The sequence below is a fragment of the Pinus tabuliformis genome, chromosome 1_1 (genome assembly GCF_031772625.1).
Source record: "Pinus tabuliformis cultivar Carrire ecotype Pingquan chromosome 1_1, CPIR1, whole genome shotgun sequence".
Taxonomy (NCBI): Eukaryota; Viridiplantae; Streptophyta; class Pinopsida; order Pinales; family Pinaceae; genus Pinus; species Pinus tabuliformis.
Genome location: NC_142297.1, coordinates 133,313,073 through 133,457,251, shown reverse-complemented (window position 1 = coordinate 133,457,251; position 144,179 = coordinate 133,313,073). Strand labels below are relative to the sequence as shown.

Here is a 144,179-nt window from a genome sequence, read left to right as displayed (position 1 = left end):
AGCAAATGGCAAGCTCAGTGAACCTGTAACAATACAAAGAGCTGCATGAACATCTTCAGTTTTCTCAAAGGACCTGTTACATTCAAATTTTCTTAAGGGACCTATTACATCTTCAGTTCTCTAAGGGACCTGTACATTCAAATTTTTCAAAGGGACCTGTTACATCTTCAAAAAAATTTCTCAAAAGACCTGTGCATTCAATCTCCCTCAGAGGACCTGTCAAAAAGAACAGTCAAAAAGGATTAGCAACTCAGCATGTCAAATGATCAACAAAGGAGTAATGTATTTCTGTTCTTAAACATTTAATTTCCTAGATTGGTTTTTAATGTAACTTTGGTGACTATAAGCTGTTGTAATTGATTTCAAGGACACCTATATACATCAATCTATCACCCTTATCCCACCAATTCTCATCATTCCCCTACATTAACCTATTCATATCCCTAAAACCCATTACCAACACATCCACCTTGTCATATACCCTACAGGCATACCAACATTCTCTATATGATCGAATACTAATTGAAAAGGGCATGTGGTGAGCTGTGTATTTTTAAATACAAAGGATGAGATAGATGTGGAAGCGGCCTATATATATATTTCACTCCATACAGTCAAATCATAATAAGCGGCCTATATATATTTTACTCCACACACAGCCGAATCATAATTTCGCCACCCAACATTATAGCCCAGCACTATGGGTACGCTCTCAGCGTTCTTGTGGTAACATGCATGCAAGCGTACAGCACTCTGTTTTTTTTAAATGAATGATTACATTGTGAAGTGAGTACAGGGTTATTTCACCATCCTTTCCACCCTCGATTCCCATAACTTCCAAGGTGAGAATCAGAAGCAAGGAGCGCGAGGAGATTATTATCATTTGGGTGGAGTTACAAAGTGAAAATCTGAAGCAAGGAGCGTCGAGGAGAGTATCACCGTTTGGGGTCGGTTTACACAGTGAAACCAGTGAGCGCCGAAAAGGGAAAGCATCACCATTCTATTTCTAACTCCCATCACAGTCATATCGACCGGCCAAGCACCATATTGAAGACTAAAGGAAGCGATATATACCAGGTAACCAACTCGACATTTTTGTGTTTAAATTTTAAAGAGTATAGACAGAGAAGGGTTAGAGGCACAACCCTCTGCCATCACCATGACTAATAGGGTCGAACCCAGTATATTCGACAGCTCACAATACCATGAGGATTGCATTGAGATTCTTAGAGAAACACAGTGGTTACCTTTTCTGGAAAAATTCCATGGGAGTAATGAGGAAATCACCAAGCAATTTGCCTTCACCTTTAATGGAGAAAAGGCCCTAATAGGCAACTTCTCCTTCAGAATCTCAGAGGATACTATAGCTCAGGCAATTGGAATTAGTCCTGAAGGAGAGAAGTACTTTAAAACCAAACAATTTAAGGAGAAATCATGGACACAGTTCATGTCCAGATCTAGAGTTTCCTCAGTAAACTGGAAGAAGGGTGTTCCAAGAAGCTGGTTAGTTCATCCTTGGGATGAAATGGTTTACATTCTTCAATGTTAGGATATTCCGACACATAGGATATAGTTAAGTTCAACTTGGTCTAGTATAGAGTTAGGTATAGAGTTAGGTAAAGTGTCTTTCTTTACCGTTGTACATTTTGTAACTTACAATCCGACGGTCACGATATGTAGTGATCCGACGGTTCACTCTCACCTCGGTATTACCGACACTTGATCCGTGGCTTGACACCCGATTGGTCCATGAGTTCTATTTAAAGTGCATGGAGGGTCATTGTTCGGGTAATCCGTGCATGAGAGAAGCTTATGTAAATTTTCATTCTTTGATTAATAAATTGCCTGTAGTACCCACGTTGGGACAGGCCGTGGACTGTTTCCCTCTTTGAGGGTTTTAACCACGTCAAAATACTGGTGTATTGATTTGAGATCTGGTTGTGAGCGGTGTCCTTTTGGTGTTCTTTCTGAGGAACTTACCCTGTAAATTCCTACATGGTATCGGAGCTATTTGAGGGCCGCGTCCGTTGGTGATCCAAATCTGAAGCCGGTAGAACTGCATGCGACTGTCGTTTCCTAGATCTGCTGTTTCTGACTGCTTTCGGGCCGAGAGGACTGCTCTGTTGCGTTCGGAGCATTTGTTCCAGTGAGGAACCCCTTTCGTTTCACGCGAAAAGGTTTCCGGTAGCCCTAGCTGCGTCATTTTTCAGATTGGGAGGTATACAATGTTTTTGCAGTTTACTGTTATTTTCTCTCTGCTTATTTCGGTTTCGGTTTATTTAGCCTTTTTTTTAACCGGATCTATACCTTTCATTTCTGCGTATGCTCTTTGCCCTGCGACTCTGTGCGATCTGGGCAAATCAGAAACAGAAAGGAAAGACTTTTCTCATGCGTATGCTCTTTTCCCTGCACCTTAGTGTGATCTCGGAAAATCAGAAACATTGAGAAAAATATTTAGTTTTTCGGCTAAAGCTAACTTTGAGATTTTTTTAAAAAAATATCTAGTTTTTTGGCTAAAGCTAACTTCGAGCCGCAAGGTTCGTTTTTCTTTGCATATTCGTGTTGGGTTTTGTGTTTTGTGTTTTGTAGGGAAAAAGAGCTTTCTCAAGGCAAGCACGCAAACCAAGGCCCCCCCCTCCTCCCCTCTCTCTCTCTCTCTCTCTCTCTCTCTCTCTCAAATTTTTTGTATAGATCAATTGGTTCAAAGCTATTTTAAGATAGTAGAGGTCTTGGGTTCAAGTCTCCTTTTTGTGGGGGCGGATTTTTTCATTCCCGCACATTCGCGCACTTTGCCAGCAACTTCAACAATTTGTTTTTTCAAAAAGCCATAACTTCTTCATCCGGAAGCCTTTTTCAGAGCCGTTTTTTTTAAAACCGCCTATTTTTTCGAGATCTATCCATTGGAACACTTACTTTCAGCATCTTCAGCTTCAGTTTTTTTTTTTAAATGGAAAGTCCATGCCAAGTCATTCTTGACAGCACTAACTACTTCCAATGGGTAGCCTACATGGAAGATTTACTTAGAAGTAAAGGTCTCTTTAGAATAGCCACAGACCAAGAGAAGAAACCAAAAGATGAAGACAAGGCTGCAAAATGGGAAAATAGACAAGATCAAGCACGTGGTTTGATAGGGATGTCTATTTCTCCTGATCTTAGATTCCATATTGCAGAACTTGAGACTCCTCATGAAGCATTGGAAAAACTCGCTAAAGTTTTTGGGATTAAAAATGAAATTAGAGCCCATCAACTTGAAAATGAGTTGCTTACTTTGGATCCTAATAATTTTTCTTGCATTGAAGATTTCTTGTCCAAATTCAAGACCCTTAGATATCTCTTGGAAGGTGTTAAAGTTAAGAAAGAAGATGGTAACCTTATTTATTCCATCCTTACTAAGTTGGGACCAGCCTACTCTGTATTTGTTTCCACTTTCCATTCTACAAGGGAAGCTTTCATTTGTCAAGGAAAAGACTACAAGGCCCCTTCCTTTGACTCCTTTTGTGATTCCTTAATAAGAGAACAAGAAAAACTCTTACACCTTGGTCTTCTTAATCTTGGAAACTCTTCCACGAAAGCGTTAGCCGCCCAGCAACAACCAAATTCAAAGAATCCTAAGAAGTCATATCCTAAAAAGAATGGTCCTCAGCCTCAAAATGAAAGATCATTTCAGCAAAATGATAAGACCAATAAAAACAAATGGAAGAAGACTGATAGACATTGTAACTTTTGTAATCGAGATGGCCACTTAGAATCTAAATGCTTTAAGAAGATGGAAGCCTTGGAAGCTGCAATGAAGAAACATAACATCCATGTGGAGCATACTTCAACTTCAACTTCCGGAATGGCACTTTCTGCATGTCGTTGTCAATCATCTCAGTCTGGTTATGCATTAAATGTATCTTCTTCTTCTCCTTCTCATGAGTGGCTCATTGATTCTGGAGCCTCTTATCACATGGCCAAAAACCAAGCCATGTTTTCTTCTTTAAATGATTGTAACACCAAAAATATATATGTTGGTGATGATAGATCTCTCAATGTTGTAGGGACTGGAACTGTTCATCTAGACAATGGTCAGTTTAATGATGTATTATGTGTTCCAACCTTATCCTGCAACCTTCTATCTGTATATCAGATAACTCATTCAGGTGAAGGTAAAATTGTTGAATTTTCACCTCATGATGTTGTAATCAAGGATCTAAGAGATCCTAAACAGATTCTAGCTACTGGTATTGCTGATGATTCCACAAGGTTGTATAAGTTTCACAACTTTGGGTCATCAAATCTTCCCTCAGTATTTGTTGCTCATAATGATGAAGTGAGCAAACTTTGGCATGAGCAATTTGGTCACTTAAACTATCGCTCCCTTCAGCATCTATGTAAAGAAAATATGGTGACAGGTCTTCCCATGGTATCTTGCAGAGATGGTGTTTGTTCCGGATGTGTACTCGGAAAACATCATCGGGACAGTTTTGACAAACGTGCCTCTTGGCACGCCTCAGCCCCTTTACAGCTTGTGCACAGTGATTTATGTGGTCCACTTCCTGTTGCTTCATTCTCTGGCTGCAAGTATTTCTTAACTTTCATTGATGATTTCTCCAGACGCACTTGGGTATACTTCTTAAAACTCAAGAGCGAAGTATTTAACACATTTTTGGCCTTCAAAGCCTTTGTTGAAAAACAATCTGGACATCAAATTCTTAAGCTAAGAACTGATAATGGTGGAGAATATGTTAAAAACACATTCATCAACTTTTGCACCGAAAATGGAATTCAAATGCAACATACTGTTCCATACACTCCACAACAAAATGGTGTAGCTGAAAGGAAAAATCGCACCTTAAAGGAAATGGCTAATTGTATGCTGCAATCTAAAGGACTCAGTCTTAGTTTTTGGGCCGAAGCAATTAATTGTGCAAATTATATAATCAATCGCACTCCTACTAAGGTTCTACAGAATATCACTCCAGAAGAAGCTTGGAGTTCCATTAAACCAGATGTAAGTCACTTTCGTGTTTTTGGAAGTGAAGCATGGGCCCATATTCCAGATGAAAAGCATAAAGCTTTAGAACCTAAGAGTGAGAAATGTACTTTTGTTGGATATTCTGAAGATGTAAAAGGTTATAGACTTATTCCATTTAAGTCCAAAAATGTTATCATTAGAAGAGATGTAAAATTTGATGAAAATAAATCGGCCTGCGAGCCTAGTCCGGCGGATGTGCCACCTCTTCCTATCTCTTCTACTTTTGAAAACATTTCTTCTTCAGATGATGAAAGTGAGGATGATAATCCTCCCCCACCTTCTCAGGATCCTCAACTTCCAAGATGGGTCCGTGCTACTCGGGATGCAGCAGGTGATCTTGCCGGTGATCCTACAGATCAGTGACGTACACGTTCTCAGTTTAAAAGAGCCTCTTCTTTACTGGCTCAAGCTCCAGTAAATCATGATCCTGACACTTTTGCAGAAGCTTCAGGCCATCCACATTGGGAAGCAGCTATGAATGAAGAATATCATTCATTGATGACAAATGATACATGGGATCTTGTTCCTCTACCAAAGGGACGCAAACTTGTTAAATGTAAATGGGTTTACAGAACCAAGTATGGACCAGATGGGAAAGTTGATAAACATAAAGCTCGTCTTGTTGCTAAGGGTTTTTTACAGGTTGAAGGCATTGACTACACTGAAACCTTCTCCCCTGTTGCCAAAATGAACTCTATCCGCCTTGTTCTTTCCCTTGCTGCCTCTTTAAAATGGGAAGTCCATCAGATGGATGTTAAATCTGCCTTCTTGCATGGGGACTTGCAGGAAGAAATCTATATGGAACAACCCATTGGCTTCATACAAACAGACTCCAGCCTTGTCTGTCGACTTAAGAAATCCCTTTATGGTCTCAAGCAAGCTCCTCGGGCTTGGTATGCGAAAATGGATAGCTTTCTTTTAGAATCTGGCTTTTCTAGGTGTCATTCTGACAATACTGTCTACACCAAGAAAGTGGGCAACTCTCTTATCATCCTTGTTCTTTATGTTGATGATCTTATCCTTACTGGTAGTGATCCCAACCTTATAAACCATGTGAAGTCTAGCCTCAAAAGGAAATTTGAAATGACAGACTTAGGACACTTACACTATTTCCTCGGTCTTCAAGTCTTGCAATCCAAGGAGGGTATTTCCCTTTCCCAGTCCAAGTATGCTTGTGATATGCTTCGTCATTTTCACATGGAAGACTGTAAGCCAGCCCCTTCTCCCTTTCAGTCTGGAGTCAAACTTTCAGTCTCTTGTACTTCTCCTGAAGTTGATGCTACCTTATACCGTCAACTTGTAGGAAAACTCTTGTATTTAACCCACACTCGTCCTGATCTTTCCTTTGCTGTTGGCCTTGTTGCTCGTTTTATGCAAAACCCCCGTGAAAGTCATTGGAAAGCAGCCAAAAGAATACTTCGTTATGTTCGAGGTACAGTACAATTTGGGACTCATTACAGTGCCAAAGCAGCTCCTCTATTAGTTGGTTTCACTGATTCTGATTGGGCTGGTGACCCTGATGATCGGAAGTCTACTGCCGGTTATGTCTTCACTCTTGGTTCAGGACCTATTACATGGGCTTGTAAGAAACAGGCTGCCATTTCTCTTTCGTCAGCAGAAGCAGAGTATCGTGGTGCCGTGGAAGCTAGTAAGGAAGCCTTGTGGCTTCGTCAGATCCTATCAGAGTTTGGCTTTGAGCAGCAGCATCCAACCACACTTTGGTGTGATAATCAAAGTGCCATTCAGCTATGCAAAGATCCAGTCCAGCATCAGCGCAGCAAACACATTGAACTACACATGCACTTCATCAGAAAGCTCATTCATCAGGTTGTAAACATCTTCACAAAGGCTCTCACAGAGGCGAAGTTCACTAAACTTCGCTATATGCTTGGAGTTCAGGAAGTTGTCACTAAGCGGGGATAGGCTCTAGTGCCTCCTTCCTTCTCCTATTGTGTCATATTTGTAAATCCTTCAATCCTATCCCAAGTTGTTCTTAAGGGGGGATGTTAGGATATTCCGACACATAGGATATAGTTAAGTTCAACTTGGTCTAGTATAGAGTTAGGTATAGAGTTAGGTAAAGTGTCTTTCTTTACCGTTGTACATTTTGTAACTTACAATCCGACGGTCACGATATGTAGTGATCCGACGGTTCACTCTCACCTCGGTATTACCGACACTTGATCCGTGGCTTGACACCCGATTGGTCCATGAGTTCTATTTAAAGCGCATGGAGGGTCATTGTTCGGGTAATCCGTGCATGAGAGAAGCTTATGTAAATTTTCATTCTTTGATTAATAAATTGCCTGTAGTACCCACGTTGGGACAGGCCGTGGACTGTTTCCCTCTTTGAGGGTTTTAACCACGTCAAAATACTGGTGTATTGATTTGAGATCTGGTTGTGAGCGGTGTCCTTTTGGTGTTCTTTCTGAGGAACTTACCCTGTAAATTCCTACATTCAAAAGTTCATAACCTGTGAAGGTAGGTATAGTATTGTTTATCTATACCACATCAAGCTACTCCTCCATTTAAAGAAACAATGTGTAATCAGTGTGCCATATTTTCTGCTGCAAAGTTTAACAAAGATGGCCAAAACTATCCAGAAGCAAAAGGGGAATGAAGACAAAAGCCTGTACCATTTTGGCCTAATGAAAATCCTCATTGAACATGAGTTGCAGAAGCGAGGGAAGCCATGGAAAGAATTCTTAGCTGTCAATCAAATCAGAGATGAGGAGGAAAAAGAGGAAGTGCAAGAAGATTCAAGGTTTATGAAGGACATTGATGAGGAAATTCCAGTGTCCAAAGCCAGCAGAGCACCTCTACCTGTGGGCAGCATAAGGACCAGGAACATGCAAAAAGAGGATGCCAAGAGGGCTGAGAAAGACAAAAATTTTACCACCTACTCACGAAGAACAAGGAGGACACCAAAAACGCAGTTGCAAGAAGACCAGTTTGAATCTCATGCACCTACACAAATGGATATTGAGAGTGGTGACCATTCACTACCAACACCAGAAGTTGACATGGAGGTAGAGAACCGTAACAAATAGGAAAAATGTTCACCACCTCCCACCAAAAGACAGAAGAAATTAGAAAAACAAATTGAAGAATTGAAGGAAGAGCTCATGGAAGCTAACATGTTGGAAAAAGTTATTAAAAGGGAAAATAAAATGCTCAGGGCGCAAAGCAAAGAAACACAGAAAACAAATGAAAAGCTAAAGGAAAGAATCAGTGAGTTGGAGACTGAGCAAACTGATATTTCCAACTGGGCCACTAAGTGGTACAATCAGAAGAAGGCTCTTAAAGAAAAATATAAAAAGTTAAAGCAGGAGCTCAAGGGACAGAAAGATCACCAGGTGAAGAAGAATGTAGATACCTTGCTCAAGGCAGCAGAGATCCATGCAGGGACAGAGTTCAAGGGGAGTACTTCTGGGGTAGCATGAGGACATGCTAAGTCCTTAAGTCGGGGAGAGATGTTGGTATCATCCCAAGACCCTTTTTCCTTCCCAAAAACATATCATTTATCCATACATTTTCATCATATATCCCTCAAAATCCTTGAATATTGATTATTAATCGTTTTATAGTTATTAAATTGCATAGAAATTAATTTAGGGGTTTTATGTTCAAGAATTGGAAGTTTTTGATGACATGGTTACAGGAAGTACCCACATCCTGTAATGACCTTATCGTTTGACATGTGGCGCAGCAGATGAGCTAGAACGAAAGGCATGGGCGAAAAGCAGAATGTCCAAGCATGGACAAACACCTATCTCCCAGCCAAATCGAACCTCCTATGTATGCGGTCAACTCAAGTCAAAGCAGGGCACTCTGGCAGATAAAAGCAGCAACAGCATCATTCCATTTTCATTTTAGTTTTTGTTCTTTTTGAAACACTTAGCATGGAAACATTTTGAAAAGGCTTATGTAATAAAAGCGGCAACAGCCAAATGTACATTCATTGTATCGATGACATGGCTGTGCGTACGCATATGTAAATACAGTCAGGTTAATGTTTGAGGGGTTAATCGTTGAATCGTTTTCTCAGAACAAAGTTTTAAGTTAATACAAAGACCTATTCACAGTCACGACATGTGTATACCTCTTGCATTGATTTGATAGCTGATCGGTTATAGCCAGTGTACCCTTAGGACGCAGACGGGCCCTGCGTTCTTCGATTGGTATACTGTTCATTTGTTTTGTTACATTTCGGTTATCACATGTTCGCACAGTATTTATATTGGATTTGATTTATATAGCATATGGTTTGCATCACAGTTACGATTACATAGCTTTCGATTTACATAGCCTATGGTTTGCATAGCAGTTACATAGCTTTCGATTTCCATAGCCTTTGATTTTCATTGCATGTATATGGTGTGCGCTTATGAATGGTTTATGGTTATGTTGAATGGTCAGCACTAGGATCTGGAAGGGAGTCTTGTAAGGGATTCGATCCCTGTGTGACTTATAGAGACATTATCATAAACTTTGTTTTGTTTCACAGTTCATTTATGTTCTCTTTATATAGTTTGATAGTGTAAATATCTTTGCATGCTGTGTGTGTTTACCAAACAAGGGTTTTTTGGGTGATATCTCTGTAAGGATGTTAAAATCATTGTTACAGTCATACATAGTACTTAGGTTCATGGTTTGATTTGATAGATGCATCTCATAACAAGCACTGTAATCAAGCATATCAGTAGGGCAATCTAGGTGTGTGAATGATAGGCTACATATTCCGGTCTTCCGTAAAGAAGCCTTGTAACCTACATCATAATCACTTGGCCAGAGATTCTTTATGTCTATATATTTTAGACCACGCCTCTAAGCTTACGCACCTCGGTCGATATTAAATATAGAGTCTAGTCTAGTACCCTAGCTGGAACCACTACAGCCGGCTCTGGTCTCTCAACAACGTTGTCTGCTAAACATTCATTTTTAGTAATATTTCATGGACAAACGGGTATTTCAAGGATATTTCATCGAAACTCTTTATTTTTTCTGTGGTTTATGCTGAGTTTTTCTTGTGGTCAGCAGCGGATTATGGGCTGTATCATGTTGCACCTGAGCTTCTAGAGGACAGAGCGCGCAACTAGCTCACCTTGATTTGTGTTTATGTGATCACCTTCTCTAAAAAGCAACGCAACAATTTAGGCCTGATATCAATAACTATATAGGAAAATGCCGTCATTTTCTTCTTATGACATCCACCAAAAAGAAAAGCATGGTAACTCCTTTTTGTTGTTGCATCTCACAGAATTGTCACCACTTCATCCACACTTCAGAACTCTCCCTCATTTCGTTTCTGCAAAGACTGAAGTCCTTTAAATTTGAAGCAAAGAAATGATCTTGTTCAGTCACAATCAAGTCATTTCCTCTGAAGTCTCTGGCGATAATCTCTTTCCCTGAATATGGCACTAGAAAACAGTACCTGTACGAATTCTGCAGATGCAATGGATGACAATGGTGGAAGGCAACCAGAGGAGAAGGGCGAGCACAAGTGTTTCTCACTGCAAAAATTCAAGCTCTACGAGAGGCAGCGGTAATATAAATCGAAGTTTTATATTCGGCTTGTTTCTATGGAGTATTGAGGCAGCGGTTTTGGAAATCAAAGAAATATATCCCATGAACAGTCGAGATAGATTCAAAAATAAAACAACGACTTATCCCATGAATAGTCCAGTCATAACCAATAATAAAAAAACGAGTATTGTATTTCTCTAAATTTTTCAGGCTTTTTAGATGAAATGGCGGTAATGATGAATGAGAATATGGGGAAGGTGAGGAATATGATGGCTTTGCTGTCCAGAATAGCCAGGCACAGCCTCAACCTCTCAAATATTATATATTTAGCTAGCTCCACACAACAAGTTTGATAATAATTTGAAAAAAAATGATTTTCAGATTTAAAAATCCAAAAAAAAATTCTCTTTTGAACAAAAACTTGACAAATTTCATACCAATCATTCGCTGATCAATTCAAGGGAGTTTTCCAAAAACTTGTAGAGCTGGAATCTCCTCTTCACATCCACTGCAGCATTACTGGAGCTCTGGTACCACAATAATGGCAGAAGTGTCCTCAGACACGCAATTTTAGTAATCAAAAAAAAAAAGTTACATAATTTGATTTGCAAGACTTTACACCCGAACATCCAAACACTCTTGCAATGAGCTATTTATAAGCTTCATGTCCTAACTACCTCTAATTATGGATCACTTATTAAATAAAAAGTGTCCATTTACAATAAATGCTACTCAAACCAACTAGCTAACAAATCTCCTAAAATAGAGCCTAAGATACGACACATTTCGAGAGTCATATCTAGTTACAACAATATACTAATTCTAAATAATTAAACATTCTAGAATAATAATTATTAATTTAATATCTTAAATTAATAATTATTTTATTCTAATTTTATAACCTCTGATAAGATTGTATTTTTGGATCATCTAACAAAATCACCCCTTTCCCGTATATTTTATTGTTAAAAACCCCATAGGTTAATAATCCCATCCTCGAGGTTTAAAATATAAACCTTAATATTAAAACAATTAAAACAAGTGATTAATCAATCGATTTGCGATTAATTAATAACCTAAAACTCCTGCAAAATAACATAGATTAATTAAACAATCTGTGGTTAATTAATAATCTGTCCTCACCCAATCACATCACCCCCGATGTTATTAATTTCCCTAAATCCGCAATTGGTTTCCAACGGGCCCCTCCATTAACTCCCGATCAAATCCACGCCCCTATCACCATACGATCTAACCCTTTCGGATCTGACGATCGACGCTCATATCGGGCGGCCTCCGATACCAAACTTTACTTGCTCGATCCGAGTGGTTTTACTATTTGCCCACCGCTACGTGTCGCCCGATGAATGGCATCAAGTGAACCTCTCCTAATACCATCTAGCGCTCAAAAGATATGCGATGAAAACCATTACCGCTTCTGCTTACCACCTTCACTAAACGACAAAGTGTCCCATCCGTTAACTGGCGCCATCTGTCCCTTTCACCATACCCAACAAACATTTTGACTTTCGAAATAAAAACAAAAATACTCATTATTTTTTGTTTTACCGAAACAATAGAACCTCTTTTTCTCCATGCACACAAAAGTACATTCATGTTGTCACCCTGCATTCAAACCATCAACTCCAAGAAGCCACTGAACTCCCAGTTTCCACTGCAGAACATCATGCCTCATCCAGACTACACTCCAGTTCCATTCTGTTTCCTGTACCACCATAACTAGGTATTTAACCACTTCTACTGGAAAACCCTATGTTCATATCAAGCCAGGACTGAATTTCTTTAGAAATTGAGTGTTTTTATCAAAATTTAAGCAATCCAATACTCTGGATACTCCCTAGAACAACTTGGTTCTCCATAAGATCCCTAAAATTCCCTCCCAACGTCCTTGAATACACAAGAACAAGGGATGGAAGCTCCCGTTTCCCTAAATGTCATGCCAATTACTACTCCTCACAAGGATTTGGACCACCTTTCCTTAGCCAACAGAGATTTTCAAGTAAAGGACCTTACTTTGGATGAAACCCCCTTGAAGTTATACTGTAAGTACCGAGACAATTATCTGAACCATGCTGATAAAATAGGTCTTTGGGAATCAAACCTACCTAAGTATCAATTCCCCACTGTCCATATTTTCCCATATATTATCCACCAATGCCATGCAAACTATCCCAATAGGTGGGGCCCCATCTACTTCACATATGCAAGTATTGGAAAGACAGTAGAGCATAGAGGTGTCATCCTTAAAGGCTTCCTCTGAACAGAGCCTAGATATCAAGGGTAAGTATAAAGAAATAAAAGCGAGGAATGAGAAATTGAAAGCACAAACCTATGCCCATTACTTCAAAATGGCCCCAACCAACCAGACTAGACTTATGTCAGCCTTTGACATAAATGAAGGGAAAATGCATATGAGTTTCCTCAATCCCACTATACAGCAGCCAAAGTCAATGGCTAACTATTTGAAAATTGATTTTGAGGTTTTGGCCAAGGATATTCATCCTATTGACCAAATAGAACTACACAAGTAGTGTGGGGAAATGGTTTATTGTACTTTAGCTAGCAAAGCCATTGCATCCCATAAACTGCAAAATTCATTGCTTAACACCTCTATATAGCTACAATTAGAAAAAGCTTCCTCTCAAGCTAAGGACACCAGAATAAAATATTTAGAAGATCTGATAATAGAATTGGGACATGACCCAAAGATGTGAAGGTAGTTGAACAGTTAATTAAAAAGAAGAATGATGGCATTGTTGCCTTGAAAAAGTAGCTTAAGATCCCTCCACTTCACCATCCTCAAACTATTGAAGTTTTAGAAGGAGAAAAGGAGGAAGAATTTATGGACCTGGTCCTAAGACTAAATGACCAGCTAAAGGAAACTGAGGACGAATTGGAAAAAGAAATACAGTCTAAGAAAAGTGAGTCGACCACTTCTCAGACTGTTATTCCCATAGTTTCTATAGCTATGCCTTCCACTCTAGCAACCGCGTTGGCATCAACGCTTCCACCAGTCACAACACTACTAGTAACAAGGACCATTTCAACTACAGGTACACTAGCTAGCACAGAGTCAGCATCAAAAAAGACAGAGGAAATAATGAAAGCCATGGAACAAATGAGTATCCAAGAAACAGAGTTAAAAAGACTTAAAGAACAAATGTCAAGCTTAGAAACCAATTATGAGCTTGCACAAATTCAGAACAAAGAAGAAGAAAGGAAAAACAAAAGGATGGAAGAAAGAATCAAAGTCCTGGAAAAGGACTTAACATTAGAAAAAACTTTGGGAGATATTAAGGATATCTTATGGGCCAGTATCATTAATTCCATCAATGATATTTGGCCTTCTATCCAAATCATTTTTGAATAGACTGAGCTAGTTAAAATAGCTATGAAAGCCATACAGAAAACTAGAGAAGAATTGGGAGAGAAACCTAAAGAGGAAACCGAATTGATTAACTTTTTAAACAGTAGAAATAGGTACCAACTGGAGTAATTGGAAATTGAGGATAGAACTGCCACCATCCTGGAAATTAAGAAATTTCTTACTAAAAAGAACTTGATGATTAATTTGGAAAAAAGATGTCAAAGTATTCAGGAGGACATAAACGATTTTATGTTAAAATATGGCATTCTAAGAGACAAAGGCCTTCCAAGCCCACTGGTCATAAATGACAAGTTAATGACTCATGACGATTACATTGAGATATTGCACAAACAAGCCAGAAGTCAAGCCAACTCTTCTACAACAAAAGCACTACCTACAGGAAAGGTGCTTTATGATGGTTTAGAAAATCTTTTTTATATTGAACATGAAGTGAAACACCTATTCACAGTCCAGCCCAATTTTGCAAAGTACACTGAAGCTGACGAAGTGTACAGGAAATTGATCAGAATGAAAATACCAAATGATGAATGGTGGACTAATATGACAGATATACTATAAGTTACTGTAGTAAATCTGTAAAGTATAAAATATTTACTAAGGTAAGGTCTGGTAACAGAGGTAAAGAGTATGAGAACACAGGTAAAAAGTATCTACAGGTGAAGGTAAGAAGAAGATCCAACACACAATTACAAAAGAAACTGCAAGATGCAAATCCAAGTTCGAACATCCAGCTCGTTCATAAATAAAGGGACAACAACAATCTGTTTTCCATCTATCTCTATCTTTATGTAAAAGATATTGTGTATTTCCTATAATAAATCTCATATGGTTATGAGATATTTTTGTGTAATTTCCGTATAAATACTTCAGAAATTGAAGTCACTAGGGTGGATTCGAAGACATTTCTGGTATACATTTCATATCAAGCTAGTGAATTGTTGTAATCAAGTCTAGATTGGCTGCTAGATCATGAAATAAAGTTAAAGACATTTCACAGGATTCTTGTGCGTGATGGAAACCAAATAAGTATTATCTCTTCATGTTATTATTGTTTTCTCATCATGTTATAAATATTCACATGTTTTCTTTATAAAATCTTAACAGTAAACAAAGAAAAATATTTTAGAATTAGCTTTAAACTCTCTGTTTTGAGATGTTTACATTCTAACTATTGTCTACTGAATTACCTTGGCTTGGGAAATCCTATTTGATCCCCTACTTCCATAGTTTTTCCCTTAGGTCCAAAGTGAAGGATTCTTAATTGCCCTTTACCATTGACCTCCCTCTATTCCTCATCCTGATCCCGATTTAAGGATTCTTCATTGCCCTTCTACCTTGACTAGGATTATCTGATCCATTTCAACCCACAGATTTGCTTTCGGTTGTACTAGCTTGCCCTGTGAATTCTTCCTTTAGCAATTGATCTGATCTGGTTAAGCTACTCTTTGTTTGACTCCATAGCCCAATGGACTGAAGGCTTTCTCTACCCATCTGTTCCTAGAATTCCACCACCCAATCAAAATCAAAACACCCTTAAACTTTCATAAATAGCCTAATATCTCATGCAAATAAAGCTAAATCATAAAGGGAGAGCCCTCTATGGACTTAGGTTGGCTAGAACCCGAGTCTAAAATATTGTTTTGTAGTTACCTTGGATCCTTTCCTTCTTTCCAATAACTTCTAAGGAAAATCTGAGTGATAACATAGTGGTGACTCCGTTGGGGAAGAACTAATCCTCAGTTGAAACAAACCTTTAAGAAACCTAAAAAGCTTGATTTTAAATATCTTAAAGAAGTGATAGAAGTTATTTTGAAAAATCCATAAAAGAATAGCATTGAAAGGCTCAAAATCTAGCTTCAGGAAGAACTCATTACACCAGGGCTAACCCTGATCCAAATCCTCCCCCTGTGTTTGAAAATCCCAACCTGATTCTGAGAATCATTAGAAGACAAGAAAGTTCAGTTAGCCCCAGACCTTTGTTCAGATCACATTCATGTCTTGTTGAGTGGCTTTTCCTAAAAGACCTTCCTTTTGACAAACATTTTGAACTCTCTCTGTTTAGAACTACATCTGATAGTGAACTATTGGACCTATTCCAAGATCCAGAATTCATCAAAGAACTTGAAACCCAACGAGCCAACTTGTCAATTGATCGATATCTACAGAACCCCACTCACTCATCTCTTACCACTGATAGAACCGCTGAACTTTTTGAAATAATATCACTTTCTATTGGTTCATCATTATTCCCTCACTTTTCTGAAGAACAATTGACCCCTCCATTCATTCCATCACTTCCTATCTAGCCAAACACTACTCAACCCCAACCACCACCTCTAGTTCTTCCTCCTCAACACAAACACCCCCTGTTACCCCAACTCCAGTTCAAACTCCTACCAAACCTAGAATCATGGCCAATAGATATGCTCCCCTTGTGATGCCTACTCCTCTAGGTGCCATGCCTCAGCACTATCAGAGTAAAATTACTACTTTTGATGGCATTGGAACTTACATAGCTCAGCAGCATGCTAAGAATATGACAAACTATTTTGAGATATATGAAATTGACACAGTTGACGTTCAAATGAGAATTTTTGTTTGAAGTCTAGATGGGGAAGTGAGAAAGTGGTTTAGATCCTTGGCCCTTCATAGCATAAATAGTCTAAGAGTCCTTTACCAGCAATCCTTGAATAGGTGGGAGAAAAAGAAGGAACCCCTGTAGATTTTATTTGAATATGAGAACCTTAGAAGGGGACCTCATGAAGCTGTTCAGGACTATTACACTAGGTTTAACAGTGTTTATAGTGCCATTTCACTCGACCTTAGACCCCCACCTGGTTTGGCCCTGATCAAATTTCCTGATGGATTTGATTTAGATATGCCTTTCCAGTTATGAGAAAGAAAGCCCCCCACTCTGGAAGAAATGCAGAGTGTAGCCGTAAGTGTTGAGTGTTAAGGGATAAATTCCCCCAGGGTCTTTGGGTTGATACCCTAGCAGATAAGAGGTTATTGATAGAAAGGAACACACATTCCACACAACCATGATGCTAATATAAACAAACTATACGAAAAAGGGGTGCACCTGAGGGTCCTTAGTCTAAGAAGATCCAGTTAGGGTCCAAACCCTCTTTTTGTTCCTTTTAGTCCTTCAACCTGCAAAATAAAAAATTCCAAAAAGTACAACAATATATTGACCAAGCATCATAAAGAAATCATCTTCATAACATAAGGAAAGGTAGTTAGTTACATGATTAGAAACAACCATTCACATATGAATTATAACATTAACATCATGAATATGAAGAAGATTTATATCAGGAACAAGACAAGTGTTTCTTTTATTATAAATAACTAAAGTACAGAAAGGAATGATTTCACCTGATTCGTCCTTTCGCAGGCTCCAAGTGGAACCATCCTCCAGATTCGTCCAGTCTCAAGCCTTCAACAAACTCCTTCCATGACTTACTCCATGATCTCTCAAGTAGAAAGACATCATCACACAAGGAAACAAGGGTTTGCTGCAAATGGGGGAAGTGTTGGAAGCACAAGGATCTTCAGACCTCGTGAGGGAAAATCTCAGCAGAGTGATCTTTCTCTCTATTCTCTCCTCCTTTATGCCTTCCCATTGAAGCCTTTTTATACTTCTCCCAAAGTAGTTTTTTAGTTGGGAATTCGTTGGGAACAGTTGGGCCACGGGCACTAATAGGTAATTATCAGGTAAAACCCATGATCTTCGCCTAAAATTAAGGAGTTTTAATTTTTTTAAATGTTTTAAGAAATATGCGCGGGTTGGGTATACACAGACCTGCGTACACATGCGTTTAGCTCAGGGCAATGTCATGTATAGGGAATAAAACACTGTTTTTTTAAATTTTGGACCGGGTCTGGAAGGAGGGGTTGCCCTGGGCCATGAGTGCAGCATCACAAACGTCAAGAGTGAGATTTGGAGCTATAACATTGAGGCTAAACTACTTTCCAAAAGAGCCAAAGCTAGGAATGAGAGAAGAACACCTGTAAAAGAAAAAAATATGTCCTTTCAACAAAAGATTGATGTTATAGTCAAAGGAATGGACAACTTGTTGGATAGAGTTGAAACTATTGAAAAGAAATCTCCCTGGGGTGGCCAACAAACTAATTCAAGGAGAAATCCTAACTTTAGAAAAAATCAGAACCAAAATGCTGGAAAAAATATTCCTGACCAGAATACCAGACCACCTTTCCAAGAAAAATATGCAGAGGGCTCCCACTCAAAAGACCTTGAACAAGACACTCAAATAAATTTAATGGGTCTAGATGATGAGGAAGGATTTTTAGTAACTCAAGACAACCCAAATAGGTGAGTCATTTGATTTCAGGTAGGGATATGATTCTGCTATCTTTGAGGTACATAAACAATATAATTTAAGAAGCAGAAAAAATATTGATGCCTCAGATCCAAACCAGAAAATAGGTCCTAATCAACCTAAAAAAGGTAATATAGTTCCACTAACAAAAACACTTCAGATCCTTTCTAAAACGAGTCAAGATCCTACTGGCCCCACCATAGAAGATGTATCTGATAATCTGCCTAATAATGAACAATCTTCCACTTCACTTTCCCCTAAGGAAATAGTGGAAGGGTCTCCAAAAATTGTATGAGAAAAATCAGCAAAAAATGCTCCAAACTCTAAAAAAGAAGAAAACATTGCTGCCAAAACTCCTAATGTTCAAACAGACAAAACACCTTTGCCATTTAACCTTGCAGCAGAGGTAGCCAAGCTTAAAATTTTAGGTCCATTGACAGAACTGGTAAAACATGATACCTGCAGATCTCAAATAAACAAAACATTAAATATCATTGATAATGAAGATTTTGTAAATCTCTTTGATGACCATCCCGAGTTAATTTTTGGCCCTGAGGTAAATGGGAAACCAATGGAAGGAGGGATACCACCCTTCTATGTTAGTCTTAATTTCCATGACAAGATTTTGCATAATGCCATGTTTGACTCTGGTGCCTCGCACAATCTCATGCCCAAGTCTGTTATGGAGAAGCTTAACTTAGACATCACTAGACCCTATAGGGATTTATTTTCCTTTTATTCGATTCAAGTGCCCTTATAAAGGATTTGTGTGTTTCTTTGGTTCAATACCCTGCCAAAACTATACTCATGGACATTGTTGTAGCAGATATCCCACCCAAGTATGGCATGTTGTTGTCCAGATCCTGGGGGGCCAAACTTCAAGGGTCTCTACAATTAGACATGTCATACACCACCATATCTATTTTTGGACAACCAACGAAGCTATATAGAGAAACTTTAATGAAGTATGTAGTGAGTAGTCAAGAGAGACCTCAAAAATTTCCTATTTACTCAATGCATTCTGACATGGACTCCTTTATTCTCTATAATGACGAAACTAATCCAGAAAATATTCCAAATGATATAGTAGTAGAACCAAAAGAAATTGTAAAAGAAAGGCCAACTATCCAAATTCAAGAGATATCAGATGACAAAGAAAATCTAGATGCCTTAGCTAAGAAAATTTCCACTACCTCAGATGAAAACTATGAACATGAAATCTTATGGCATTTGGAGTTTGATGGTTCAGTAAACAAATTAGGTGCAGGGGCAGGGGTATGGATTTATAACTTAGAGAATGATCATGTAGAGGGACATGCCTATAGATTAAATTTCAAATGCACAAACAATATGGCAGAATATGAAGCCCTCCTATTAGGTCTTAAATTGGTTAAAATCTTAGGAGCCATAAGAGTGTCAATCATGGGAGATTTTGAATTAATAGTCAAACAAATTAATGGTACTTACCTAACTAGAGATCCTAGATTAGGGTTTTACCGAGGTACAGTTGTAGAAATCCTTAACACTTTTTTAGAAACCAAGCTTGCAACCATTCCCAAAAAACATAACATGCAAGCCCACAGTCTGGCCATGTTTGCCAACACCTGCAAGTTTCCTTTTCAGCCCAATCACCAATATACTGCAGAGGTTAAGCACAGGCCAGCTATACCTGGTAATCTTAAGAATTGGCAAGTTTTTGAAAGTGATAAACAGATTAATCACTTTCTGACATTAGATGAAGAGTTTGCTAGCACTAATATAGATGTAGACTTGGTTTCAGATTTTGATCATACTAATGAGTTAGACATTAACAAATTGGAAGAAAAATCAATAAACATGCTCCACCCTACTAAATTCATAAAAACAGATATTCAGGACTTAAAGCAAATGGATATTGATGAAATAATTGATGATGAAACTGAAGTCATAAATCTCAATGATAGCCAATTACCCAAGGGATTAACTCCTCTGGAGGATTCATTTGACTCCAATGATATTCCTAAAAATCATAAGATGGAGCCCTTGAAAGCAGACATTGAAGAAGGAAACATAGGAACTCAAGAGAATCCTAAGTTGATAAAATTGTTTAAATCATTACCCCGTGATGAAAAGCTGAAATATATTGAGCTAATGAAATAATTCAAGGATGTTTTCACCTGGAGTTACGAAGACTTAAAATCCTATGATACCAACATTATACAACACTCTATCCCTTTGAAAGAAGATCAGAGACCTTTTAGGAAAAAGTTGAGAAGAATTAACCCTGTCTTATTGCCTTCCATTGAAAAAGAGATCAAACGAATGTATGAAGCAGGAATCATCACCCCCATTAGGTTTTTAGATTGGGTATCCAATCTTGTCCATACAAGAAAGAAAACAGGAGAAATCAGACTATGTGTTGACCTTAGAAACTTGAACAAATTCTCACTCAAAGACAACTATCCCTTAGCTAAAATGGATCACATACTACAGAGGGTAGTAGGTTCCACAAGGATTTCACTTTTAGATGGATTCTCAAGTTACAACCAAATTTTAGTCCATCCTGATGACCAAGCAAAAACTACATTCACAACCCCATGGGGTACCTTCATGTATGTTAAAATGCCTTTTGGATTGAAAAATGCAGGGGCCACCTTTCAAAGGGCAATGGATATTTCCTTTGCAAAGGAAATCCATGATTTCCTGGTTATATACCTTGATGATATCACAATGTTTTCTAAGTCAGATCAACAACACCTGGATCATCTCAGGCAAGTTTTTCTTAAATGTAGGAAATATGGTATTTCTCTGAACCCAAAGAAGTCTTTATTTGGTTTGGAAGAAGGAAAACTATTAGGCCACATTATCTCTAAAGATGGAATCCGGATTGACACAACCAAGAATGAAGCTATATTGCAAATACCTCACCCAAGAAACATTAAATAACTTCAGGCATTTTTAGGAAAGATAATTTTTTTAAGAAGATTCGTCTCTAATCTAGCTGAACTAATTAGATTGTTGAATAACATGTTGAAAAAAGATTCGGCTATTAAGTGGATAGTAGAGGCTAAAAAATCATTCAAAGAAATAAAATTAGCCTTAACTCGAACACCAGTCCTCATAAGTCCAATGTTTGATAGAGAATTTATTATTTTTTCCTTTGCATCTGAACATAGTATTGTTGTAGTTTTACTACAGAAGAATGATCAGGGATTTGAACAACCAATATCTTTCTTTAGTAAAGCTCTAATAGATGCATCCTTAAAGTATAATATAATGGAAAAATAGGCTTTTGCTTTGGTACAAGCCATCAAAGATTTCCAGTTCTATATCTTGTATTCTCACATTGTAGCTTATGTTCCCAATGCTATAGTCAAAGACATTCTCCCCTAGAATGGAGTTGATGGCAAAAGGGGAAGTGGATAGCTACCATATTGGAGTATGACATAGAGATTAAACCTACAAAATTAATCAAAGGCCAAGGGTTGGCTAAACTCATGGTTGAAACTACTTTCCAAGCCCTAGGTATAAATTTTATTGCAGAACTGGACAATGGAGAGGAGATGGTGACTCCACAGATCAGGCAAGCCTTTTTAGACTCACCTTGGTATGCTGATATAGTATATGTTTTACAAAACTTACAAGGTCCTCCAGGGTTGTCCAGAACTAAAAGTAGGTTTTTGAAAATGAAATCTTTAAAATTTTACATAATGGATGATACTTTATTTTGGAAAAATCATGAAGGCATTCTATTAAATTGTTTATTAAAGGAAGAATCTGACAAAGTACTCCAAGAATTTCATGCAGGTGATTTTGGAGGACACCTCTACTGGAAGACAACAGCTGATAAAATCCTAAGAGCTGAATTTTACTGGCCAGCTTTGTTTTCTAATGTAAAAACATTTGTAACATCCTGCTACAAGTGTCAGATCTTTGAAGGAAAATGAAAGTTGTTGCCTTTATCTCTCAAACCCATTTCTACAGAAAATGCATTTCAACAATGGGGTCTAGATTTCATTGGTGAAATTCATCCCCCCTCTTCGAATCAATATAAATGGATACTAACTGCCACAGATTACTTCACAAAGTGGATAGAAGCCATTCCCTCCAGACAAGCCACTAACACTGTTATCATAGGTTTCCTAGAGGCTAATATTCTGTCCAGATTTGGTTGCCCCAACAAGATTATTATAGACAATGTTGCAGCATTTAAATAAAAAAGAATGATTGGTTTCTGTCATAAATACTATATAACCCTTGGTCACTCCACAACCTACTATACCCAAGGAAATGGACTCGCTGGATCCTCCAACAAAAGCTTAATTAATATTATTAAAAAATTGTTGGAAGACAATAATAAAACATGGAACAAGAAACTGATCAATGCATTATGGGCAAACAAGCTTACAACCAAGAAATCTATTGGTACCAGTCCCTGTCAGTTAGTCTATGGGATGGAGGCTATTTTCCCCTCATCATTAGGAGTTCCAGTTATGAAACTGCTCCGGGAATCTCAAGTTGAAGAAAATTATATTCAAAGAAGAATCAATCAAACTATTCACCTGCAACAAACTAGGGAAGAAGTATACCTCAGAGCCCAAGTACTGCAAGAAAAACTTAAGAAAGTTTTTAATAAAAGAACCAAGGCAGAAGACTTCTACCTTGGTGACAAAGTTTTGAAGTGGGATTCCAGAAGAGAAGACAAAGGGAAACATGGGAAGTTTGACTTCCTGTGGAAAGGTCCATACATTATATATGCTTTCAGAGGTAATAATGCTTACTTTCTCAAAGAATTGGATGGTACAGAGATAGAAGGAGGACCTGTGAATGGTCGAATGTTGAAGCATTACGTTGACCCAATTTACTAATTTTACCAATTTAGTTGTACATACTATATCCTTCATAATGTTCAACTGTATTGATTGGATTGTAATTTTGGAATTGAAGCCCGAAGAGAAGGCCCTAAGCTTCAAAAGTTTTATTGTCATAAATATCAAGAAAGTAGCAAAGTAAAATGGAAATTGCAAAATAAAATCACAAGTCTCCCAGAAGGCCATTGATCTACAGTTCTTGACTTTCCACCAGGGAAATCCATCCCCAAGTGGAGCCATTGTTATGTTCCTATACCAATAGATGTCATAATTTATGATTGACTTAGTTTATCTCTGAAATATGTACATATCTTTGCTTTTTGCAAATGTTTTCCATATTTGTAAAAAAATCAAAAAAATTAAAAAATGAAAAGAGGGTATATCCTAAAAGAAAAATCAAAGGATAAAAAGAATGAAAAAGGTCAAAAAAGATGAAAAATGAACCCCAAGAAAAAGAAAAAGACCATGAAAGTGTGCAAGTCCAAATGCCACTACTATTTTACTTTTTGTATAATAATGATTGTGTGCAACTTGTTGTTTATGCCACAATCCACGATAACCAAATAGTTTAATCTTGGTTATTCCATGTTTTGAATTTCATGCTTAGAGATAGAGAATAAAATCTAACCAATTTGGCTAATCTTGGCAGATAAGTAGATAGGTAGAGTAAATAAAAGGAGCTCAACAGTTTAATCTGAGCCCATGGATGTAATAAGGATAGACTTAGATAGATTTCCAGTGTAAAAGAAAAGAAAAGTTTGATAAGGGTTTGCCAGTTTAAGTGCACCGTAATAAATAAGTAAAAATGGTAGGATGTGTAGGTGGGTAAGTATATGATTGGTTGCAAAATTATGTATGATGAATGGTTAAGTTAAAAGCTCAAATCATTTTCTTTCATCATTACATTACTTGGGCAAAGCATGGATGACAAAGACACATTTACAAGGTTACATGATTAATTTCCCCATTCATTTTACCGCTCATGGTAACTAATTTCCCACAAGCAAAAGTTCCAAAAACCTTAAGTTAAAGGGGCTCAGAGCATTTCTCTGACTTCTGGAGGGACTAGACCCTCGGCCCAATAACTTATAAGGTCAAAGGTACTAAAAACCCCTCATCAGCATTCACCCTTTCATCATTTATTCACCTTCTCAAAAAAACCCCTTTTCCCTAAGAAAATTCACTATTTGCTAAGGAAAAGTGATTACCCCACAAAATCCCTTTAGCCTAAGTAATAATGTTTTAATATGAAAAAAAGATTAATGTTAAACGCATTATACCTAGTGCATTTTTATTTTCATCTCATATTAACATTTGATTTTACTTATGTATTAAATCCAAAAAAATCACCCCTTTCCTGTATATTTTATTGTTAAAAACCCCATAGGTTAATAATCCCATCCCCGAGGTTTGAAATATAGACCTTAATATTAAAACAATTAAAATAAGGGATTAATCAATCGATTTGCGATTAATTAATAACCTAAAACTCGCACAAGAAAATAGAGATTAATTAACCAATCTATGGTTAATTAATAATCTGTCCTCGCCTAGTCACATCACCCCTGATGTTATTAATTTCCCTAAATCTGCAATTAGTTTCCATCAGGAGCCTCCATTAACTCTCGATCAAATCCATGCCCCTATCACCGTATGATCTAACCCTTTCAGATCTAAAAGTTGACACTCATATTGGGCGGTCTCTGATACCGAACTTTACCTTCCCGATGTGAGCGGTTTTACTATTTACCCACCGCTACATGTCGCCTAATGAATGGCATCAGGCTAACCTCTCCCAATACTGCCTAGTGCTCAAAAGTTGTGTGATGAAAACCATTACTGCTTCCACTTACCAACATCACTAAACGAAAAAGTGTCCCATCCATTAACTGGCACTATCTGTCCCTTTCACCATACCCGCCAAACATTTTGACTTGTGAATAAAAACAAAAATACTCATTTTTTTTGTTTTACCAGAACAATAGAACCTCTTGTTCTCCATGCACACAGAATCACATTCATGTTGTCACCCTACATTCAAACCATCAACTCCAAGAAGCTACTGAACTCCTAGTTGCCGCTGCAGACTAGCACGCCTCATCCAGACTACACTCCAGTGCCATTCCATTTCCCATATCACCATAACTAGGTATTTACCCACTTCTACTGGAAAACCCTATGTTCATATCAAACCAAGACTAAATTGCTTTCGAAATTGAGTGTTTTTATCAAAATTTAACCATTCCAATCCTCTAAATACTCCCTTGAACACCCTGGTTCTCCATAAGATCCCTGAATTTCTTTCCTGGCATCCTTGAATACATAAGAACCAAGGATGGAAGCTCCCGTCACCCTAAATGTCATGCCACTTACTACTCCTCATAGGGATTTGGACCACCTTCCCTTGGGCGATAGAGATTTTCAAATAAGGGACATTACATTTGATGAAACCCCCTTGAAGTTATCTTGTAAGTACCAGGACAATTATTTGAACCATGCTGATGAAGTAGGTCTTTGGGAATCAAACATACCTAAGTATCAATTCCCCACTGTCCATATTTTCCCAGATATTATCCACCAATGCCATGCAAACTATCCAAATAGGTGGGGCCCCATCTACTTCACATATGCAAGTATTGGAAAGACAACAAAGCATAGAGTGTCATCCTTCAGGGATTCCTCTAAATAGACCCTGGATATGAAGGGTAAGTATAAGGAATTAAAAGCGAGGAATGAGAAATTGAAAGCACAAACCTATGCCCATTACTTCAAAATGGCCCCAACCAACCAGACCAAACTTATGTCAACATTTGACATAAAGGAAGGGAAAATGCAGATGAGTTTCCTCAAGCCCACTATACAGCAGCCAAAGGCAATGGCTGACTATTTGAAAACTGTTTTTGAAGTTTTGGCCAAGGATATTCATCTTATTGACCAAATAGAACTACATAAGCAAACTGGGGAAATGGCTTATTGTACTTTAACTAGCAAAGCCATTGCAACCCATCAACTGCAAAATTCATTGCATAACACCTTTGCACAGCTGCAATTAGAAAAAGCTTCCTCTTAGGCTAAGGACACCAGAATAAAAGCTTTAGAAGATCTGATAATAGAATTGAGATGTGATCCCAAAGATGTGAAGGCAACTGAATAGTTAATTAAAAAGAAGAATGATGACATTGCTGCCTTGAAAAAGCAGCTTAAGATCCCTCCACTTCACCATCCTCAAACTACTGAAGTTATAAAAAGAAAAAAGGAGGAAGAACCTATGGACCTGGTCCTAAGACTAAATGACCAGCTAAAGGAAACTGAGGACGGATTGGAAAAAGCAATACAGTCTAAGCAAAGTGAGTCGACCACTTCTTAGACTGTTATTCCCATAGTTTCTACAGTTGTGCCTTCCATTCTGGGAACTGACTTGGCACCAACGCTTCCACCAGTCACAGCACTGCGAGTAACAGGGACCACTTCCACTACAGGTACTCTAGCCTGGACAGAGTTAGCATCAAAAAATATAGAGGAAGTAATCAAAGCCATGGAACAAATGAGTATCAAGGCAACAGAGTTAAAAAGACTTAAAGAACAAATGTCAAGCTTAGAAACCAATTATGAGCTTGCAAAAATTCAGAACAAAGAAGAAGAAAGGAAAAACAAAAGGATGGAAGAAAGAATCAAAGTCCAGGAAAAGGACTTAACATTAGAAAAACCTTTGAGAGATATTAAAGATATCTTATGGGCCAGTATCATTGATTCCATCAATGATATTTGGCATTCTATCAAAATCATTTGTGAACAGACTGAGCTAGTTAAAATAGTTGTGAAAGCCGTACAGTAAACCAAAGAAGAATTGAGAGAGAAACTGAAGAGGCAACCCAATTGATTAATTTTTTGAACAACAGAAACAGGCACCAACTGAAGCATTTGGAAATTGAGGATAAAACTGCCACCATCTTGGAAATTAAGAAAGTTCTTACTAAAAATAACTTGATGTTTAATTTGGAAAAAAGATGTCAAAGTATTCAAGAGGATATAGATGATTTTATGTTAAAATATGGCATTCTAAGAGACAAAGGCCTTCCCAGCCCACTGGTCATAAATGACAAGTTAATGACTCATGACGATTACATTGAGATACTGCACAAACAAGCCAGAAGTCAAGCCAGATCTTCTACAGCAAAAGCACTACCTACAGGAAAGGTGCTTTATGATGGTTTCGAAAATATTTTTTATATTGAACATGAAGTGAAACACATGTTCACGGTCCAACCCAATTTTGCTAAGTACACCGAAGCTGATGAAGTGTACAGAAAGCTAATCAGAATGAAAATACCAAATGATGAATGGTGGGCTAATATGACAGAAATACTATAAGTTACTGTGGTAAATATGTGAAGAATAAAATATTTACTAAGGTAAGGTCTGGTAACACAGGTAAAGAGTATCAGAACACAGGTAAAGAGTATCAGCAGGTGAAAGTAAGAAGAAGATCCAACACACAATTACAAAATAAATTGCAAGAGGCAAATCCAAGTTCCAACATCCAGCTCGTTCATAAATAAAGGGACAGCAACAATCTATTTTCCATCTGTCTCTATCTTTATGTAAAAGATATTTTGTATTTCCTATAATAAATCTCATATGGTTATGAGATATTTTTGTGTAATTTTTGTATAAATACTTTAGAAATTGAAGTCATTAGGGTGGATTCGAAGACATTTCTGGTATACATTTCATATCAAGCTAGTGAGCTGTTGTAATCAAGTCTGGATTGGCTGTTGGATCATGAAATAAAGTTAAAGACATTTCACAGGATTCTTGTGCATGATGGAAACCAAATAAGTATTATCTCTTCATGTTATTATTGTTTTCTCATCATGTTATAAATATTCACGTGTTTTCTTTATAAAATCTGAATAGTAAACAAATAAAAATATTTCAGAATTAGCTTTAAGCTCTATGTTTTGACATGTTTGCATTCTCACTATTTTCTATTGAATTACCTTGGTTTGGGAAATCTTAGTTGCTCCCCTACTTTCGTAGTTTTTCCCTTAGGTCCAAAGTGAAGGATTCTTAATTGCCCTTTACCGTTGACCTCCCTCTATTCCTCATCCTGATCCCAGTTTATGGATTCTTCATTGCCTTCTACCTTGACTAGGATTATCTCATCCATTTCAACCCGCATATTTGCTTTCTGTTGTACTAGCTTGCCCTTTGAATTATTCCTTTAGAAATTGATCTGATCTGGTTAAGCTACTCTTTGTTTGACTCCATAGCCCAATGGATTGAAGGCTTGCTCTACCCATCTATTCCTAGAATTCCACCACCCAATCAAAATCAAAACACCCTTAAACTTTCATAACTAGCCTAATATCTCATGCAAATAAAGCTAAATCATAAATAGGGAGCCCTCTCTGGACTTAGGTTGCCTAGAACCCAAGTCTAAAAGATTGGTTTGTAGTTACCTTGGATCCTTTCCTTCTTTCCAATAACTTCTAAGGAAAATCTGAGTGATAAACAATAGTAAGCATGCATCATTTCCCAGGGTTATCTGATGAAAACTAGCGATTTAAAACAAGCCGTTGAAGACTAGCCGTTGGAGATTAGTTAAACAGGTAACTGGAAATCCTAAAAAGGAATTGTTTAATATTTTAAATTAATTATTTGATAATCTAAATTAGTTATAAAATCTATTTAATATTATAAATTTAGTTACAAATTGGTTTTAGAAGCACCAATAATAGTAATATAGCTAAGCAAATTAATAAGGGGGATAAGAATAAGTTTTAATAAAAATAGTTGTTACGATATAATTTAGATCATAATAAAGTTTTAAGTTGGGTGGGGGGGGGGGAAGAGAATAATTTATAAGTATTAATAAAATAGTTATATAATTTTAAATAATAATCTAGTTTAGTTTAACATATTAAAACAAATAGGGTAAAGAGAGGTCAAGCACAAGTTTCAAAATATTCTACAAGGGAGATTGAAATTATTTACTATTATATATTTTAGTTATAAACTAATATTAAGAATATTCCATAAATTAATAAGAGGGTTAAGAGTAACTTATAAAACCCGTTGTTAGAAGTTTATAAATAATATCAAATACTAATAAGGTATGGATCCAAATTAATATATACTATAAAGAGGAAGGAAAGCATCCAAAAAGTTATATGTTAATGAAATCATGAGGAGCACAATAATTTATTGAAACGGGTCAAAAAAGGACTTAAAACCAAGAAAAAAGGGATAATATAAGTTAAAAATATATAAAGAAAATGAGAGGAGAGAATTTACTTTAATATAAAGTACTAAGTAGCTAGATAATTTATTAAAATAAAGTTAACCAATAGTAAGATAAAAATATAAAAAAGGGGGGAGGAAGGAAAAATATAAAGAAGGGGGAAGAGACAAGAGGATCACAAGGAGAGGGCCATAAGCCAGCTCCTACTCAACTTCTAACCAACATCTCTTTTTTGATTTCTAGCATGTCTCTCAATTTCGATAGCCTCCCTAAGCTTCCTATGGTGGAAATGATCAACTCTAGCAATGACTTTGGAATCCTCAATACATACATGGTGTTTAGATTTTTCTGCATGCTCAACTAAAGCCAATGAGCGGGAACGATTGTGCCTTACGTTTGCAGCATGCTCATGGATCCTCTAGTTAATTGATCGACCCATTTCTCCAATATATGGAATACCGCAGGAAGATGGAACCAAGTAAACACATTTCATCTCCTTCGAGTCAATAGGGTCCTTAACTGAACCAAGAGAATTTCTAATGGTTCTAAGAGGTTTGAACGAAGAGGAAACATTATTTCTCTAAATGATATGGGCAATCCTATCCATGGTCCCTAGAATAAATAGGAGATGAAACTTGGGGATAGGATCAACACAAGCAATTTTAACTCTTGGTCCTTTACAGGCTCTTTGAAAGGCCTTGAGGCTCTGAGTTCTGTTATACCCATTATTCTTAAGAAATTCAAGGAGATGAGATTTCTCCTTCTCTAGGTGGCTCTCATCTGAGATTCTCAGAGCATGAGTAGCAAGGGTGTTGAGAACACTGAATTTCTGAGTAGGAAAATAATGAGAACTAGCATGAAGATATTGTTCCGTGTGAGTTTTTTTGTGAAAAACTTGGTGAGAAACGGAACCATCATCCATTCTAGAGAGGAGAATGTCAAGGAAAGGAAGGTTCCCGTCCACCTCAACTTCCATTGTGAACTTGATGGGTTCGGATTGGCAATTAAAGTGGTTCAGAAACATGTCTAATTTCTCACAGCCATGGGGCCAGATGATGCAAGTGTCATCAACAAACCTCTTCCATTTCTTAGGGCAAAATTGAACTGAGGCTAAGGCCCTGGTCTTAAAGGGGAAAGAGGGGAACCCATCGTAACACCTCAAGTTTTCTCACAGAATTCACCCTGGAAACTGAAGAAATTTGAGGTGAGGTAGAGGCCAACCAATTTGGCAGTGTCTTGGTCAGTGATCTGACTGATGACATCAATGGCCTCTTGAATGGGAATTTTGGTATATAAGGAAACAACGTCAAAATTAACAAGAAGATCCTCGGGCTCCAGCCTCACATCATTCCATCTTTAACAAAGGACGCAGAGTCCTTAACAAAGGAATCAATGTGACCCACCAGAGGTTTAAGCTTAAGAGTTAAGAATTTAACTAGAAGATAAGTAGGCCCACTTATTGTGTTAACAATAGGTCTCAGGGGGGGCCTAGGTTTATGGATATTAGGAAGGCCATAAATTCTAGGGGGGACGGGATTTCTTTCAAGGAGGATTGTGCTATTGTTCTTAAGAAGTATAAGCCTCCTACAGGAAACCTTAGAAGAGATGAGCTTCTCGCCCTTCAAGCCCTGAGGGGAACCCCGACATTGTCATCCTAAAAGCGGACAAAGGTGGGGCCATCGTCATTTTGGATAGATCTGACTATGTCAACAAAATGATCGACCATCTCTCTAATAGTGGTTGTTACATCAAGCTTAAAAATAATCCCTTGAAGTCTGCTTCTAAGGATGTAGGGGCATCCATTAATTCAAATATGTCTCTCAATCCTCTTTCCAAAAAGCTCCTTGAAAGCAATCTCGCCCCCCTAGAATTTATGGCCTTCCTAAGATCCATAAACCTAGCCCCCCCACCAAGACCTATTGTTAACACAATAGATGGGCCTACTTATCTTCTAGATAAATTCTTAGCTCCTAAGCTTAAACCTCTATTGGAGCATACTGATTCCTTTGTTAAGGACTTAGTGTCCTTTGTTAAAGAATGGAATGATGTGAGGCTGGACCCCAGGGATCTGCTTATTAGTTTTGATGTTGTTTCCTTATATAGCAAAATTCCCATTCAAGAGGCCATTGATGTCATCAGTCAGATCACTGACAAAGACACTGCCAAATTGGTTGGCCTCTGCCTCACCTCGACTTTCTTCAGTTTCAAGGGTGAATTCTATTAGCAAAACTACAATGTTGCGATGGGATCCCCTCTTTTCCCTATTGTTTCTAACTTATTTATGAAATATTTTCAGACCAGGGCCTTAGCCTCAGCTCAATTTCACCCTAATAAATGGAAGAGGTTTTTTGATGACACTTGTTTCGTCTAGGCCCGTGGATGTGAGAAATTAGACCTGTTTCTGAATCACCTTAATTCCCAATCCAAATCCATCAAGTTCATGATGAAAGTTGAGGTGGATGGGCACCTTCCTTTCCTTGACATTCTCCTCTCTAGAATGGATGATGGTTCCATTCCTCACCAAGTTTTTCATAGAAAAACTCACACTAAACAATACCTTCATGCTAGTTCTCATTATTTTCCTGCTTAGAAATTTGGTGTTCTCAACACCCTTGCTACCCATTCTTTGAGAATCTCGGATGAGAGCCACCTGGAGAAGGAGAAAACTCATCTCCTTTAATTTTTTAAGAATAATGGGTATAACAGAACTCAGAGCCTCAAGGTCTTTCAAAGAACCCGTAAAGGACCAAGAGTTAAAATTTCTCGTGTTGATCCTATCCCCAAGTTTCATCTCCCATTTATTCAAGGGACCATGGAGAGGTTTTCCCATATCCTTTAAAGAAATAATGTTTCCTCTTTATTAAACCTCTTAGAACCATTAGAAATTTTCTCGGTTCAGTTAAGGACCCTATCAACCTGAAGGAGATGAAAGGTGTTTACTTGGTTCCATGTTCCTGTAGTATTCCATATATTGGAGAAACGGGTCGATCAATTAACCAGAGGATGCATGATCACGCTGCAGACATAAGGCACAATTGTTCCCGCTCATTGGCTTTAGTTGAGAATGCAAAAAAAATCTAAACACCATGTATGTATTGAGGATTCCAAATTCATTACTAGAGTTGATCATTTCCACCATAGGAAGCTTAGGGAGGCTATCGAAATTGAGAGACATGCTAGAATCGCAACAAATATGATGGTTGGAAGCTGAGTAGGAGCTGGATTATGGCCCTCTCCTTATGATTCTCTTGTCTATTCCCTTTTCTTTATATTTCTTCCTTCCTCACCCCTTTTTTATATTTTTATCTTACTATTGGTTAACTTTATTTTAATAAATTCTCTAGCTACTTATTACTTTATATTAAAATAAGTTCTCTCCTCTCATTTTCTTTATATATTTTTAACTTATATTATCCCCTTTTTTATTTGTTTTGAGTTATTTGTTTGACCCCTTTTAATAAATTATCTTGCTCCTTATGATTTCATTAACATATAACTTTTTGGATCCTTTCCTTACTCTTTATAATATATATTAATTTGGATCCATACCTTATTAGTATTTGATATTATTTATAAACTCTTAAAAATGGTTTTTATAGCTTACTCTTAACCCTCTTATTAATTTATGGAGTATTTTTAATATTAATTTATAACTAAATTTTATAATAGTAAATAATTTCAATCTCCCTTGTAGAATACTGTGAAACCTGTGTCTAACCTCTCCTTACCCTATTCGTTTTAATATGTTAAACTAAACCGTATTATTATTTAAAATTATATAAATATTTTATTAATACTTATTACTTATTCTCTTCCCCCCCTGCTTTAAAACTTTATTATGATCTAATATTATATCTTAACAATTATTTTTATTAAAACTTACTCTTATTCCCCTTATTAATTTGCTTAACTATATTACTATTATTTGTGCTCTTAAAACCAATTTATAACTAAATTTATAATATTAAATAGATTTTATAACTAATTTAGATTATCAAATAATTTAGTTAAAATATTAAATAATTCCTTTTTAGGATTTCTAGTTATCTGTTTAACTAATCTCCAACGGCTAGTTCTTAATGACTAGTCTTCAACAACTAGTTTTCATCAGCTGGCCCTCGGCAATGACGCATCCTTACCATTTATTCATGAAGATTGTATGATTTTTTCCACCTTGTCCTGAGGATGAACCACATTAGCTGGTTCAAAACGTCGACCAAATCCTAAGAATGTGATTAATCTGAAGGACATTTATCTACATAAATTATATATTTATATATAATTTAACATATAATTATATATATAAGTTCATGTTTCAACAATGCATCATTGATAGATACATTAAATCCATCATGAAAAGTTCATTTGGTTTAGTGAATAAAAGCATTTAGACTCTTTTCTAATTTGTACCATATTGTTTCATTATGTAGTGTGTTTTATAAGAAACGTTATCGTCATGTGCTCACACCTAATAGATGTCATGTGTCAAATTCAAACATTAAGAATGTAAAGTCTATTGTAGTAGTTGGTTCGCATGAAATTTTATTAGTTTTATAAATAGGTTTATTTCAATTTCTTACATATATATTTACATATTTATGCACTATGAATATAATGCATTATTTAGAAACAAGAAAAAGTGTGAGGGTAGATTTGATCATTTATCTTATTTGTGTTTAAATGGAACTCAATGTAGCTTGGTTGATAAATTCTGAAAAAATGGACTATAAAATTTACGACTTCATGCTAGATGATTCTGCTCGAGTTTAGAAATGGTTTTTTTGTCAACTTTTTTTCTTGGATTTTTTAATATGTATTACATGTAATATGTTGAGGCATCCCATATACACACCCCAATAGTAAGCCATCATAGTGTTAGAGGTTATGTTATACATGCTTGGGCTTGTGATAGATCATGTAGCCCACTGAGAGTCCATGTTCCCATCGTATATCTTGCCTCTAACGCCTATTGGAGTGTCAGAGGCAGTGTTTAGGTATTTGTTGATGACCATGCTACATCTAGTGGAACTTCTTTGCCCAGTTCAGGTACACCTCATGCATTTTTAAATCCTATTTAAACTTTATGTGTTCATGCCTTAAAATTGTCTTTAATTTTTAAATTGCCTTCAAATGATGTGTTTGAATTTAATGTATATGTTATTATACTTCTAGTTTGTTGATTATATATATGTTAAATTATGTTTATGATTTACAAGTCCTCAACAAGCCGAAGTTGAGCATCATAGGGCAGCATCAATCCCTCCATAGGATGCTGATATAGCTCAGATCACATTAAAGAATGTTATGACCTGTCATACATGGATCACATTAGAGATAAAGAAGATCGATGCCAATTCATCGACTCATCTTGCATTTTCTTTGATGTTGGATAGCATGCCTAGGTTGATTGAGACATACCAGAGGTCGGGCCCGCATAGCCACATATCGTAGTTCATACACAGTTCTAGGAGCCATGAGGTTAGAGGCCCAGATTCTTGCGAGATGGTGAAAGAGGCCACCAAGGAAATTGATGTTAATGGGGAGTTGTTTCACATCCCTCTAGATCTCCCTGCTAGACATAAATGTTCAATCCCACTGAAATATTTTAGTAATGTTCATGCAACCCCTTCATTGGAGCCTTGGGCAAGTTCCCCAACCATGACCAGGTCATCATTTATTTTGATAAGCATTTGTATGTACAGTTTCAGTTACATATGAGACCAGATTACACTGAAACGGGATCTCATTTTTATGGTACCAACATGGGATGTACCTATGAGCACGAGGGGGGTCATAGGGATCTTAGGCATGTACCACCACCTTCTAGATTCTTCCCACTACTACCTCGAAGCTTGGTATTACCGAAAAAGCTAGAGGAGTTGCCATATCTTGGTGGTGAGATGTGGGAGACTATTGCAGACATCATGTGGGCATCATTGGCTAGTTCACATGTTTCATTGGATGGAGACATTAGGAAACAACCACCACTGCCTCACGACCCACCAATGCCCTTATATGATGATGTGTTTCTCACTAGTTTACCCTTTGACTAGCTTTTGACACATACATGTATGTATTGTGATGCCATTCATGAGACTTGGAGGGTGCATGGCCGTGTGACACATACCAAGTACATATATATACAAAACTTTTGAATCTTATTGTCAAATTATGCATAATTATTTATATTGAAATTTCTAGTTTGTATTAGATTGTGTTTATATTAATAAGTTCATGATAACATGTACACACATCCCAACTACATGGATCCACTTATGATCTCATCCGATGGGGTAGTGGATCAGCTAGGGCATCCTTAACCAGAGCATGTTTCCATGGATTCTCCTCCACCTCCACCTCCACCTTATATATTCACTAATGTGGAGGAGAGTCTGGATGTACAACCACATGGACCAACAGTTGAGGTAAACTTTTTTATTCCTAATATTTCAACATTTTCCTTCTTTAAGTTGCATAAATATGATAATTAATTTGTACATTAATTATAATTTGTCCTTTCCATTATCTACACATGCCGATATGCAAAGTGTCATTGATGCCACTGTTATGTGGAGACATGAATGGGATGTTGGGTTTATAGGCACTGATGATGCGGGTCCATTGATGCAGGCCCCAATCATCGAGCCATAGGTAGGGGAGCACCAAACCCAGATTCATGATCAGACCCCCATCCTATCTGACTTTCATTTTGACTCGACTGAGGTTAGTATATTCATGTATATGTAATTAAAAATGTGGTTCAATATCATTTATTTCCATATTATTTATTTTGTACAAATAATGATCTAATTAGTTTGAATTTCAATGTTTTATATTGTAGTAGCATCTTATGGACACTTACTTTGCGTGACAAAACTCACATAGGGGTTCTGGTGCTACTTAAAGTGTCATAGTTTGTATATTTTTCATGCTCATTTCATAGGAAATATTCACATGTGTGATACAAACTCTGTATATTTTCATACATGAACAGGTTATGGATATACAACATGGTTGCTTATTATTTTAGTTTATGGATGTTCATGTGATATTCGTAATTTGTATATATTTTCATATGTATAGTTTACTTATACATGATTTAACTATTTCAGTTTATGGATTTGTATTAATCTTTTTTATTGATGCTCATTAATTTGTGAAGTTTAAATGGATCTGTTAAAATTATTTCACTAATTTAACAATTTTACTATATTTTATAACTTTTATTAGTAAAATATATGTTCAATTTTGATTTCCTGTTTCATAGAATAAGAAAATAAGTACAATCTTAATTTATGATGCAAGTCACTTTGATACTTAAAATGAACTAAAATATATCATGTATCAATTTAATATTGAACATAGAAATAATTCCAATCATGTGTCATATTGGCTTGTAGAAAGTGTCTTTTAGTGTAGTCAATATGTGTGTTATTACAATTCAATTTTAAAAATAATTATTTGAATTATAAATTCATATATATATATATATATATATATATATATATATATGAAAATATTTGTGACCCACACATACACCATTGCATGGACAACTTTTTTACGTATTTCAATCACTTTTTTATCTCAAGGTTCAATTAAAAAGCACACATATGATTGAAAGAAGTTTTATTCAATTTTAATATTAAAAGTTGTCATGTAAACAACAAATAGGTTTTATTCAACATTATTTATTTTGAGATTATCTACAAGAGCTTAGTCATAACATGATATAAGTCAATCGTATTGAAATTTAATATATTGGTCAAACAACAATATATGGAAACATTTCTATTTTTTTATATAATGTTATCAACTTCCCTAAATTTACAAGTACTTATCCAAGTATTTCAATCAATTCCTTATGATGGAAATTTAAGTTTTATTCAATTTTTAAAAACCCAAATATGATTGAAATAAGTTATATATTCAATTTTAAAATATGTGGAGATGTAAAAGTTACAAATACAATTTTTATTTGATGTTATTTTGTTTTAGGTTATCTACAAAATCTTAGTCATAATGCATGTCATCAATAATATTTTTGTTCTTACACTGAAATCAATGAACAATGTTAAAGTAATTACCTTGAAATTAATGTACATCATATATCTAGTTACATCATCTATCAGAAATCAATATCTGAAATCAATGCATCTAATGCAAGCAATCAAATAGGATGAGAAGTCAACATCTACACTAAAATCAATGCATATAATGCAAACAATCAAATAGGATAATTTGAAGTCAACATATACAATAGAATCAATGCATCTAATGCTACAAGCAATCAAATAGGATTACAAATCAACATCTAGACTAAAATCTGTGTGTCTAGTGCTAACAATCAAATAGGATAGGAATCAACATCTAAACTGAAAGCGCTGCATCTAATGGAAGCTCAATCAAACAATATTATAAATTAATGTTTTTAATGAAATGAATGAATTTAATGAAAACAATGAAATAGAATTAGAAATCAACATCTACATAGAAATCAATGCATCTACTGCAAGCAATTTTCTTCCCTTTCTCTCCCCCCTCTATCTATATTGATATCTCCCTCCATCTCTTATTCTTTGTCTCTCTATCTCAGCCCCCAAGAAACACACTATCTCTCTCTCTTCATATCTATCTATTTCTCCCTCCCTCCTCCTATCCACCTCTTCTTCCCTCGCTCTCCTTTCCATCTATATCTTTATCTCCCTTTGTCTCTCCTTCTTCATCTCTCTATATCATCCCACAAACATAAATATTGCTTCTCCATATATTTGTATATCTCCCTTCGCCCCCCTCTACCTCTCCCTCTCTCTTTCTCACCCCATTCTCTCCCTCTATCTCCTATTCTATCTCTCTTCCTTCCTACTCTCCTCTCTTCCTCTCTCTCCATCTCCCTTGTCACTCCCTCTCTCTCTCCATCTCCCTTTCCACTCCCTCTCTCTCTCTCTCCCACCTTTCTCCATAAACATTTATATAACTTGGTGTAGCATAATACTTTCATAATCTTATCATGTGAGGAGATATCTAGGGATGACATTGGGTGATAGGTTGGATCTTCATGCCTTACAACATAGTCTAGGTAGGAGAAGCCACATGGAGCCTCATTTGAGACCCGTAGATGATTGATTTATGGGGAGACTTGTTATGGGCTAATGTAGGACAATAGACATGACAGTTAAATGCAAGAGGTTATTATTTTAACCATGTATATGTTATTCATTATATATATATATATATATATAGATATAGATATAGATATATATATATATATCGATATATATATATATATATATATATATATATATATATATATATATATATATATATATATATATATATATATATATATATATCGATATATATAGATATATATATATCTATATATATAGATATATATATATATATATATATATATATATATATATATATATATATATATATATATATATATATATATATATATATATATATATATATATATATATATATATATATATAGAGAGAGAGAGAGAGAGAGAGAGAGAGAGAGTTCATTGTATGTTTTCTTTATACATCTAATTATATGTTTTTTACAGTTGGCATACCCCTGATGCCAACAATCGCATTATTGTTAGTTTCTACCACTAATGTAGTAGTACAAATACTTTACTCATTTGGTCTGGCACACACTTAGGTATGGTGAACTAACATGATCTATCCTTACAAAACTTATCATATGTTTTCCATTTGTAGTATAGATGCTTTTAGTTTGAATGTGATTTTAGTTTGGATTTGTGGTGTCATCCAACGAGGAATCATGTCCACTTTGGATTGACATATCACCCCCTTCCCAAGTATCATGTGTTAACTTAGATATTGTTTAAATGTGAATTTTTTTCTCTTATTTCAATTTACTAATTAAAATATTATAAAGGTGTATGTTAGTTTCCTCATTGTATTACAAGTCAATGGTATCTTCATCATACTCCTCAGTGCCACCCACTTTGCATCCATTGTTTCTCCAAGGCTATATAGAAATCCCAAGTTTTGGCCACCTTTCCCCAATTCTTAGGATACTACTTTCCCCCACTAGGGTACCTCCATCCTTGGTATAACACGACAATTTTTATCGCTTCCGACCACCACCACATTTTCCATCCCATCCATCCATAGTGGTTGCACCCATATACAATCCATTGGTCTTCCCTATTGTAGCAATGATTGTTTCACCTATTTCACCCCTAGTTCCGATGCACAACCCCCGTCTCCCGACCATAATCCGAGTTTGATATTATAGTGGATGTGACAGAAGGCATTGCCTATCAATATATTGTGTGGCTAATTTCTCTAATTCATAGTGAATGTTCATCATTTCATAATCATGATGTTATCATTCAGTTGTTATTATTTTAAATACTATTTTGTGGGTTGGATTCTGAGAAAGTATAAGGTATCTATGGATTTTCCATTCACTTTTGATAGGCATGTTGGATAAGCATTAAAAGTGATCTATGTCTGATCCTTAATTTGACCAAGAAAAAACTAGAATAAGAGATAGCCTAAATTATTCATTTATAACTGTGATTATCAAATACAATGGAACCACACCCATCTCAAAATTCAAGCCCATTTATTTTTGCATTTTTTCTTACAAGATCCTATTGTCAAATAAGATAAAAAAAAAATATTCTCTAAATCTCATTTCACATACTAACCTAGGGTTCATGGAGAATAGACAAGTAAAAAATAAAATTATGTTATTTCAAGAAATGATGGACTCTAGTAAGTAAAACAATGAAAGAAATATAATTATAAAATTGGATATGGATAAGTCTATGGGAACAATTTTCCACTCATTTATATTTGATACCTTTTCCAATTTTAGATTTCTCAAACATGCATATGTGAGATAATATCTCATATCAGTCGTCAACATACCACCTCTCTTGTCAACAACAAGCTTACTAGTTTCTTTCCAATCAAAGGGGACTTTGGTGAAAATGTTCCCTTTCACCGTGTTATACATATTAGTGGTGGACATCCTCAATAGAAGATTGAAACAAGGGCAACTGCGTAGCAGCAGTCCTTGCCTATAAGAGACTATGCATGTTCTCCACGTAGTTGTGGTTCCATTATCCGGTATCCATAAGGAATCATATCTTTGAACAGCTCAATGTGTGCCACTTGTATCCGAAGGAATCAGAGCTTTGAACAGCTCCAACTCCTATATGTGAGTATCATTGAAGAAAGGGAACTTGTATGCATGTTCATTTTCGTCTCTTCGTCTATCCATTGCCTCTGTTTTCCCATTTGTTTCGTCTCTTCATTTACCCATTGTCTCTATTTTCCCATCCTGTTGGGAAAGGGATCATAATACCAGTAACATTGTCATGTGCTTCTACATGTGTCGGTGTGCCTTATGAGAGGGTTTGAACCTAAAACCGTGAATAGAGATACCCTGCAATTTTGCACTATCATAATTTGATTGAGTGATGAATATTATATAATCAGATATAAAATTGTATAATATGATTAATAGACTGAAATACAATATGAATAATAGACTGCAAATTTTTTTTATGAGATTTTAATAGTTAAATCAATGCACAGAGAGGTTTGTATTTTTTGCCTGGTAAACTTGAAATAGTATTTATGTGGGTGAGCATGTATTGGAGTTTTTGGTGGGTAAACTTGAAATAATATTTATGTGGGTGAACACGTATTGTAGAGAAAGAGGTGGCATACGGAGGAAAACCAAGACAATGAGACCAAACCACATTGGAGGTGTGCCGGAATAGGGGTGAGCCCTTTGTTCGCTTTTATTATGAACACACGTCCAAATACCAAAACAACCAAGTAACACTTGCAACGACATTTATTGATTGAACTAGAAAGCAACCACATTTTGAATATTTTCCATGCCACCTTATCTCACGCAGAAACGTAGCAAGAACTAGAAGGATGGTTCTGCAGCCTAGTGATTTGGGGTCGGGGAACCACTGCGCTCAAAACTGGAAGGATGGTTCTGCAGCCTGTCGATTTGAGGTCGTGGAACCACTGCACCTAATGATATTTTCGAACTGGATTCCCCCTAATGATATTTTCGAACTGGAAGAATGGTTCTGCACCCTGTGGATTTGGAGTCAGGGAACAAATTTGATGGACGGCCATAGTGAAGGCAACAAATTTGCTGACCTGGTGAAGCTTTTGATGGAAAAATTGTCTGCAAGATGTGTAGGCATTAAGTGCTTGGATACTGAAACAGGACGAAGTGAAATGAGTTTGAAGTTCTTGTGCAAGAGATATCTCGGCCCTGAATTAAACATGGAAAAGAATTTTATATATCTTACCAAACAATCTTGGAAGCTGACGGCTTTATCATTTATCAATATAATAGACCTAATGTCTCCCCCTGTAGGAGAAAGTTGTTTACAGGCATACTTTCAGGCATATGAATTTGTGGATTTGGTCGATGAGTCTAATCAAGAAACCGATAAGTTGTTGAGTAAAGCTGCAGATGGTCTATTCGAATCCTTACGCGCAGGACCTCGAGAGTCAACAGGTATTTCAACAGCACGACAGGCAGTTCACACAATCAATAATCTCGCAGAAGAAAGTAAAGATCAGGCTGAGGTGAATGAAAATAGAGAAGACTCTGTGGATTGGAAGAAGGTAGCGGCAGGGAACTGGTCTTACAAATTGTGCAAGAATACAGATTGCACATCTGGTGAATTTACGGAACTATTGGATGAATTTCAGAGCTCATTAGCAGACATTCTTGGTGTTTGCATACAAAGAGTGGGGCCTACATTGGTGGAGAGCTGAAGGAAATGGGCAGTTGATCTGCAGGGAAAGAAACTTGTGGAAGCAATTTACACAGTGGGGAAATGGAAGGGTCTGATGGAGGAGCTGGAAGAGCGACGATGGAGCATCACCACAACAACGACAAATGCAAAGTCGAGCATGGTATAATTTAGCTATATTGGCTTTTCATATTAATTTATGTACCTTGTATTTTGTGAGAGAGCTATGTAAGTCTTCCCCTTTATTGCCTATTACGGAAGTGAGTTACTTTTAAAATGACAGACCCAAATATTGAATTGGGCACATGCAAAAGTTTTCGTCTATCTGTTATAAGTTGCAGATTATGTTTTTTGGTAGATTTGTTTATGCAGATGCTTTACTAGCAAAGTCCTAGGCATAATTGCAGTGTGTAGTATTAGGAGCGATGTTTCATAATTGACTTAGTTCATCAGCATATTGTGCTTTGCTGAATTGTCGAATTGATTTTGCGATCCTTAATTTTGTTGCCTTCCTAATCCCTTAATGGCCCGCAATAGCTGTAGTTAAGTAAATGTGACATTTAATTGTGGAAATTTCTTCATATTGTGCTTTGCCGAGTTACTGAAAGCTATTAATGGAACTACTGATATTATGCTTTGCCGAATTACTGAAAGCTATTAATGGAATTACAGAAACTTGAATTACAAAATTGCACAATTGCATAGAATTCAATCATAAATGAAAATTGAAAATTGACTGTGAAGTATATAATTCCCATTGAATCATCAATAAAAATTTACTGTGAAATTTTTTTCATATTGTGTTTTGTTGAAAGCTATTAATTCCTTCATATTGTGCTTTGCTGAAAGCTATTAATGGAATTACTGATAGTGTGCTTTGGCGAATTACTGAAAGCTATTAATGGAATTACTGAAACCTGAATTACAAAATTGCACATAAATATTGATTCCGGAGAAAGAAGAGGAGGAAGAAAACACAGAGACGAAAGGGCGCCAGTAAGGTCCCTATATTGATTCCCCTCAAAGCCCAAACGTAAAGGTAAGTAAGGAGAACCTAACCTGAACTACGCAAATGACAGCTTTCCAATTGAATATTCCTTCAAAATTTCCTATAAATTCTTTCTAGGGGTTTGTTCTTCTGGTCATTACCATCACGCTGGCAGAGATCAAATATATGTGTCTGTTGCCTTCTTTCTGCAGGATTTTTCGACAGATTTTAAACAACGCTAGCAACCCCCTGTGATTTTGCTGTTTGTTTTACCAGGCCAGTGAAAATGGGTGCATTCGCCCTTCTATCAAGCTGGATTGATGTTGCCACTAATCCTACGTAGAGGAAGAAGCGTAAACAATTATTTCTGGACAAATGTGGATGCCTCTGCATAGACTTCAAACATCTGGCACTTGCAGCATGTAGGGCACTGCATGCAGGGCATGGAGAATAGGCACCAAAGAGAACTTAGGATAAATTAAGTTGCGCACACATCGGGCCAAGTGAGGCGGGCAATAAGAGGGTAAACTGAAAACTTTCGTTAAAGTTTTCTTGCAAAGAAAGTGCACAGCATAAGCCCAACATAAACTTTGGTTAAACAATACTTAACCCGTAGAAATTGATGGTCAACGTGAAAATTAATAGCAAGTAAATGCTGTGTCGAACACTATAGTCTCTGCTATGCCGGAGGCAGAGACTAATAAGAGAGGTTAGCTATAAATTTAGAAAGAATTCTCATCATTATATGTGTCAACGCTATAGTCCCTGCTATGCCGGAGGCAGGGACTAATAAGAGAGGTTAGCTAGAAATTTAGAAAGAATTCTCATCATTATATGCATCAAGGAAATCAATTAGAAATCAATTATTTCTAATTTCTTTGACGAGACTCTTCTCATGGGAGGAGATTTTAACATAATAGTTAAATTATTGAAAATATCCACAATTATTATATAAAAGATTATGGTGGAAAAATAAATAGAGGTAAGATTCACATTTTCAACTAGACTAATAAGTGAAAGATTATATAAATAGAGGTAAAATTCACATTTTCACTAAACTAATTTTTTTATTATGGTGTCCTTTATTATTATAACTTTGAAATTACTTAGTATAAATAACTAAATATTTATAAAAATATTGGTTTTCCATTTCTTTAAAATAACCTGAAGATTAAAAAAAAATCAAAGCAAAATGTAACCTTAAGAATCACAATCCCTCAACCAAGATGGTAGAGTGATATTGATTAAATTAATGCTATCATCATGACTAATCTATCAAGACCCATCCACGTTAGTTCCTACCTGACCCATCGTGAATAGTATAATTTGGATCCATCGTGAATAATATAATTTTTATGGGAAAGGGAAAATACCAGTAAAAAATAATTAGTTTGTTAAATGGGAACCAATGAGATATTTTCAAAGAAACAATGGCCTTGTGATTAAAGGCCCTGAACTAATGAATACTTATTTACATGCCAAAATACAATGAGATTTATATCTAAAAGGTAAAGAGTTATGGAAATCATTATCTAAAAGGTAAAGAGCTATGGAAATCAATGGAAATCATTCGTGAGTCCAATAGCCAAAATACAGTAAGATTTATATCTAAAAGGTAAAGAGTTATGGAAATCATTCGTAAGTCCAATACTAATCAATTTTTAGTCTGTTACTACCATATTCTTTTAATCTTTTACTACGCTAAAAGAAATTGCCCTTTCTCTACTTTCTTCGGCTTTCCTGACCTGCTCCTCCGGCTGAAAACAATTGTCTTTCTTCTTCCTCTTCCTGTTATCAGCTGCCACGCCGCTAAAATAGTAAAAAGTAAAAGCCCCTCAAGGGGAGAACTGTTCCAACTAAATCACTCCTTCCGACATCGGCTACCTGTTCTCGCTAACCGGAAGTAGGAACTCGATTGCTGCCTACCGGATTCAGCTAGTCTACCTTCCTAAACTCGAACCAAGTTACTGTCCTCACGTTGTCAGTCGAGATTACTCGAACCAAGTTACTGTCCTCACGTTGTCAGTAGAGCTTGCTGGAAATATTCTACTCACTCTGTAACTTTTTATTGATTAATCTAGTTGTATAAATTGCTGGAAATATTCTACTCATTCTGTAACTTTTTATTGATTAATTTAGTTGTAAATTTGTTACAGTTGAATAAGAAGGAGACGTTACCATGTAATATTATATTTAATTATAATAAAATAATATTTATGAATTTAATATTTATATATATAAAAAGAAATATGTTTTTTATGTGAGAAGTATGTATTAATATTTCATTTGTAGAATGTGAATTATAAATAAAATATTCTAAACTAAAATGTATATATTATATAAAATTAATAATAAAAAAATTGTTAGATGGACTGAAGAAAACAAAACAAAAATTTACATATAAAATATGAGCTGCAGCTCTTCTATTGATCACATAAAATATGATGCTTACAATGAATTTGGTGAGAGGTATTTATCCTTTTTCAATTAGCTCTTGCCCTAAAATATCTTGACATGCAACCAAATGCAATCACACACTCAAAGTTGTCTATCACTTAACTCGACTTGACTCAACACTCAAACACTCAACCACTCAATGACTCAGTTGACTACTCTCCAAGTTTAGCCAACTCCTCATGCTGGAGTAATTACAATTTCTAACACCCCCCCTTAATTACTACCATATGACTCAACATAGCTTAACTTGACTGATTATCACTCAAACACGCCTCCTCGTCTATGTCTCAGCTAGGTTTACAATGACTCAAGACTTTCACAATTTTGCATTTTAAATTTCTCTTCTTTCAAGTTTTATATCCTCGAAATTGCTTCATTCTCTCTTGAAATTTCTTGTTATACCCTTTATTTACTTGTTGCTGATGCAATTTTTCTTTGACTTTTATTGAATTTGTGTTGAAACACAATTTGATCTTGTCTACTACATCTTTCTCTTCAAACATTTGCTCAACCATGGACTGTTGCCAAAACATTTCATTTTCAAACTGTCTTTTTTGCTTTGCTTCTTGTGTCTCATATTCTTGACTTTGTTTCTGCCATATTTCTAAATAGCAAAATCTTATCTCTTCTTGACTCCATTGATGAAAATTGGTTTCAATGCATACATCTTTATCTTCAGAAACATCCATATCATTATTTTCACTTCCATCATCAAGGACTGCTATTTTTTTCCTGTAATCTACATCAAATTTATTAACAACCTTCTTTTCAACTTTTTCGCCCATGCTATTCTGAACACCTACATATTCAAAAACAATGTTAAAACCATCTTTATTATGACTCTCCTAAGTGAGAACTTCTTGCTCTACATCTGCCTTCTTTTCAACTACATGGAGGTTGTCTTCCACTGTTATGTTGTTAGTAGATATTCTCATCAAAAACTCTTCAATCAGTTTATCCGATTCTCGATCATCAACTGCTGCTAGATGACATACTACTTCATGAGCAATTCCATCCACTGCTTGCTGCTATAGTGACAACTTCAACTTTCAATGTTTCATCAAACATTGCACTTACCATATTGCCACAATCAATTTTTGTTTCAAAAAAGAAACCATATATATCATCAACATAATGTTCATCCACACTATGGTGGGATATCTGAGCATGCATGTGCTCATTAACAATTTCAACTTCACCAAATCCATCAGTTGCGGTTGGATTCACCAATTCACATATAACTTTGTAGTTGTGATCCACATGTGTCTCATCAAGTGGCTTTCACCATCATCTGTATCATCCACATTATAGTGGAGTCCTTAGAGCATTTATTTGCTCTTGCTCTATTTCACACACAGAGGTTTCACCTTCTATCTCTGCAATCTTTGCTGCATCTTGTTCATCCATATGCATGCTTACATAATGGGTTTCAATTTTCTGGTTTTGACAAACATTATCCACTTTTGAGTGGGATTCTCCATGCTCTATTTTCCTCTCAAAGTCTTGTTCATCTACTCTCAGAACTGCGGCTGACTTCTTTGCTTGTGACATAACATGATATTGCATGTCACTCCCCCTTACACCAAACTCTGCTTCCAAGAACTTCCATGCTTCCTTGGAAGTTGTAGCTTTTGCTACCCTGCACAAACACTTCTCATCCGATGTTTGTTTTAAAAAATTCAATGCTAAAACATCACATACTGCATCATATCGGTCATTCGATTCGTACTCAATTAAATCTCTAGCTCGAAGAAAAGTTAACATCTTGATAACCCAATGATCAAAATTTTCATGTGTAAACATTTGAGGTGGTAGAAAATCAAAGCTACAACAATCACCCTCGATTTCTTCTTTGTCTTCTGCCAGACTTCACAGTTCCTCGGCTACGCCCTGAACCTCTCTAACCATGGCAACAAAATCTACCTCCTCTTTTCAATTCCTTTTCTTAGTCTTTTTCAATCGTGCTTTGCGACCCATGACCACTGTCATTCCTTTTCCCATGGCAACAAAATCTGCCTCCTCTTTTCAATTCCTTTTCTTAGTCTTTTTCAGTCGTGCTTTGCGACCCATGACCACTGTCATTCATTTTCTTAGTGCTACTTAAATGATTACATGACATTGTCTTCCATTTCACTCCTGAAAAGAAAAAAATAAATAAATAAATAAATAAAAATTTGATATACACCCGTGTAAATGACAATCTTCAACAAAAAAAAATATCATACTGGACAAAACACCAAAATTTTACAGAGAATTCTGCAAAAGCCCAAAAACTTATTTTTAATCAAAAGCCTTTTCCTTATAATAAACCTTTTATATTAAGAAAAACCTCCTTTATATAGTAAATCCCTATTTTTCAAAGAGCCTTTATTTTTTAATTTTTATATAAAAGAAATCTCTTTTATATATCACTCACACTCATATAATGTTAAAAAAACCACTTCTCTTTAATAATAAATCACATTATATATCACACTACATAGAAAATCACATTATATATCACACTACATAAAAAGCTTTACGGAGACCCTTTTAAAACCTTTGAATTTTTTAACAAAATCTCATGAGTGAACTCTCACTTTTTGATTGAGGCCTACGTGCTAACTCCCTTCAGGGTAACGATAACTTTGACCGGTGTGCATGTAAAACAGGGTAAATCCAAGACTTGTAACGCGGCTCTCTGCTCTGTTAAAAAAAATCACTCACACATTACGGCTCCGCAACCTGTGGCTGCGGGCTCTCTTACCCCTTCGACGTTAATTAACTGCCGCGTTAGTCCTCTAATGCTTCCAATCATAGATGGAATCCCACTACATGCAAAACGGCATAAGGTAATCACTATTAACCAGAAAATATGAATTTTCTTTGTAACCTCGTTTCGATATCAATTTGTTGGAAAGATCGAAGAAAACAAAACAGAAATCCATACATAAAACACAAGCTACGGCTCTTCACAATAGCACAGCTGTCGCTGAACCTGCGCAACAAATATGGTGACTCTGTAGACTAGAAGCCAGTCATGGCTCCGTTAACCGAAAGAATACACTGACTCTGCAGACTGCAACTGCACTCAGTCATTTTTCTTTTTAACTCGTGAAACCTCGCTCTTCAAGTTGCGGCTGCGGGCTCTTTTACTCCTTCGACGTTAATTAACTGTCCCGTTAGTCCTCTAACGCTTCCAATCACAGATGGAATCCGCCTGCATACAAAACGAAATAAGGTAATCAGTGTTAACCAGAAAATATCAATTTCTCTCCTCTCACACATTATTGTAACTCTGTTCTCCATATCTCACAGTGTTGTAAATCTGTTTTCCATATCTTTTTGTAACCTCTCTTTATAACCTATTTCTGATATCAATTTGTTGGAAGGGATAAGGAAAACAAAATAGAAATTCACACATAAAACACGAGCTGTGACTTTTCTATTGATCACATAAAACATCACTACTACACCAAGGGTACTTTTGAGACATTTTTATGTCTCCAAAGAAATCTTTTGTCTCAAAAAATAATTTTTTTATTTCAGTTATTTAATATTAAAAATTAATATCAATTGATTTGTCTTAAATATAAACTTTAAGACAAAAATAGGTTGAAACAAAAATATTGTAAAACAAAACCTTATATTTAAAACAAAAATAGTTTAAGACAAAAATATTTTAAAACAAAAGTAGTTTGAGACAAATAAATTTTAAGACAAAACTTTATATTTAAAACTAAAATATTTTGAGACAAAACTTATATTTAAGACAAAAGTAGTTTGAGACAAAAATTTAAAGACAAAACTTTATATTTAAGACAAAAATAGTTTAAGACAAAATTATTTTAAGACAAAAACAATTTAAGACAAAATTATTTTAAGACAAAACTTTATATTTAAACCGAAAGCATTTTGAGACAAAAATATTTTAAGACAAAACTTTATATTTAATACAATGACCACTTTTATATTTAATATTTATAAGAAGTACTGTTGGTTTGAAAAAGTATTAAGAATGAATATATAGATATGAGAATGTGAATATTAAAAAAACTATTAAGAATGAATATATGGAGATGAGAATCTGAATATTAAAATACACTAGAAATAAAGAAAAAAATGATTTAAAAGAAGAAATATGAAGAAAAAATCATTAGGCGTATATTAGTAGGTAACATATTTGTAATGATAATGAAGCTTGAAAAGAAAGAGGTATTCCTGTTGCTTAAGAGATGCATTTCTAACATCTAAGGCCATAAAGAAAAGTGTAATGATCATGATGTTAAGGGAGTAATTTAAGCTTTTGAAATTTTGTTTATGTAACCTTTGAAGTTAGCCATGGGGCCTCTTCCTAGTAGTGTTGGAGGATTGGATGTAAGAGGCAAGCAACTTGGTGTATGTTAATCTCTAAGAAGGTAGTTAAGTATACTTGTTATTCATAAGTTATGGGTGTCTCGAGAGAGCTAAGTGAATCTTTGAAGAAATAAAATAATATCTCTAATATCACAATAAGGTGGAGCATTTGAATACAAAAATACCAACATTTAGATATGGCATATGCATTTTTCTCCAGGAAGGTGGTGATATATCTCAATGTAAGTTAGGTATGATCAAACTCTAAGAATAAGAATTATAGACAATCCCCTTCCGAATCGTGAATCGTGAAGCTCATCTCATGGAACATCAGAGGGCTCAACAGCTCGGGGAAGGAGCGATTAATAAGGAACATGCTACAATAGGAAAAGCCTCAAATTCTCTTCTTGCAGGAGACCAAGTGTAATTCCACAATGTTGGATCAGATCCTTGCCAAAGCATGGCCAGGAAGCAAAGAAGTGGCGATGGAAGCCATGGGAGCCTCAGGAGGGCTAGCCATCGTTTGGGATGATAGAGCTATAACACTTACCAACATACATGCCAGTAAGCACTTTATTTAGGCCAAGTTTCATTTAACAGGGACAAATGTTCATGGACACTTAACTAATGTCTACTTGCCCCGGGAGGCAACAAACAAAGTAGACACATTGAACACCCTAACTCAGATCAACTCAGAAAGATCCCACCCACTTTGGATCACAGGAGGGGACTTCAACATGACTACAAGATTGGAGGAAAAAAGAGGAGGACGAATCAAGCTGGACTGTGAAAGCATGCACTTCAAAAACTACATTCATAACAACAGGCTTATAGATATGGAATTCAATAATGGCATTTATACTTGGAACAACAAGCGTGCAGATGCCCACCAAATTGCATCTCGGTTAGACAGATTCCTGATCTCTGATAACGCAATACATCTTGGCGGGGATCTCTTGGCCTCTATATTGCCACTCTCTGGCTCAGACCATTGGCCTATTAGGCTTCACTGGCAAAGACCAGGAAACAATGTTCGTAGGCCCTTTCACTTTGAAGCCTTTTGGCTGAATCACCCCGATTTTCATAACCTGATAACAGAGACATGGAGAAATTTCACACCACCAGAAGGTGCAAAAATGTACAAGCTCCAACAAAAGCTAAAACATATCAAGGAAAAAATAAAATAGTGTAGTGGCTTTACCTTCGGCAATATCTTTCAGGCGCAAAACACTCTTGAACAAGAAATGCAAAAATTACAGCAGAGAATCATAGCTGAAGGCAGATCCGAAACCATAGCAGAACAGGAATGTCAACTACAAATGCAGATCTCAGAAAGAGCAAGACAAGCAGAGATTCTTTGGAGACAAAAATCAAGGATCCGATGGCTTAAAGAGGGCGAACGCAATACAAAGTTCTTCCACCATACCACTATCCAACGGAGAATGCACAAAAGTATTACTCTCCTCCAAAATCGACACGGGAACATCTAGAGAAGCATGAAGATATAGGACAGGAACTCCTCACCCACTTTCGGAGGGTGCATCAGGAAACGGAGACTGATCGGCTGCCAGCTATAGAGAATATCATCAAGATTATTCCTAAGATCGTAACTGAGGAACAAAATCAAATACTCCTCAGGCCTATTTCTTTACGGGAAGTGGAGACAACTATGCGACAGCTCAAAGTTGGGAAAGCACCCGGACTAGACGGCTTCACTTCGGACTTCTTTCACAACTTCTGGGATCTAATCAAGGAGGAAGTCTGGAAAGTAGTCAAGGAGTCCAGAGTTAACAGATGGATGCTTCCATCCTTGAATGCCACCTTCATCGCCCTCATCCCTAAGGAGGAGAATAGCCAGACTCTGGACAAATTCCGACCTATTGCACTATGCAATGTATTGTATAAAATTGTCTCCAAAGTGATTGCCACATGCCTCAAGCCCCTGCTTCCTCTTCTTATATCACCGAAGCAATCAAGTTACGTGGAAGGAAGGCAGATCACCGATGGCATAATTCTCACTCATGAAATCATTCACTCCCTAAAGCAAACCAAAAAGGTAGGTATGCTCCTAAAATTGACCTCTCAAAAGCTTTCGATACTTTAAGCTGGAAATATATTCAAAAAATACTACTAGCCTTTGGCTTTACCCCCCCTTGGGTAAGATGGATTATGAGTCTCATCACTTCTACCTTTTTCTCAATTCTTGTCAACGGGACCCCCTCCACCCCCTTCCACCTGTCCAGAGGTATCTGACAAGGGGACCCTCTCTCACCCTTTCTATTTGTTATTATGGTGGAAGGTCTTGGACGTTACATCAAAGATGCCCTTCAAAACCAGCAATTACGTGGCCTTTCTTTCCAGAATACCCTTGCTTTCACCCACCAGCAATTTGTGGATGACAATATGTTATTTGGTCATCCTTCGGTCCAGGAAGCCCGTAAGCTGAAATCAATTTTATCTGACTTTTCGGATGCCTCTGGCGCTTGCATTAACAAATCAAAATCTCAAGTCTTCTTCTTTCACACACCTCCCATCACTCAAGCCTCCATAGCCAGAATTTTGGGCTTCTCGATTGCATCTCTGCCCTCCAAATACCTGGGAGCTCCAATGACAGCCTCTGCCTTAAAGCACTCATCCTAGAAAATTCTCCTAGAAAAATTGGAAGCCCATATCTCTTCATGGACCTTCAGAGCTCTCAATATGGTGAGTCGCCTAGTTCTAATCAAGGCAGTGCTACAATCTATGCCGCTCTACCTCTTCATGGTCCTGGCAGCACCCAAATGGGTTCTTAAAGCAATCAAAAATCTTCAACGGGATTTTTTATGGGGGAATACGAAACAAAAAAGAAAATGGGCTCTGGTAAAGTGGGAAATAGTTTGTCACCTAAAATCCTCTGGAGGCACTGGATTACAGGATCCTCAGCACAACAACGAGGTCATGGGAGCGCACATCTGGTGGAGATGGCTCTCGAACCCATATACTCCTTAGGAAATCCTCTGGACAGCTAAGTATGCTCATAATAGACCAGTGGATGATTTAATTTGGCTCAAAGAAGTTGGCACAAGCTCTCTAATTTGGAATGCTGCTAAACAACATAAAGATCTAATCCAGCAACACAGTTTTTGGGAAATCAGGAATGGAGATAATGTGAGGTTTTGGGAGGACTCCTGGCAGCAAAGACCAAATTGAAGGACCTACTCACGCCCCACCAGCTTCAGGATTGGTTAGAGCAACCGACGATCAAAGTAAATCAACTTTGGGAGGAAGTTCACAACCAAGGTTATAGGCAATGGTTATGCTCGAACCTCATTCTTGGGCAAGCCATGCAATCCATCAAAGATAGCCTAGATACGGAACTCTCAAACAGGAAAATTCGCCAATCAAATAAGAAAGACATCATCAGATGGGGTTATGAAATGAGAGGTACCTTCACTTCCTGGGAAGCATATCATATAATACTAAGGGACCATACTGTCAAGGATAGCCTCTGGCACAAAGTTTGGGAACCACCAATTTGGCCAAAAATCTCCACCTTTCTCTAGTTGTTGTACCAAAATAGAATCCTTACTTGGGATAATCTAAGGAAACGGAGTTTTCACAGACCTTCCATCTGCCCAAATTGTAAACAGGCAGAAGAAACTAAGGAACATCTCCTAAACTCATGTCTGTTAGCAACCCGACTTTGGGAGAAGGTTAGCTTCAGATGTCAAAGAGATGGACGAAATAAGGAGGATTTAACCAGCGCTATTCACTCTTAGGCACCTCACCCTTATAAAAGAAAAATCTTAAACACCTTATGGAAGCTAATACCAGGTTTCCTCATGTGGACAATCTGGAAAGAGAGAAATAGTCACATCTTCAAAGACCATTCCTCTCCCATAGAAGTTCTATGGATCAATATATGTCAAAACATACGAGGAACCTTGATGCTCCAAGCGTGGCTTGATGATGATTTCCCATCCACACCACAGGAACAAAATATATGGCTAAACTGGAACCTTCAGTGGAACCATGAGCAGGTAAACTTAAGGAAAATTCCTCCCTCTGGAGATACACCTGACAAATGGACTCCACGCCCACCACACATGGTACTGCTCAACTTTGATGGAGCATCAAAGGGAAATCCAGGTAAAGTAGGATTTGGGGGAATATTTAGAAATCACAAGGGAAATGTTCTCCAAACATTCATGGGGTCAATAGGTTGGGATACAAACAACTCAGCTGAATTAGAAGGTATTTGGCAAGGACTTCTCCTGGCTCAAAACAATAGATTCTTCCCACTCATAATTGAAGGGGACTCTCAGATCTTAATTAACATGATCAACCAGATCTTACAGGGAACTCCAGCACATAAAGTGGGTAGCAGTTGGAGATTGGCGTAAAGGTTGGAACAGATTGAACAGTGGCTACTCATTCATAGAGTAGTTACCATCAGGCACACTCGTTGGAATGGTAACAAAGTAGCAGACCTCCTAGCAAACATTGGCATTGAAAGTGGTAAGACTCTTCATGTAGGAGCTCTTAGCACTATAGCCAATACTCATCAATTGCAGGATTTCAATGATCTAGTGAAAAAGGAAAGGGAAAATGCAGAGGAAATGCACCCGGATGCGGGTGTCAACAACGGAATTTAAATGACAAGACAGATCGCCGACGGGTTGGGAAGCCATCTGGCTAAGTGCTTCGTCTTGAGAGCTCACCGCAGATGGATTAAAAACACCTTGCAGGTGACATTTATTGACTCCGAAAGCTGTGACGAGCTCACCTCCTTCAACACCATGGCCCCTGCAAACCATTTTGTTACTCCTCCCCTTCTCCATGGCATTTGTCCTCCGCAAGCAACTGAACCATGTTTCAGAACTGCTACAGGCAGTCGCTGCCTAATTCTCCCTTGTCAGAATTTTGGTAATGGTTTTCATTTTTCGCATTCCTATCATTGTCTTCTTGATTGTGGTTCGCCCACCCTTGCTCCCACTCATCATCGCCTTCATTCCAATTCTTCCGCTGTCAATTTAGCCATGGCTCGCCTCAGGCACCGCATGCGTAGTAGGCGTGGAGGTTCGCATGGAGGTTTTAACCGCTCGCGAGCTTCTACCAGTTCCACCTCTGACTCCCTGGACTCAACTACTGAATTGCCCAACTCGCTCATTAACCCCACTCATAGCTACCCGAATACCAAAAGTGGGAGAGGTTTGAGGGACAATGTTGTCCACACTGTGGATCTCCCACTCCCTCCTCTTTTTGGCCCTCACAGCACACAATTTCATTTCTGCAGTTCACTAAACAGGCCTACAATCACTGCTACCATCACAATTTCTTTCAAGGAAGAGTCTGCGACGCAAGCTACTCTGTCCAGTCGTGGGAACAAGCAGAATAGGGAAGAGACAGGTAGTCATGGGATCAGCAACAAGCAGCAAGGTGAAAGCAGTAAGGCTTTGCATGACAAAGATAAAGCTGGGGATGCTGGTAAGCGACAGATGGATGTTGAAGGCACTGTAGATTATCCAACTGTTCAAGGTCGCGGCGCGTCTGAAGAGGATGACGATTGGTATCAGTTTGCCTACCAGATTGAGGAAGAGCCAGCTCTGGAGGAACCACCAGCCTAACATGTGGCCTCATGCAAAGGTCTCCAGCTCCCAGGTGGATTCGTCTCACTTTTTGTGGTTTTTGGTCTCTCGCAAAGGTGTCTGACTTCCAAGCGGATATGTTTCTATGATTCGTGGTTTTGTGGTCTGGATGTGTTCTGTCTTCACGCCAAGTGTCTTGAATTCTCTGGTTGACTCTCTGCTAGGTGGAAATGGCATACTGTTACTTGGTTATGTCCCTATCTTTTTGGTTCAGGATTGCATTCCTCTTTGTTCATTTTGGAAAACCAAGGTCTACTTTGAAATAGTTATTCTGGTTCAATGGCTGGTTTCCCCCATAACAGGGGCAGTCTTCAAAACTTCTTGGACTGGTTTCCCCTCTGTTGGGGCAGTCCAATACCAACAGTTGCATTCTGTGATGATGAATGATGCTTAACATCCCTGAGATCAGGTTTCTTTGTAACTTTTTTTGTATTATATTAATAGATCTGTACTACTTAGAAAAAAAAAACCTATGTTTAATACAATTAACAATTAAGACACAAACATATCAATTTAAGATGATATTATCTAATTACAACTGAAAAATTGATTGTGACGGTGCACCCTAAGTCGGCCAGCTTGTAGACAGCTATTGTCTTGCACCTATACCGAGGTTGTTATTTTACTTACCATTCATGTTATCTTATATAAAGACAACGATTTTTTTTGCTCTTTGTTTTGTGGGGGTAGTTGACTAAGAAGAACGCGACAAGTTTTACTGACAAGATTTCTCGGATATCAATTCCTCTTCTGTCCCTTTCATATATGCTGATACGATTAGAGACAACTTGTCTATTGTTGCATTTGGCACTACTACACGGAGGGGGACTTTAAGACAATTTTTTAAGAGAAAAGAAATATTTTGTCTTCAAAATTTCAATATGAGGCGATAGTAAAAAAAGGTAAAGGTAAAGGATTAGGGGTCTATCTACTAGCATTCACTGAGTGGTTGGTTTACCATGGTTGTGAAGTGATATTGAACAAAGGAAAATCATTCCTGAGACACATAGCCACGGGCCAGGTGAAGTAGATCGGGGTTCATGTGAAGAACCTGTATAAGCTAGATGTGGAAGAATGTGCTACATTAAGCACTAAGGCGGAGAAAGTGAAGGTCGCGATGTCGATGAACTTTGGCACAAAATACTTGGTCATTTGTATCATGGTACCTCGAATATTATAAAACAAATAACCACTCGCCTCTCTAAAGGAGAACTTAAGCAATAGGATATATGCAAAGGATGTACATTACAAAAGTACATAAAATCCACATTCCATGATCAGGACAACAAAGCACATGCAATCCTAGAAAGGATCCACTATGATGTTTATGGATCTTCTTCACGTGGAATAAAGATGAGACGTTCTCTGAGTTCGTAGAATTCAAGACACAAGTTGAAAACGAAGCTAGCAAGAAGGTGAAGGCTCTGTTGAAGAGGCTGCAACACCCTCCAAAATTTTGGCCTGCACTTAAATTTCAGAGCCTACTATGGATATTGTGATCAATCGTTCCTTAGTCACTTATTGGTAAGTTGATGATCTCAATCTCCCCTTTTCGATCTTAAGAGTCGTTTATGCTTTTATCTTTACATAGAATGTGTCATCTTTGGGCATGGGGGTAATCGCTTGTCATGCAAAGGGAGGTTTGTTTTGCTTCAAGGGGAAATATTTATGAGAATGATACATCTTTAACACTCATTTCACACACTCTTACACAAGTGTCGCCTTTATCCTCCCAAAGTCTATAATCGAAACCGCACTTGTCGTAAGCTGCCACAAAGGTTGTTGCATTAACTGAAGTATGTGTTATATGTTCTGGATGGTCTATGTTGTATCGATAAGTTTTCAAGTGTGTGATCGTAGTGAAGTTTTATCACTATTCACATAAGTTCCACTGATCCCACACTCAGCTAAATTTCATATTTTCCTTAGCAACCTAGCCTCATCCAACTTTGCTGAACTACATCCTTCACATATGTAACCCTCAAGATTTTGCGTTGCTTGTTCGAACCGTGCAATGCGCAGAAATCCCAACCTCCCTTACCATTCAAAAATGCACAGTGGTTTCCTCCACTGTCCTTCCCTCATCCAGAACCCACTGTCTCCAAAAACTGTCTCCAAATGATGAAAAATGATTTTGGGGTAAGGCCAAAACCCCTTTCATATCAATATTCAACCCTGAGACCTGTGGGTTTTGGCCCACAAACTTATCAGAAGAATTATTCGTGGCCTTAGCCTTTAAAAACCAGGACCATACGACTTAGTCGATTTTTCTTTATAAATCGGGACCACAACACTTTATTGGAAATACACAGGAATACATGGGAAAGCACACAGTCGAAAGCATGGCCAAACTTCAAAAAGAATGAACCCGCGTTCATAAATCATCGGGTCCCCACATCCGGTCCATTGGCGTCCCTCTGTGCTCTCCATTCACTGATCTTTGCCGTCCATTACTTTCTCGGATCCAACGGTCAACATTAACTCTAAATATTCAAATTGGCGCATCAATCTTCCACCGTCGATCTGCACTTAGTGGATCCGATGGTCCACATCAATTTCAGGTAGACAAATAGCACGAGGATTAACCGCTCGATAAAGCGGTTTCCTCTCTCCTCCTCGCTACTGTTATCACTCAGGTTGTCCTTAAGCTTCGGAAAAGGATACGGCCGAGGTAACCACAGACCAACTTTGGACTGCAGGTTCTAGCCAACCTGCAATCAGAGAGGGCTCTCTCTTTTATATTTAGCTTTGTTGAAAAGGATTTTAGGCTAGGTTTTGAGTTCAGAGGGTTTTTGTTTTGTTTTTGGTGGGAAAATTGATGTATTTAGACAGAGAGGCAAGGCATAGACTGGGAGTTTCAAACCATTGGGCGTGGAGTCGAGGAGGAAAACTGTTGGTGCAGTTCTTCAATCACAAGAGAGGGAAAATGGAGCTAGATAACTGCGCATGAAACAGTATTTCAGGTTTATGTGATGGAAAGAATGCTAAGTAATGAGAGGCAGTTAAGAATCTCTCAATCAACTTAACAGATTGGGGGTAACAGAGCTCTACCTAGGGGCAGTAAAGAATCCCTAGATAATTGGCTAGCACAGGTGAATCGGGGTAAATATGAGCCCGGGGGAATTCACATTCATAACCAATTCATTTAGAGGAAAACATAAAGAAACAGCAGAAATTGAGCATAGAGTGTACTTAAACAAATCCTAAGTTATTCTTTCTTTCTATTATCTAGATAGTGGTAAACAATAAACAGAGGTAAGATGCACTTATTGCTTCAGACTGCAGCATAAGAATTCCATCTTCATATCTCCAAAAACATTCATTTACAACAGACAGTTTGCTCTCCAAGATTTCAGCAATCTTTGATTATAGAAAAACCCAGGTATACAAGGCGAGTCTCTAGTGAAAATTCTCAATTTTCCAACCCTTGTAACAATGTAGAGGGCGGTATATATAGGGAAAAACTCTCTACAACTGCTTTTATTACAACTTGACCTAAACAGGTCTGAAAGAAAGATGATTACTTGACCTAATCCTATCCAGAAATAAATGCAAAAAATATCTCAGGCTGCACTCAGGGCTGCCTTATCAAAAACTGAGTAAATGATGTAGTCCTTGGCGGCTTGGTGCAGTGTTTTCTGCAATAAATGTGTATGGGTTTCCGCTTCTTTGTTGTCGGTCTGCATTTAAAGCTTTAACTATGATTTGAGGGCAAGGATGGGCTTACGCCTCTTGATTTGACTTTCTGGGGGGCTCATCAATGTTCAGGTGCTTCGAGCCCCTAAAAAATCTTGACTGATACTCTTTGTTTCTTCTTCTTCCTCTGATACTCTTTGACAATACACTGGGCCATTGTTTTCCTTTGCTGTGGATCTAATCACAAATTAATGGCCGTTGTTCAGCCTCTGCTTCCTCTAGAACTGTATTTTGCTTCTTCCGGCAAGCTTTGCGAAGAAAAATGGGTCATTCGGCGCCTTTCGGGCTTCCTAGGGGCTGCAAAATAAAAAGATTCCCTAAAGGTTCCCCATTTCGGCCTAAAACATCTAGCGATGTGCAAATCGCTCATCAAAAACTGCCTCAGAAACTGATTCCGGGGCTTCGAAGTGCGATTTTTGCTCCTTCGCGCCAAAAATGTGATGATGACGTCCGCATGACGTCAGCGATGGGACCTCGTACTGCGGGTGACATCAGCATGATGACGTCATCATGATGACATCATCACGTACGGACGGTGACATGGCAGGTACGGCGGCTCTGATGATGTGGCAGGACACGTGGCAGGTGACTCGGCGGTACAGTGGCAGGAGGCCACGCAGGTGGATGACGTGTTAGGTTGACTGGGCAGGGAGGTCACGCAGGCGGGTGACGTCACAAGGGAAATGGCGGTAAGCGGTTTTGAGCGCATCGCCTCAGTGCCTGGGTGGTTTTCGAGGGAGGGGCTCGGCCACATCCGACAGCTTGACGCGTGGCGGGAGTACGGCGGTAATACCGCCCATCTCCCGGACGCTAAACTTCGGGTGGTTCGGGGATGGGAGGGCCCGTCAGCCGTAGATCTACGGGGTGGACGATCCAACGGCTGGCGGCAATGGTGAGGCGGTGGGGGTATAAGGGCGGGGAATATGCGCGGGATATTCCGAATTTAATAAAGCGCGCGGGTGGGTTTAGACTTAGGGAAAGGCGGGATTTGAAGTTATATGGGCGGGTTAATGTATTTGCGTTCGGGACTTAGGGTAAGGGGTGAAACATGGGTTTAAAATGAGCGCGATTAATATTTTATGTACAAACTTTGGGTTAGGGGTGGAATAGAGGGATTTTTTAGGGTTTTAGGGCTAGGGAAGAGGCTGTTAGCATGACCAGGTGTCATCTAACCCCTGTTATGACTCGGATGGGCTAAAAACAGCCCCAAGTGGACCATTTTTTCCCGGACTTGTAAAAATATGGTTATATTGCCAGGGAGGGGATATTTTGCATAGGGGGATTTTTATATACAAAGTTTTAGTAGGGGAAGGGGGAAAACCGATAGGGAGTTATATACTAGAGTTAGTAGTTAATATGGAGATGATAAGCAGGCGCCAAGGTCAGGGACCTTGGGCTAATTTTGGGGAAAAGAATTTGAAAAGAAATAAAATCCTTGAGTGAAGCAGATCTTCACCAAGGCAATCTGATGCGGAGGATGATGGAACTAAGAGGAATCAAGCAGATCTTGACATCTTTGGGGAAATTAGTAAGAGACTTAAGGAATTAGAAGAAGGGGGAGTTAGTGATGTCCACCTTTGAGGTCCTTTGAATGAAAACTGCCTGCACTGTGATCCGGAAAAATATACACTTAGTAACACAAAATTGATCATAAGTCATCTTTCTGCAACCTCTCAGCTACCTACCCAGCCTACTCACCTAACATTTTTTCTTCTTTTTTTTTTTTTTTTTTGGTTTGGGTGCACTTAGACTTGCAGACCCAGATTTACAATTTTTCTTTTTAATGTTTACTATCTATCTCTACACTTATTTCTGCTAGGGCCCAGATTAAATAGTTGGGTCCCTTTGATTCTCTACCTATCTACAAATCTGCCAAGATTAAACTGTTTGGACAGACACATTTCTCTATATTCTAAAACAGGAAATTGAAACCTAGGAAGGTCAAGATTAGACTGTTTGGACCTTCCTTAAATGAAAACTCTTCAAAATTGGAACAACTCATCAAAAATGGAATCAACAGTGGCATTTGGACTAGCACACTTCATAGCTTTCTTCTTTGGCTTCTTCTGGAAATATGGAACACTGCAGCTTGCAAAGTATGACATATTTGGCATGTAAAAATGTCAATTACGAAAGATGAAACCCTGTTGCAACAGGAAGCTAACAGTGGCTCCACTTGGGGATGGCTTTTCCTTGTGAAAAGCCAAGAACAGCAGGTCAGACTGCCTTGATCTTCTGTTTGTTGTTGTAGACTGGAAACATTTGTTCTGGCTACTAAAAATATAAACTTTGAACTATGAACAACCTCCTCCTCAACTGAATTACTGTGAACTGTACAACATTGCCTGCTTTTTTCTGCGTGCTTGATAATTATGCACAATGACTGCAAATAGTTCTTTTCTACCGTGAATTGCTTGTAATGTGACAGTCTTCCTTTTGTTGTTTTGCTGGAATTGGTGCAGAGACAGAGGCTTTAAAACTAGAACACTTGTTTTGGCTGTGCCTTCCCAAATTTACTGTTGCTTCTTAAACAATCGGTCAGTTCATACAAAATAAAAACAAAGTGATAATATATACAAATAAGACTGTACAAAGATATATACAAAACTGCATTGTATCCCTTAAAATGGATCATGGTAATGTTTCAGCATACGACCATTGACAGGGCCTTCTTCAGCAGAACAAATCTGAGAAAATAAGTGGTATTTCCCTAACAGCAGAAATAACCAATGGACCTCTCCATAGAAAATCAAACTTGGCATGTTTGCCCTTGTCTTCCCTTCTTGATTCCCATCTTAGAACTTTGTCACCAACATTGAAATCCTCAGCCTTAGCTCTCTTATCAAACATCTTTTTAAGCTTTTCCTACAAAATTTGTGTTCTGTCATAAACCTGTTCTCTGATTTGATGAAGATGAATGGTCTGATTGATTCTTCTCTGAATGTCATTTGGTTCAGCCTGAATCTCTTGTAACAGTTTGATAGTAGGAATGCCCAGGGATGAAGGAAATCTAGCCTCCATGCCATATACTAACTCATAAGGGCTCATCCCAATTGATCTTTTGCTTGAAAGTCTGTCTGCCCATAGGGCATTTACCAGTTTTTTGTGCCAGTTCTTCTTGTTTTCTTCCAGCACTTTCTTTATGATGTTGATGAGGCTTTTGTTAGATGATTCGGCAAAGCCATTACCTTGAGGGTAATAGGCTGTAGAGTGGCCCAAGGTAATATGAAATCTGTGGCAGAAATTGATCATTTTTTTGGACTTAAAGGCAGTGGCATTGTCAGTGATGATTTTCTCAGGGAAGCCAAATCTAGAAAGGATATTGCACTCAAGGAAATGGATAATGATGGTGTCATTGGCTTATCTACAGGGAATGGCTTCAACCCACTTAGTGAAATAGTCAGTGGCTGTTAGGATCCATTTGTGCTGGCTTGAGGAAGAGGGATGGATTTCTCCAATGAAGTCAAGACCCCATTGTTGAAAAGGTTGTTCGGTTAAGATGGGTTCAAGGGGCAGGGGTAACAGCTTTCTCTTGCCCTCAAAAATTTGGCATTTGTGACATGACATGGCAAACTTCTTTACATCTGCAAAAAGAGAGGGCCAATAGAAACCAGCCCTTAAAATTTTATCAGCAGTGGACTTCCAATATAGATGTCCTCCACAGTCACCTGCATGGAATTCTTTCATGACATTGTTAGTTTCATTCATGGTTAAACAATTAAGCAATATACCTTCATGATTTCTCCAAAATAATGCACCCTCTATAACACAAAACTTTAAAGCCTTCATTTTCAAAAATATTTTCTTGGTTCTGGACAATCCTAGGGGAGCACACAGGTTTAACAATACAAAGCATATATCAGTGTACCATGGGGATTGTAAAAGGATTTCACTGATCTGTGGAGTCGCCAGCTCCGGTTCATTGTCCAGCTGGTTAATGTCTAAGGCTTGGAAGTTTGTTTCGAACATTAGTTTAGCTAAACCTTGTCCTTTTATCATCTTGGTTGGTTTTATTTCTATGTCATATTCAAGGATGTTCACAATCCACTTGCCTCTTTTTCCTTCTAATCCCTCTTGTGTCAATATGTCCTTTACAGCAGCATGTGGGACATAAGCAATCACATGTGAATATAAAATTTACACTCTGAAATCCTTGATGGCCTTAACAAGTGCGTAGGCCTACTTTTCCATTATTGGGTACTTCAAAGGAGCGTCTCTTAAGGCTCGGCTGAAAAAAGCGATTGGTTTTTCAGCTCCTTGTTCATCCTTTTGTAGCAGGATAGCTGCTATTGTGTGGTCAGATGCAAATGAAAATATGATAAAATCTTTGTCAAATTGTGGGCTAGTTAGGACAGGGGTTTGGGTTAAGGCTGATTTGATACTCTCAAATGCTTGCTTGGTTTCAAGAGACCATTTTACCTTGGCATCCTTCTTTAATATATTGCTTAACAATCTTATCAGCTCAGCTAGATTTGGAATAAATCTTCTCAAGAAGTTGATTTTCCCAAGGAATGCTTGTAGCTCTTTAATGTTTCTTGGAAATGGGATTTAGAGGATGGCTTGTATTCTTTCGGGATCAATTCTGATCCCATCCTTTGATATGATGTGGCCAAGTAATTTGCCTTCTTCAAGGCCAAACAGAGACTTCTTGGGGTTCAAGGAAATGCCATATTTCCTACATGTCATGAAAATTTGCCTGAGATGCTTGAGGTCTTCTTCATCGGATTTGGAAAATGGGGTTAAGTCATCAAGGTAGACAACTAGGAAGTCATGTATTTATTTGGCAAAAGCAATATCCATTGCACGTTGAAAGGTAGCACCAGCGTTTTTAAGACCAAATGACATATTTACATACTTAAATGTTCCCCAGGGTGTGGTAAAAGCTGTTTTGTCTTGGTCGTCTGGGTGAACAAGTATTTGGTTGAAACCCGAAAAACCATCTAGCAAGGAGATTCTAGATGATCCCACTACCCTTTGTAGGATGTGGTCCATTTTAGGCAAAGGGTAATGGTCTTTTAGGGAGACTTGGTTTAAATTTCTGAGATCTACACAAAGTCTAATTTCACCTATATTTTTTCTCGTAGGAACAAGATTAGACACCCATTCAGAAAATCTAATGGGTGCTATGATGCTTGCTTCACACATCTTCTTTACTTCCTTCTCAATCGGGGGAAGAAACATAGGGTTAATTCTTCTAAGTTTCTGCTTGAAGGGTTTCTGGTTTGGTTTTAAAGGAATGGTGTGTTGGATCACCGAGGTGTCATAGGATTTCAGATCCTCATAGCTCCAAGCAAATACATCTTGGAACTCTTTGAATAAGTCAATGTACTTGGGCTTTTGATCATGTGGTAAATTTTTGGACAGTTTAATCATTTTTGGCTTTTCTGTTGTCCCAATGTTGTGTTCCTCTATATCAGTGTTTATGGGCTGCAATTTTGGCTTTCTTGGCACGTCATTAGCATCAAACATGTCTTCTAATGGGGTTAGGCCAGCAGGAAGAAAATTATCCTTTAAGTCAATGATCTTTGCCTCTGTTTTGGCTATATCTTCCAAGTGTATTTGTTTCAGCTGTTCTATGTTTTCTTTGTCAAAAATAGTTGGTTTCAGGATTTGCTTGACTGTTGCAGGTGTTACATCTTGCTGATTTTCAGTTGTTTGGTGTTCTGGATCTGTCATAGCATCCATGTCGATGTTAATATTCGAAAACTCATGCTCAAGGGTGAGGAAATTGTTAATCTGGGCATCGTTTTCGAATACTTGCCAGTATCTAATGTTATTTGCGGCTACGGGCCTCTGTTTTATTTCAGCTGTGAAGGGATAGTTTGGGTCAAATGGAAGTTTGCATGTAATAGCAAAGGTGGCTAGGTTGTGTGCATGAATGTTGTGATTTCTGGAAATCTTGTCAAGCTTGAATTCAGTGAATGCCTGGAGTATATTAGTAGCAGCGGTCCTATAGGCTCTCATTCTGTTGTCATTGGTTACAAAATTTCCTTTCATTTGTTGTATGATTAAATCAGAGTCTCCTAAAATAGACACTTTTGCAGCTCCTAGAGCTTTGAGGAGTTTAAGGCCTAGCAGCAGAGCCTCATACTCTGCCATGTTATTTGTGCATTTGAAATTCAGTCTGTAGGCATGACCTTCTGCATGGTTGTTATATGTATTGTGAATCTAGACACCAGCCCCTACTCCTAACTTGTTAACAGAGCCATCAAACTCTAAATACCAAGTGATTTCTTGCTTATGGTCAGTATCAAGAGATTGAGCTGTTTTAGGATTGGGCAGATTTAAAATTTCTGTTTGGGGAATTTCTTTTGGTAGGCTGGTTGCATTAACTGCTGTGACAGTTTCGTGGGTATGTGCAACCGACTCTTCGTTGATGTGTGCTTGTTTCTCTAGAGCGAAGGGCTCATTATCAATTGAAACATTTGTATCATCATTAAACAAAATAAAGGAATCCATATCAGAGTGGATTGAGTAAATGGGAAAATTTTCAGGCTTGCTCTCACTACTTACCACATATTTCATGAGTGTTTCTCTATACAGTCTCTTTGGTTGCCCAAAGACTGAAATGGTGGAATAGGAAAAGTCTAATTGAAGGGATTCTTGGAGCTTTGCTCCCAATGATCTTGACAGGAGCATACCGTCCTTTGGTGGAATGTCAGCAACCACTACATCCATGAGGATGGTCTTGTTGGGATATTGGACTAAGGAGACACACAAGTCTTTGATGAGGCCTAGACATTTCACTTGACTTGAGTCAAATGAGTATAAATCTTTGTAAGGTCTTGTAACATCAAGATTCAGTTTTTCCATAACTGCTTTGGGCATAAGATTGTGTGATGCCCCTGAGTCAAACATAGCATTGTGCAAAACTTTGTCATGTATATGCAAACTGACATAAAAGGGTGCGACAGGTCCATGTGTTGATTTTCCATTAACTTCTGGGTCAAGCAACAGCTCTGGGGTGTCATCTAAAACATTTACATCATCCTTAACCTCTGGCATTTGAAGTGATCTTTGAATTTGTTGCCTATATACATCGTGTTTGGCCAATTCTGAGAGGGGAATGGATATCTTAAACTTATCTATTTTTGCCTCTAAACTAAATGGTTTTTCCAATGGAGTCTTGGTGTTGATAATGGCAGTTTTTTCTGTTTCATTTGAATTGTATGTGTTTCGCTCTTGTTTATCACTGCTATGGGAAGTTTTAGCTTGCAGTTTTTCAACTTCAGGAAAGTTTTTGGGAACCCTGTTTGAGCTTTCTTTCGAGGAAGGAGGTGGCAAAGGCTGATCTTTGGAAGACTGTATTTCTGTTATGTCTTCTACCATTACTTGAAGCGGGTTTGGTACAGGTATATCAACTGGTTCTGTTATGACAACCTTGCCCTTGATCTTGTTGGGCTATTTGCCATCCTTTGTTTTGCTAGGTTCGGAAATGTCAATGGTCCTAGTTCTCAGCTTATATTGTTTGTGTACTTCATACACAACAGTATAATAACCCTGTTTAAAATCAAAAGACTCACCAGATTTAGTCTGAAACTGATTGTAATGGGGTTCATTTTGGTCTTCTTGGGACAGGACAGTTTCGTCCTCGCCCTTTAGATCCATTAAGTTCATGTGAGTGTCCTCTATGGGTTCACCAGAAGTAGATCCTTCAACGTAGTTATCTTGAAAAGGGGGTCTTATATCATGGTCTTGGGTGGGTCTACCAGCATTTGGGTTCTGCGTTTTCCTAAAATTTGGGTTCCCTATGGTATTGGACTGTTTTCCTTCCCACGATGCTTTTCTCTCGACATTTTCTACTCTTTCTCCCAGCCTTTGCAGGCCACTGATGATAGCATCAAGCTTTTGATCAAAAGCTGAGGGTTCTTCCTTAAAGGTGGTTCTTCTTTCCATTCTAGCTCTGTTTCTTTTGGCAATTAAATTGGCTTCTACGCTAACAACAACATTTTGCATGTCCGCAAGGGTTTGAGGAGCTCTTTCTTTTAACTGGTATGCCATATCCGGGTCGAATCCATCGGGAAATTTGTACAAGGCAAGGTCAGGTGGAGGCCTTAAGTTCTGTGGTATTGCGTTATATACATTATTGAATCTTGCACAGTACTCCAAAACAGTCTCTTGAGGACCTCATTTGATCGTATCATATTCAACTAGTATGTTCAAGGGGTCTTTCTTTTTCTCCCATCTGTGGGTAAAGGATTGGTAAAGCCCATCTGGGGTGGTTATGGAATTTGTAGCAAGTGATCTGAACCAAGTTCTTACATCACCTGTTAAACTCTGAACAAAAATTCTCATTCTTACACTATCATCATCTATCTCGTAGTTTTCAAAATAATCTTGCATCTTTTTGGTATGCTGAATGGCTGTGAAAGGACCGGTGTTGTCAAAATATGTGATTTTAGATTGGTACTCTTGAGGTAAAGCCCCAGCATTAGCAGGTAATTGCAAGGGTGCATATCTATTAGCCATATTGGCAGGTATAAGTGGAACACCAGGGATAAATGGAACAACTGGAGTAACGGGGATCACAGGAGTAACTGGAACACTGGAAACAACAATAGTGTTAGTATGTGCAGTGAATGAAGGTGTGGAAGAAGTACTATTGGATGTAGATGATGAACTAAGGGAAATAGGGGTTGACCGGAACAAAACCTTGACAGGAGTCGGAAAACAGCTAGGGTAAGCTGTTTCAGGGCTCAAATCAGCAAAATTTTCCGGTCCTTCTTGCTTCCTGAGGATTTTCGAGATTAGGTTAGGGTTTTCAAAAACAGCTGGAGGGTTGGGATCTGGATTTGACTTTGTATATCGTGGATTTTTCTTGGAAGCCAGCTTCCGTATTGTTTTTTGGGTATTTTTCCTAGGAATGCTTTTGTAATCAACAAGGGACTAATTAAAATTTGGGACAGCTTATTTGTAACTTAAAACTAGCATGAAGATTGACTGAAGCAGCATTTATTTACTCCTGTTAATGCAAAGCAAAAAACAGTTTCAAAGGCTTCCTCGCTGACATTCAGGCTTCATCTATAGTTTTAGGAGATAAACAGGAATTGGAAAGTTTTATTTATGGTCTCAGCGGAGCTTTCTTACCTTCTTCATGAAACTATCTGAGGAAGTTCCCCAGTGGAGTCGCCATTATGTTATCACTCAGGTTGTCCTTAAGCTCCGCAAAAGGATACGGCCAAGGTAACCACAGACCAACTTTGGACTGTAGGTTCTAGCCAACCTGCAATCAGAGAGGGCTCTCTCTTTTATATTTAGCTTTGTTGAAAAGGATTTTAGGCTAGGTTTTGAGTTCAGAGGGTTTTTGTTTTGTTTTTGGTGGGAAAATTGATGTCTTTAGACAGAGAGGCAAGGCATAGGCTGGGAGTTTCAAACCATTGGGCATGGAGTCGAGGAGGAGAACTGCTGGTGCACTTCTTCAGTCACAAGAGAGGGAAAATGGAGCTAGATAGCTGCGCATGAAACAGTATTTCAGGTTTAAGTGATGGAAAGAATGCTAAGTAATGAGAGGCAGTTAAGAATCTCTCAATCAGCTTAACAGATGGGGGTAACAGAGCTCTACCTAGGGGCAGTAAAGAATCCCTAGATAATTGGCTAGCACAGGTGAATCGGGGTAAATATGAGCCCGGGGGAATTCACATTCATAACCAATTCATTCAGAGGAAAACATAAAGAAACAACAGAAATTGAGCATAGAGTGTACTTAAACAAATTCTAAGCTATTCTTTCTTTCTACTATCTAGATAGTGGTAAACAATAAACAGAGGTAAGATGCACTTATTGCTTCAGACTGCAGCACAATAATTCCATCTTCATATCTCAAAAAACATTCATTTACAATAGACAGTTTTCTCTCCAAGCTTTCAGCAATCTTTGATTATAGAAAAACCCAGGTATACAAGGCGAGTCTCTAGTGAAAATTCTCAATTTTCCAACCCTTGTAACAATGTAGAGGGCGGTATATATAGGGAAAAACTCTCTACAACTGCTTTTATTACAACTTGACCTAAACAGGTCTGAAAGAAAGATGATTACTTGACCTAATCCTATCCAGAAATAAATGCCAAAAATATCTCGTGCTGCGCTCAGGGCTGCCTTATCAAAAACTGAGTAAATGATGTAGTCCTTGGCGGCTTGGTGCAGTGTTTTCTGCAATAAATGTGTATGGGTTTCCGCTTCTTTGCTGTTGGTCTGCATTTAAAGCTTTAACTGTGATTTGAGGGCAAGGATGGGCTTATGCCTCTTGATTTGACTTTCTGGGGGGCTCATCAATGTTTAGGTGCTTCGAGCCCCTAAAAAATCTTGACCGATACTCTTTGACTCTTCTTCTTCCTCTGATACTCTTTGACAATAAACTAGGCCGCTGTTTTCCTTTGTTGTGGGTCTAATCACAAATTAATGGCCATTGTTCGGCCTCTGCTTCCTCTAGAACTGTATTTTGCTCCTTCCGGCAAGCTTCGCAAAGAAAAATGGGTCATTCGGTGCCTTTCGGGCTTCGTGAGGGCTGCAAAATGAAAAGATTCCCTAAAGATTCCCCATTTCGGCCTAAAAAATCTAGCGATGCGCAAATCGCTCATCAAAAACTGCCTCAGAAACAGATTTCAGGTCTCCGAAGTGCGATTTTTGCTCCTTCGCGCCAAAAAAGTGATGATGACGTCAGCATGACGTCAGCGATGGGACCTCGTACGGCGGGTGAAGTCAGCAATGAAATCAGCATGATGATGTGGTGGGATGACGTCAGCATGATGATGTCATCAGGTACAGACGGTGACATGGCAGGTACGACGGCTCTGATGATGTGGTAGGACATGTGGCAGGTGACTCGGCGATACAGTGGCAGGAGGCCACGCAGGCAGATGACGTGTTAGGTTGACTGGGTAGGGAGGTGATGCAGGGGGGTGACGTCACAAGGGAAACGGCGGTAAGCGGTTTTGGGCGCACCGCCTTAGCACCTGGGTGGTTTTGGAGGGAGGGGCTTCGCCACACCCGACATCTTGACGCGTGGCGGGAGTACGGCGGTAATACCGCCATCTCCCGAATGCTAAGCTTTGGGCGGTTTAGGGATGGGAGGGCCCATCAGCCATAGATCTGCGGGGCGGATGATCCAGCGGCTGGCGTCGATGGTGAGGCGGCGGGGGTATAAGGGCGGGGAATATGCGCGGGATATTCTGAATTTAATAAAGCGCACGGGTGGGTTTAGACTTAGGGAAAGGCGGGATTTGAAGTTATATGGGCGGGTTAATGTATTTGCGTTCGGGACTTAGGATGAGGGGTGAAACATGGGTTTAAAATGAGCGCGATTAATATTTTATGTACAAACTTTGGGTTAAGGGTGGAATAGAGGGATTTTTTAGGGTTTTAGGGCTAGGGAAGAGGCTGTTAGCATGACCAGGTGTCATCTAACCCCTGTTATGACTCGGATGGGCTAGAAACAGCCCCAGGTGGACCATTTTTTCCCAGACTTGTAAAAATATGGCTATATTGCCAGGGAGGGGATATTTTGCATAGGGGGATTTTTATATACAAAGTTTTAGTAAGGGAAGGGGGAAAACTGATAGGGAGTTATATACTAGAGTTAGTAGTTAATATGGAGATGATAAGCAGGCGCCAAGGTCAGGGACCTTGGGCTAATTTTGTAGAAAAGAATTTGAAAAGAAATAAAATCCTTGAGTGAAGCAAATCTTCACCAAGGCAATCTGATGCGGAGGATGATGGAACTAAGAGGAGTCAAGCAGATCTTGACCTCTTTGGGGAAATTAGTAAGTGACTTAAGGAATTAGAAGAAGGGGGAGTTAGTGATGTCAACCTTTGAGCTCCTTTGAATGAAAACTGCCTGCACTGTGATCCGGAAAAATATACACTTAGTAACACAAAATTGATCATAAGTTATCTTTCTGCCTACTCACCTAACATTTTTTCTTCCTTTTTTTTTTTTTTTGGTTTGGGTGCACTTAGACTTGCAGACCCAGATTTACAATTTTTCTTTTTAATATTTCCTATCTAGCTCTACACTTATTTCTGCCAGGGCCCAGATTAAAGAGTTGGGTCCCTTTGATTCTCTACCTATCTACAAATCTGCCAAGATTAAACTGTTTGGATAGACACATTTCTCTATATTCTAAAACAGGAAATTGAAACCTAGGAAGGCCAAGATTAGACTGTTTGGACCTTCCTTAAATGAAAACTCTTCAAAACTGGAACAACTCATCAAAACTGGAATCAGCAGTGGCATTTGGACTAGCACACTTCATAGCTTTCTTATTTGGCTTCTTCTAGAAATATGGAACACTGCAGCTTGCAAAGTATGACATATTTGGCATGTAAAAATGTTAATCATGAAAGATGAAACCCTGTTGCAACAGGAGGCTAACAGCTACTACGTTTCAATCACTAAGTGGAATCGGATTCTCACCCTTCAATATCACTTACCACTTTTCGCTCACCCAAAATACCACTTCCACTGTTTCGAAACCACCTTTTTTCACGAAATAACTTCCGTGCTCTTCCACCATGTGATGACCGTCGATCTGTTCCATCGGATGGTTCTGATGGTTCCTTCAAGTTCCTCTATATTTTGATCTGGACCGTTCATCTCTGAGATCGAATGGATCCTGTGCATTCTCTCATTCGTTCGCCATTTGATGGATTCTGCGCTTAAAACACAGTTCTGCCACCGACTCTGTCTACACACGACACACCATATATAACAATATTTTTGTTAATCAATGGATCTCCATCGATCGTTATAGTGATCGATGGTTGATCAACAATCTTGTAACATAGGAATTAAGCCATCATCGCATAATATACGGATAACACGAAAAGACATTATTACATATACACACACTGAAATCCACACAATATCAACACTGAACACACTTTATATTATACACGATATGATTACAGATCTAAGGCATTTCAGCCTTGGGAGAAAATTCCCCTTCAGCTGCATTTTGATCACTCTGTTCTCACAAATTTAATTTGTTCTCTCTTTCCTATTGAACACGCAGGTTCATCATTTATAAAAACATTGGATCGGATCACTGAAAGGATCCGATCAAATCCTCTCCATGAATCACTCAACTGTCCCTAATTCTCTCTACATGCATACATACATATGGCAGATTACATTAAATAAGTCTTCTAGAGACTTTATCCATTCTATCAAACTAGCTTTATTTTAATAGAAATGTCCCATGTTTACTCCGATGGTCCACGTCGTCCTCCTTGCTCCACTTTGGATTCCTTGTTTGATTAAGAGTGTCGAATGCTCCTGCATTAGGCTCAAGGATGTCATGTTTCTTCTAGGCCTAAAGAAAAATCTCATCTTTGTTGCAATTTTGGAAGACCATGGTAGTGAAGTGATATTAATCAAAGGAAAAGTGTTCCTAAGACACATAGCCATGGGACAGGTGAAGCAGATCAGGGTTCGTGTGAAGAACCTGTATAATCTAGATGTGGAAGACTATGTTGCATTAGACACTAAGGTGGAGAAAATGCAGGTCGCGATGTCGATGAACTTTCGCACAAAATACTTGGCCATTTGCATCATGGCACCTTGAATATTATACAACAAATAACCAGTAGCCTCCCTAAAGGAGCACTTAAGTAGTACGATGTATGTGTAGGTTTTAATCCCGTACAAAAATTACTTGCATACGAATTATAAAACACAGAAAATAAACAATGCGAGAGCATACCACATAAAACACATATACACATAGATTTTCCCCTGGATCCCGAAACCGAGACTACCAGCTTGATTTTTTCATTATGTTCCTTTCAATGTTATAATACATATTTCTACATGCCAAAGAATCCAATACCATGGACCGAAAACCATCACGTCCAGAAACATGTGCGAAAATCATGCACAAAACCATAGGTGGGTCCGCCCATCCTAACATAGGGTCCAAAACCAAAATTTTCCGGGGCGCTGCCCTAGACCCCATAAAGTGGGGTTACAGGTATGCCTCAAACCCCCCATGACTCCCCCCCCCCCCCTCCTCCCACTACACAATCGGTGCAACGAAGGCAGGCTCCTCCCTCCCTCTAACCCCCCGGTTAACTACGTGGGCTAGTCGTGCAAAGAATATAACACAACCCAACAGTATGCAAAGGATGTACAATGCGGAAGTACATAAAATCCACATCCCATGATCGTGACAACAAAGCACATGCAGTCCTAGAAAGGATCCACTGTCGTGTTTATGGACCTTTCTCGACAACCTCCACTGCCATATACAAATATTTTTTCATTTTTATTGATGACTTCTCACGGAAGTGTTGGATCTTCTTCATGTGGAAGAAAGATGACACATTATCCAAGTTCGTATAATTCAAGGCACTGGTTAAAAAAGAAGCTAGCAAGAAGGTGAAGGCTCTATTGTAGCAACTGCAACACCCTCAAAAATTTTGGCCTGCACTTAAATATCGAAACCTACTATGGATATTGTGATCGATTGTTTCTTAGTCAGTTGTTGGTAAGTTTATGATCTCAAGCTCCCCTTTTCAATCTTAAGAGTCGTTCATGCTTTTATATTTACATAGAACGTGTCATCTTTGGGCATGGGAGTTATCGCTTGTCATGCAAAGGGAGGTTTGCTTTTCTTCAAGGGGAAATATTTACGAGAATGGGTTGTCCTCACCACATAGATGTGTTTCACACTCATTTCACACACTCTTACACAAGTGTTTCCTTTATCCTCCCAAATTCTATCATCAGAGTCACACTTATCGTAAGCTGCCACAAAGGTTGTTGCATTAAGAGAAGTATACGTTATATGTTCTGGATGGTCTATGTTGTATCTCTAAGTTTTCAAGTGTGTGATTATAGTCAAGTTTTATCACTATTCACATCAGTTTCATTAATCCCACACTTCGCCAAATTTGGGAGTTTCCTTAGCAACCTAGCCTCATCCAACTTTCCTGAACTCTGCACTTCACATATGTAACCCTCAAGACTTTCCCTTTCCTGTTGGAACTGTGAAATGTGCACAAATTCCAACCTCCCTTAGCATTCAAAACTGCAAAGTGATTTCCTCCAATCTCCTTCCTTCAGCCGGAACCCACTGTCTCAAGAAATTGTGTAGTTTTGTCCCTTGACTACCCAATCAACTCCCTCTCATCTTCCTTGTCACGTTTTCTAGGACTTGCGTATCCAACAAGAAATTTGGGATATGAATTCCATCAAGATAGAAAATCAAGGGGTTTTCAAGTCATTTTTTTAGGGTTGCCACTAGCATAGTCTCACAATATGATCCACCCAGTCCTTAAATTGGGGTCTAGTGCTATTTCAATTAATTATTAGATGATCATGGTGGGCCTTAATTCCAAGTTAAATGTTATGACTCTTCATAGGATATTATTGGAGATACTTGAGGAGACACCTATTTGGCTAAAGGGTTAAAGATTTTGACTTCAATATCGAACCATCAACAATATCCTCAACATTTTTCCCATCAACCATATCCTCAACATATCGAACCAACAACCAAGAAGATAACTGAGGTGAAGCATGGGCATCCTCTATCGCCCACATTGTTCAGGATATATATAAATCTATGAATGCCTCTACACTCCACCAATTGTGCATCAATAAAATTCTGGGTTGCCCCACTATCCACCAAGATGGATACACATTGTCCCTGCAATGTGCCTCTGATTCCCAAAATTGCAAAATTGGGATTTTCCATGTCAAAATTTTAATTCGAGACTGACCATGCATTGGAAGGCAATTAACACATTATTAAGACATTAAAAATGAATAATTGGCACAATACGAAATACAATACATGCATTGATTTTTATCTCACAAGGTATTTAGACGCTAATTGAGCAAGTTCACACGAAGAGAGAAAGGAAATATCATGATACATTGTTCAATTTGTAATCAAGAGCATTATATTGGATAAGGGAGAAGTAACATTTAATATCTTTCTCATATACAAAGGAAAAGTTACGAAGCAATGTAAAATTCCTTTCGTGAAGCAATGTTGTTGTAAAGGGTGGGGATTTTGGGTAGAGGGTTATAGGTTTTGGAGGTATTAAAATAAGTATTTGGTAAAACTAGGGGATATGTACTAAACTAGGCATGAAATAGTATTGGCTATTTAGTAATAGAAAGAAAAGGGTATTCTAAATCGTGAACACACTAATGGTTGTTTATCTCACCACTTGAAAGGATGTTATGAGTTCAATGACCCACATGAGCGAGAAGATTATACACTAGTATTACTTTTTTGCAATGTTCCAAATCAGATGTGAATGGAGAGGACTTTGCAAAGGTTTTTTTGCAAGGGTCAAGGGTTTCTAGGCTTTGATAGTTGATCAAAATGGTGGAATGAGGACAAGTTATCCAATGCAATGTGATCAGAGGAGGTGGATTCAGTTGTATGTTTGGATGTCATGAAGATGCTAAAGGTTGCGAGGTTTGTTCTGGCAAGTGGAAAGGACAATGGCAATTGTTCTTTGCCAAGGAAGAGTAGATTAGACTCCTCTTCTTTGGCAAGAGATATACACAACAAGGGGTAACTAGCAAATTCATTTGCACATTTTGACATCATTGTCGATGACATTTATTGTGAATGGGTTGTCATGTTGGTTAGCTAGTGTTGGGGCATAATATGATGGAGACAATCAAGAAATCTACTTTCACTACAAAAAAGGGGCAAACAAGAACTTAAATTTTTTTTCAAGGAAATTCTGAATACATTATCACATTAGTTTAGTGGTTTTCATTTATTAATATGATCATGGTGGGTCATACTTTCTAAGCTAAATGTTATGACTCTTCATAGGATATTTTTAGAGATACTAGAGGAGAGACCTCTTTGGCTCAAGGGTTCAGGAAGGATTTTGACTTCAATATCAAACCATCAACTATATCTTCAACACTTGTGCCATCATGGAGGAGGGGAGACATTTCTCTTCAAAATTATTCCTCTACTTTGTAGATTTTTCGAAGTTGTTTGATGTTATCTTCATGGAGGCATTGTTCCATGGATGAAATTTGCATTTCAAATATTTTGTTTACTTTTATTATATGTCTACTATGTTGAGATTGCAACAAGATGATGGAGCTTAGTGAAAAGAGTCGCCTTCAGTAAGTGGGCCCGCAGGCTATTTTTGGCGCAAGTCTATTTTTAGACTATGTCTATTTTTAGACATATGGATCATGTCTATGGATTGCAGGTTGTTGTTTATGGATGATTGATCAAGTTGAAAAAAAATAGATGGACTTCTATTTTTGATGAAAGTGTGAGTGATCACAGTGTGAGTGATCAAAGTCTATTTTTAGACTGGCTGTCAAAAATAGAAAAGTCAAATATTATTATCTCACAATAATATTTGGACTATAAACTCAATCTTATTCTCTTGGAGCACTTCAGTTTGAGCTACAGAGGTGGCACATGCAGCTGTCAGAAGTAAATACGCTTTTCTTATGAGTCAGTTGAGTTGTTACATGCATGACTTCAGTTAGAACTCAATCAGTTGAGTTTGGTGGAGTTGATTGTGGAGTTGATGGAGTTGTGTTCAGTTTAGCTTTGTTAAACTAGTTGTATTTAGTCTAACTGGAAAATAGACTAGAGATGAGTTGGGTGAATTAGTTATTAATTAATTCACAAGTTATTAACTCATAATACAACTAATGAATACATCAGTTAACTCAGTTGCATGTCAGTGCATGTTCAGTTCAACAGGGACAGGTGGTAGAGAATCAGATTGCTATCAGTTGTGACTATAGTTGTGCACCAGATCTTGCACAATCAAGGGATTGAGTATGCCAATGAGTTTACTCACGTATTTGCCCATATTATAGCTTGTGCTCACGTCCAACAAACTGTGAGTGACTATTTTGCAGGTGAAAAACGAGTTTGGTGAGCCATTCTCATCAGTCCTTGAGCAGGTATTGAGCAGTGGAGGCAGGCAAGTGTTGTTGGGAAAAGTATCCAATACGGAATGACCCTATCCCACTCTAAGGGTGATAGTACCTTAGCAATAATCGAAGCAAAGCTATCTAAGATTTCTTCTTTATGAAAGTAAAATAGGGGAGAAAGAGGTCCACTAACCGATGTCTTCCGCTAATGGTTGATCCAATCTTCTCTCCTTGCTGCTTGCTCCCAGCTCCTTGTTCTTTCACTGGCCCAGCTACACCAAGATCCTGCAAAATGGCAAGAGAGGGAAACTACAAGAAGCATACATTCATAATTGATTCAAGGATTAGAATAAATCAAATACACAAGTATAACAATACATCATTGAGACACATGCATATAGAAGAACCTCAAATGCTTTATTAATGGAAGAAGTAAAGTTCAGGAAGTGATACAACCATAAGAGGCCCAATCCAGCATCACCTTCCCAGCAGAAAGAAATCTCCTCTTCACCTCCTTCAAAGAAAATCACCCAATAGTTCTAAACTCAAACCAACAGCACTTCCTTACTTTCACAAGATTCCCCGCCCCCTCTAGACCTCATGAGAGAGATCTATATATAGGGTTTTGGAGAAAGGATGAGTCAGCTTGAGAGCTGACTAGTGTCCTCTCTCACTTCAGTTATTCTTCAGTTCTTGAGTCCACTTGGAGGTTCTTTCTTCCACTTGGAGATCTAGACCCTCTTACTCATCACCAGTCGAATTCCTTGATCCAAGTGTCATTTTGGAAGCTTCCTGGGCATTGACACCTTGAGGAATGACTGTGCCACATGTCCAAACTCGCCCAGCGCAGGTAGCCTTCTTTGCAGTTGACATTCAACGTAGGTAGACAATGGAGCACTTGACATTCAGCGCAGATGCTCAGTGGAGCAGTTGACATGATCCAGAATTGCCTTGTTTTTGAGTGTTTTCAGGTGGAGAACTTTTATTCAGTGCTGTGGTTTGCTGACCTTGTTCCTCTAGGGGTAGGAACAACATGTTTAGGGACTTTGGATCCCTTAGATTATGGACATTTCATGCTTCATGCTGTAAGGTACAAAAATGTCTATAACAGTTGCCCCCTAAAGTATGAGGTCGTTTATCGGGTGAAATGCTTTATCAGCAGGATCCGAAGTTCATTCAATCGCTGAGAGGTGACCTGTAATAAAATACAATACAATACATTATTTTTCATTCTGCTTTCATGATCTAGCTGAGGCGGGCATTCCCATGCTCAGCTTTATAAATTCATTTTGTTACATAGAACAGACGATCGTCTGATGGTAGACTGATAATTCTCTGCTGAAATTATCATCCTTTAAGTAGGATGATCATCTGCTGCAATGATGTACATGTCAAATGTCTTTATATTTCCTGAATATATATCGCAGCCCGGATGGATGAAACTAGATCCGGGGTCTTCAAACTCGTTCGATCTTCACTCTAAGTACAAGTCAATCCATGTGAGAATTGCACTGAAGTCGAACATGGAAAGACATCGCTTGATTACCGGTCAATGATGTACACCGTTAACAAGCGCGAGAGGAATCACCGATAATGATAATGACCCTCAAGGTACTGCAGTACAATTCATGTGGTGTGAATAAAGGACTTGGCGTCGAACACCACGCAAAATCTTCTGGTCGAAGGTCATTGATGTATACCTGTCGCTAGAAGTGAGAAACTTGCCATTGAGGCATGCAAGCTTCAAAGTACTGAGGGGGGTGTTCCTAGATCAACTTCTTGGATAATGAGCTGAAGTCGACAAGAAGCGATCCGTCAAAGGAGGTCCTTAATGAATCCCACATCAGTGACACGGAACGAAGCTAATGATTTTAGTGGAGGTGAAAACAATCTGTGACATATGATTCAGGGTGGCGATCATGGGTGGATGAAGGATAATGTATGGCAGTGGATGGGACACGGTTGACTCTTTCTGAACAACATCTCTTGAACATATAACGACACTGATGCGATGGATCGGTAGCATTACCCCAAATGCGGATGGTTTGGCGAGACCATGGTGATGAGACCGGTGAATGAAACAACCCAACCCGGAGGAAAAGTGTCATGTTCAAGAGCGACTTGCTACCATTAAAGCTTTGAGGTTCTCCCAATTTTTCCCCAGTCATTTCTGACCAGTACCTCTTTATTTTTGTCAAGCTTGAGGAGGATAACATATGCTTGTTCTATAACCTGCCCTTCGGGCAAGCCCATCACTATATTTTAACGAACCTAGCGATAGGGAAACTCGTTCTCGTCTAAAGACAAGTTTGTCGCTATTTAATCATTTTAACGAGTCTAACGACAAGGAAAACTCAGTCCTTTTCATTTTTAGAGAGTCTGAAAAGGTACAGAAAGTTAACTCCAAAATTCCTTTTTCGTCATCTAATCCCTTAAGTCCGAAAAAGTATAAAACAATACAGAAGGGATGAGTTTTCGATAACTTTAACGAGCCGAATAAAACAAGCATTCGACCTTTTTGTGCAATAATCCCTTAGGTCCAAAAAGATTAAAATCTAGAGGAGGGATAGCTCTTCCGGTCCTTTTAACGAGCTGGAAGGCCAAAACTCGGCAAACTTTTCATATTTTACGAGTCAGTTGAAAAGAGCTTAAAGAAGACTCGTCTTTTGAGGAACGAGTGATAAACAGGGATAGCAGCAGATTCCAGGTACAGGTTGGAATTTTCCAATCACGGCAGTGTCACAAGGATGGCTCGGTGAAATCACTCTTCGCAGCTGTTCCTCAAAAAGGGTAAACAATCATATGGAGGTGAACGATCGGCCAAATGACGGTGGAGGTGGCAGGTGCAAACACGACCAAGGCTTTTTATGGCTGATAAATTTACGATCACAGAGGTTATTTACCGAAATAGGTTCATTTTTTATTTAAAAATGAGCTTAAACACTGGAGGAAACTCTGCTCACTGCTTATATTTATTTTTTAACGAGCATGAAGACCGCGTTAAAACTGCTCGGATCTTGCATTTATTTTTTAACGAGCATGAACTTTATGCTAAAACTGCTCGATGATAAGTTTGCATGCCCCCAGAATAATAACGCAAATCGAGGTGCATTCCCCCCAAGCTTCATTGCATTCAACTTGGTGGTTGGAATGAAGGTTTACCTTTGAGATTTGGAAAGGGGGTTTGTTTCATGAGGTTGACACAGTAAAAGAACTATCCTCATGACTCCTTGTTTCATTTTTTAACGAGGTTGACACGAGATAAGAACCGTCCTCGGGGCCCACTGTATTTACAGTATTTCTATTAGGGCAATGATCCATGCCGACAAAATATTTAGGAATCTTCCGAATCCATTAGATACAGAAGATTTCATTTTGTAGGTTTCCACCGTGGCTACTCCCGCCAGATTACTTGGAGGCGGTAAGGCGAAAGTACCCATTAAGGCAGGGTCTTTTAGGAGGCCTACCCCAATATTTTGAAGCGAATGATCGCTTCCATGGATCATTGGAATGCTTCCTGTAACTTGTGAACTGTCGGGGAGGAAAGTTTTTTGGTCGACGACTGTGATTCTTCCTTGAAAGGGAAATGCAATCTTCCTGAAGTAGGTCGACACGACTGCGGCCATGGCATATATCCAGGGCCTTCCCAGTAGGATGTTGTAATCGAGGTTTCCATCAATTACTTCAACATCAATTCCTACTGTTTTGCCCCCCAGTTCAACTTGCAAGTTACTTAAAATCCCGTATGGAGTGTATGATCGTCCATCAAATGATTTTAACGTAGTTGATGATTTCGACAAGGGTGGTGAGCCTAAATTTTTCCAGCATCTCATCGACATAAGACATTTAGATGCCCCGTCATCAATAATTGTTCGATGAACAGTTTTGTTGAGGGCTTTCACTTGAATAAGGAAAGCTAGTTGAGCTGGTAACTGAGGGTCATATCCTTTATGATCAAACGCCACAAGATTGGAATCCATTGGGCCAATCCCACCTATTGTTGATAATAAAGCTTGCTCTTGGGAGGGGCAATTTTGCGGTACCTCAAGTGTCGACATAGCGGACGACGATTGAGCCAGGTCCTCTATTATATTATAATTCTGTGCTATTTTGGCACGAGGATTAACTGTCGATTTGTGTACTACTCCCTTTGGTGACTTTATCATTGGTTCAGGAATGTTGGGTGGCACAACTTTGGTTAAAGTTGTCGTCGAACTACTAGGTTGTTCATCAGCCTTGTTATTCGACAGCCGTGGATTCCCGTAATCTTTATTCCTTGTCAAAGCATCATTTTGCTACTTCAAGACAAACAACATAAGCACTTGGGATCGGGAAGCATTTTGATTAGCAACCAGATTTTGACCTGGGTTGGGAAACGGATCAGTCAATACTGCTGGAGTTTTTGAACTCTTAAAGAGTTTCTTAACTTCAGCTATATGTGGACAATCTTTCGTCCAATGATCCTCATCGCATATATGACACCCTGCCGGGGGTTTCCTTTTTCTCCCTTTCTTTTTCTTCTTGCCCCCTGGGTGCTTCAGTTGTTTGCCCTTGTCAGTCGACATGGCATTTACTTCTGAGGCAAGAAGTTCTTCATTTGCATTTTGACTAGAAATTTTGTGTTTTCTAATCACGCCATTGCCGGCGTGAGAGTCATTGTTTGATTTAGGAGGAGGAGGAATTGAGAATTCCGGTCTAGGGGCGTCAGGTATTTTGTCGTAGAGCGTGCCGGACTGAGTATAGACCAAGTCCAGATATTGCGCACGAGCGATAACCTGCTCTTCCGTTACGAATCCCCCCTTTGCCACATCTTCCGTGATGGCAGGAAGTAATGACTTGATAAACCATTCAGCTAATAGCTGATCGGGAACGTACGTTTTTACCATCCTACGACGACGTCGCCACTCATGTATATGATCAGATGTGTGGGTGGCAGTCGTCTGTTTGAAGTTGGTAAGGAGTTCTGTTCCCGTTTCATACCTTATTGGTAATTGAAAATGGGTTAAAAAGGTTGTGGCTAAGGTACTGAAGTTTTCGAACGAAGCTCTAGGCAATTCAATGTACCATTTTGCCACTGGACCCGTTAACGTCCTCTGAAAGAGGCGAAGCCTTATCGAATCATCATTCAGGGTGTTCGATGAACACCATAGATGGAATGTCATCACATGATTTGACGGGTCTTCACCCGGATTTCCATTAAATTTAGGAATATCTGACGGAAGTTTATGTGGAATCGCTGGCCACCAAGGGGCATAAGCAATTGGATCATTCGTCAGCCGGTTTAGATCTGGTAATTCTAGAGTTGCTACAAAGGGCAACTGTTGATTCAGGTTAGGCGAAGCATACCTAGGATAAGATGGGATTGCCTGAGCAATGGGTCTTTGCAAACCAGCATAATGCTGGCAACTTTGACAAGGTTGATGGGCATAACCATTATAGTATGGTTGCCCATTACTTACAAAGACTTGTTGCTCAGGTCCTTGATATGATTGCTGGAATGGCGGTTGTTGAGATTGAACCAGCTCTGGTTGTTGGACCATTTGCTGTTGACCAATACTGGATGATTGACCAGGATGAGGAGTCACAGTACTTGTTTGAGCCTGAGTCGCTCCAGATAAGGAGGCACTACCCTGAGATTGTGATTGAGTCGTTGAGACAAGAGGTTGTTTTATTGCAACCTGAGAAACTTGGGGTTGACATACAACAGGTGGAGCTTGTACTTGCGACACATTCACTATAGCAGGTATGGTGGGAATATTCGACACAGGGTGTACTGGTTGCATTGAATATACAACCCCTGGTTGTTGAGGCAGTATTGGTACCCAACCGCTTGATGTAATTCCAGTTTGACCTGAACTTTGTTGTAAACTCCCATATGGTTGTTCTCAGGGAGGGAACAATGAAAGAGCATACTGCCCTCCATATGGTGGAAATCCAGTACTTAAAGGGTAAATTGGCCTTTGAAGACACATTGGATCAATTTGTTGAGTTTCAACATAAGAAATATCAGATGATAATCCGGATTAAGAAATAGGAACTAACCATGTCGTCGTCCCTGATTGGACTCCGGCTTGTTGTTGACAATTTGCCGGGACAGATGGTATACCAACGAACATCGTTGGAGTAGCAGCAGGAGGCTCTGCTGCTGCTGTGTCGGACGACACAGTCCTAGATGTCGACGGTTGTTCAGACATATCTAGTCTATCCAAAAGATTTCTTAGCGATTCTACAAGAACTTACGATGCCAAAAGACTAACTTCGAAGATCAACGAGGGAATGGTGATGATTATCCCGTTTAAAATAAATTTTAACAACGCGTAGACACAACTTGCTTTTTCACTTTTAAAGAGTCGAGAAAAAGCTAAAGATGACTCTAGTCTCCTTCGATGTTTTAACGAGCCCGAAGTGACAAATGCTCGGATGGACTTTTTCAGTTATAGAGTTTGAAAAAGGCCAAAAGAAACTACTCTAGAGTTCTAGGCAGAGGGTGTGCCAAACTTCTCGCAAAACCACAGAATATGTTTTACGGTACGGGTGGTCGATCTTCGTGAATGCTGTGTTCACTGCATTGCGATCAGTAGGGCGGCCGACACGGCTTCCTATGGATAAAGGCTTTGTTCCTATAGGGGTCTCCCAATATATACGCGACGGTACGTGGGAGCACAAGTCCGTATTGATACTTATCGCTTCACCGTGGAGGAATCACCCAACCACTCAACGCTAAGATATCACGTTTAACGACGCTGGAACACGTCTCTAGCTTAGACCTCTATGTGTTTGCGTTATGTTTCAATGCGTTGTTATGTAAATTCAATTTATTTTAAGTTGATCTTGTTTAGCAGTTTGCCTTTATGGATCACCACGAGATGTATGGTACAACTCCTAAATGCAGTCTAAGATGATAAGCAAGCTTTTCAATCTTTCAACCTTGAAAATCTTAACTACTGAGGGAAAAGAAAGACATCATCTTTTCACACAGATCATAGAGAACACACTAATGCACTTTTCCCTAAATCAACATACAAGCTGTCAAAATGCACATGCACAATGCAGGTATTTCTTTTCTCTTTCTTAATGTTGATGTACTACAAAAAGAAAGCTGTTGTATAACTTTGAATTCAATTTCAAGTGAAAGCAAACAAGCTTTTGTCCAAAACCAAAAGACACCTTAAGATTTACTTGTTTCGACACTAGAAATACATAAACTCAAACCATATGACGAAAGCAAATACTCAATCAGCTATGAACAGCAAACAAACTAACTCTTAAGATCAAAACGACACTTATCACAGGTCTAGATCTAAGAGGTCACAACAAGACTAGTTCACCTTCGTTATGGGAAACTGCAAATGATATAAGAAATACACAAAGAACAAATATAGTTTCTTTATACAACCGAGGCGGAATAGTGGCAAAGAAAGGTGGTTTCAGATAGGTACATTGACTGATAACAGGCTGCAAAAATAGGGATGAAAACAAGGCAACAAACAGCAGGGAACCCCAGTTGCACAAGGCAAAACTGGTTCAGCGTAGGTAGTACACTGTCAGTTTGACATTCAGCGCAGGTAGCCCCTTCGGGACCTGCGATGAAATGCAAACTGCCTTCACAGTGCCTGCAATGAAGAGAGAAACTCTCGTTTCTCTTGGTTTTCGGGTTACAGATTGCTCAAAAATTCACAGTTTTTGGCCAAATCAAAAGCTATCAATCAAGTACACACTAAAGGATGAAAAGGAGGATGAAAAGCTATCACTAAGAGCTGTTCAGAGTCCTTGTGGATCAGCTCTTCAAATCATAAACATGCCCAGAAACTGAGCTAGAGTAGCTGCCCTCTACTTTGCATTTGAAAGATCCAAATGCAGTTCAATTCGGTACTCCCTGTGTTTATGAAATGAATAGCAAAAACACAAACAACCAACAAGATATGATCCCCAGCGGAGTCGCCAATTTGTTGTTGGGAAAAGTATCCAATACGGAATGACCCTATCCCACTCTAAGGGTGATAGTACCTCAGCAACAATCGAAGCAAAGCTATCTAAGATTTCTTCTTTATGAAAGTAAAATAGGGGAGAAAGAGGTCCACTAACCGATGCCTTCCGCTAATGGTTGATCCAATCTTCTCTCCTTGCTACTTGCTCCCAGCTCCTTGTTCTTTCACTGGCCCAGCTACACCAAGATCCTGCAAAATGGCAAGAGAGGGAAACTACAAGAAGCATACATTCATAATTGATTCAAGGATTAGAATAAATCAAATACACAAGTATAACAATACATCATTGAGACACATGCATATAGAAGAACCTCAAATGCTTTATTAATGGAAGAAGTAAAGTTCAGGAAGTGATACAACCATAAGAGGCCCAATCCAACATCACCTTCCCAGCAGAAAGAAATCTCCTCTTCACCTCCTTCAAAGCAAATCACCCAATAGTTCTAAACTCAAACCAACAGCACTTCCTTACTTTCACAAGATTCCCCGCCCCCTCTAGACCTCATGAGAGAGATCTATATATAGGGTTTTTGAGAAAGGATGAGTCAGCTTGAGAGCTGACTAGTGTCCTCTCTCACTTCAGTTATTCTTCAGTTCTTGAGTCCACTTAGAGGTTCTTTCTTCCACTTGGAGATCTAGACCCTCTTACTCATCACCAGTCGAATTCCTTGATCCAAGTGTCATTTTGGAAGCTTCCTGGGCATTGACACCTTGAGGAATGACTGTGCCACATGTCCAAACTCACCCAGCGCAGGTAGCCTTCTTTGCAGTTGACATTCAACGCAGGTAGACAGTGGAGCACTTGACATTCAGCGCAGATGCTCAGTGGAGCAGTTGACATGATCCAGAATTGCCTTGTTTTTGAGTGTTTTCAGGTGGAGAACTTTTATTCAGTGTTGTGGTTTGCTGACCTTGTTCCTCTAGGGGTAGGAACAACATGTTTAGGGACTTTGGATCCCTTAGATTATGGACATTTCATGCTTCATGCTGTAAGGCACAAAAATGTCTATAACAGCAAGTAGTGGAAGAGATTTGGAGATCATATCTGAGCTGTATTGTGTGTAACAGAGGTGGAGATACTTGTGAGAAGTATTATGCTATGTAATGTTACATGACTCAATCATTAATATACAGATAGTTGGGGTTTTTAGCGAGATGCTTTCCCCGAGATACATATTGTGTTAATGTGTGAATGCTCTTGATGTTTTATTGTTATTGATGCTGCTATATTGATGATCAACGTAGAGGAGCTTATGTATTGTGTATGTTTTCCGCAATAGTACATGATCAGGATAATCTCCATTGAATATGTGTTAAATTATTCAAAATTTCTACATGGTATCAGAGCGAGCTAGATAATTGTAGAAAAAGTTTCTACATGGTATCAAAGTTGTTGTTCATCAGATCTACTATTCAGGAAGTGTCTACATTCTATTTCTTCAGGCAGAGTCTGTAATCGGGCCAGGTAGCCTCTGGATTCATCCTTCCTTTGGAAGGTGAGATATTCGGTGAATGCCCATATAGTCAATATCTGTACGAGAAATATTGTGTTCTCACGAATTCTAGATCGGAAGCGGTTGAGTTGGTAGCTGGTGGAATTCGAATTTGCAGAAGTGTTGTTGAAATGTATTTCAACGGATTGCGAATGTTATTCCAAAGCAAGAGCGACCTAGCGCTCAAGGATAAACTCAGTAACAATAAAGGTGAGAATGGATCTTCATCAAAGGTATCTGATGAAGAGAATTGTGCTTTAGCTGCCAAAGCAAAGAAAGGGAAGAGCAAGAAAGCTTCTTAGTCTGGTGCGAAAGGCAAGAAGCAGGATATGTCCAAGGTGAAGTGTTTTCACTGTCACCAGCACAGACACTATGCCACAAATTGTTCGCAGAAGAAGAAGAACAAGCAAGCTACTGGATCCGCAGGGGGAGAGGCCTTAGCCTCTCAGTTTGAGCTTGATTTTTCATTGATCGCATGCTTGGTTTCAAGTGTGATGGGATCAGTGTGGTTCTTGGACAGTGGTGCATCTTTTCACATGACAGGAGATAGAGATTTGTTCTATGATCTGGAGAACAAAGATCTTGGAGTGCACATCGAGATGGGCGATGATGGTAGATACAGTGCGACTGGTATCGGTACCATTTCCTTTGAGAGGGAGTCTGGTAAACCCTTTGTATTGAAGGAACTCATGCATGTTCCAGGATTGAAGAAGAGTCTCATCTCAGTGGCGATGTTAGAAGACAAGGGGTATGATGTTGTTTTCAGCGAGGGAAAGGCCTTCCTGCGCAGTAAGACAACTGGTGATACCCGGAAGATAGGGGTTCAAGTGAGGAACCTTTATCAGTTGCATGTAGATGGATGCGTAGCAATGGCAGGCAAGGCAGAAGGATTGGTGAGCCGGGATGATGGCGAGTTTTGGCACAGGAGATTGGGTCACCTTCACCATGGAGCCTTGAAGATACTGCAGCAGATCACTACAGGGCTTCCTAAAGGCACACTTGCACAGTCAGATCAATGCAAGGGGTGTACTTTGGGGAAGTTTGTGAAAGCCACCTTTCACGAGAAGGATAGTCGCGCCACGACGATCCTTGAGAGAATTCACACAGACGTGTGCGGACCTTTCTCAGTTGCTTCGACAGCAAAACACGGGTATTATGTGATTTTTGTTGATGATTTCTCTCGTAAGTGCTGGATCTTCTTCATGTAGAAGAAGAGCGAGACATATTCAAAGTTCTGTGAATTCAAAGCACTGGTCGAGAAGGAGTCGGGGAAGAAGGTGAAGGCTCTTAGGAGCGATAATGGTGGTGAATACATCTCGGACGAGTTCAAGGATTTCTGCAAGACAGAAGGGATTCGTAGAGAGCTCATAGCTCCCCATAACCCACAGCAAAACGGGGTAGCTGAGCGGAAGAACAGAACGATTGTGGGTGCTGCATGGGCAATGTTGCATGATCAGGGCCTACCCCTTCACTTGTGGGCAGAAGCATGCAATACAACAGTTTATGTGCAGAACCGTTGTCCTCATAGGATAATTGGCATGAGTACACCTGAGGAGACTTATTCTGGTAAGAAGCCTGATCTTTCTCATTTGAGGATTTTTGGTGCTAACGTTTACATGCATGTGACGAAGGATGCCAGGAAGAAGTTGGAGCCGACCGTAGAGGTTGGGATATTTGTGGGGTACACTGATACACCCCACAACTATCGTGTGTATTTTCCAGAGAGTGGTAAAACTATTGTGCGACGGGATATAAAATTTCAGGAGGAGAAAGCCATGAAGTGTTCACTTGAGAGGGAGCTACACCTGCATGCAGATGAGGAGCTATTAGTTCCTAAGGATGAACTTCAGGACGTGGATCAGCCACAGGACGAGGTTCATGGAGTGGAAGAGACCACTCATGCAGCGCCAACCATCAGAGGGCGAAAGCGCTTGACAGAAGCTGAGGGACTGGCTCAAGATGCAGAGAAAGTTGTAGGACCACCTACAACCCAACGCATGCAGAGACAGTCACCTGATCGGTACACTGGATACATGGCTCTTATGAGCAAGTGTGTTGTGACTGAGCCGTCCTCTTTCGAGGAAGCTGTGGAGGATCCCGCATGGGTAGACGCCATGGTGGAAGAGTATGATTCTATTGTCAGAAACAGTGCATGGGAGATTGTTCCTAGACCGGAAGGGAAATCAGTGGTGGGTTCGAGATGGATCTACAAAGTTAAGCAGGTAGCTGACGGGAGTGTGGAGAAGTACAAGGCAAGATTTGTTGCTCGAGGCTTTTCACAGATTGAGGGGATCAATTATGAGGAGACCTTTGCACCTGTCGCAAGGTATTATTCCATACGGACAATTCTTGCTCTCTCGGCGCAGATGGGATGGCACATTCATCAGATGGATGTGAAGACTGCGTTCCTCAACGGAGTCATTGAGGAGGAAGTGTACATTGAGCAACCCGAAGGCTTTGAAGTCTTCAGCAGCGAGTCGCATGTGTGCAGGCTCAAGAGAGCGCTGTATGGGTTGAAGCAAGCACCATGTGCTTGGTACACAAGGATAGACAACTATTTCACAGGACTTGGATTCTCCAAGAGCGAGGCGGATCCGAACCTATACCAGATTGTGGTGGAGGGTAAGTTGCTTATCATTGTACTGTATGTTGATGATTTGATTCTAACGGGTGATGAGCTGTTGATACTGTCATGCAAGAAGGATCTTGCTACAGAGTTTGAGATGAAGGATTTGGGCCTCCTTCACTATTTCCTGGGATTGGAAATATGGCAGCGCAGTGGTGGACTGTTTGTTTCTCAGGGAAAGTATGCTCGGGAGATACTGGAGAAGTTCAACATGCGTGGCTGCAAGCCTGTTGATACTCCTCTTCCTGGAGGTTGGAGGAAGGAGGATGCCACTTCGGAAGAAGAAGTGGATGCCACTGTTTATCGACAGTTGGTGGGGTCGCTGATGTATTTGGTCAATACACGACCTGATATATGCTATGCAGTTAACCAGCTTTCACAAGCTATGGTTAAGCCTACCAAGATCTTCTGGAAGGCGGGCAAGCATGTATTGCGCTACTTGAGAGGCACATCGGGATATGTTTTGTGGTACAGACAGGAGGATGAGGTGAAGCTATGTGGCTTCACGGATGCAGATTGGGCAGGGAGCCCAACAGACATAAAGAACACATCAGGAGGGGTATTCAGTATTGGATCGACAGCAGTTTCTTGGTACAGCAGGAAACAGAGATCCGTGGCACTCAGTTCAGCAGAGGCCGAGTATATGGCAGCAAGTTTGGCTGCATGCGAGGCTATATGGATGAGGAAGATCCTAGTTGGTTTGTTCGGTTCTCATTTGGATCCTACTGTGATTTACTGTGATAATCATAGTTGCATTAAACTCTCGGCTAATCCTGTATTTCATGATAGATCTAAACATATTGACATCAGGTACCATCATATCAGAGATTGTGTGCAGCGGAGGATCATGTTACTTTCGTACATTCCAACGGAGGATCAGGATGCTGATATTCTGGCGAAGGCTCTCACCAGGAGCAAATTCGAGTACCACCGAGGCAGGATAGGGGTTGCTGATAATCCATATCTTGTCGAGAGGGAGTGTTGACATTGCAACAAGATGATGGAGCTTAGTGAAAAGAGTCGCCTTCACTAAGTGGGCCCGCAGGCTATTTTTGGCGCAAGTCTATTTTTAGACTATGTCTATTTTTAGACATATGGATAATGTCTATGGATTGCAGGTTGCTGTTTATGGATGATTGATCAAGTTGAAAAAAAATAGATGGACTTCTATTTTTGATGAAAGTGTGAGTGATCACAGTGTGAGTGATCAAAGTCTATTTTTAGACTGGATGTCAAAAATAGAAAAGTCAAATATTATTATCTCACAATAATATTTGGACTATAAACTTAATCTAATTCTCTTGGAGCACTTTAGTTTGAGCTACAGAGGTGGCACATGCAGCTGTCAGAAGGAAATACGCTTTTCTTATGAGTCAGTTGAGTTGTTGCATGCATGACTTCAGTTAGAACTCAATCAGTTGAGTTTGGTGGAGTTGATTGTGGAGTTGATGGAGTTGTGTTCAGTTTAGCTTTGTTAAACTAGTTGTATTTAGTCTAACTGGCAAATAGACTAGAGATGAGTTGGGTGAATTAGTTATTAATTAATTCACAAGTTATTAACTCATAATACAACTAATGAATACATCAGTTAACTCAGTTGCATGTCATTGCATGTTCAGTTCAACAGGGACAGGTGGTAGAGAATCAGATTGCTATCAGTTGTGACTATAGTTGTGCACCAGATCTTGCACAATCAAGGGATTTGTAGGAATTTACAAGGTAAGTTCCTCAGAAAGAACACCAAAAGGACACCGCTCACAACCAGATCACAGATCAATACACCAGTATTTTTGACGTGGTTAAAACCCTCAAAGAGGGAAACAGTCCACGGCCTGAGCCAACGCGGCCACTTCAGGCAATTTATTAATCAAAGAATGAAAATTTACATAAGCTTCTCTCATGCACGGATTACCCTACAAATGACCCTCCATGCGCTTTAAATAGAATTCATGGACCAATCGGGTGTCAAGCCACGGATCTAGTGTCGGTAATACCGAGGAGAGAATGAACCGTCGGATCACTACATATCATGACCGTCAGATTGTAAGTTACAAAATGTACAACGGTAAAGAAACACACTTTACCTAACTCTATACCTAACTCTACACTAGACCAAGTTGTACTTAACTATTTCCTATGTGTCGGAATATCCTAACATCCCCCCTTAAGAACAACTTGGGATAGGATTGAAGGATTTACAAATATGACACAATAGGAGAAGGAAGGAGGCACTAGATCCTATCCCCCCTTAGTGACAACTTCCTGAACTCCAACCATAAATCGAAGTTTAGTGAACTTCGCCTCTGTGAGAGCCTTTGTGAAGATGTCTGCAACTTGATCATCTGTTGAACAATATTGCACTTCAAGAACATGGTCGTGAATGAGCTTTCTGATGAAGTGCATGTGCAGTTCAATGTGTTTGCTGCGCTGATGTTGGACTGGATCTTTGCATAGCTGAATGGCACTTTGATTATCACACCAAAGTGTAGTCGGATGCTGCTGCTCAAAGCCAAACTCTGACAGGATCTGACGAAGCCACAAGGCTTCCTTACTAGCTTCTACGGCACCACGATACTCTGCTTCTGCTGATGAAAGAGAAATGGCACCTTGTTTCTTGCAAGCCCATGTAATAGGTCCTGAACCAAGAGTGAACACATAACCGGCAGTAGACTTCCGATCATCAGGGTCACCAGCCCAATCGGAATCAGTGAAACCAACCAATAGAGGAGATGCTTTGGCACTGTAATGAATCCCAAACTGAACTGTACCTCGAACATAACGAAGTATTCTTTTAGCTGCTTTCCAATGACTTTCACGGGGGTTTTGCATGAACCGAGCAACAAGGCCAACAGCAAAGGAAAGGTCAGGATGAGTATGGGTTAGATACAAAAGTTTTCCTACAAGTTGACAGTATAAGGTAGCATCAACTTCAGGAGAAGTACAAGTGACTGAGAGTTTGACTCCAAACTGAAAGGGAGAAGGGGTTGGCTTACAGTCTTCCATGTGAAAATGACGTAGAATATCACAAGCATACTTGGACTGGGAAAGGGAAATACCCTCCTTGGATTGCAAGACTTGAAGACCGAGAAAATAGTGTAAGTGTCCTAAGTCTGTCATTTCAAATTTCCTTTTGAGGCTAGACTTCACATGGTTTATAAGGTTGGGATCACTACCAGTAAGGATAAGATCATCAACATAAAGAACAAGGATGATAAGAGAGTTGCCTACTTTCTTGGTGTAGACAGTATTGTCAGAATGGCACCTAGAAAAGCCAGATTCTAAAAGAAAGCTATCCATTTTGGCATACCAAGCCCAAGGAGCTTGCTTGAGACCATAAAGGGATTTCTTAATTCGACAAACAAGGCTGGAGTCTGTTTGTATGAAGCCAATGGGTTGTTCCATATAGATTTCTTCATGCAAGTCCCCATGCAAGAAGGCAGATTTAACATCCATCTGATGGACTTCCCATTTGAAAGAGGCAGCAAGGGAAAGAACAAGGCGGATAGAGTTCATTTTGGCAACAGGGGAGAAGGTTTCAGTGTATTCAATGCCTTCAACCTGTGAAAAGCCCTTAGCAACAAGACGAGCTTTATGTTTATCAACTTTCCCATCTGGTCCATACTTGGTTCTGTAAACCCATTTTCATCTAAAAAGTTTTCGTCCCTTTGGTAAAGGAACAAGATCCCATGTATCATTTGCCAATAATGAATGATATTCTTCATTCATAGCTACTTCCCAATCTGGATAGCCTGAAACTTCTGCAAAGGTGTCAGGATCATAATTCACTGGAGCTTGAGCCAGTAAAGAAGAGGCTCTCTCGAACTGAGAACGTGTGCGTCACTGATCTGTAGGATCACCGGCAAGATCACCTGCTGCATCTCGAGTAGCCCGAACCCATTTTGGAAGCTCAGGAGCTGAAGGAGGATCCTGAGATGGCGGGGGAGGATTGTCATCCTCACTTTCATCATCTGAAGAAGAAATGTTTTCAAAGGTAGAAGAGATAGGGAGAGGTGGCACATCTGCCAGACTAGGCTCGCAGGCCGATATATTTTCATAAAATTTTACATCTCTTCTAATGATAACATTTTTGGACTTAAATGGAATAAGTCTATAGCCTTTGACATCTTCAGAATATCCAACAAAAGTACATTTTTCACTCTTAGGTTCTAAAGCTTTATGCTTTTCATCTGGAATATGGGCCCACGCTTCACTTCCAAAAACACGAAAGTGACTTACATCTGGTTTGATTGAGCTCCATGCTTCTTCTGGAGTGATATTCTTTAAAGCCTTAGTAGAAGTGCGATTTATTATGTAATTTTCACAGTTAATTGCTTCTGCCCAAAAACTAAGACCAAGTCCTTTAGATTGTAGCATACAATTAGCCATTTCCTTTAAGGTGCGATTCTTCCTTTCAGCTACACCATTTTGTTGTGGAGTATATGGAACAGTATGTTGCATTTGAATTCCATTCTCAGTGCAATAGTTTATGAAAGTGTTTTTAACATATTCTCCGCCATTATCAGATCTTAACTTAAGAATTTGATGTCCAGATTGTTTTTCAACAAAGGCCTTAAAGGCCAAAAAAGTGTTAAATACTTCACTCTTGAGTTTTAAGAAGTATACCCAAGTGCGTCTGGAGAAATCATCAATGAAAGTTAAGAAATACTTGCAACCAAAGAATGACACAACTGGAAGTGGACCACATAAATCACTATGCACAAGCTGTAAAGGGGCTGAGGCGTGCCAAGAGGCATGTTTTTCAAAACTGTCCCGATGATGTTTTCCGAGTACACATCCTAAAAAAACACCATCTCTGCAAGATACCATAGGAAGACCTGTCACCATATTTTCTTTACATAGATGCTGAAGGGAGCGATAGTTTAAGTGACCAAATCGCTCATGCCAAAGTTTGCTCACTTCATCGTTATGAGCAACAAATACTGAGGGAAGATTTGATGACTCAAAGTTGTGAAACTTATACAACTTTGCATAATCATCAGCAATGCCAGTAGCCAAAATCTGTTTAGGATCTTTTAAGTCCTTGATTACAACATCATGAGGTGAAAATTCAACGATTTTACCTTCACCTGAATGAGTTATCTGATATACAGATAGAAGGTTGCAGGATAAGGTTGGAACACATAATACATCATTAAACTGACCATTGTCTAGATGAACAGTTCCAGTCCCTACAACATTAAGAGATCTATCATCACCAACATATATATTTTTGGTGTTGCAATCATTTAAAGAAGAAAACATGGCTTTGTTTTTGGCCATGTGATAAGAAGCTCCAGAATCAATGAGCCACTCATGAGAATGAGAAGAAGAAGATACATTTAATGCATAGCCAGACCGAGATGCTTGACAACCACATGCAGAAAGTGCCATTCCTGAAGATGAAGTTGAAGTTGAAGATTGCCCCAAATGGATGTTATGCTTCTTCATTGCTGCTTCCAAGGCTTCCATCTTTTTAAAGCATTTTGATTCTAAGTGGCCATCTCGATTAAAAAAATTGCAATGTCTATCAGTCTTCTTCCCTTTGTTTTTATTTGTCTTATCATTTTGTTGAAATGATCTTTCATTTTGGGGCTGAAATTGCTTAGGACCCTTGTTTGGTTTAGGACCATTCTTTTTAGGATATGACTTCCTAGGATTCTTTGAATTTGGTTGCTGCTGGGCGGCTAACGCTTTCTTGGAAGAGTTTCCAAGATTAAGAAGACCAAGGTGTAAGAGTTTTTCTTGTTCTCTTATTAAAGAATCACAAAAAGAGTCAAAGGAAGGGGGCTTGTAGTCTTTTCCTTGAGAAATGAAGGCTTCTCTTGTAGAATGGAAGGTGGAAACAAATACAGAGTAGGCTGGTCCCAAATGTAAGGATGGAATAAATAAGGTTACTATCTTCTTTCTTAACCTTAACACCTTCCAAAAGATATCTAAGGGTCTTGAACTTAGACAATAAATCTTCAATGCAAGAAAAATTATTAGGGTCCAATGTAAGCAACTCATTTTCAAGTTGATGGGCTCTAATTTCATTTTTAATCCCAAAAACTTTATTGATTTGTTCCATTGCTTCATGAGGAGTTTCAAGTTCTGCAATATGGAATCTAAGATCCGGAGAAATAGACATCCCTATCAAACCACATGCTTGATCTTGTCTATTTTCCCATTTAGCAGCCTTGTCTTCATCTTTCGGTTTATTTTCTTGGCCTGTGGCTATTCGGTAGAGACCTTTACTTCTAAGTAAATCCTCCATGTAGGACAACCATTGGAAGTAGTTGGTGCTGTCAAGGGTAACTTGGTATTGAGTTTCCATTTCAACAGAAATTGAAGCTGAAGATGCTGAAAGTAAGTGTTCCAATGGATAGATCTCGAAAAATTAGGCTAGTTTAAAAAAAAACGGCTCTGAAAAAGGCTTCCGAATGAAGAAGTTATGGCTTTTTTAAAAAAGTTGTTGAATTTGCCGACGAAGTGCGGGAATGTGCGGAAACGAAAAAGTTCGCCCCCACAAAATGGAGACTTGAACCCAAGACCTCTACTCTCTTAAAATAGCTTTGAACCAATTGATCTATAAAAAAAATTAGAGAGAGAGAGAGAGAGAGAGAGAGAGAGAGAGGGGGGGGGGGCCTTGGGTTGCGTGCTTGCTTTGAGAAAACTCTTTTTCCCTACAAAACAAAAAACACAAAACCCAACACGGACATGCAAAGAAAACAAACCTTATGGCTCGAAGTTAGATTTACCCAAAAAACTAAATATTTTCAAAAATTGAACCTTGCGGCTCAAAGTTAGCTTTAGCCGAAAAACTAAATATTTTTCTCAATGTTTTTGATTTTCCGAGATCACACTAAGGTGCAGGGAAAAGAGCATACGCATGAGAAAAATCCTTCCTTTCTGTTTCTGATTTGCCCAGATCGCACAGAGTCGCAGGGGAAAGAGCATACGCAGAAATGAAAGGTATAGATCCGGTTTAAAAAAAGGCTAAATAAACCGAAACCGAAATAAGCTGAGAGAAAATAACAGTAAACTGCAAATAAACACTGTATACCTCCAGATCTTAAAAATGACGCAGCTAGGGCTACCAGAAACCTTTTCGCGTGAAACGAAAGGGGTTCCTCACTGGAACAGATGCTCCGAACACAACAGAGCAGTCCTCTCGGCCTGAAAGCAGTCAGAAACAGCAGATCTAGGAAACGGCAGTCGAATGTAGTTCTACCGGCTTCAGATTTGGATCACCAACGGACACGGCCCTCAAATAGCTCTGATACCATGTAGGATTTTACAGGGTAAGTTCCTCAGAAAGAACACCAAAAGGACACCGCTCACAACCAGATCACAGATCAATACACCAGTATTTTTGACGTGGTTAAAACCCTCAAAGAGGGAAACAGTCCATGGCCTGAGCCAACGCGGCCACTTCAGGCAATTTATTAATCAAATAATGAAAATTCACATAAGCTTCTCTCATGCACGGATTACCCTACAAATGACCCTCCATGCGCATTAAATAGAATTCATGGACCAATCGGGTGTCAAGCCACGGATCAAGTGTCGGTAATACCGAGGAGAGAATGAACCGTCAGATCACTACATATCGTGACCGTCGGATTGTAAGTTACAAAATGTACAACGGTAAAGAAACACACTTTACCTAACTCTACACTAGACCAAGTTGTACTTAACTATTTCCTATGTGTCGGAATATCCTAACAGGATTGAGTATGCCAATGAGTTTACTCACATATTTGCCCACATTATAGCTTGTGCTCACGTCCAACAAAGTGTGAGTTACTATTTTGCAGGTGAAAAACGAGTTTGGTGAGCCATTCTCATTAGTTCTTGAGCAGGTATTGAGCAGTGGAGGCAGGCAAGCAGTGGAAGAGATTTGGAGATCAGATCTGAGCTGTATTGTGTGTAATAGAGGTGGAGATACTTGTGAGAAGTATTATGCTGTGTAATGTTACATGACTCAATCATTAATATACAGATAGTTGGGGTTTTTAGCAAGATGCTTTCCCCGGGATACATACTGTGTTAATGTGTGAATGCTCTTGATGTTTTATTGTTATTGATGCTGCTATATTGATGATCAACGTAGAGGAGCTTATGTATTGTGTATGTTTTCCGCAATAGTACATGATCAGGATAATCTCCATTGAATATGTGTTAAATTATTCAAAATTTCTACATACTAGTTTCTCTAGGAATTTTTTCTTCTTCCTTGTTCCCATTTAAAGTGGGCAAGTCTCTGCTTTAAAATGCCCTAATATTGTTTTGCAGTTACCCAAATCCACTTCCCTGTTGTGTTTGCTGAGGCAATTTTGACTTGGCCCAAATGATTTGTTTCCACAAAATATGAGATTTCCTTGCCATTTTTAACATTTACTATTGATTTGTTTTCCATTTTGGGATGAGACCACTCCATAAATATCCTCAATGAAAATAACACATGAACCTTGATGAAGCCCTAAAATAACAATCCCTCGTTCATCCGTAAAAATCGTCGAATTTCGCTTTGAACAAAACAAAATATGCTCAATACTAAACTACCCACACAAATGGTATTGAGATTTAATAAAATTTACTCAAAGTCTAAGTTTTTTATTCCTTCTCGAGTCGAAAAAACCACTGGTGGTATCGAGTTGGTAAAAGAAAGTAGGATCTGTTATCCAAAATCCTAGCTTAGTGCCCTGAATCCCTAATGTGACTGATACTTTGATTAATTGAGCTGATGTATCGATCCTTTGTCTCATGGCTAGCTGTGACAACTCGATTTATTGATTTAGCTGATCTAATCTCAGGGTTAATTGTGGCAGCCAAATTTGAATCCATGATCCATTTGTCGTTTGTAGAAAAACCACGAGTTCACTGAAACCATCAAGAGAACATGGACAATTCTTCATGTTCTTCCACTCCAACATAATTATATTATCAACATTATAAAACATATAAAATATGTATCAATTTGTACCAGGAAAATCTACTTGAAAGGATCATAACCTATAAGCTTGACCATGAAGTCTTACTCCAATAACGTCAAGATAATTAAACAAGTGACCTTTTAATAGAAAAGATTTTTTAACAATGGGAACTCAACTAACTAGGTTGACCCTTAAGACTATGTATTTGTACCATTCACTTTGAAATTTGAGAAAAATAATTTTAAATTTATAAAATTACTAGCATTATAAATGAAATATTTATAATAAACTCATTTTTGCATTAAAATAAAACTTTTATTAACTTAAAATTAAAAAATTTGTATTACCAAACTCTTCCAACAACCAGAAAAACAAACAAAAAAAAATATTAGAAATAATAGTACTCAAGGTGTAAAGAAGCAATAAATGTAAAAGACACTCATACCGATGAGAACACACTTAACATAATATCAATGGATTTTATGGTTAAAGACTTACATAATTACATTAGCGTAAGTTTTAGCGTAGGTTCTAGATAGAGCCACATTCCGCGGAGGGGGTCTTATGCCTCCCATCCTACCCTGCCTTTTCAGTTTCAAGAACAAATCTCTTTCTTCCGGAGCATTCCGCGCATTCCAATAGTGAGCCACATTCCACGGAGGGGGTCTTATGCCTCCCATCCTACCCTGCCTTTTCAGTTTCAAGAAAAAATCTCTTTCTTCCGGAGCATTCTGCGCATTCCAATAGTGAGTAGACTTCGGAGGGATCAAATCCCATTACCACACTCCAATAGCACGTTGACTTCAGAGGGATTGAATTCCATTACCTCAGTTCAAGGTAAGAATTCTTTGAATTAAAATTATGCTCCACTTCCTTGTCGAAGCTTGATTCTATTTCTCCTTCCGGCCTGGGTTTTAATGCTCTGAAAATTTACAGGTGTGCTCTGTTTTTTTGATATTTTGATATATGTCCCTGTATAGGTTTGGTGTATAAATCGGTGACCTTCTTTGCCAATCTGTTTTATATCCTAGGCATTTTGTTCAAGTAAATCCTGTATTTGGTGTGTCAGTCCCTACTGCTTCCCAGTATGCATAGGGTATCCAGGTTTTCGCCCTGTCTTTGCTACAGCTTTCAAAAGCTCTTGGATGTACTATCTGTTTCTCTTGATATTGCCTCAATATAATACAATTATGCTTTTTCGTTCTGAAAAAAAAATAATGTTGCTGGAAGTTGTTCAAAGAAGAAATTTTAAAGAATTTATGCTTGTATTGTGAAAGTTTATTTCTTTTCATGATCGACATGATTTTGTCCAGCTGATTGTGAATGTAATTTTACAAGCTCTAGGGTTTTTAGTGAGGGTTTATGGTTTTGGTGGTAATTTTGGAGAATAATGTTTATATCCTGTAGAGCATTATTAACGCCTTTGATTTGGCTTTAGCCGATGTTTGTTTTGTGCTCGTTTTGTATTTTTCCAAAACAGAAGCTTGATAGTTAACACCACCCGCCTACCTAGGGTTCGAATCAGGGATCTTGGATGAGGATAAATCTAAATGATCAATGAACACCCGCATACCATGGGATTCGAATCCACACCCTACGATGCTTTTTTTGAATTTTTCCCAAACTGGAAATTGATTGATAGACAACGACACCCGCCTAGCGTGGGGTTTGAACCCACTATGCGAGATGATTGTTGTCTGTTAAACTTAGCGATGGTTGTTTAGTATTTTTCCAAAACAGGGGCTTGAGAATAATAAATCCCGATGCTTCTAACAAATAGGAGCTCGGAGAATAAGAAATACAGAGACAGAAATATTTCATTTCAAAATATGCATTAAATGAACACAACACGCCAAACGTAGGGTTTGAACCCACGACTACAAGATTAAGAACCTTGGGCTTTAACTACTGAGCTAGATGGGCTACTCCTTTTGACTTCCCACTTAAATCAAACTCCAGAATTATTACCTTCAATGAATTTAGGTTAAATTCAACACAAGTAGTTTACTATTAATAATTCCACATTGTGGACATGCTCTTGAATTGCAGTAACATCAACTTTTAGTTTGTTCTCGGTTTTGAGTGACAGGCATAACAAAAATCTGTTATCACCACTGCCAAGTGAAATTATAAATAGTAGAAGAGAACTTAATTTCTTCAGGTTCCATCCTCCAAAACCATAACACAGGAATGAACTTTACAATCTTGTTGACATTAACTTTCTTACTTGTTAAACAATTACAATGTTTTTCCCATTTAATGGTAATGGTTTTTAAAAGAAAATGATCATGTTGTCTCACAATTATTTGATAGTAGGCTCTACTTGCAAAATGGAGAGTGTACATAATAAAGTATGGACTATCTTCAGCCATAAACGATGACTAGGGTCTTTGAAAAAAATTTCTATAACTGAAAACCTTTCCATTTTTTTCTGCGGTACATTTATCCATTTTGTACCGTCCTATCCAAATGAATTGAAAAATACAAATTGAAACACCTAATACAAATTCCGTTGAAAATAAATCCTTTGGCTTCGAGATGGTCTTCGTTTGATGTTTTTTTGTTTTCAGTTAAGATCCACCAGGATCACTAAACAATCCAATTCAGATGTCCATGAATGCAACAATTTATTCCTATAGCATAAGCAATGATCCTAACTAGTGTCCACAAACTTTTCTTTGTAGATTTCTATTACATTATTCTATACAAAATGACAGACCAGGTATTTATGTTGCTTTTGGTATTTGTATTATTTATGTTGTTGATTTAGTTAGAGGTTGGATTTGTTTTTAGAAATAACTTTAAAATGATACTTCAAAAGTTTGTTTGTGACTAGTTAAATGCTTGTTGGAACACTCTGATAAGCTTGCCTCAAAGTGTTGGACAGATCTTCAATGCTCACTCAACACATTGGTAGAGTTTTGTTCAGGGTTTTGAACCTAGTTCTCAATTTTTTTCATATCTAATTCCTACAGAAGCACTAACACTACCTTGAAACAACAAAAAAACAAAAGTACAAACAATCAAGTGATCAAAGAGCCAAAAATGCATTGAAAAACTACATATTCATAGATTCACTCCCTATGTTTATTCATTGGTCATGTTCTCTTGAAAAATAAGTAATACCCAAGTTAAAAATTGCAGTCTTATTGTTTAAAAAACGTGGTGCATTTAGGGAAATAACACATCGTCATCTGAATATTCAGATGAATAGGAAACAAGACCTACTCCAGGTACAGATGAATACTTCAATGAAATGATATATTGCAGTTGCAAAATGTGCCAAAATAAGAAACTAAAGAAGCGAAGGCTTGTTGGTATCCATAGATTGGAACATGGAGTTTATATAGAAGAGGTACATTATAAGTAACAAATTGTTATTCATATAATAAATAAATATGCACATTATTTAATACATTATTATTGATCATTTCATTTGATTTTTTATTTATGAAAAGCCGCTTCTAATTCCCAATATTGATGAAGAACCAATGGATGATATTGATAATAGCGACTCTCAAGATGAAGGACACGACACATTTATGGAAGAAGCCACTTCGCAGATAAATGAGGCTGGTGTCAATGAATTTATCCAAGACTTCTACACATCTTTTGAAGAAGTTGTTGATTCACCCCTAGCTCATTTGGCTAGGACACCTCTTTATGCAAATGTTGAATCTTCTATATTGGCAACACTTATGTTGTTGTTGAACTTGAAGGTTACACATGGACTAACAAACACATGCTTTACTGATATATTAAGGTTGGATTGATATTCCTATAAATTAATTCTCTAGATGTATTAAAAGTTTTGAATATCGTGTATACTTATAAAAATCATTTGTTGCACTATGCAGACTTTTGGCAAACAAAATACTTCCAAATGACAATAAGTTGTCTCATTCTCATAGAGAAGTATCTTCAATAATGAAATACATTGGAGTGGAGTACAAGACATATGATGCATGTCCAAATGACCATATATTGTACTATGGAAATAATGCAAATTTAAAACAATGCCTAAAGTGTCACACAAATAGGTATCGTCAAAATCAATTATCCAAGAAGGTTCCTTATAAAGTATTATGACACATTCCACTAAAGCCAAGGTTTGAGAGAATGTTCAAATGCAAGGATTTGGCAAAATATATGGATCATCATGCACAAGGGAGGAGCCAAGATGGTGTCATGTGTATGGTTGCGGATAGTAAATGTTGGAAAGATATTGAGGTAAAATGGCCACATTTCAAAAATGAGCCAAGGAATGCAAGAATTTCTCTAGCAATGGATGGCGTAAATCCTTTTGGAGATCTTAGAACAACATATTATGTTTGGCTAGTGTTAATTATAAACAACAATCTCCCCCCTTAGATGGCAATGAAAAAGGAAAATGCAATGTTAACTCTTATCATACCAGGTACTAGAACATGTGAATGCAATGTTTTCTTGAAGATTATATAAAAATATTTCAATTCAGTTAATCCTAATAAATAAATCTTTGTTCACTTAGGGAAATATCAGGTAAAGGATATGGATGTATACATGGAGCCCCTCATTGATGAGCTTCGTGAATTATGGGATGGTGTAAATATGTTTGATGTATCAAGACCTATCAATGATAGAAACTTCCTATTTCATGCGATTCTTATCTGGACAATTCATGATGCCTCGGGGCTCTCTATTTGTTGTGGTAATATAATATAAATTACATTTATAATTATTATGTTCATTTTAGCATTTACTAAATATGGGTTCCAATCTTATTTTAGAACTACAAACAAAGGGGAAACATGGCTGTCCATCATGTGGGCCAAAATTGTTGCATAGGTAGTCAAGGGATCTCAATAAAATTGTCTATGATGAGTATCGACAATTATTACCACAAAATCATCGCTATCGAGTGCGTGATAAACATATGTTCAATGGAAAGGAAGTGGAAATGAGGAAGCCAATAAAGATGAACCCTGCTAGGTGGAAAGCGATGTATGACAAAAAACAAGGGACAAGCTTTCCCCTAGGAATGAAAAGACTCTCTATTTTCTACAAATTAGAATATTATGAGAGCTTGCCAATAGCCCACCTATTTGATACTATGCACATCAGGAAAAATGTGGTAGAGTGCTTGTGGAAACATCTAAATGGAAATAACATTGAAGCACAAATAAAGTTAAGAAAGGACCTTCGAGTTGCCAATATCATGCCGAACATGTGGTTGCACAAAGACAACTCATATGTTCATGCTCCATGGACATTTACATCAAATGAGAAAGAAAACATCATTTCTACTGTGAAAAGCATAATATTTCCTTATGGCTTTGGTGCGACATTAAAAAACTTATTCACAAGAGATGGATCAGAGTTCTCAGGCCTAAAAACACATGATTGGCACAATTGGATAAAGGTAACGTTGTCACATGTTATATTTGTTGGAAACTTAATTATAAAATTGTATATGCTAGTGATAATATCAGTTCATGCATATTTGAACATGGTTATTTGTTAATAGACATGCTAGTATAGTGATGAAATTAGTTCATGCATATTTGAACATGGTTATTTGTTAATGGTCATGCAGTATGTCTTGCCTGCATCAATACCAAGTACCTTTGACCACAATGTCACTTTGACTATTTACAAATTATGTAAATATCTAAGGTATTTTTCAATCCATCATGCATACTCTTCCAATACTCTTATCATTTGAAGTGCAACATTGATTATGCCTTTATATGAGTTTCTACTTTTGGTTTACAAGAAATAACATGTCTTTATTGTAATACTTGTAGGTGGGTCTCATCTAAAGAGATACATCAAGATGACTTGAAGTATTGGAAGAGGAATGTTTCACTTTTGATGTGTGATATTCAAATGTGCTTCCCTCCAAGATTCTTTAATTCTCAAGAGCACTACCTTGTACACCTAGTATAAGAGATTGAACAGTGTGGTCCTATTCATATTCAAACAATGTGGCTCGTGGAGAGATATATGATGGTCTTGAAACAATTTTTGAGGCAAAAGGCTCGACCAAAAGGGTCCATAGTTGAGGGGTACATGGTTTTCCAGGCCATGGTTCATTTGAGTGAGTACTTACCTCAATTGCATCTTGAAGCTCCGCAATTATAGAATTATAACCAATCTCAATCATTTGAAGGAGAAAAATTAGAGGGAGAAGGGACTTCAAATAGGATAAAAGGTATAAAAAAATGTTAGGAGTTATTTGTATCTTAAGTTTTATATTACATGGCTTTAAATAATTATTAATTCATTGAATGAAAAAAAATTTCATTGTAGATGCGAAGGAGTGGGAGGCATTACATTTGTATGTTGCATACAATTCTGACTTTATGTTGGAATGGATGGAGAAGTACGCTGAAAAAAAAGAAATTAGAAGATGAAAATGCATGGGCCAATATATATAATAGACATGGTCAAAACACTACTCGAGCATTGCCTGCAAGCCATAAAAGAAAGTGGCCAAAGAGATGCTCGTGGAATTGGCTAAAGGCCAATATTGAACATGAGGCAACAAAAGGGAATAATAGAGTAACACAACAACAACTCAATTTCATTAAAGGATCCATACATGGGGAGGTCATATATATTAATATATTGCATATATTTAATAAATTTTTTGTTAGATTTCATATCCTTGAATCTAATTAGTTGATATTTATATGAATTTAGGTAAGATATTACAAAGGAATGTGGAATTTTGGTCATCATTTTCGCATCAGAAAATTTGATGAAAGGAGAAAAACTTATGATTGTGGAGTTTCAGCATCATTTGAGGTGGAATGTCGTTCATGTGAAAATGATAGACAACCAATCACAAGAATACTTCGCTACTATGGAGTGTTGGAGGACATTATCGAGCTTGATTTTATGTCTTTCAAGAAAGTTATTTTTCGTGTTGAATGGTACAAGCTTATTGAAGTGGGAGAAGAAAAAACTATCTTGCTCCATGATAATGGATTCCACATGATCAATACATCTAGGTTTGAAGCCACTTCTGAACCTTATGTGTTTCCAAGTCAATGTGACCAAAATTTTCTCATTCCAAATTTAGAACAACCTGGTTGGTCATTTGTGATTGATTATGATCCAAGAGGATGAAGAGTAACATTTGTTCAAGATGTAGAGGACCATGATTTACTTGAAGATGCAGAAGTTCCCCCTGAAGACATAGATGGCCAAGATGGAGATGATGAAGAATTTATTGTCAATGATGCATATCACCAAGATGAAGACCAAGACGAGTTTATTGAAGTTTTTGAAGGACATGAGCAACCACATGGGCATCAAATCCATGAAGATGATGAATTCATTGATTTTAATTTACCTATAGTTGAAGGTGATGAAGACTATGAAAATGATGGTATTAATTTATTTGTGGATTTAGGGTCTATTAATGATGGGGTATATATGCCATCAGATGAGGAGATTTCGTCTGAGAATGACATTTAATGATCACTATGTATATTTTAAGATAGTTTTAAGGATTCACTACAATATAATTTTTCTTTACAAGTTAGACATATGAGTTTTTAATTGTAATGAACATCAAGTAATTTGAATGTTTAATGTTTTACTTGTGAGGATGACATTTTTCGATCACTATGTTTACTTTAAGATGGTTATAAGGATTCACTGCAATATAATTTTTCTTTACAAGTTAAGTATTGAGTTTTTAATTGTAATGAACATCAAGTAATTTGAATGTTTAAGGTTTTACTTGAAAGACATATATATTTGGTGTTACCGATTCTATTTTCTTATCAGTTTTTTGATCAAGGTTTTCTTATTTTTATGTTATTATGTGTTTTCTTAAGAATGTACCCATGAGTGTTACTGATGTTACTATGGGGGATTCAATGATATTCACTACCTTTATGGAAATGTTAACAAATGCACGAGGGCAGGACGCTGCTATGATGATGCATGAGGTAAGCTTGAATATTGTGTTTTGTATGTTCAATTATCTTATATTCCTTATTGTATTATCTAATTTATGTTTGTAGAATGCAGGAAACCACTAAAGTCATTCCAACCCCTATAACACCTTATAATACATCTAAGGTAATGATAGTGGTAAAACTTGATCAATATTTTTGTGCATTTAGTTAACTTATTTCACTATATATATTTATTAATATTTGTTTTTTTACTAAGCGTGCATTTTGTTGGCATGCAGGATTCATTTATGTCCCTCAATACTGTTAGCCTCTCTCATAAAACAATAATAAATCCAAAAATAAATAAATTAATTAAATATTCCAAGTTAGGAATTTGTGCCTAACTCTTGGGTTGTTCCTCTAAGATAGGAGTTAGGTTAGGTAACTCCTATATTGGTGTATGTCTGGTGAGAAATTATCTCAACCAAAGGAGAAATTATCTCAACCAAAAGTGTCTAAGATAGCACGCACTATCTTGAGAACACTATCTCTCATCTATTTATTTGTAACACTATATTCAATTATTTAAATGAATGGAAGTGAGAGAGAATCATGAGGCTTCAACCTTTTTCCGCCAATATTTTGTGTCTAATTTTTATATGTGTTTTTCTGTAATTTGTTTGAGTTAATTTCTTTTTCAATATGTGGTATCAGAGCTAGATCTGAACCTGTGTTGTGAGGAGGTGCATCTGAATGTTAACCGTGTTGTTGCAACCTGAGTATTTTGGATGGAGCAACCTGCGTGTGCAGCCGTAAGCCATCCCATCTCCATTGCGGCCGTGAGATTCGTGGTTTCGTCCGCTGGGGGCATTTTTCTGAGCATTTCTCTGCTTTCACAAGAAAGTAAAAAGGACGCTGAGCTGATTGGACAGGGGCGAGATTCTGTGGATTGGAAGAATCCAGCGGCAGGCAACGCGTTATACAAATTATGCTATAGTATAGATTGCAGATCAGGTAGTGATCCTAGGGACCTACTGGATGAATTACAGAGTGCAGTAGCAAACGTTATTGGGACTTGCATCCAAAAAGGTGGGGTTACATTATTGAGCAGCTCAAAACAGTGGGCAGAATGTTTGTAGGAAAGGAAATTGCTGGAAGCGGTCTACGTAGCTGGAAAATCCAAAGGACTCATGGAAGTGTTGGGATGGACTCCCACCGCCGAGATTTAACGATGGTGTAAGTTGTGTAATTGCGTTGAATACAAGCTGTACTTAAATCGCTTTTAAAATCTGTAGTTTAAAGATTCTCTGTGGCAGTTAATTCTTATACTGTAATTATGGATTGTAAAACTTATGAGTTAACGTATTAAATTATTCGGTCGTGAGATTTGCGTAGTACAGTGCTCCATGCATGGCAAAAATGTAATTTGGAGATTTTATGCAGAGCCACAAAGAAAGAGGACAATCAGTAACCCTCTCACCTCTATTTGGCGCCATCTTGAGCAAAGAATTTGTTGCTGATGTGGAATTGGGGGCCTTTTGTTGTATGGATATGACACAGTGGAATTGGCAAACATGAATAGTCTCTTCTTTGTGCTAGAACAGATTGGTATGACTAACGCAGATGCTGTTTCTCAAACACGTGTTGAAAATTAATCCAGATGTCTTGATTAAGAGTTACATGTTAAATATTACGACAGTAAAAAGGAGCTTAAGAAATCAACGTGGAGACCTTCTGCCAGAATATTGAAGAGAAACGTTGAGTCCAACATCCTCGATTGCATAGTTAGCTGTTGAAGAGTTTTCCATTGCCCGGAAAAAAATAAAAATAAAAGACCAATGGTGAGAAAGATTTAAAAGTTAAGTAATATTCTATTGGTTAATATTCAGTCTCCATATATATAGCTGGTGTTTTGTGGAGTTTTTTGTATTAATGAGGACTGATCATGTGGATTGTGTGTAAAGGTGAATTTTAATGATCCGTTGGATTGTGTGAAAAAGGTGAATTTCTGAAGTAGATAAAGTTTTACTTTTTTCACACGTGAATGGGATAGTTTATCACACATGAATTGGAAAAAACATCTAATAATAAATTTTACAGTGATGGTTGTTTATAAGAAAGTGGAGAAACATATAAGTGGAGATTATTGGATATAAGTGAAGTTTGAAGAGATTGAGTCAGTGTACATTTATTTTTGAAGACAAGTTGCTTCAAGGGGCTGTGAGATTGGCATTCTCATTGCTTGAGAAATTTCATTCACGATGTTGTGAAGGTGAAGATTGATGTACTTCAATGTTTAATAAAGAAATCATTTTTTGTGTTGATTGTGTCCTAGATCCGCCCGAAATTGAATAAGGGGATCTTAGGTACACGAAGAGTGTGTTGATAATTGTGCATGCTTCATGTTTTTTTTGCTTATGATTTGTGTCTAGTTTTGACACATAAATGATCTCATTTAACAAACATAAAGTTCAATGCAAGCAAGCACAACACTTGTAACAGAATAGCACCAAGGAAGGATAATTAAGCTCAACACATGCATTTGCATCACTACAAAAAATAATCAAAGTTTTCAACATTGGTATTCTACCTCAACAATCAAATTCACTCAATACAATCAAGTTCATGAATTTGCAAACTTCAGCATTTCAAAGCAATGTCTACATCACTACAATCAAGTTAATGAATCTGTAAACTTCAACGTTTCAGAGCACAAGCTACATAAACATTATTGAACTTGTAATCAAACTCAAATTACATTGAATTGTAAGGGTGCATTCTCGGTTGAAACCGACACCCAGGTCTTGAATTGAGTCAAATTGAATTCATTGTAGTGAATCATTGAAATCATTGTAAGCTTTTTTGGGTCCATTTTCGACAGTGTTCAACACCCTTCCTTTAAAGCACAATCAAGTGAGTCCATGAGTTTTAACTCCAAATGAAACAAACAACAAGTTCACATCTCCTGCAAGCGTGAGTATTCATTCAAGCAATTTGTGTCAAAATTGTACAAAGTTCAAACCTTCGAGTGAGCCAGAGTGAAGATCATTGAAACAACCATCAAAGCAACCAAACAAGTTCAACTCTAACACCAATCAAGCAAGTTGAGATCGACATCAAGCGAGCGTAGCTATTCCTTCAAGTGAGCGTGAAGTCATCAAGTAAGGCAAGTGAGCATTCACACAAACACAATCGTCATCAAGCGAGCGTGAATTCCAGAGTTTAAGCAAGAAAGTTCTACAACTCTAGCAAGTGTTCTCAGCAAGTACAATAAGCAACAAATCAAGCGAGCGTGCCATTCAAGTCCCATAGCAAGCAAGCCTGTCAAGTGAAACAGTTCAAAGCATGACAGCTACGACAAGAGAGCCTGATTTCAAGTGAGCAAGTTCAGATGGCGCAACATATTCAGTTGTTAAACATTCTTCACAGTTTGATCATCTCCAGTGATGAAGACATGGTGCACATCAGCAAAGAAACTCTTGCTGATCTTTCACGGCATCTACAACAAACACATGAAACCATTGAGTTTCTTCAACTAGAGTCGCAACTACAAAGAGATGAGCTGCAACAAAAGAGTGCTTCTTCCAAGTCATTCAAACATACAGATGAAGATAAAGATGTTGATTCTAAATCACTCATCCAAACAAATTCAAGTGTCGAAGTTGTTCATGATCAAATTTCTTCCAAACCCATCATCAAGCCCTGGGAAGAGATTCAAAATAACAAGAATCGACGAGGCTTAGGATATGTCACTGATGACACCAACTTACAAATCCCAGATTATTCCAAGCTAATTAAGTTTGTGAGTGCAGGATTTCTTGAACAACTCACCTCAGTAGGTTCTCAGAAAGTTGCAGTCAAACATAATTGCACGCAACCTGAAGTTGATGTCCAACCAAAATGTTCTCATTGTCAAAGAACCGGTCATATGGAAGATCAATGTTTTGATCTCCATCCGTTTTGCCATTGTGGCAAGCCCAATCATTCCTCAGAAAAATGTCGCAACCAACAAAAATCAGCTAGATTGAAGATACATTATAAATGGATTGATCCTTGGGAATGGTCATCCACAGTCAGACGATTGTCTCAGTTCTACAACTGACTACACTCACACATAGTGCAGCCAACAGTGAACAGATGACGGTACTCTCATGCAGTTGAATGAGGGAGTACAACAGTGAAACTCTCCTACACCTGAAGGGGGGGAGTTCAAATATATTTTGGAGAAGATTTTCTCTCCTTTCAGCTGACAAAGGGTGGAAAATGTCAATGAAATTGACAAGTGGTTGTCAGACTGAAATTCTCGACAACATCAGCGAAGTAGCCAGTGGGCATCTTCATCAGCCAGTGGGCATTTGTCATCAACAGTGAGCATCAGCAAATTCGCCAGTGGGCGATCGACAACCAAAGCAGCAGTGAGCAGCTTTCATCATAGCAAAAGCAACATTGAGTTGTTTTTCGACATCTTCAACCAGTGGGCAATCATCATCAGCAAAACACACCAGTGGGCATTCATCAAATTGTGTCAGTGGACACCGGATGCTGTTTTCAAACAAAGGACAGTGGGATCCTTTTGCGGCTTGGCACGTGATGGAGTTGTCAAGCGACATTCAGAGATGAATCAAGCATGCAGTTGATTCATGTTCTCTTCAGATTTTAGTTTTTTCCAGCATCCAGTTTTGGCGGTTTTTTCAGGCAATGTTTTTGAGGATCAACATGAGAACTTGGAAGATGGTTCTCGTTCTTATTTTTGGATTTATCATTGAAGGGGGGAATGTTAGCCTCTCTCATAAAACAATAATAAATCCAAAAATAAATTAATTAATTAAATATTCCAAGTTAGGAATTTGTGCCTAACTCTTGGGTTGTTCCTCTAAGATAGGAGTTAGGTTAGATAACTCCTATATTGGTGTATGTCTGGTGAGAAATTATCTCAACCAAAGGAGAAATTATCTCAACCAAAAGTGTCTAAGATAGCACACACTATCTTGAGAACACTATCTCTCATCTATTTATTTGTAACACTATATTCAATTATTGAAATGAATGAAAGTGAGAGAGAAGCATGAGGCTCCAGCCTTTTTCCGCCAATATTTTGTGTCTGATTTTTATATGTGTTTTTCTGTAATTTGTTTGAGTTAATTTCTTTTTCAATAAATACAACCAATGTTGGCATGCAGGGATCATTAATGCCCCCATATACGTCTAATGTTATGCAAAATGTAAGACTCAACCATTTATTTGTGTGAGTTTGATTATGTTATTTGTTGAGAAATCTAGGGCATATATTTAATAAAGTTTTTGCACAACGAATCCATGATTTATGAGGTGTTACGAAGAGCTACATCATGCCTTCAAATGGATCACCCCATCCGTTTTTTTCTTCTTGGAAATACAATACTATTTTAACAAGTAACCCAAGCAATATATGATTCCAAAACATGATGTCAAGTTACTTTTCTAGGGTTTTTATGTAATCAAGAGGCCTTTTTAGGGTTTCTTAACTTCAAACCTTAGATCATACTCTTTTCCCTTTATGCCATTCTATAGTTTATCCCATGCCCTAGAAATCAAATCATAGGGAACAAATACTTAAGATTAAGGTTTCTAAATACTAGGGTATTTCTTAAAATATAAACCCATAAATTCAACCCTACTACATCTTATGATGGATCATTTAAAAGAAAATTATTATACATACCTCATGGACACCTATCTGTACTGATTAGTTTTTAGTCAAAAACACTACATGGTAAACAGCAGAGGCCCCTTCATAAAAACCACTTACAGCCAGTACTCCCCTCCGCTAACAGCTTGTGGTTTCAACATACAGTTGTTACAACTCAAGGAGGATAGGAAGTTGTAAATCCATGTGGTCAACCAGAAATAGCCCAGCTTATTCATCGTGATCCTAAAAGGTGTGCAAGTGTTTAGCTAATCCGACATCAAGATGTTGACAACCATAAGGTTGGAGGGCCATTGTTGCTCAAATTCATCAATGTAGATATGTTGATGAGGCTATGACCAGAGCTTACTTATATTGAAGCATGTGAAGGGATTCAAGGGAGAAATGGTGACCAAATCTTCCATAATGTTGGGTCTTGAAGAATCTGATAAAGAGATAAAGCAAACAATGAACGACACATGTGCTGTGGGTGTTGATATCCTTACAATGGAATAGTATTTGCAGCCCATGGCTTTCAAAGAACAAAATTTGTTTAGTATTGTTGATATAGGCTCTGGAAAAACAATGGCATATCCTTTACCTACTATTGTTCATGTTAATATGCAACCTTATCTAGCTTCAGATTATGAACCCTGAATGCGAGCATTCTTGCATTCATAGTCGCTGCATTATTATTTGCGGAAGCTTACGCACACCTTTCATGAAGAAAAGATTATGGTGTTATTACTATTGAGGAAGCTAACTCCACGACAATCTCCTGATTGTTTTGATTCACATCGCTGATTCTTTGGGTGATAATCAACAATTTGGACGAATTTCTTGGCGATAGATTAGAATCTGGATAAATATGATGCCAAAAAGAAACTGCTTTGAGCACATTGTAGCTAAACTCCAATTCATGTGTAAATCACACCAGTTCTGGATTGAGGATTGTGAAAGCAGGTTTACTATGGAATAGTTTTTGGTGTTGAATCATTAGGTCTCAAAAGATATAGGCCTATAATATTGGTTAAGAGGTGCCTCAATTTCCACTATTCTGGACCTGTAGCACTCAAAAGAAGACATAAATCATGCCAAGAATATTGTGGCCAATAACACTGGATGAGTGAGGAAAATCGCACAAGTATAAACTTGTAATGTCAATAGAGAAGGGGTTAAAATATGTAGAGTGCCCCAATCTAGATCCACAGCATCTATTCAGCTACCACAACTTTATCACACAGGCTACTCAAAAGAAGATCTCAAGTAAGTGTTCTAGTTCTCAAGGCACCATGCTTTTAATGAGTTTAACCTTCCAAAGGATACTTACTCCTAAATATCTTAGGAATTTCCATGAATTACGCAATCTGTAGATTATATATCCAAAACCTAGTGGACCTGCTACAGCACTAATTTATTGGCAACCTGTCTGAAATTGTATATAATTCTACATATGGGAAAGATTGACAAATGTGCACATCAAACTGTCTGGGGTGTGTGCACATTTAGTTAACCCTGTGCGTTGTTAAGGAATAACATTTGATTTACTTGTTCCAGGGAATGTGCAAACTTCATGGTTGACTTCCACTTAAGTGCAGGAAGAAATGAGCTGAGATATGTTCATGAGAAGTATTCAGATCCATGTCATGGCTATGTTGCTTTTTTATGCCTTGCCAACTTACCCAATGATGACAGTTGCACCACCAGCAATGATGTTGTCATTTGTATTAGTGATAACATCGACTCAAGTGCACAAGAAGGGGGATTAGAAAGACCTAGCCAAATGAAATCCAGGAAACACACTGTACCATCATTGACTGTAATGCTAACATCTCAAAGTGAGGTCTATGTCACTCTCTTATACTTTTCTTATTCTTGTTCAACAAATATACACAAACCAAAGACTGCAATGCTAACATCTCAAAGTGAGGTCTGTGTCACTCTCCTATACTTTTCTTGTTCTTGTTCAACAAATATACACAAACCAAAGAGTATCCATGTCCACTCCAAATTACTAGCAAGTTTTATAACCTTAAGATAGCTTTGTCTTTAGTCATGTTGTAAGTTGGATGAAAATGATTAGTTATCTTGATAACCTCAAGTTAGTTTTGTGTTTATTTATGATGTAAGTCGGCTGAAAATGATTAATAATCTTGATGAATGTATTTCAGGATGCATTTAGGGATTCCCATCAGGTGCTTCCTAGCATTGATGATGGAAACATTGAAAACCAATTGGTAGTTGTTGAATACGTTGAAGATATATACAAATTCTACCGGACAATTGAGGTATGTTTCTCTGTCAATGATTGCAGTTTCTTGTTAGGGTGAAGGTAAAGTTTTATTTTCCTTAACTAAAATTTGGCATTCATGCATGCCCAGGACGTGAGTTGCGTACCTCCAGATTATATGAGAAAATAGGTTAAAATCAACGCAAAGATGAGGGCAGTCGTGATTGATTGGTTGGTGGAGGTACAACTTTGTTCCTATGCTAGTTCCAACTTCCATTTGCTGTCAAACTTAGATCTAAAAGAGATTATATGGTCTATCTCTTAGGCCTGACATCAAAATCTTAAAATTTTGAGGTGCATTTGGAATTGGAATTAATGCCAGAGACGTTGTATCTCACTACGAACATCATTGACATATACCTTTCTATTCAGAGTATTGCAAGGAAAAATTTTCCATTACTTGCTATCACTGCAATGTTTATATCTAGCAAATATGAAGAAGTCTGTCCTCCACAGGTAGGATGACTTGCTGACATCTGTAAGAAAGGATGTGTATATATCTAATTAAAAGAACACTTTGTTGGCTGTATAAAAGTACATACACCAGCAATATCTACTCCTACAGAAGATTATGCTTTATGTTGGAATCAGCACAAAAATTATATTATAATAGGTAACACAATATTGATAAGAGTTGGTTTATACTTGGCTATAGGTCAATGACTTCATCTGCATCTTCCCAAATGAATGCATGTCGGAACAGATAGTGGCCATGGTAATTAGCTCTAACTGATAATTCTTTGTCATTGATTGCAACATAGTCTCCAAACATTTAGATTGACTGATCAATTGATAATAACTCTTCGCAGGAGTTTAAAGCAATTGAACTTCAAGCTTACAGTTCCCACTCGGCCATATGTATTCCTCCTCAGGTTTCTAAAGGCAGTTGATTCCAACAAAGTGGTAAAGTTTTGAATGACACCACTTTTTATATTGTTGAAAGCAGCCTGTGTGGCATTGATCAAATCTACTTTCGAAAATGCCTCATAAAATCTAGCATTCATGTTTTAAATTACTTTTCTTTATTGTATTCCTAATAATACCCTGTTGTACTGACAAGTCGTACTATCTATTATTCAGATGGAAAATCTAGCATTCTTCTTGGTTGAACTGTGTTTGCTTCAGTACATAATGAGCAAGTACAATCCATAAAATTTGTGTTAAGGGCTTTGAACACTTATCCGCTATGGAAGGCTTGTTTGTTGATGTGGTTTTTAAAATATTCAATGTATTTTTAAGTTGTTTGTGCAAGCGTTTTCCATAACACTAGTGAAGGCTTATCTGGATCTCAAAATATTGTGCATAGGTGATGCTTTTCCCTCCTCCAGTTAGTTCATTCTTGTTTATTGTGTGTTTTTACAAACATTTTGCAGTATGGTCCACTTTTTATCATTTTTGATAATATATCTCATGTATTTGATACTTGTAGACCTTTAATCCATAAAAACGGCCCAAAAATCTCAGAAATAGACACCTACAAATATAAGCTAGTCATCAAATTTCAAGGAATATTTTTTCATGGGGCTGAAATCCTATTAAAATTTGGAACAAAATGCATATTTTCATATTTATGAGATGTATACTTTGTTTACTGAACTAGATTTGTATGTGTTCATATTGAAATCTTGTTATTATGTTTTAAATTGCGAGAAGCTTGATGGCTAAATGTTGTTTGCTTTATGTTCCTTAGTTACCATTTGTGAAGTGTTTTAAGTAACTGGTTACAGTTGATGTTATGTTGGATCCTTTATCGAAGGTTCTTAATGTAGGTTCTAATTATAGCCGATGTGATAACTTTCTAGGTACCGAAGGGACTGTCACATGCTTTGCATCATACTTGGTGTGCACCTCAATTTTCAATTCCATTATGGCATTAGCTGGGAATATCAATCTAAGACTTAAATTCTAAATACTGGACAACTAGACATTATGTTTATTTTATCAGCATTTTGTATCTTAAAATGTAGTTTGTCATCATTGTTTTATATATCTTATGATATTAGTTTTCATTATTTTGTTTTATATTTTGCAGTACTATGATGTTTGGAAGGAGTGCAATGGTGGCCTGTGCTATGATTTTTCAAATATGGAGAATTACTTAAACCAGGGTTCCGTTAGGGATGCCCTGGGGGTTGGCAGCTGAAAATTTGTCTCCTGTAGCCCCTTGGTTTATGAAGCTATGCTTACTGACTGGATGTGGAATATGGAAGTTGGCATTCCAACACTCTTGGAGGATGGTGTTAAGTTGCTAGTTTATGCAGGAGAATATGATCTCATTTGCAATTGGTTAGGTAATGATACTGTATACATATAACATATTGTTTTTGTTTTGGAGAATGACTTTATGATTTAGGTGTTAAGTCTGTTATTAACTTATTTGCAGTTGTGTTTTTCAGGCTTGTCAGTCTAATCTTCAAAATTGAAAAGTTAATTGTTCAAATTATGTGTCTTTCAGGCAATTCAAGATGGGTGAATTCCATGGATTGGTCTGGAAGTGAGAATTTCAAGAAGGCACCTACAAAATCCTTCCTTGTAGATGATAAGGAAGCAGGTTTAATAACCAGTTATGGACCACTCAGTTTTCTCAAGGTAAAAGGCACTCGATGATCATCTTTGATTTCGTTGTACAAGTAGATAATTTCTTCCTTACGGAATCTTCTATTTTGCTGCACCAGGTTCATGATGCAGGTCATATGGTCGCAATGGATCAGCCAAAAGCAGCCTTAGAGATGTTAAAAAGTTGGACACAAGGAAGTATTACTGACGACAATTCTCAAATTTTAAAGACAGTGACGGAGATGCCAGAGAAGAATTTCGAGAGTTAGTTATCTGCTTAACTAGGAGAATTGCTCTCTTCACCTAGATTAATGTAAATATTTCTAGATTTGCAGTAGTGTGCATCCCCAAAGATGTGTATTTTCTGATTTGCCAAAATAATTGTGCATTGGGACCATCAGTCTTGCTAACTTGTGTCAAATCTTTTGATGGACACTTTTTAGCTGTATAGAAATAGTGCTTCTTATTTCTTACCAAGCCTTGTGGAATTATGATTATACATGGTGTTAAATTTATATTCAAGAACATGAATAGTATGTCCTGTGTTCTTATTCCAGCATGTTCTGATGTCCTAATGGATGAAAGAAATTGTAAATTGGATGAAAGAAATTGTAAATTCAACAAAAATATTTTGTTAGAGTCTTGGGGAATTCAAAGCATGATGCTCTTAGCCTACATTCAATTTTATTGACAATGACATGAAAGCATTTATGTTGTTTGCAATCATACAATGGATGTCAGTATTGTCTACTTATATTTGAATTGGAGGCTATGTGGTTTGGCTGTGTTTCACTTCTCATTCGTTCTATTATTTTATTGTTGAATATGCTTGTTTCCTCTTTTTGCCTCTTATCCCTTTATAAGCCTCTTGGACATTAAGTGCTTGACATGGCAAGATATGTCCATAAAGCACATGGACTATCTACAATCCATCAATGCTTGTTGTTGCTGCTGTCTACACTGCTCGATGCACTTTGAGGAAGGATCCATGTTGGAACAAAACACTTACCCTTCATATAGGCTACTCTGAAGCAGCCCTGAAGTAAGCCTTAAAATTTTTAAAGCATCATGCTTTTAGTGATTTTACCCTTCTAAAGAAATCCTACTGCTAGACATTTTAGATTTCTTCATCAATTACAGGCAGGCATTGTTGATCAGCTATGGCCAGAACATTGTGTCTTGATCAACTATATGTTGGAACTCAGCTACTAACACCCTGTATGAATTGAATCTTTATCTAATACTAATGCGCATACTAAGCGTCTGGAGGCGTACGCACATTTTGTTAACTCTGTACATTGAGGTAATAACATTTATGTGCATTGTTCCAGGGAATGTGCGTATTTCATGGTTGATTTTCACCTAAATACAGGAGGAAATAAGCTGAGAGCTGTTCATAAGAAGTATTCAGATTGTTGTAGCAAGTCTATCTTTTAGCAACTCTCAGAATTTCAGAATGAGATTGCATCACATGACATCGGCTGACATAATACATTTTAAATGGTCTTTTTTGGATTGCAGAACTGATGCTTATGGGATTCATCTTGTTTCTACTGACCATTGGAGAGAAGCCCATTTCTAAGATTTGTATACCGAAAGGAATGGCTTATAGTATGCTTCCATGTCAAAAGGAATAATCAATGGCTCCTGCTATCGATCATTGTTCTGAGGTGGACACCAAACTCTATGTTGCGTATTCGAATTTCCCAATGCTATTAGATGTTACTTAGATCGTGTTAGTCCATTTGATATGATTCAAGATATTTATGATAGTTTGATAATTATTCATTCCCTCTTGATTCAAGGGTAAGTATCCTCTGGTCTCCCTCACTGGCATGAACTAGCTCCACTACTTCATCTTTACGTTGGCAACTGTCCATGCGTTATATAGTGTCCTAACAATCGCCCTAGCAAGAGAAAAAGTAAGTGCCATGGGAAATAACTAATCTTCTCCCATGTCATTCAGTTTAAATTTTTTCTCGGTTTGAATTTGCTTTCATATCTTCATGCGTTCGAAACATCTTTAACTCAAAATACAAGTCATTTTCGGTCATAGATGAGGCGTTGGAAAGCATGGGAAAAGGAGATAGTAACAATGGATTATCCATGTTCACATGGTGAGTTCTTTTCAATTTTCTTCTCTAAATGGCCTCGTCTCGTAGTCTGTCATGTTTGAAAAATGGCACCTAACCTAGGTTACGAATCTGGAAATTTCAACGGGGACACCTGTGAAATGATTTTAGGTTCAAACATCAAGAATATTTACGATTGGATAACGTTTTGAGGAATTTTAGAAAGATTGTTCTCAAGAACAAGCAGCTACGTGCTTGTTGTTTGTTTCATGCAGATCCTTCAAGGTTCAGGTTAACCCAACAAACTACATTTGTAACGTGTCATATGAATTTCTGGAGCAGAACACCCATTATTAAATGGGTGGTAAGTAATTCATACTCCAAATTTTCAAGGGATTTATCTTGCTTGAATCCATTTTACATGTAATATTAATATTCATTGCAGGTTTGCTTCTTTAGACAATTCTTTCGGTCAATAAGGAAAGTTGATTACCTAACCTTGCAGCATGGCTTCATCATTGTATGTCTCCATAACTTGAAACCTTCATTTAGATTTCAACTTGGTTATGTAAACAACCATTTCATTCACGTGATTTATCTGATTTGCCTTGTGAATTTTCTTCCTTGGTACTGTATAGGCCCATCTCTCTACAAATAACAAGAAGTTTGATTTTCATAAATATATAAAGAGATCATTGGATGACGGCTTCAAGAGGGTGATTGGAATCAGGTTCTATTAACTTTTTGTGCGTAAAAACTTTGGTCTCTAGCAATAATAATTGATTTTCCTCCTGCAACGCTTCTCAGTCCTCCTTTTGTTTTGTTTCTCTGGGAAACCTCCCCTTGCTTTTTACCTAACACTGCAGCATTTATTGCATTATTTGCAGTGTTCCCCTATGGACTTTTGCCATGGAATTTTTGCTTATCCACTTGCATAGTAAGACTTCACAACTCTCTGTCTTACTCCAATGTTTAGTTTTGTTTCTCTTTCACTGGCTGCATTACTGGGTGAGCAGACTGGCATTCATACTTTTGGTTCTCCTTCGTCCCCTTAGCTTTAAGTCCCTGTAAATGTTCGGAAGTAGAATTACTAATGATATAAGTTAATGATATAGAAAAGTTGTCAACTATTGACTTCTACGTGTTTATTGTTGCATTACTTGTGCAGATAGTTTTGATAGTTGGAGTGAAGCTGCAACTTATAATATTAGAAATGGCCTTAGCAATTCAAGGGAGACATTCTATAGTTAAAGGAATTCCAGTGGTGCAGCCAACCGATAAGTTGTTTTGGTTCGATCGCCCTGAACTTATTATATTCTTGATCCATTTCACTTTGTTCCAGGTATCGAAATAATTGTGTTGTAAATTTTATTTCCTTAATTGTGTCTATTATATTTATGACAATGACATAAAGGCTTGATGGTTCCTGCAGAATGCTTTCCAGCTTGCTTTCCTTTCATGGACATGCATAAGCCACTTTTATTTTTAATTATAATAAATTATAATATCAGCTGAGACTTTGAATCTGCACAGTTAACAATAGGATCACAATGATTATTGCAGTGGCAATTTGGCTTAAACTCCTGTTTCCACGATAGGCTTTATATGGTTATATTGCGAATAGTCATTGGGTAAGTATGTCGATCATTATATAAAAGCATATTCCCGTCATAAAGATCTTTTCTTCGGTTAATTTTAACAATTGCTTTGTATTTAATCGTTATAGATCAAAATTAACTGATAACCTTGTTTCTTGTTAAAATTTATAATCAACCTAAGTTCAAATTTAGCATAATATTTTTAAATTCTAATTTAAGTTTTTTTAGCACACATTATTTGTTTACTAAAATTTAATTCTTTGGAAATTTCAAAAATGTATTATAAATGTAAGTCCCAACTCTAGCCTGAATTTTAATGTTTGGAATAGATTTGCAAATATTCTCACCCTTGTTTTATACTTCCCCTTTAAAGATCATTAATGGGGAACTGAAATTATATGTATGTATTGTGTGGTGGATTCCTGCTTATTATCTTACGAATCTATTCCAGGTGAGAACGATACGGGCCAGTAGACATTCAAAATGATTTTATTTATTTTTTTTAAAATAATTTTTTATATTGTCTCTAGAGAGACAATAGTTTGAATTATGGACATTTATTTTTTTTTAAATAATTTGTTATATTGTCTCTAGAGAGACAATAGTTTGAATTATGGAGGTTTATTTTTTTTTAAATAATTTTTTTATAGTCTCTAGAGAGACAATAGTTTGAATTATGGACATTTATTTTTTTTAAATAATTTTTTATATTGTCTCTAGAGAGACAATAGTTTGAATTATGGAATTGTCTCTAAAAAGACAAAAATGTAATTGTCTCTAAAGAGACACAAATGAAATTGTCTCTAGAGAGACAAATCAAATTGTCTTTATAGAGACAATAATAATATGTGTTCTATATTGTCTTTATAGAGACAAATTTTTGAGACATTATATTTTGAGACACCCGCTTAGAGACAATATTTAAGACAATATTTGAGTTTCTTTTTGTCTTAAGTTAAGACAATTGACTCAAATATTGTCTTAAATATTGTCTTAAAACCCCCCTACATGTAGTAGTGCATGATACTTACAATAAACCTAGTGATGAACGGTATTTACCAACTAGCTACTTGCCTAAAATATCTTGACATGCAATCACACATAAATTCGTCTATCGCTTAACTCGACTTGACTCAACACTCAAATCAACACTCAAACACTCAAAATAGCTCTATCTTAAGTCCAAATCTACTAAAAGCTGAGAGGAATAAAATCACTTGAGATGCAAATATTTCTTCAAATTTCGTATTGAAAAAGAAATTTGCATCTTGAAAAATTTGATCCATCTTAACACTGATTAGATTGATAATTAAGATAAATCTTTATATATCAATACAAATTCTACCCATGGTTATTTTATCACAAAAATAATCATCTTGACATGGCATGACAAAAAATAATAATCAATGGCCGAGAGTGTCCACGTTTTTCAATGGTATGACCATTTATCTGCAATTGGTGACGGTGAATGCATGATGCATCTCAGATTGAGATTACATGGCGTTATATATTGCAAAGGATAAGCAATCTGACAATACATGTTTGCAACTTTGCATCTCCACGTAACAGCATTTTTTTCGAAACCTTTCAAGTTCTGTACTTTCACTTACCGTACGTGTGAAATCAGAGTTCCACATAGAAAGTCTTCCTGGTGCATATCGCCACACAATTCTAATCACATTGTGTCTCAAATGCTCTAAGGAAATTTTGTCCACAACTTGGATAGGACAATAGTGTTCCATTGGGATTCTAGAGCCCCTAATAGTTGTAAATCAGATGCAGATTTCCAGATTGGGATGGCACTGTCCCATTTTTTTATAACACTGGCCCAAAAAAAGTATCCCTTGTGGTGTAAATGTCTCAGGAGTTGAGGGGAGATATGGATCAATCCTCCCACACCTGCGAATTCATCAAAGCCTATAATGATCTTGGAACTCGTGTGAAATTTCCAAATCAAATTTTTACGAAAGAACGGCTGCAATCTTTTAAAACCTCTCCAGATGATAGAACCATTGGCGGATCCAAAGGTGCTTTGTCTGTACCAATAAGTGATGTCGAGGCCGTCCATATACTTATACCTGATAGATTTGCTCTAGAATGACTCTCCCATAAACGCATTCCACATTGTTTTACATAGAAGCGCTCTTCTGAAAGAGTGTAAGTCCATTATGCCCCAACCTCCCATGATTTTTGGCCGAGACAGCTTAGAAAGTCTGCAGAGATGATATTTAGTCTTTTCCTTCTGACCGCCCCAAATGAAATTGGCTATCAATCTATTTAAATTGTTAATAATAGATGAAGGAATATAGAATAGAAGAGCCCAGAAAACCATGATTTGAACCAGCACGGATTGGGTAAGAATGGCGTGACCTCCGACTGACAAACATTTGTATGCCCATGTTGATATTTTCTTGTAGAAACGGTCTGTAATCCATGACCAATCAGCCGCTCTATAACTCACAGGTTTCAAGTTAAATCCAAGATATTTGAACCCTCCTTGATAGGAATAGCCTTGATGTGGAATAGCTCAGCTAGAAATGTGATAGTATCTCCATTTGTATCAGCGACATGGAAAGATGACTTTAAGTCATTGATATTCAAGCCGGTGGCTTTCTGGAATCTCTGCAAAATTTCATAAAGACATATCCATGAAGATCTACATAGCATGGCAGACAGAGGGATATCGTCAACAAATAGTGAGTGTGACATGGATATATCCTTGCATATGGGCAGAGGTTTATATCTCCCTTGATGAATCGCTATTTTAATATGTAAGCTCAATGATTCCATGACAATGATGAAGATAAGTGGAGATAGGGAGCAACCTTGGCGCAATCCTCTGGCCGATGTGAAAAATGGAGTGGGGATACCGATTATGAGGACAGCAAAGTTCACATCCACCACATAGGCCATGATCCATCGAATACATCTGACATCAAGGCCAATCTTCGCTAGAAAACATCTTATATAGCCCCAACTCACACAGTCGTATGCCTTCTTTAGGTCGATCTTCAATAGGGCCGCATCAATTTTCCTGCAATGCATTGAATGTAAGCATTCCTGGGTGAGAGCCACCACTTCTAAAATATTTCTGTCTTTAACGAACCCGTGTTGTTCAGTGGACAGGTGGAGAGATAGAGTGTTCCTGATACGAATAGCGATGATCTTAGATATGATCTTGTACAAAACATTACATAATGATATGGGCCGGAAATCAAAAAAAGTGGATGTGAGCTTTTTCTTAGGAATAAGGGCGATATATGTAGAGGAGATCTTCTGACTGATGATGCCCTGCATTCTCGAATCCTCGACCATCTTGAGGATATTATCCTTAAATAATTCAAAGAAGTGGATGAAGAAGTCAATAGTCCACTCGTCCAGCTCGGGGCATTTATCTTTCTAGAAAGTTTTCATTGTTGCCAATAATTCTTCTTCTGTCACTTCAGCAAAAAGAGCATTGTTCAGACCTTCATCGAACATAGTGGGATATGGGTCTATACCCCACAGAATATCCTCAAAATCGCAAACAGAATCCGCGCTATATGCCTTTTTAAAATACTTAACAGCCTCACTGGAGATAGCCTTCCGCGAATAATGAGAGTATCCTTGTTCATCCTTGATAGTCCAAATAGCATTAGTCTCCCTCCGCTTATTGGCAAACCTGTGGAAAAACCTGGTGTTTTGATCTCCCTCACTGAGCCATAATGCATGGCTCTTGAGCCTCCACGTAGCTTCTTCTTGCTCTAAAATCTTTTGTTTTCTTTTTTCTAAGACCCAAATACGGTTCCTGGTGGAGGTCGACATGGGGGGATTTTTGAGGAGAACAGATAGGTGCTCTAATTCCCTGTTTATGTCCATCAGCTCCTTTTTGTTGGAGGCCGCCTTCTCATGTTGCCATTTTTTTACCTCCATACATAGGGATTGCAGGCGATCAATGAAATGCCGAGGAGAGTCCTTAACCTGCTTGGGATATTGCTTCCAAGTATCATTTATAAAAGTATTGAACTTTTCATCAGCCAGCCAAGTCCGATTAAACTTGAAAGGATATCCAAATCTACGGTCTTCATATTTCCATTGGAAGGTAATGGGCCGGTGATCGGATATGAAGGATGGAATGATGTTCATAGAAGGAGGCCCATATTTTTCAATCAATTGCTCATGAAAAAAAATCTATAAATTCTTTTCACCAGATAGGAACTGTTGGATCTTCCATTGTCCCAGGTTGGGCCTTGATCAACAGGCAATATATCAATGAAATTCTTTTGGATGATAGATTCCTGGATATGGCTCCCCATAGGATCAAATTTCCTTGAATCGGGTATCAGAGCTCAGCTCGGATATGACAACATAATCCTCAATATCGAATTGGATACCCATGAATAGAACGTTGAACCAATCCAAGACATAAGAGACATAGATAGGATGCAAAACAGAATGTCCAGCAGAGATATAATATAACCCAACTGTGTGCTAAAATTACGAAGGATATAATATAGCCATTAACATCTGCATAACAGATACTATAACTGTATGTAAAAACTATGGAACAAATGAAACTATATTTGAGACAGATAAATACACTAACCTGAGGCGCGAGCGTGTTTCGAATGTTGAGCACCGAGCACCATGAACCACTCAGTGAAAAGCAACAGTGAAAGATAGTAGATGTATAAGTAGATCAGACTGTAATAGCAGTCCTTACAGCCGGACAAAATACTCCAGTTTAGGTGAACAGGTTGAGAAAGGAAAACTAGAGGCTAGTCTATGATAGATATATATGGCAAATCTATGAGAGGGCACGTAGAAGGCAGTAAAGACGCGTCTACCCGGCTAGAAGTAACAGAGTCACGCGTTCATACGAAGGATAGATAGATGTTTGGGTAGTATATGTTGGAGTTAATGCTTACATTCCATATTTAAGAATTTGGTTTGTGTTGGTGGAGAAATTCTCTCAACCTCTCTATCTAATTTGGGAATAAGTTGGATCTCAGAAACTCTATTTAATAGAGTAATCTGAATGTAAATCTGTGTGTGTGAGTGTGTTTGCACATACACCATTTGTGCATAATATATGATTTGAGTTTCTGTAATCGTGTGTTTTAGCTATTTTTTAATCATGGTATCAGAGCTAGATCTGAACCTGTGTTGTGAGGAGGTGCATCTGGATGTTAATCGGAGCTATTTTTATCATTGGGACTGTCAATTCTGATGCGTCGCTATCCGAGATTTTGCCAGCTGGTTTTCTTGATCAGATCGAAGAGATAAGGGTGTCGTCGCTTCTAACTGGTCCCACCATCAACATTTGGCATTGCTATCGCATCGTTCCATCGGTGGGTTCTTCACGCCCTGTGACTGGAATTCAATCTTGCAAGGTCTCTGCAATGGCGTTCCGCTGTTGAGGTTTCCGCTTCATGCCGACCAGTACACCAACTGTAAGTTATATCCAAGATGGCCACTGCAGATGTTTTATTGCTACATGTCCTTTTATCACTGTGATATTGGTCGATATTTATGGGTTTTTGGAAGAATCTGCGTTACAGAGAGAGCTGTGTCTGATATTCACACAGAGAGGCAGCCGATTCCAAAAGCTATAATTGAATCCGATAGAAAGAGTGGCATTGACCTCTCAGAGCTCTTCATTGTTTTCCAACTAGAGCTGACGGGAGATACTGATATTATATGTATATATGCATGGCAGAGGCGAGATTGATATTATGTGTGTATATATGCGTAGCAGAGGTCGAATTTGCAGCGCTTTCACTCTCAACTGGAAGAGAGTTGGAATTTTTGTGCGTATAATTACGACGATGTCAAAGCCTAATCAAGATTTGTATGTGAGCTGTTGGGTGAGCATGTCAATGCATTAATTCTACACAACACAGTTACATTTTGATGTATATGTCAATATGTTTATTCAAAATTAAAAAAAAAAAACAATAAAAATAACCCGCAGTTCAACTATGTGTCTGATGCCAGTATTTAAAGATCAAGTAATAGTAAGGCTCAATATGGATGGTTGTCCAGATAGTATGGCGATTGCGGATCTAGGGAAGGATCCCTCATTAGTGGTAGACGTGGAAGTGGTTTCCTAATGAGGTTATGCGACAGATTGGGATGTTGTCCAGTAATTGACTTCGGGAGGTCCTTGATTCGGGAGTTGAGGAAGGGAACTCGGGAATCCAACTTGCCAACTACACCTTTCCGAGGGTTATGAGGCAACTTGATGGAGCATCTACTGATAAGCTTGATTATTTTGTTATTTTCATGTAATGTAATCATTAAGGGGGGATGTTGGAGTTAATGCTTACATTCCATATTTAAGAATTTGGTTTGTGTTGGTTGAGAAATTCTCTCAACCTCTCTATCTAATTTGGGAATAAGTTGGATCTCAGAAACTCTATTTAATAGAGTAATCTGAATGTAAATCTGTGTGTGTGAGTGTGTTTGCACATACACCATTTGTGCATAATATATGATTTGAGTTTCTGTAATTGTGTGTTTTAGCTATTTTTTAATCAGTATAGCGATGGATGTAGTCGAGGTTGACGAACATGTGTCTGGGCTAGGTCAGTCCAAGACGGATATGATCATAGTGCGTAGAGTGTAGGATAGATAAAAGGTTTGAACATACCTGATTTGTCACTACTAAGTGCTCTCCACTCGGTGCTCGCACACCCGGTCCATCAGTTGGAACATATATCACACCAAATTGCTAGATGCTTCCTTATTTTACATGTATCCATGGGATGCCCATCGAATCTTATGATGCGGAATGTCTATTAAAAAAAACACATGTGCCAAGTTTTCGCTAAGTTTGTAACGTTGATAGGATCTATAACTACCTTTTGGTAGATAATTTCTGAAACACTTTTGGGATGTCAATGTCCTCCTACGTACTTGGGAATACTTGGGAATGCAAAGTATGAAGAAAGTGTTTAAACAAAGAAGAGGGGCTCACCTAGTTAGATGTTAGAGAAGTTAGAACTGATTCAACTATAGTTATGAAGTTTGACCTTGAATTGGATTGAATACCAAAACAAAATTTTATTCCTTAAAATTTAGTAAGCAAAAAATTCAGAATTATAGATCTAAGAAATATTTTTATATTATTTTTTCAATATTTACAAAGATCCTTGCTAGCCAGATGGATGGTTTACAAGTTGCTATTACTCATCTAAATTAAAGCATTAATAGTCAATCCAGGGCATAATTTATTAGGAATGTTACACTTGAAGTGAAGGTCCCTTCTCAAAACCAAAGCCTATAGGAAATAGCCTTATACTTTTACATACATTACAATATAATTCTAAGATTCGATCACGAGTCTTAGTTCCTAGTGAACCAACCCTGAAATTCAATTGGTTTAACAAAGATACCTGTCTTAATTCCTAGTAAACCAACCTTGAAATTCAATTGGTTTAACAAAGATGCCCTTCTGGAAGAGGTGATAGTTTGATAAACCCCTGGAGATTATGTAGCTAAAGCATTAGTCCAACCTACATTAAGAATGCAAGAGGTTGAAGGAGAAGATATAAAGGAATCCCATATTAGTTATGATTTCGTTTGAGACGTTTAAGTTTTTATGTGTTGCCAAGAAGTTGTAACGTAGAGAATTGTAAGATAACACAATACATGAATTGTCCATTATGTCAGTTTTTTTTTTTTGGGAATCGGAAATTTTAAATTCCTTATTATGGTATTCTTTAGTGCGTTAGTTTGTAATTCTTCATTAGTTAATCTAACCGCAAATTTTTATTTTATCGATACAAATTCTATCCATCGTTGCTGACAAGGAGAACAAAAAAAAATTAGATGGAGTAATTTTTCTCATCTGAAAATTTTGTATATATCGTTACATTGCAATATTTTTTCTCTAATCCAAAGATACGTGTCACATTTTAATGGTTACATGGCGTGTCTCAAATAAAAACATTATAAATGGATTATTCCTTTCTATGTCAATATAATGCTAAAAACATCAAACTTTTTACAGCGTAATCTTTTTCTCAAGACTCAAATTGATTTGTACTTCCATACATTTATTCCTTATTCATAGAAATTAGGTTTGAATTTAAAATAGATTTATAATGATATAGTTAATTGAAACTATACTATTAGCTAAAAAGTAAAAACTTGTAATAATTTATATGGAATTGATATTGGTTTTGTTTGATTATTAAATATATTAGAGTTTTTGAAGGGATTTCAATTAAATTTTTGTTTATTTATTTATATAAATATGGATTTGTAGTTTTTAAATGGGATTCTTGATTGCATATATGAAACAACATTCTCGACAACTCTTGGGACATTAGGACCGTAGAGAGTTAAGAACTTAAATTTGTGACTCATAAAAGTCCTCACCAAATTTTGGGCAATTTTGATGAGAAAATGTAAACCTTCCAAAAAGGCTAACAAATATATTAAGTAATTTATTAGGAAACCTTCCAAAAAGTCTAACAAGTAACCTAAAGTGTTGGTATTAAGTAATTTGTTAAAGTGAGGTGATATTTCATGTAAGTGAGTTCATGCGTTTGTTTTACATAGGATGTGATATTTTAGTGTTGGTTTAACAAGTGTTGTTGTTGGTCACATTTGATGTATTCATTGAATATATATATATATATATATATATATATATAATAAAAATTGTAATTTAAGAAGTAATATTTATAATAACTTTTTTCACTATTAAGATGTGTGATGTTTTGTATTTAATTGAGTATATATAATAAAAAAAAACATAATCTAGTACAAAAAGGTTTCTATTAATATATAAACAGTTTAATATGGATAACATGAGAAGAAGAGACGTTGGTTATCAAAACCAGAGTTCTAATACTAACATCAGTTACATCCATATTCTATGAGTAGCGCTAAAAAACCTATAACTAGTGGATGATAATGAAAGACCAAGGAAACTCTAGTGCCATGAAGAAACGGTACCACCAAAAACAGAGCAGGGACACTATCCTATACTAGATATAATAGATTACAAAAAAAAACATAACTTGTGCTTGCTATATAACAAAAAAAAAGTAACTCCCCTATGGAGGTGTGCACTCAAGGAACACCTGCAAGAATTGATCGGCCAAGAGGTTTGGTAAATAATCCAGCTTGTGTGATTAATGGTTTGGATGTGTGCTGAGGGTATGAGGGCAGGTCACCCCAAGTGGCAAAGGACATGAATAATTGATAAGGGGGTCGGGATCCATTTATACGATCATTGTAAGTTATTTGTGTTTTATGCATGTTGGTTACGGGAGTAAGGTGCATAGGGAACATAGTAGTGGTGTGTGCGCAATAAATCCTCCTATGAATGCAATGTCAAACCAATAAAACTGAGGGTGTCTTCAGTGAGGGTGATGGGAGCTTGGTGGCGACAACTATCTTCTAGCCTAGTGGGAGGGAGGTTTGGGACCCGAGCATTCATAACGATTTTTGTGGCTCGATAGCCGATGCATCCCATGCCTTCCTTAAAAATCTTATGTTCAACTAGGAAGGGTCTCGAGACTGCTTACTATTTTGCTGGGTAGTGTTTTTTTCTTATGCCTTGGTTTCCTCATGGGGTGATCGCTGCCATTTCTCTGTGGTATTTTGTGCTTGATTTATTGAAGGAATTCGATCTTGGTTTCCAATGCTTTGGTGTTATTGGGGTGGTGATTAGGTGCTCGAAATTATGCTCAAAAATAAAAGTTATCAGAATGGTGTGAAACCTGAATGACTGCGTAGTGCTCGTCATCTTGAATCTAGCACAACTTGTTTTTCACAAAATAGACATCGAATGGCTTCAGAAACGCGTTCTATTCACTTTGGCAAACACTTAAATTTTTGGAAAAAAAAGGGGACATCCTAGTCAGTAGTTTGTATTGTTGATTAAACTACCTAGTTGGCGCTCATTGTGTAGCTGTGGTGGCACCGTAATCTCACTAGTGAATGGTTGAGTGCCATGTGGCATGTTCATACAAGCATGAGTTGGCAGGATGTTATTGGTTGAAGGCTATACAAGTGGACCAATGAGAGGGTGACATGTGGAAAACTCAGAGGTTTCCACGTGCCCTCTCATAGGTCGAATAAAATTTTATATGGGGAGGTCAGGGTCAAACCCACGACCTCACCCACAAAAACACCAAGCTTTACTACCACACCCATAGGTTGGTTCTTAACTAACATATCGTAGGCAGGTCAGTGTTAAAGAATCATCCCCAGAAGAAGCCAGGGTTGCGATGCAATGATCATAATTGCCCATCGCAGAAGGGAGGTGTTACGGAATCGGCCCCGATAGGATTAGGTAGCGATTGCGATATCACAATCACATGTCGCACAATTTGAAATTATGTTATATATTTTACCCTGGCTCCACCGATTGTGATATATTTTAGATGTGATACAAGTTATACTGCAATTGATAGTCCATAGGGTTTGCCACTTATCGCAATCACACATTACCCACGCTACATTCACAAACCATAAGACTCGTTGGTTCTTGCCAATTGCGATTTATGATGGGGTTGTCAGTGCTGATAGTTTATGACCGGAACCATCGCCTTAACCACCGGATCTAACCACCTTGCATGTGACAACTTGGCATTAACCTTGAGTAGACATGTTTGTTGGCGAGGAAGGTGAAGGGACCACAAATTTCAACAAAACTACCGAAATTAACTCCAGATAATGAATTTAATTGGTAGTTGGCGAGATTTGGAGGAAATTGTGGAAAGACTGGAAGAAGTCATAACTAAGGCAGTTTTCGACCAAATGAGGGAGAAAAAGAGTGTAGGGTATCATGTTTTAGTATTCTAGACTCATTTAAGTATGTTTCAGAAGGATTTGAGCATTGTAAACACGTATTTTTACACTTTTGAGCATAATAGAGAGGCCCAAGCTATTGGAAGCTAGACCAAGGAGATGTAGCCTAGGAGAGGTGAACTCCTTTATCATGTTCCTGTTGTAATGTGTTTTTGATGATGTTCTGTACATGTTTATGTTGTTATTCAGTCTCTTAGCTATGTTAAATTTCTCATAAAATTAACATAAAAACACATCATTTCACTTGCAAAAATTCATGAATCCTTAAGCACAATGAAATCATTTTGTTTCTAATCTAAGGAGGATCTTCGCATAGCAATCTAATATTCTAAATTAGATCAGGTGGTGTGAGTCATGTGGGTTCTTTGTAACAGTCAATGGCAACTGAGACCGATGGGTGTTGGAGAGAAGGAGGACCCTCGAATTTATTCTAGCAACGAAAGAAGGAAGCTCCCTTAAGGTAGGAGGGACTAACTACTCTTTGTAGTGTTGGCACAGGGGGTAGCGAGTGCGAGGGGACGGACAAATAGTTGGGTAGGCTTGGTCCAGTAATGCAGTCATGTAATTGTAAACGGGTAGGCTGAGACCTTGAGATGTCCATCAGGGTCAATTGGAAAGAAGGGCAATGAGAGGGGAGGACTATGAGAAGGAGGGCGCCCTGATTGAAGAGAGGTGGTCGAGGAGAAACCCCAGGATTCAGGTCATGTTAAGAAATCTCCAACAATGCAGTCCATCATGGAGAAACTGCATGGAATTCAAACTGGCCTAAACATCCTATCGGAATAGTCATATGTAGACCGGAATTATAATTGCATAGATTAATGATTTGCAGTTTTCTGAAGGAGAAATGTTGGAACACCTAGCCTCTGTATGTCGTATCCAATGTTGTGGTAATGAGCATTGGGACAAAATAGAGGCTAGGTTGCCTCACATATATTTTCATGTCCACAAGGGGCACAATCCACTAGTAAAGCCTAGTAATATACAAAGGAAAAATCCTCCTATGTAATCGTGATGGTAGTCAGTAATTTTTTTGTTTTGGTATTTTTTTGGGTGTTAGAGCTTGTTTGTTCTTTGTGTTTTGTGGAAATCACTTTTTTTCTCAAGGTACAGAACAACTCTCTTAGCCAAAAAATCTGGTTAGAGTGAGGTTGGGAGAGCTAAGAAATATCTGATCATTTGTACTCTTTTTTTGAGAAATTAATATAAAAAGTTGACTGATAAAAAAAAGCATCTAAAACTTCTTTAGTACGTAGTTGACAAACTACTTCCACTAGCCACCTTGAAACTTACAACTTGAACCATTACTAGAACATATAACCACCACCTACAGATAAACAAAACAGGAACAAACACCATCACCATACCTCACGATTTTAGAGAGGGAGAAAATCCCTTCTCTTGTAATAAATCTCATATCGACTTATCACACTTTTGTTTAGGGCCTTTAGCCAAATTCTTTCACTAACATTTCTTCCTTTTTACTTTCAACTTGTGAACAGTTCGAATCACACTACATTCCAAAGAAGAATGTTGTTCTTTTGTGTGTCTTTTGAGATAAGCTTTCGCATTAATTTCCTTATATTATTTTGGTAATTCTACTAAATCTTGCGCAACCCATTCATGTAAAAGCTCCACAAGGGATTGTTCCTCAACATATAGGAACTCAGAATTCAACTTCGTTAATTGCAAAACATTTGCAATTCTAGGTAAATCAAAGTAGCTTTTCCAGTTGCGCCTTTCGGGGTCTTTTTATTTTGGGGTTCTTCCTTTAGGGTAGAAACAGGGGCTTGTTCAACCATAAGAGCATCATTTGGCACATTTTGCCCCAAATCTTCCTCCATTTCTTCAAGCACAACAAAAGAGTTTGTTTCCTCAAGTTTGTGCATGGGTTGTACATTTCTATCTCTGGTAGTCCTCTGAGACATTATTTTGGTAAAACCCTCATTATATGGCAAACCACTTTTAATCGAACAATCATGAAATACATAGGTGTGTTCATGACAATGTCTACAACGAAATGAAACATGTTCATATTCTAGGGTTTGAGTCCAGATTTGGCCTTGGTAATCAAGGTGAATCAATTATGGCAGTGGTTGGGATGCATTCATATATACACACATAATCTAGCATAAGACATATTATATCCCTTCTTACTTACTTTCGAAACCTTAACAAAAGAACCCAAAACATTTCCACTACCTTCCAAAATCTCAGGAATCCAAAAATCAACAGGAAGGGAATAGAGTCTCACCGAAACCAAAGTTGTCAAAAACTCTTGTATGGATTAAAACACTCCTCCCAACGACACATATACAAACCTGTATTGTTAAATATGCTTCTTGTCTTCCAAATCTGCAAAAATTACAATAAAAAAACCTTTAGGGCCAATTTGCAAGTCAACCTCACTTAGTGGCTACCATTGTTGTTGGATCCACCTTTCCAGTGCTTTTTTAGTAGGTCAATTGCCCACAAATTTACAGATGAAGGTGTGGTCCTTTAGTCGTTGTCGATGTTCATCTAGATATTTAGGAGGAATAACGAATTTAGGATTTTGAGGAGCCTTCAAAATGCATTTACCTGTTAACCGAGCTTGCCAGTGTCTACTCATCATCAAGATGTCATCTTGAGAACCACTCCCACTCACTTGGGCTCCATACTATCCTGATAATTTAGACTTGCTAGAGACCACAACATTCTGAAAAGAGAGAGGTTTGGGCCAAGCTGAGACATTCATCCCCCAACTCTCACCACAACAAAAAAAAAGTTGAGCCAAACCTTAACTACTCATAAAAAACACCACCGAAGTTGATCATCAAACTATTAGCAATTTCTCACATCATCCCAATTGTATAATAAAAAAATGCATTTAAAAACAAAAGTTATAAGTAATTGTAAAAAAATAAAAGCCATTATTATTAAATGTGAATTAAGTTTAAAAATTAAATTTATAGTTACTAAATAAATGCATCTAAAAACTAAATTTATAAGTAATTGTAAAAAACTAGAAGCTATTATTATTAAATCTGAATTAAGTTTAGCCTTACTTCTTAAGTGGAATAGTATTTATGCATCCTACTTAAGTTCAAGTTTCGTATGATAACATATTTATTTAATGACAAAATAGATTCAGAATTCTTAATAGGATTTAACACTATTACCCTTACTATCCTATTGGATTTTCAAAAATATTAAAACTTGACGAGTATAACTCAAATTTTCAAAAATTTCCTCTTAACTCTCTAATTTTTTCCCGGGAATTTCTATTGTTTTATAAGCAAAGGTTTAAACTTTAGACTACGCACCATACGATGCAACTGACGCTCTTAATACCGGAAGTATCTGACAAATGGAGCTTCTGAATCTGAAATATCATTGAGGCCCACTGACATGCAGATACCCCGAAAACGAATGCTGTCAAACGGGCTTTTCCATAAAGCTGTCACCAGCGATTTAAATTTAAATTTTTGTAACAAATGGCTGGCAGAGCGTCCACGTTTTACAAGGTATGATCATTTATCTGGAATTTGGAAACGCTGATTGAGATACACATGTTGTGATCAAGAAGTGCATGCCGTTTGATATGAAGGATAAGCAATCTGCCAATATATGTTTGGAACTCGGCGTCTTGACTTTATCGAAACCTTTCAAATTCGGTACTTCCACTTATCCTACGTGTGAAATCAGAGTTCCACGCAGAAAGTCTTCCTGGTGCATATCGCTACACATTTTTTAATCACATTGCGTCTCAAATGCTCCGAAAAAATTTTTGTCCATAACATCGAAGTGATAAGGATGATGCTGGATGCCACGATGGTGGAGAGGAGGCAATCAGAGGAGATGTGGGATGCGCATCGAATCCTAGGATGCGAAATGTCTTATTTCGAACAAACAAAAAAATTTATTGCTTCTAGGATGCCATCGATTACTACAGATTCAATGGATTTTACTATATAAAAAGTCAACAAGCACTATCATTATTAACAGGTGACAGTATGCCATCTCGTGGATCCAGAACGGTTTTACGAAGAAAGAATCTTGTAAGATTTTTGAGATACACAGATCAATAAATAAGATTGCAAGAGGAGGAAGGAAGCTAGCAAGAATTGAGAAAAGAATGAATTTTATTCTACAATATTAGTTTTAGAATAAATACATAAAAGCAACTAAGTTAAGCTTAGTTGTACATGCAATAACTAAAGCTAACCAAAGCTACGTGTGATTTATCTTATGTTAATGTGTACATGTACCACATGCAAGCAATAAGTTAACTTGAACTAATCTAGGTGCATGTACACCAACACAGACACAGCTAGTCTAAGTACATGTACACCAACAAATCTGCTATGTACTTTCTGTATAAATCCGTGCACCGAATATTCCGCATCGAACTTCAAATCGGCGTAATAATCTACGAACCGAGTCAAGCCACCGAATTTTTTATATTTTTTCAAGAGATCGACTGAATTTGGTAACCATTGGCTCAACTATATGACTTAATGGGATAAAAGATTATCACGAAGTTGCGGTGACATCACTTTTGTACCATTTGGGGAGGATAGAGAGTTGATTTACTTTCGGAGAGAACAAATTATTAGCTTGTGGAAAAGATCTCGTTACAAAAGTATAGCATTCTCATAGCATTATGTATTCTTTAAACTTTAAAATCAAAATCCTTTTAATTGGAGAAAGACCATTACTAGAATTTCTAGAGTAGAATAAGCATTTTGAAGTTAAAGTTTCTTAATAGAGATTTTTCTAGGGCACCTTTTCTATTATCTAAGTATGGTTGAGTTTTCAATTCAATTAACATGGTTAAAGAAATTTTAGTGATTAGTAATACTCATGGGTGTTTTTTTGGTATGCTTTTGTAATGTTTATCGCATCATAATTTAAAGATGTGTTGCGAAAGTTTTAGAATTACAATTATGAATCATATTCGAATCATAGTTATTTATTAATTTTAGGAGAGATTTATATGTGAATATGGATTAGATTGAGAATATTGTAAAAAGGTAAAGAGTTAGTTCCATTAAAATCGAAAAGTGATAGTAAATGTCACACTGAATGAGGAAGAAAATAAATTTGAAACAAAACCAATAGTAATAAATACAGATTAATAAGATTTATTATAACATTAGTTGTTATATATAAAACTAGATATCTTTGATATTATGATGAACTTTACACCTTAAAAATGATATGAAACAAATAATTATAGTCTACATGGAGGGGGAAACCTCCATTTACATTGAATATAATGTATATGATAATATTTGATAATGCTAAGACTAGTTCTCCTTAGTGTGTGTGTGTGTGTGTGTGAGAGAGAGAGAGAGAGAGAAATGATTCAATTATAATGAAATGGTACAATAAATTGTTTTAGCTGACATAACAATGTAACAATAGAAATGTAATAACTCAATATTTAGGGCTTAATAAGAGGTTTAAGACTTAACATGGAGTTTATATAGGGCTTAGCACACTCCTCCCCTTTAAACATCTACTATCCTCAACACTTGATTAACTGCAGGTATTTGTGCATCAAAAATATTATTGTCACTCAACTTCTTCCACTAGTAGGTTCTTCCATTTGACAAGGTGTTCAATAACTACTCAACTTCTCAGCATCTTAACCCATATTTCAAAGATTTTTTTCAGTCCTAGTTTGATTTTCCCTTCTTCATTAATCTCTACTAAAATAGTTTAGACTAGGATCTTGTCATGAATTACCTTCTTCAACTAAGAAACATGGAAGATTGGATGTACACAGGATGATGGAGAAAACCCATATCTTTAATCCACAGTTCCAATCCTCTGCAACACTTTATAGTGTCCATGATACCTTGGTGCTAATGTAGTTTCCTTCTTTTGTTTCTTAATAAACATCTATTTAGACGGGTATAGTCTCAAAATACTCAGTCTCCTCTTTCAAATTCCCTTTCACTATAATGTTTATCTGCTTTTTGTTTCATCCTATTTTGTGATATATATAAGTTTTCCTTTAGTAGATTTGTAGGTTTTAACCATGTACATAAATTACTTGCACATGAATTCTTAAAACAAAAAAATATACAATAGTGAGAACAATATACAAAGAAATTTTCCCTTGGATCCCAAAACTAGAGCCACCAAATTGATTTTTCATTATTTTTGTTTCAATGTTACAATACATATATATACATGCCAAAGAATTCATAAACCCCAATCCACTAACCCTAGATTATAACATAATCATAGTTCCCTTGACCAGATCTACAAAATACCATGGGTAGAAAACCATCATGCTCAAAACCATGTGCAAAAAAACATGCACAAAACCATGAGTAGGTTTGCCCACCATCATTGGGTCCACCCCCTTCCTCGGGTCCACCCAACTATTATTTGGTCCGCATAAAATAATTATTTTCTGGGGCACTACCACGAACCCCATGACGTGTGGAAAGAATATAACACACACCCAACAAGATTGAAAACCTATCGTTAATGGTCTATGTGGTCCTTCACTACTTAAAATTTTACTAACCTTTTTAGGGGTGATGTGATGGATGGAGGATAATATCCATAAAGATCCATAAATGGGATGCTTTTTAATGAAGTATGAAAAGATGTGTTGTACCGTGATTCTGCCAAGGGATACCATTTGACCCATTGTGTCTACTTGTCAAATACAAAATAGTATAAACTTCCTTCTAAACAATTATTAATAATCTTAGTTTTCCCACTAGATTGAGGATGATAAGGTGATATGTGATCCAATTGAGTACCCAATCAAGAAAATAATTTAGTCCAAAATTTTCAAGTGAAAATTTGATTTTTCTGAGTTACAATAATATTCAATATTCCATGTAGCTTTTGGATTATTTAAATGAATTCTTCTACCATTATACTTTCTTTAGAAGGATAAGAAAGAGGGAATTATAACCATTGTAACATTGTAAGCATTATAACATTAATGGTCATACAGAGGGGAAGTATTGGAAGTTGCATCCAAGACCAAAGATTATAAAGAAAGATGCAAATAAAAATAACCACTGTTGGGTTGTGTTATATTCTTTCTACGACTAGCCCACGTAGTTAACCGGGGGGTTGGAGGGGGGGCAAATCCCCCCCTTTGTTGTGCCGATTGCGCAGCGAGGGATCACGGGGGGGGGGGGGGGGGGGCGGCGACAGCCCCCCCTGTCTAAGGGGTTTGAGGGAAGCAGGTAGCTCCCCTCTATAGGGTCTAGGGCAGCGGCCCGGAAATTTTTTTTTTGGACCCTATATTAGGTTGGATAGACCTACCTATGGTTTTGTGCATGGTTTTGGACGTGATGTTGTCGGTCCATGGTTTTGGACGCGATGATTTTCAGTCCATGGTATTGGATGCTTCGGCATGTATAAATATGTATTTTAACATTAAAATGAACATAATGAAAAGTCAATCTGGTAGTCCCAGTTTTGGGATCCAGGGGAAAATCTCTTTGTATATGTGTTTTATGTGTTATGCTCTCGCATTATTTAATTTATATGTTTTAGAATTCGTATGCAGGAAATTTATGTATGGGGTTAAAACTTACATTTGGTATCAAAGCCTGTTTTGGATTCAAGGGGATGCCTTTGTTGCTGAGGGGTTTTGCTCAGGCCTGTGGTAGACCCTGTTCAGTGGGAGATTTGCGAGATCGATTCTAGTGGTGAAAGAAGATGATGAACAGTGGAAAGATAGAGATCGAGAAATTTAATGGTTAGAGTTTTGATTTGTGGAAACTCAAGATGGAGGATTTGTTGGTGGATAAAGATCAATGGATTGCGGTAGATCCAGGTACTAAACCAATGGGAGTGTCCAATGAAGAATGAAAGAAGTTGGATAGGAAGGAAAAGAGCACAATACGATTGTGTGTCTCAGATTCAGCATTGTTGAATGTATCAGGGGAAGCTAAAGTGAAGGATTTGTGGGACAAGTTAGGGACTTTGTACCAATCTAAGTCTTTGGTAAATAAATTGTTCCTACGAAAAAAGTTGTATAACCTGAGGATGAAAGATGGAGACTTGGTGACAGAGCATCTGAACACATTTAATATTGTGGTAAGGCAGTCATTATCTATTGATATTGAAATTTTAGATGAAGATAAGTGCATCAGTTTGTTCTGTTCTCTACCAGATTCGTGGGATAGTTTGATTATTGCAATAGGTAGCAATGAAACTGCCTTGCAGTTTGATGAAACAGTCTCATCTTTGCTGATGGAGGAGATGAGATGGAAAAATATGGAGAGCTAGAATGGCGATGCCTTGTCTGTATGAGGACGGTTCTAGAACAAAAACAAAAATAAGTCATCGAGTGGGAGATCTAAATCTAGAGAGAGATCTAAATCTCTAGGAAAACCTGTAAAGGTAGTTTCCTGAAAATTCAGAAAGTAAGGGCACTACAAAAGGGGCTGTAAATCCAAATCTCCTGAAAAAGGAAATGGATTTTATGATAATCCTTTCGCAAAGGAAAAAACCACCTCAGATGAAGGTGGGGATGTGTACTTGGCTTCTTCAAGTACACGTGTAGATCATGAGGCATGGTTGATTGACTCAAGTGCATCCTTTCACTTCACTCCCCATAGATAGTGGTTCTCCGAGTATGAGAAATACGATGTGGTGATGTCCTCTTAGTGAATGATAGGAAGGCTAGAATCATTGATCGCGGAAAAGTAAAGTTGAAGTTGCAAGGTGGAAGGGTTAGAACACTTCTGGGTGTTCTGCATATTCCTGCATTGGCCAGAAATCTGATTTCTATAAGCAAGTTGGATGATGTAGGTGTAAAAACAGTGTTGGAGAAGGATACCTACAAGATGGTCCGGGGAACACTTGGTATTGATGCGAGGAGTTCGGATTGGAACTCTGTACAAGCTGCAAGGTAACACTGTTGTTGATGGGTGCAATAGTTATATGGTTATTGAAAGTGGAATGAAAAATCTAGTGGTCTCTAGAGAGAAGACCATGTTGTGGCATCAAAGGCTTGGACATATGGAGAGAAGGGCCTTCTAATACTTCATGGTAAAGGTATGGTAGAAGATATGAGTAACAGCTCTCTAGATTTTTATTTCTATGAAAATTGTGTATATGGGAAGCAGAATTGGGTATGCTTCCCCTCTGGTGGTAAGAGAGTGAAACAGATATTAGAGCTTGTCCACAGTGATGTGTTTGGACTTGTGAAGGTTCCATCACTGGGTAAGTCTGTGTACTATGTATCATTTATAAATGACTTATCAAGGAATACATGGATATATTTCTTTAAGAATAAATCTGAAGTCTTTAACAAGTTTAAGGAATTTAAGGATCTGGTGGAAAACCAGATAGAGAAGCAGATAAAGGTGTAGAGGTCAAATAACGGTGGAGAGTTTTGCAGCAAGGAATTTGAAGAATTCTGTAAGAAATGTGGTATAGCACGGCAGAAGACTACTCCATACACACCTGAGAAAAATGGAGTTGCAGAAAGAATGAACAAGACGTTGATGAAAAGGGCAAGAAGCATGCTTGGTGGTGTTGGGTTAGGACAGGAATTCTAGGCAGAGGCGGTGGAGACATCATGTTACCTGGTTAACATATCACCTTCATCAACGTTGGAGGATAAGACTCCACAAGAGGTATGGACTGGTAAGAAACCCTCTCTTTCAAATCTAAGGGTATTTGGATGTGATGCATATGTACATGTTCCAAAGGAGAAAAGAACCAAGTTGGATAGTAAATCTGAAAAGTGCATCTCTATTGGGTATAAGGATGGTTTAAAGGGTTATAAGCTTTGGAACCTAGTAGCAAGGAAGGTTGTGTACAGCCGAGATGTGGTGTTCAGAGAGGTGAAAGATGTTATTAAACATGAAGTCCAACCAAAAGAACTTGAGAAGATAGAGTTTAAGCTAAAGGAGTAAGAGTCAGACCTACAACAAAAGATGAATTAGAAGATAAAGAGCCACAAAATCTGGGTGTGAGAAGATCAATTCGAGAAAGAAGACAGCCATCAAGGTATAGTCCATCTGCTTTCTCTTCAAACTTTTCTTTATCTATTACTGATGATGATCCCAGAACTGTGAAGGAAGCAGTAGATTCAGAGGATGGCAAACTCTGGAAAGAGAATAATGTAAACTTTGAAACGGGAATTATAAACTCAAAACGGGAACTCTGGCCAAAAGACCCCATAAAAACATCAAAAACAGTGCTAAAAACGAAAAGTGTTGGTGTTGGAATAACACTTTTTTTTTTCCTAAGGTAAATTTTCAACATGTTTTAGAAATGGCGGTGAAAATTAATTTTTTGTGCAAAAATTGTCTAAAAACACCCTCAAAACGAAGTGTTGATGTTTGAATAACATTTTTTTCAATGGTAAATTTTGTGCAAAAAACACCCTCAAAATGAAAAGTGTTGACGCCAGGATAACAAAAAAAATTTCATGGGTAAAATTTCAACATTTTGAAATAATGACATAAAATATTTTATCATGACCCCGAAAAACATTAAAATTTCAAAAGAAAAATAAAAACATAAAATAGAAATAAAATTAAAACAATGAAAAAAACTAGTAAAACATAAATTAAAATATATACTAAAAACAAAACATAAAATAAAAATAAAAAACAAAAAAAAATCAATCATAAAAATGTAAAAAAAAAAAAAAAAAAAAAAAAAAACAAAAAAAAAAAAAAAACAAAAACAAACAAACAAACAAAACAAAAAACAAATATGTAAACCATAAAAAAATTGGGGAAAAAAAAATTATATATATATATATATATAAAGTTAAGTAACTAAAAATATAAAAATTAAAAGAACATAAAAGAACTAGGAAAAAAAAAATTTAAAACAAACTAGATTAAATAAAAATAGAGAATTAATGCAGAAAAAATTTAAAAACTAGTAAAATTAATACAAAACATTTAAAAAAAACTAAATAAAGAAAAATAAACTGAAATTATTAAAAAATAAAAAACAAAAAAATATGAAAATTTTAAAAATATGTCTTTTTAAATTAAAAACAAAAAAAAGTGAATGAAAAAACACTTCAAACATATAAAAAAAAGTGTTTTTGATTATATATATATATATATATATATATATATATATATATATATATATATATATATTATTTTTTATAAAATTTTCATTTTTAATTTAAAAGCAAACACATAAAAACATTTAATATTTTTTTTTTTTTTAAATAAACTTTTGTGTTTTTTATTTAACAAAAAGAAATTATTAAAAAAAATTCATTTTTTTTTTAAACCAAAAAAAAAAAAAAAAAAAAAAATTAACGCCCTCACCAGGCACGCGGGTGGCAGTTCGATTCCTAGAATTAGACTGTCGCCCGTCCACCACCCGACGAGTGAGTGGTTGTGGGCGGAGGGGCTATGTGCAGCCCTCTGCCCACGGCCACACCCTCGCCGAGCGGCGGGTGTGCAGTAGTCTGATTCCGGGAATCGGACGACCGCACCCCCGCCGAGAGGTGGGTGGGCGACAAGCTGATTCCTGGAATCGGCCTACCACCCACCTTCTACCCAGCGGGGGCGTTAAAGTTTTTTTTTTTTTTTAATAAGAACAAAATTTAAAAAAAAAAATTGAAAAGTTTTTAATAAATTTTTTTTGTTAAATAAAAAACACAAAAGTTTGTTTATGAAAAAACTAAATAAATAAATTTTAAATGTTTTTAAATTAACAATGAAAATTTTATAAAATACAGTATTTTTTTTTTTAATCAAAAACACATTTTTTTATACGTTTAAAGTGTTTTCTATTTTTTTTTTGTTTTTAATTTAAAAAGACATATATTTTTAAAATTTTTATATTTTTTATTTTTTTTTTTAAATAATTTCAGTTTATTTTTGGTTTTTTAGTTTTTTTAAATGTTTTTAGTATTAATTTTACTAGTTTTAATTTTTTTTTGGTTAATTCTCTATTTTTGTTTAATCTAGTTTGTTTTTAATTTTATTTTTTTCCCTAATTATTTTTAATGTTTTTTTTTTTAATTTTTCTATTTTTAGTTACTTAACTTTATATATATATATATATGTATGTTAATTTTGTTTTTTTTTTTTCCAAATTCTTTTATGGTTTATAATATAATATTTTTTTTAACATTTTTTTATTTTTTTTTGTTTGTCTTCTTTTATATATTTTTTTATATTTGTTTTTTTTAACTAATCAACATTTAAAAAATAAAAAATAAAACAACTTGAAAATTCGTTAAGTAATCATAATTTAAAAAAAATTGGACATAATAGATTTTAAAGTGTGAAAAATAAGTCTTCTAAAAAAAATGTACGCTGCATCAACACGTTGCATCTACACATTTCAAAATCAGCGTGAAAATCACTAATATTTAAAAACAAATATTTATATTTGATACATAAGAAAATTTAAAATGTCAAAAATATGCTCCGAACAAAAAGAAGTGCATTCTGCTTAACCACTTTTGAAAATCGGTTCACGTTTTTACTACCCCCTACGAAACGGGTAATCATATCGGTTATTTAAAGTGCCAAAAACTATGCTCTAAAAAAATATGTGTGTTCTGCATCGTCCCTTTTCAAAATCGGGCCAATTTTTTGTTATCTCTACGAAACGGGTAACAGCATCAGTTCCCGTTTCAAAGTTTATGTTGTTAGAGGCCATGGTTGATGAAATGGCATCTTTGCACAAAAATGAAGCATGGGATCTGGTGGAGTTGTCGCCTGGAAGGAAACCCATTAGCAGCAAATGGGTGTTCAAGAAGAAGACAAATGCAGAAGGAAAGGTGGAGAAATACAAAGCTTGGTTGGTAGAGAAAGGTTATTCCCAAGTGCCAGGAATTGATTTTGGTGATATTTTTTTCCTGTTTCCAAGGTAGCTTCTATTTGATTACTTTTATCTATTGTGTTGTTTTTTATTTTGAGGTTGAACAAATGGATGTGAAGACAACATTTGTTCACGGGGATCTGGAAGAGGAGATCTACATGAAGCAACCTGAAGGTTTTGTGGTGAAGGGTAAGAAAGAAATGGTACACAAGTTAAAGAAGCCTCTGTATGGGTTAAAACAGTCACCAAGGATGTGGTATGAAAAATTTGATACATTTATATGGGGACTTGGCTTCACCAAAAGCAAAGCAGATCACTATGTGTATTTTAAATTAAT

At 37.5% G+C, this 144,179-nt stretch overlaps 1 protein-coding gene and 1 long non-coding RNA gene across 3 annotated transcripts; one reads left to right on the top strand and one right to left on the bottom strand.

Annotated features, from left to right (window-relative positions):
* Window positions 1-48,098: 48,098 nt before the first annotated feature.
* LOC149212000 (uncharacterized) lies at window positions 48,099-124,966 on the bottom strand. 2 transcript variants are annotated; one of them, XR_016250195.1, is made up of 3 exons: window positions 124,830-124,966; window positions 48,577-48,812; window positions 48,099-48,423 (listed from the first exon to the last, which is right to left on the bottom strand). It is a non-coding gene; the product is annotated as an uncharacterized LOC149212000 (long non-coding RNA). The 2 variants fall into 2 exon arrangements; XR_016250194.1 differs by having other exon boundaries at window positions 48,591-48,812.
* Window positions 116,057-116,971, top strand: LOC149212001 (serine carboxypeptidase-like). Its single transcript, XM_089390525.1, has 3 exons — window positions 116,057-116,309; window positions 116,474-116,607; window positions 116,694-116,971. Exons 1-3 carry the CDS (start codon window positions 116,198-116,200, stop codon window positions 116,841-116,843), a joined length of 396 nt encoding a protein of 131 aa, XP_089246651.1. The 5' UTR covers window positions 116,057-116,197; the 3' UTR covers window positions 116,844-116,971.
* Window positions 124,967-144,179: the final 19,213 nt, after the last annotated feature.

Bases quoted from the DNA above. Each gene is read 5' to 3' on its own strand.
- LOC149212001 (XM_089390525.1), top strand. From the start codon at position 116,198: ATGCTTACTGACTGGATGTGGAATATGGAAGTTGGCATTCCAACACTC. The intron at 116,310-116,473 runs GTAATGATACTG...TGTGTCTTTCAG, and splicing joins TCTCATTTGCAATTGGTTAG to GCAATTCAAGATGGGTGAAT. The intron at 116,608-116,693 runs GTAAAAGGCACT...TTGCTGCACCAG, and splicing joins GACCACTCAGTTTTCTCAAG to GTTCATGATGCAGGTCATAT.